A 119,667-nucleotide genomic window follows, 5' to 3' on the forward strand; every position below is an offset into this window, starting at 1 on the left:
TTTCAACAAAGAACTAAATAAAGAAAGACCTTAATTAATTAATTAAAAATAAATAATGACAAAAATAGTGGAATCTATATACATTGAAAAAAAAAGATTTATTTGTCACTATCTTAATATCATTTATATGATAAAATATTACACATACAATGATGTCATTTATATTTTTAAAAAATGTAACCTCTTTCACACATCAAATAAGCGTTTCTCTGGGAAGTGAGGGAAAACACAAATATAGGACTCCCAAGAGTGGTGACGTGATTGTTTTTTTTATAAGTAGTTCCTCTTTTTTAAAAATTAATCGTGAAATCGTTCAAGTGCAATAAGGAATATAATAGAAATAACCAGTTCATTTTGAACACCTACTTTAAGTCTTTAAGTGTTTTGTTTTATTCAAATAAGGTTAGATATGTTCCCTTTGAACAAGAAAGCGATATTAATAAACAATCCTTGCATCATGGTTAGATTTAATCTTCACAGTGAATGGCAATAATTTTCTAAAAAAATAGTAGTTGGTAAGTTTTTTCTGCATTTTTTAACTTATCGGGATTTAATTGTGATCATTTATATAATATAATTTGATCCATTTCAGAAAACATTTTTCTTAAAGCAAAACATATAAGAAGAACTCTAAGAACTATAAAAATTTATATTTATTGAAAAATGCGTTGTCTTTTATCCTTATAATAAAATATCAAGAAACAGTTTTAACAGTGGTAATACTTTCCTTTTCTTCATTTTTCTATTCATGTTTTGAAATTATAAGCAAATTACCATTAGAGAGAGAGGTTTTTTTTTTTATTTCCTCTACTGACAAAAAAATTATGGCATGCGTAAATTTCATGCCTTGCTACAGGCATATTAAAATTTCTGCTCATTATATTGTCTTTGACTCTCCCCTTGCCTTCGTCTTTTCATTACTTATTGTCATTTGCTGTGGTATTTAAGTTGACCGTTAAAGTCCTGACAAAAAAATCATGATACATGTACGTGTACATGTAACTGGTCAGATGAGAATCTTGGTTACTAAGAACTAAAATAAGTGTAAAGATCTAACCAACCGTGAAATGTATGACTAAGCGTAGAAAAAGTGTTAAAAAGCTAAAAACACGTGCAACTTGATGACGACAAATTTGTCAAAAATATTCTTATAATATCTGATGGACTTGAGGTATACATATTGATTTTCAGGATTTGTAGAAGAAATTCACTTTTTGTTTACTTGTACATTGACGGAAGTTCCATGGCGTCCGGCTTTTAGGTTGCCTAAATAGGGACAAAGGCAACAACGGGTTGCTGTGCAGTCGCTAGTAAATTTTCTCCCCATAGTACGCCCTAACCGTCTTCAGAGAGGACCTTAAGGACAGATGATACAAACAAATCTTATCTTTAGAGGAGACTTAATATCATAACACAAGTTTAGAAAAGTTGATAATTCTTAGAATTTTTTTCTCCTAAGAACTGGAAAATGAAATGGACTTGGAAAATATTAGTTTTGTAATATAGCATCTATCTCGCCCATATGCGAATAAAATGCTTTTATCTTGGCAGCGCAATATTTTTTGGCGCAGTGATCTCTCCTTGTTTCGGCACGAGTTATCTAACTTTCAAATATATAAAGAAAGGTGCCCGTGCTGCAAACTCTCTCTTTGCCTGTAACACGCTAGTTGCAAGGTTGGTGTTAATCAAATTTGAGAAAACAATGGCTAAATGTAGATTTTTGAAATAGATTCTTGCCTTAAAAACTTTTAATTGCTATTGCTATTTTTATGAATTGGTATTGTTTAAGTATCGATTCGATAACAAAGGTTTTACTTTAGATCAGGTCAGATGCATTTCAATTTGTCTATTTGCATCACCATGTGCTAGCCGCCATCTTTGTCCCAAGTGAAAAAAATTAAAGTAATCGAATGATATCATGTAGGCCATTGAGGATAATTATTTCATTTTGATAACTCTATTTCATGCGATTCTCTGACTATTTGACTCTTTTCTGCTTCATTTCTTTGTAACCGATGACTATTTATTCAACTTAAAAAAATGCATAAATTCTTAAGAACAGTTCAGGTAAGCATATTACTATTTCTTACAAACATTAAAATGTTATTTTATATCACTTATGTTAACACCAACTTTCAAATTGGTGTCTACAGGTTTCCAGCTTGTAGAATGTACAGTCTCTGCTTCCACTTAAACGGGGTGGAGGGGGGGGGTGTGATTTAAAAATTAACCCTTAGTGCACAGGAGAAATTGTAACAAAGGAAAATGTCTCAAAAATATTTCCAATTAAAAAATGGATGGATATCATGCTCATGTGTGCATCTATTTACATATCTGTCCATCCAGATAAAGCAATAGGAAAAAAAAATATCTATATACATAGCAGTCTCCGACAAATCCTCAGAAAAAAAAAACAACTTGCCCCTACGCTAATCTTCCAAGGTTTTAGAAATAAGACATACCCAGAAATTCAATTAATTTGTCATTATTTCCGTAGCTCCTTTCAGGTCTTCAACCTTGAGTCTTGGGACTACAAATCCCACTTCTTTTGTATTGGGGCAAGTACGGAATTTGGATTTTTATCTCAAGTTCATCTCAAGTTATCCAATCCTTAGGAAGATGGAAATCGGATTGCTATAAAACTTGCAAACGTATTCCAGGATTTTAATTTACCTCAAGTTATATATATAGTTGTTTGGGTAATCAATTACAGAAATTTAAAAAAAAAGAAAGAAAGAGCTTATGCAGAAGCTTAGAATATGCCTGTTAGGTGTGACTTAAATTTGCAAAGATTAGATATTTCAATTTGGTGGCAAGCTTGCAGTGGTATATAATTTAAGGAGATGATATTGGGAAAACAACATTGAGAAAATTAAAGAATGTCAGGTTCAAATTCTTGTAATTTATTAAGGAGATCCAATTTCCTCTTGCGCACTTAATATGGGCTCATATTCTGCTCACATTAATTGGCATTATTCTGCATATTATCTGGCCATGGAGAATACTAGAAAGGGGTTTAATGCATTTTTCTTTAACAAAATTTGTGATGTTGGGGATTCTGTAATCCACTATCCTGACATCAAAAAATCATGTCAAAATTTTTGAAAGGAATGGGGTACATTTATCCAAGTTAAAAAAATAAACTTTTCTTAAAACAATTCAGGGTGTATTTAAGCCAATAATTAGGCATGCATGCAAGTTTTATCCATCACAGTAATGACGGATATCTGGAAAGGAAGGGTCACGGCTGTTTGAGGCCGCTCAGGACCCCCACTAGTAAAGTGGCCGCGCCCCCATTCGTAGATGCTTTGTTCAAGCATATACGACTGGGGTCTTGTGGCGAACTGAGCGGCATACATCATTTGAACTATGACGTAACATGGGTTCATTATTGGACCGCGGCACCACACAGGGTCAAAGTTTAATACTATGTAAATATTGTGACACTGTACACAAAACTATTTTATTTTTATCTTCTTCTTTGATTTGCCTTCTGCACCTCCCAGAGTCATGGATGTGTGATTATTATTCTAAATATTTTATTTTTTTCCTTGACTTTTGCACCTCCCAGAGTCGTGGATGTGTGTATATTATTGTTGCACTGCAAGTTTTTTGTTTATTATTTGACCTTGACGTCTGCATCTCCAGGGGTCAAGGTCACCTGATATGTTGATGTTGTACTGAAATGTTGTTGACCTTGACCTCTGCATCTCCCAGAGTCAAGGTCACCTGATATGTTGATGTTGTACTGAAATGTTTTTGTTGAACTGAAATGTTGTTGTTGTTGCTGGGCCTACCCGTTGCTTGGAGGCCCGAAATAATATGTTGTTATATTATTCAGCAGTTCCCAAAAGCGCCAAATAAATAGAAAAACCATAAAAAAATTGTCTTTTATATATTGCGTCTGTCCAAGATAAAATTATAAAAATGGATAAAACATACTCAGTAAAGGTTTACAGATGAAAATTTCAGAATATGTTAGCTTGGTGCTAAAAGTGAAATATAAACTTCAGAAAAATATACCAAACCAGGTGAATTTTATGAGGAAAAGCAAAATGGTAAAAATAAACCCTATGATGTAGGGTGATTTATATTGTTTGTTTGTTTTTTGTGTTTGAATTTTTTTTTCACCTGTAAACCTTTACTGATTGTGATTTGTCCATATTTTTTATTGAAATATTAGTACCCCGGTAATATTTTACAAGTCTATTTCATTTTCCAGTTCTTTGGAGAAAAAATTCTACGAATTATCCACTTTTCTAAACTTGTGACATTATATATAGTCTCCTTAAAAATAAAAATTGTTTGTATCATTTGTCCTTAAATGGTTTCCAATCAACCGTGACGATGACTTTGACACTTAAGGATTTCCATCCCTAATGGGGCCAAATTCCCTACCCTTAAATGTCCATCAAATACAAAATACTCTGATATTATATTAAAGTATTTTAAAAATGAAAAGGATTGACACAAGAAAGTTTCAAAAATTTCATTAATTAAGCAGTACTGTAGTTAACTAACAAAGATTGCATTGAAGTCTATGGGGAAAAGCGTTCCTTTTTTTCAAACAAAAAATTTTAATACTTTGAATATCAATAAATCCTGCGGTGGAAAGATGCATCGAAACATTAAAAATAGAATGACAATTGAAAACAATTTTTTTACCGACTACAATTTTTTTAATTGATTTTTTTTATTAATTAAAAAAAGGGGAGATAACTCTTACCAAAATTCAAGGTTATAAACTAGGACATATCCCACTATACATACTAATAGTAATAAATGGGAAGTATGTCTAAATAAACTGAGTATTCAATGCCGACTTATCTGTTATGTATTTAATTTCATTGAATTTGATCCTATTAGGAATTGAATACCTTAACAGGGCCAAGTCAAGATCGGGTTATTCGTTCTGCCACCTGTTTAATCTCCACCTTACTGCAATTAAACTGCTAATAATATACTCTTCAAAAAAAGAAACGCATAGTAGAATTTTAGTGACACATTGAACATAAAGATTATTTAGTAAAATGATGCATTGATACAACAGAAATGTGGTAAGCAACAAGAATACTATCTAAATAGCATAATTACTCAACAATTTTAAAATTAAAGACATTTTAAGAACATAAAAGATCAATATCTGGTTTGCCCCCCGCAGACACAAATGATAGTCACAAATGGCATCTAATGGAAGCAAATGTGTGTAATAAAAACTGCATAGGAATACTCTCTTACTTCAAATGTAGAACTTTGTCAGCTGTTGTAGAGTCTGGGGATGTGATTGTCTTTGGCAAATCATGCCAATCCATTTTGTCCAATGCTGCTTAATTTGGATTAAATCTAACGATTTAGATGACTGTGGCTGAAACAGGTTGGTGTTTCTTTACACGAATAGGTGTGTCAAACGAGCCATATGGGCTGTGTATTGTGAGATTGCAATACGGCTCTAGGATGTTGCAAACTTGAATGGGTATGTGTAGGTAGAACATGGTTAGAGTACCTTTTTCAATCAAAGTCCATTGAATTCAAACCAAATCAATCTTAGTTTCTTATAATACCCTTTTCCATATCATTACACTACCACCACCAGCTTTTTTAACGTCCTGGAGGCATTTATCTGTCTAACATTCATAACAAAGCATTAGCACTCTTAAACTTTTAAGAGGCTTTCAGATAAACACTCTGGACTAGTAAGTTATTCAAAATGTTCAGCAGTGATGCTGTAGTCATACTCTATTGATCTGAGATCTCTGAAGTCGATATTTGGAGTGTTGTGGGGTCGGAATTATCCTCTTGCAATAATTCGTAGTCAACTAAAAACGGTCTTGTTGGATGATCTGTGCAATTCAGGGATAGCTAGTGCTTTAGATGACGTCCTTGCATTACATTCATGCAATTTACGTAATCATCGGAAGTGATGCTGTGCTGCTGATGTCACACGTAGTCTACTTTCTATTTTTTGCGAACATTGGGTGTTCGATGTTGATGGTTTATGTTTTATAGGTTAGATATGGTCTGTTTGTAACATTAAAACCTCTTGCAATTGTAGATTACGGTATCCCTGCTTCCAGTCGCCCATTTTCCTTTTTGTCCCATGCAACATTCAGATGCAGCATTTTTGGAAGCTTCATTTTTCAGATAAAACCAGATTAAAAATATCGAGAACCCCCGCTTTTGATAGCCCCTTTGTACCTTAAGGAATTGCATAGAAATTCAACAAATGAAAATTGAGATCAAAATATTTGGGGGAAATTTTGCAGAATCAGGTCTTTTTGTCTGTGAGACTTTTAGAATAGCTGTAAAGTTAACAATTGCATTGGAAATCATGCATTTTACTCGAATACATCGTATCCATACAAAAATAAAAGGTATGATAAAACTATCATACATTTTTCAGGGCATTGTTCCTACTATGTGTTCTTTTTTTGAAGAGTAAAGATGTATCTTATCATAATCATTACATACACCATAAAACTGAGGAAATCAGCTGAGAAGAATAGCTCGATTTGGACCTTGGAGCTGGTCAACCTTACGTTACTGTTCCTCTCACTGGCGCATGCGCACACCGTTTGCCTATTTTTTTTTTTCTGCGCGTTTACCCAAGTCCATTGTAGCCTAGGTTTTTAAAGATATTCTTGCAAACAATAACATTAATCCACTTGACTCGTCTCTATAAAGTTAATCTTTTCCTCATTAATTGTCTACTGAATGAAAGATAGGATTGGAAAAGCCGAAGATGGTCTCATCGAAAAGGTTAAAAACACAGACAAAAAGGATAAACACACAGACAAATTTCATGGAATGGAGAAACAAGGCACCGACAGATGCACAAAGGAGACATTTTAGATTATGAGAATTTTCAATTTTCACATGGAGGGGAGGGGGAGGTTGTCCTATCTCTTTCACTTACTTATGACCTATGAGGCAAATTCAAATGGAATTTTGGTTACATTTTCATTGAAGATTATTTTAATAGTTAGACAGAAATAATTGAAAACGCATAGAGAAAAATAAACTTGATAAACCTCAAAAGTTAACCCTTTGTTTCTTTTCCATTCAGTATATTTAATTTGCTCTCCTTGTTTTTATATATGTGAATATTTTTTTTTTCATATTCATCCATTAACACCGTGTTTCTTTGATCTCTCTCTCATATATATATTATGTATTTCTTTCATAGAGAATCTGAAGAGAGTCAAAGAGGTTTAAAAGGAAAACCATTGGTTACAATCTATTCATGTAATAACTTGCAGTGTCTTCCTATGTTCAGAATAAGTTAACCTTTCAAGGAAGAATAATGAATTGTTGGTGGATTGGATGTATTGTTATGTTAACTGGACTTATGGGTAAATATTTACTGTAAGCCTTGATTAAATCTTTCACGCACAAATTTCATTTCGTACCTATAGGACCTATTTAAACAAATGTAGATTATAAGAGAATATGTGGAAGAGGATGTGTGTGTGTGTGCGCTAGGGGTGAAAGCAGAGACAGAGGCGGAGAGACAGAGAGTAGACAGAGCACTTTAGACGTTTTTGCATTTCAATTTGTGTAACATGAATTTGTAAAACATTCGAAACTAACTATAAAGATTATTTCAATGTGTTTTTATGAGACTTTTTGGTCCTATGTTGTTGATGTTACAGGAAGGGCAACTAAAATATCTTCAAATCTTAAATCGCTCAATCTAAGCAGTATTTCTTAAATTTGTTATAAAATTAACACCTGCTGAAATAAATATTTCCAACTATCAAATACCTTAGTTGATAAATATATGTTTTCGTTATTTAATTGTACGAGGGTTGTCCCATAAAATCGTGGACAAGTTGTCTCGCATGAATAATAATCATCACTGTTTCTGAAATTTTCACTTCTTCTTAGTACATATTTTCTGAATAAATATAACTTTCAAATAGATATATGCATAAATAAACGAATTATGAGATTTAATATTATATATTGTATCGCCTTACGGCGCACGGATGATAACATCAAAGTGCCTCAAGCAGCGTCAGGTACCTCCAGTTTCATCTTTGCACTAAACATAAACTTATATAAGTCCCACTTAAATTTTAAAATTTCATTGAAGCACATACTTAACACATAAACAATTGAGGAACAAATCTGGCACAAATGTACGATCTTGTGATGATTTATTAGTAAGATACGGACATTGTTCCAACATCATTCAACTAATAAACAATCTTATATATTGACGCGGTCAACATTGACAGCATCCCAAACAAAAACTTTTCTTAACAAATCATGCCAAAATCACATACAAATCATATCAAACTCACGAATTCATGGTTTTGAACTATGATTTAGACACGATCCATTGAATGGATCATACTGAAATCATAGATGACAAATAAGGAAGTATGATCCTGATGTGGTTTGTTTCGGGGGTATGAGTCTGCTGTGATTTTCTTGCGATTCTGGCATGTGCCTTTAACTTAGAAAACAAAGGAACATGAGTTTGAAATGATTCGTTAACTTTAACTGCTAAAAGTTTGTGATTTTGATATGGTTTCTTAACTTTGTCTTTAAACTCCATACGAGTTACACATGATCTGTTAACTTCTCTTTTGAGAATTGTGAGTTTTATATGATCTGTTAACTTTGTCAGAATTGGTTGTATGATCCTGATATGGTTTGTTAACTTTGTCATCTATGATAGGTGAAAATGCAAGCTTTAAATTCAATCTAGCTTGGAGAATCAAACAACATGCATACATCAATAATAGCCATATTTAGAATTTAAAGAGAACAGGAAAATTAAGTTTTAATAATTTAAATACTCACAGCGTATACTGGTACTTACAAAGACAATCATTTTTTTTTGAAGTTGAATGAAATGGCAAATAAATAAATTAATACAATAATTCATAAATAAATTAGCACACAAGTATACTGTTTAAATAACACAGCTAGGATTTTATTAAAATCTTTCTCTCCATATAATATTTGCGATCCACTCCCAATCTAACTTTGAGGCATCAGATTAGGATTGGCTCTCTGGTCAGTTTCAGAGTCGTAGTAACCTTGTTATGCAATTCTCCTGCCGGGCAGCACGCTGTAGTATAGTGGTTTACAGCTTATCTAGGTCAGAATTTGAATTCTGATAAACAAGATGTGCGCGTTTTCTTGTTGCCGATTTCAAAGAAAAGACTTTGCATCATATAAGCAATAAACACAAGTGCTGGACTATAAACTCTACTCGGTGAGTATAATTAATTAATTTTATTATTGATTTTTTTTAAAAAAAAATTTCTAGCTTCTACCAGTTATAGTGCATGATTTAGTTTTTCATTGTATATGCATGTGTATAGAAGAGACATTATAACAAAGCTTTACATAGATTTGAATTGAAAACTTAATTATTTAAGCATCAAATTGACCTCCTTGATTCAAATAGTTGTTGTACATATACATTTGTAATGTTAATCATTATATAAAATGTTTATTTATAAAAATGAAATTCTTTTGCAGCTACTGTCGATCAGTTCCATCTTCATGATTAACATCTGAGTTGCATTCAAATTACCACATTCGAAAGACCTGCCTTTGGTGAAGACAGAATTTGTGTACGTAATAAATATTACATTTTAACAATATTATTCTTTTAGTGATTAATCTAATTCTTTTCATTAATGAACATGATGAAATAGGGAAAGTACTTGAATTTTTCATATTTTCATGATCTAAAGATAATGATAATTATGTTGATCTATAAATAAATACCATTTTCTCTACGTTTCTTTTCAAGGTGTTACACAAATAGAGAGCTTATATCAGAGGATAGACTACCTAATTGGGAGCCTTTTCAGTGTTTGTGATTCTGAATAATAGATCCACCATTCTGCTGATTCTATAGTGAACAAAAATTTGTAATATGCTTTTGCAGAATCGTAAATAAGCAGTGATTTCAATGAGTGCTGGATTATTCTTTAAGAAGAATGGATTTCTGTGATTCTGTTCTTATAAAATTCAGTGAATAGTTTGGATAATGTTTTATATTTAAATTGTCATCTGATTATAAGGAAGATTATTTGTTGGGATTATATATTTATGACGTCATGGTTCATGTGACATGTGTATAATTTTTTTTTTGTAACTGAAATTAAATATTAAATATTAAAGGGATTTTATTGCAAATATCAAAGTGTTTAGTAAAATTGTATCAGAAGTAGAATTTTCCTAAGTTGTTAACTTTAACATGTTTAACAGATCATACCAGGATCATGATTTTGAAACGAGTTGTTAGCTACAACAGATCATACCAGGATCATGGTTTTAATACGAGTTGTTAACTAAGATAGATCATTCTGGGATCATGGTTTTAATACGAGTTGTTAGCTACAATAGATCATTCCGGGATCATGGTTTTAATACGAGTTGTTAGCTACAACAGATCATACCAAGATCATGGTTTTTTTACTAGTTGTTTAGTTTAACAAATCATCCCAGAACCATGATCCATTAGCTCATTTGCATGTGAAATTTTCCTATACCGAAATCATATCAAAACCATGGTTTAAACATGAGTCGTTAGCATGATCCCATAGGCTGTTTTTTCTGTTTGGGATCTTTAGTTATTACAATTGTAGTTTGTCTGTATGTCTTTTATTACCTCGGGACTCGATCAAGAAAGATTTTACTCAGAAAACTCCAATTTATATACTAAAGATTTGGCAATTTTGGGGGGATCTTTTTCTTCTGTATTCATTTAAATTTCATATGGCGTTATTATTCCATCTAAATCATAGTGAACTGATCTCCGGTGCGCGGTAACGTCACCAAACGTCACCATTTTTCGTGTGTTGTGTTTACCACTTTCCCATTACAAATGCTCAGGAAACTGTCAAAATTGACCAAATACATTAAAAATTTTTAAGAAGACAACAAAATAAATTGTGGAATTGAATAAGGATAATTTTTACCCTAATCTTATCTATTTAAATATTTTGTTTTTAAATCGATACTCCTGTATTCTCTTATAAAACCTTCTTTTTTTGACCGTGGGCCGTAGGGCCTTACCCTGTGCACATTTAATCATTATAAAATTTATACTTTTCTGTATATTTTATCTAAAACATTATACTTAACTTAAATATGACAGATAAACATTCACTGAAAATTTCAGCTTATTACGTCCGTTATTTTTCGAGAAAAACGCTTTGTCCACGATTTTATGGGACAACCCTCGTATACGAAGTTATTGATCTTTGGAAAAAATCAATGATATTCGGATCCCAAAAAAATACATTTTAGATAGCAGTAATCTCAGTCATATTTAAGACATAGTTTGGGTTTTTGCTGTACACATGCAATCAATTCATGAAGTAAAGTTATTATTAAATAATTATAAGATTATCAGATATCCAATGATGGTTGAATGTGCAACAATCTTTATTTTGATTTGATCATATATGAAGCTTAATTTGTTGATTGGGCAAAATCATTCTTTGCATGATCGATACAGGGCATCAGAAAATAGAAAATATAATTTCTAAAGCTCAAATTGTAAATAAACTTTAAAGGTTCTGAAAGAATGGGTTTCCCTTACGGTTCAAATTGCAAAACAATTTTGTCTGACACTTGTCCACGTTTTCTTCTTTTCCTTGTTTAATATAATAATATTTACAATATTTTTTAAAGCTTTAATCTTATGTCATCATGGCATTTTTATGTGATTATTTGTACTTTCTTTAAAAAAATATTTCACTCATTGATAAAGGGATTTATTTATGTTTTGTTGTGTATAATTATTGCAATTTCTTTATTGCTCTTCTCTTGTTATAGAGAGTTATGAACAAATTTTCAATGGATCTTGGTATGACGCTCACAGACATTGTCAGAGCTTGGGAGGTAGCATAGCTTTTGCCATACCTGATGAAAAAGAGGGATTTTTTTGGACAGCATATTATCAAAAGCTCTCCATGTGGATAAAAATATTAGGTAATAAAATAGTATGCAGTTTTTATAATATTTTTTTTTTCTTTCGTAATATTTCTTTTAATTGTTTATTAATATTTTTACCTTATACACATGTACCAACATGAATAGTTGAAGCAAAGATAGTAATATAAATATTTCGTTTAAATTATATTACATTAAAGGAAAAAAATTCCAATATCCATTTCTAACACAACAGATATGAAAATATGATACTTGATATACAATTTTTAATAACTGAGTATATATTGATGTTTATTTAAATGGATTATATAAGATACAGTAAATTCTTACTCAGGTTGCTATGATGAGAATGCTATTTCAATAAATGAAAAAACAACATCTATTGTATTTTCCATTGGGATGTGTCAGGAATATTGTACAAAAAGAAAGACAATTTTTTTCGGAATAAAGGTACGTAGATAAAGTAAAATAAAAAAAAAATCACTGTAATAACTGTATATCTACATGTACATTATTTTTAATTGATATTGACACCAAGTAGTCACATTTATCAAAATTGAAAATTCCATATCATGTAAAATGTGGATTTGCTATCTACTTTTTGAAGGAATCAAGATGTGCATGTATAGATAAGCTACCAAGTGTCTCGTCTTTACCTCCAAGTCAATGTAATTCCAACTGCTTAGCACTATTAGACATGCAAGTACTACCTTTCAATGAATGTGGTGGTCAAACGGCTTACAACGTTTACATTTCAGGTAAACATATCGAACTCTTACCAGTTATATATAGTAATATAACTTTCAATATTTAAGGCCCATGGAAATATAAATATTTTCAGGTACTGAATCTGAAATTCAAAGCACAGAGACAACTATAAATACAGCATGCGTAGCAATACAGTGCAGTGGTGATTCTAAATACCTCTATGAAAACGACTGTAATTTATCTTATTCGAGGATTTGTGATAGAGAAGGTAAATCTTAAACAAATTCTTACGGTCCCTACATAATTCTATATTCCATTTACGTAATGCATATATATTATCTTACGCTTGAATTAAGCTATGAACTTACTTTCAAATTTAAAAGATGCTAATAACTTTTATCCTTTAAATCACTTAAATCAATTTAAGATTTTTTGTTCGGATTCAGTCGTCGTATTCTTGTTAATAATAAATTTGATACACGACTGTATAAATGCAAAACTGAAATTTTGATATTTTTCAAAGGAGAGGTTGACCTTGATAATCAACCCTGGCAAAAATCTATGGAGAGGTGTAAAAATTCATCATTTCCCTCATATCTTCATGGTGACTTTTCTTTAACAAATGTAACCCAAGCGTGTGTACGTCATGGAGGTCGGATTGTTGGTCCATCTTGGATTGGTATTGCAAATCAAATCTATCGCGATTTCGATAAAAAAGGCAAGTACATATATACATTATATGGTGGGAACAAATAAAATGTTTTAGAAATATATAATATAAAGTATGACGTTTATGATTGAGGTTTTTTTTTTCTACGAAGAGGGATTGTTATGAAACCATTACCATTGTAACCGATTGATTCATTAATGAAATAAACCTCATATCGATATGTTTAACCATTAATTATCCAGTTTTATATATAATGAGATTTTGATATCACTCATATGTTTATCATATTACATAATAATCGATAGTACATACGTGTATGCCATTTGTATAATTTTTGATCTGCCATTGAAAAGAATGAATAAGCTTTTACCTCAGGTATTATAAATTTATTATTAATATTTGGTCTTTGTTACGATTTTACCAGATATTGAAATAAATAGGGCTACTCCTCTCACGTGTCAAAGATGCTCTAAGAGAGGATGTCTTATGGTTCAAAACTGTTCAGAAATCGCACAGTACAGATGCTTTGGGGTGCGTGTTTCATTTTACTCTAATTATAAAAAAATATTTTGTTGTATATTAATAATTTAATGTTGGGATTAACCTGGGTTGCCTACGTTACAAAGATCTCACCAAAACTTATCATACCGCTTCACATTACGTTTAGCACACATGCACATGCATGCACAATGTGAAGACGGTTTCAAAAATGACACTTTCACGCACAAAGGGGAATATTGACAAACGTAGAATTTTTGCGTGACCCACTAAATTTTTTTCAATTCCGGAAAGTACTAGGTTTTAGAAAATTAAAGGTTTTAGAACTTAAAAAATCTATTTTAAAGGAGAAAAATTAAAAAAGTAAAAATAATTTCAGTATGCCGCTAAACGAAAAAAAAGACAGTTGTCAATGTTCTAATATTTTTTCTCCGGTATTTACGAAGCCATAGCATAACACTTTTGTTAATTAAAATGCATGTTCTGCGGATATGTTGGTCTCACCGTTGCATTTTTTTTCTGTTGTAAAGAAATTTGAAAGAATATTTTATGCCAGTGGACAACTACGACACTAAACATTTTTTCAGGGTATTGACAGTCCTCTGGGCGTAGATATTGTGCTGATTGTTGTAAATTTTAATTGCGTTATTGTGTTGTAACAGTAGTGCACATGGTGGTCTCTTTCCCAAACAGTTTTTCATTTTATGGCTTGATTTGACTTATTTTAAGGTTGTTATAGATTAGCATTAATCACTTTTTTAACTGGCAGAGTATACAATCTAAGGTGTAAGTTCGAGCTCGTTTTAATTTATTGTTTTCATATTACTTCAAAGAAAGCTTCATAACTGACATAGCATGAACATCAGATAACATTTTATGCAATTAATTGATACATTGTAAGTGTGTTTGCTTTATTTATCTTTGATAATTCCTAGCTTATTTTTGACATGCCACATGTAAGCGGTTAGGTTTTTATGTCATGTTTATGATCAACACCTACAGTCAATGAAGGATTTTTTTGTGTCCAAAGTGGAAATCCTTCAAATTGTTATTGAAACAGTTCTTATTAATTATAGACTTGGCTACTTTTTAAAATTTATCTTAATAGCTGACTACTGTGCACTTAGATATGGAGCCTTCACCATGATTGAAACTTGTTATATTCCCTGTGCTTGGATTTACCATTATCTTGTACTACATCATAAATGATACATTAACTGTTCAGTCTTTTTCAAAATATACATTACTCAGAGAATCACTGTCTTTAAACCACCAAACAATTACTGTAAAATACAAAACTGTGTTAATTGAGATAGTACACTATGACTCCCTGGAGCTGCCTGTTGGCAGAATTCACAACATAAGAAAGCCTGCACATTTATAACTTTTAATATGCAGACAAAGAAACAGACAATAAATCAAAATATATGGTGGGAAAGGTCGCATACAAAAACTTTGTGTGGAACTGGGGAGGCGGCCAGTGTTCCAATTTAACTACCCAATGTAGGGGACCCACCGGGAGCCCTATGTGAACATATTACTGTTCAGAGCCTGAACGGGTCACCGCGCTCTGAGAAGGATTGTGATGCCTGCCCTTCTCGACCGTCTCCTGAGAGCAACCTGGTATAATGCATGAAAGGGAGGACCCAGTAGACTGCACTAAGAACATGCCCCAGACTGTAGGATCCCCTCCCTAGGTTAAGAGGTGGATGAGGCACCAGCTATTGACCAGCTGTGAGCCTCTCTATTACAATTAACCTTTAAGTACTCCCTTTTGTTACTTACTTTTTTAACCATCTTGCCCCCTGCTTTAGTAGCAGGTGGGAGGAGACAACAGGTTTTGGAGCAGAATTAATGATCAGCTACCGCAACACACTCCCCAGTCCCGCTACAGACATTGAACAATGTCCCCCACAAAATTATAACAATGTTCTGTATTTAACATAAAAAGTAAATTATTTAGCGATGAATATAAATGTCTATGCTCTAACCATCCATGTGTTTACTACTGTTTGCACATAGGGAAATAAAGTTTCTGTTTTACTGGCTTGTGGCAGGAAAAAATCTTTGATTGTTCTGCAAGAAAAACTGCATTGCTGCTTGAAGATAATTCATAAATATTTGGTTGCCTACATTAGATAAGTGTGTGCCATCAGTACGATAGAGGTCAATTTCTGTTGCTTTGATATTATGATCATGTTCAATAACACATCTCTCTACTTCTTTAACCATAATTTTTTAATAGGCTTATTTATTTATTGTTGACCCTTTTCGTATTGATTTTTGACCCGTCCCCAAGAGGTGCATAATGCCAATAACGCCTTGGGAGTAAATATGACCAGACTAGCTTAGTTTTAGGCCACAGTACGAGTGCCGTTCAAAAATTACGCGGACTGTGCTATTATTTACTCTTATATACGTCATATAGTTATGAAAATTCACAGAAATATGTATTTTTAAGATTTCAATAAATTTTAGGCAAAATTTCTGTATTTAAGAAAAATTCTACTAAAATTATCGCTATGTTGATATCGCTGACGGAGAGGTACGGAGCAAGACAAAAAAACTGAAGCAAAAGCATGCGGAATCCAAAATTTAACTCATTTATTTTCTATTATTCGCGATATTTTTCGACAATTTTCTCAAATGTATCTTTAAACTGTTCTATTATTATGTATTTAGATTTCTGACTTGATATTCGAAGTACTAACAGAAATACAGTGATTTTTCCCTGGTGTGATCCCCGAGCAAACGACTGTAAAGATGACGTCTCCTGAATTGACGGCGCACCACAATTTTGTAAAATTATGTGTAATGCTCGAGATATCGCCAAAATAGATCCAAAATATGCATAATAAAATATGTAGTTAACCAGGGTATTTGTGACATTCGTCCACAAATAGCTTTTTGAAATTTTAGACCGTTAGACCTCTGTAAAAAGGCTATATGGGAGGACGGGAGGAAGATTATCGGCAAAAACCTTATCCGTAAAAAACGTGATTGAGAGTGACCAATGTCACGCTATATCTCATAATTACCTACAGTTTTTGGTTTTAGAACAAAAAAAAGAATAATATTCTTTACTTGTTTAATAGATTTTTAGCGTGACAAGAAATTGTGTTTGGATTGTTGAGTAAATAAGGTAACTCAAACTGTTCAGGAACTCTTGGGAAAATGTTGAGAAAATGAAAGCTCAATCACATATTTTTGTATAATGCCCTTGACGTCAAAGATTTAGCTGCTCCGTGACTTAATGATATGTCCTGATAAATCACTCAAAATTGATACCAACTTACAACATTTTGATATGAAATTTTGAATAAAATATAAATAAAGATTCTTTTATATTATGTGTGACATTTTGCCCGATTATGTAGTCAACTATTTTTTTTTCTGTGCAACAAGTCCGCGTAATTTTTGAACGGCCCTCGTACATTGTATCTGTATAAGGTGCATTGTGCCATATGTGAGGAAGATTTTGAGGTAATGTCACCAGAAGTCAGGTCATTTTATCCGACATGAAAAATTAACCAATCAGGGGGAGAAAATTTAACAGACATAGTTGTTAGGGTTTGTTCAACCTGATGCCACTGAAGTCCCTTTACATCATTCCAAGTTATTGAAGCTGGCAAGTTCAAATTAGTACCCCAAGGCCTATGTTCTGCTGCTACTCCTGCCCAGTATGGTATTGAGGATCCAATTATCCAGATGGACACACTTGGAAAGTTTTGTTGAAATTAGAAAGGACTAACTGTTAAAAGTGTTTAAAGCATATAAAATTGAAACATACTGAAATATAATTCTACAATTATTAATGATTTTAAAGTTCTTCCTAGCTGAGACCTTAAAAATCTGTAAGAATGTAGTTTGATAAACATGAGAATTCCATCTCCCTTGTGATTTGATCTGGTTGATTGATACCCCTTGTTTTGCCAATTCGGTGGCCATACCTATGCGAAAGCTATGTGACCTATAATGAACCGGGACTTCAAGAAATTGAGTGCTTTTTGCAAACTGATTGAAATTGAAAAAGTGTAATGGGTTTGTTGTTCACATGCAAAAGCAGCAAGTTGCAGTTGCTTGACCTAGATTTGATATATTCTCTGATCTGATTAACAGGGCGGATCTTATAGTCAGGTTGATTTTTTAATATGACTAAAGTTGATAGACCTATCTGATCATTTTTAGACTTTTGGATTTTAACTGTGAGATTATCTGTTGAAACAAAAGGTAAATCAGAGAGCTGAATGCACAGACCTTCGCTTACTCTAAATAAACCAAAATAAGCTAAACAGAAGGATGCAGCAAAAAGTGAAGCTTCATAAGAAGATCGACACACAACCGGAAGGGTCTGAATAATTTTGATGAAAATGTTTAGAGAGATGGGAATTCGTAAATCTTTGTTTACTCCGGCTGATCGACGTAGGCCTTCAAGTGTTTTTGATACTACATATACTTTAGTTGTGTCGTTGTGACCGTTGATTGTATGATGATGAGAAATGGCACTTAAGTACAAACATATTGTTCGGTATGAATACTGATGGAGGAACAAAAAGGTTATGTAGTGTAAAAGCTGATCTACCGAGACTGGCCAGGATTGATCTAACCCATATTTTGTACGAAATCCTTGAAAATGCTCAAGTGCTGTGTTGTATGCTTTTTGTGTGTTGGCAGAGAGAGAGTTATTTAAAAGCCTTGATGCCTCTTCTTCTAGATATCCCACACATGGTTTGGAACTGGTGTAGGGAAGAAATCTGCTTCTGGTGCGAGGTGTCGGAACCGGGCCCACTGTGAACGAGATATTGCATCAACAATTGAGTTTGCTTTAGTAGGGATATATGAAGCTTTAATTTGTATGTTGTATTGCAGTGTAATGAGTACCAGTTTGCGTACAATGTTTAAAACTCTATCTGATTTGCTGGTAGAGTTGTTAATAATGAGTACCACTGAAATGTTGTCAATGTGAAAAAGAAGTCTAGTGTTTTGTAGGTCTTTGTTATAAAGTGTAAGAGCCACCAGCACAGGTAACAGTTCCAAAATTGTCACGTCTCTAAGAATGCTCACTGAACCCCAGTGTTGTGGCCATTGACTCCCAGCCCACTTGCCACCAAAATATATCCCACATCCACCCCGCTTTCCCCCAGCACTGTCTGTGAACAATTGAACGGTGTGACTATCAACCAAAGGGGTGTTAATAACTGATACTCCATTGTAGTCTTTCAAAAAAGTTGTCCATACGAGTAGGTCAAGTTTGATATTTTGTGTTATTCTGATTTTGTGGTGGTTTGTTTTTTGATGCCAATGGTAGAATTAATGAGGCGTCTGCAGAATGCTCGACCTGGCGCAAGCACTCTGCAAGCAAAGTTTAGAAGTCCCAATAGTGAGTGCATTTGTTTAAGTGTGACCTTTTTGGCCTGCAACACTGTATTGATGTTTTCTTGCAATTTTTCTATCTTATCTGTAGATAGTGACAAGGTCATGTTGCAAGTGTTAAATCTAATGCCTAGGAAAACTAAGTCATTGGTTGGTTCTACAGTCTTGTCCTCAGCTATCGGTATGCCTAAATCTGAACAGAGGGTTGTTGCAACCACTATTGAAATAACGACCACTATTGAAATAATTATATCAATAGTGGTTGAGAGTGCATTTCAATAGCAAACATAATTGGTAACCACTATTGAAATACGACCACTATTGAAATAATTATATCAATAGTGGTTGAGAGTGCATTTCAATAACAAATATAGGTAGGAACCACTATTGAAATACGACCACTATTGAAATAATTATTTCAGTAGTGGGTGCGAGTACATTTCAATATAATAACCATAAATTTCAACCACTATTGAAATACAAGCACTACTGAAATAATTATTTAATAGTTGGTGAGAGTGCATTTAATGTAATAACCATAGGTTTCAAACACTATTGAAATAATTTCAGTATCGAAAGAAAAGTGTCAACACGTCAACAACTTCTGAAATATTTATTTCAATATAAATTGGATTCATTGTTCAATGCACTATTGAAATCAATAATTTAATCCATATTAAAATCTTTATTTCAAAAGTGAACATTATTTCAGTAGTGGTTGCAACCTATGTTTGTTATTGAAATTAATCCTGCCAACTATTGAAATAATTATTTCACTGGTGGTCGTATTTCAATAGTGGTTATGACCTATGTTTATTATTTAAATGCACTCTCAACCACTATTGAAATAATTACTTCAATAGTGGTTGTATTTCAATAGTGGTTATTACCTGTGTTTGCTATTGAAATGCACTCTCAACCACTATTGATATAATTATTTAAATAGTGGTCGTTATTTCAATAGTGGTTGCAACAGAGGGTTCTAGAATGTAGCAATGGATTTGCGCAAACCGCGGAAGACTTGGGGCCACAAAAAAGAAAATCATCAAGGTAGTGAATAATATGAGCATTGCCCGAATGTTGTTTTGTAAGCCAATGTAAGAATGATGCAAATTTCTCCCACAATGAACAACTTATGGAAGACCCAAAGGGTAGCATTTTGTCGAAATAATAGTAACCTTGAAATTTAAACCCCAAGAGGTCAAAATCAGCTGGTGATATCGGGATAAAACGGAAAGCGGATTTTATGTCAGATTTAGCCAATAATGTGTCAGTTCCTCAAGAAGCTATACTATCTGCTGCCTCATCAATGCTTGCATAGTTAACAGAGCAGGCAAAAGGGTCAATAAGATCATTAATAGAACTTCCTTCTGGATATGAGAGGTGATGAATTAAACGCATATCACCGTCCTTCTTGGGGACTAAACCTAATAAAGAAACTTGTAAACAAACAAAAGGAGGGTTTGAAAATGGCCCTGCTGCACGTTGTAGCGCTACCTCTTTAATGATTTTATTTTTAACTATTGACAAATTTTCATATAAACTACTGAGATTTCTGCATTCTCTTGCCCCCCGTTGGCCCTGATATTGTAGCCTTAAACCAAAAGTAAAACCCTGAAGTAAAAATTTGGCATGTTTATAGCCTTCCAAATGTTTTGCCAATGAGCTAGTTTTTACAGGTGTCTGTCCTAGTGAGTAAACTGAGCGATTGTTTTGAGCACTTAACTTGAGGGTGTTTTCCTCCACACTGGCTACACATGTGGTTATACCTGCATCTGGGGAAAAAAAGGACAGGGTTTACCATCATTGTAAACAAAACAGCAACCCCCAGTTTGTTTGACTAATGGTACTTTATTTGAGGGAGTATTTTGCACGCTTGTAACTTGCTGACTATAACTTGTGTGTGTATTTCCAGCTGAAACATACATAAGCTAGTATTCAGAATTAACTTTCCCCCATGGAGTATTAGGTGAATGGGGTTTGCGTAGACGGAACTGCTCATCATACTTAAACCAAGTACTGGACCTACTTGCTGCCAGCCGAATGTCTCCGATATACCGGTATTTTGACATATCCTGTGCTTTAGAACTAAACTTTTCTAACATAATTCTAGTAAAAATAAAAAATGCTGAGGTCCATTTCTCTATAGGTAAGAAAGTGTTTTTTCTTAGGGTTAGCAACATATAAGGTGCCATTCCTAATCTGCAGGTTGCCTTGCAATTAAAATACTCTAATTCTGCAGCTGATTTCAGGAGCAATGACAAGTCGATAAACTGACCTTCCCAAACCTCATTTTTTTTATTTTATTAGGAATATGGGCTCCTAAAGTATCAACAAAACTGAACTGACATACTGGGTTATTTTGCACATGTTGGAAATTATCGTGTAATGTGACCTGAGACTCACCGGGTAACTCTGATTCTTGTCCGGTATCAGTACTTGTATGTGTCTCATGGCCCGACAGGGTCGGCTCTGCAGGAGGTGGGAGAGGGAGAGGGTCCTCCGAGGGACGCTTTGTTTGCGCCTCCGGGCGGGGACGTTTCTTCCTGCCTTTACCTCTGGTTGCTGTCCCGATATCATCTCTGCGCAGTTTATTGGCAACTGTTCTTTTATCTTTTACTGGGGGGCATGATGCTGTAGGTACGTTTGTTGAAGACGGATTATCATTTTTCTTTCCATCTTTACTGATCTGGCCACGATGCTTGGATGTTCCAGAAGATTCCAGAAAGTTCCGGTTAACAGGAGATGGATAGCTCGTTCGATATTTGAGACCGAAATGAATGGTGGTTAACTTGTACCAAACATATTTTGTGATAATACCTAAGCCAACCTAAATTAATTTGTACTATTTGATATTCATCAAATAATTTTGCTTGTTACAGAAGACTTTTTTTAGGGCAATTGACATTACATTGGATAAGAAGAAAAATTTAATGTATTTGAATGTTAAAATCAATTTTAGACTTGTATAAAAACAAATACATATGAATGCTTAATTTAAAACTGTGATTAAAACTATCTTAAATTTATCATTAGGTTCGTCCAACGACCAAAAACACTCCTTCAGTTGAGATTTCCAATAATGTGAGGAACAATTCACCGACATCAGTATCAACAGCTGAACCAATTAACACAAAAATTACTCCTTCTACTTTGAAAAACAAAACAACGACTAGAACACCAACTTTAGCGAACACCATATTTCAATCAAAAATTACAATTCAAACAGAATCCTCTGGTGCAGGTAATTCAAATCGGGTAAAACGTCATTTCAAACTAACATAAATTGTAATGCCTTTTCTCATCATAATAGTCGCCCGCTTGGCGCAGTGGTTAGAGCGTCTGCTCTAGAGTAGCAAAGGAAGGAGTCAATCCTTACTCCTTACGTCGCAGGTATGGCGTCTCCATATGAGTGAAACATCATCGAGCGGGACGTTGAACAATATACAATCAATCAATCAATATGTGTATAATAATTGCAATTTTACAACTTAAAAAGATCCCTCCCTGCTCAATAACCCTGAGTGCCGAGTATAGGACAAAATTTTCAGCTCTCCACCGGCAAATGGTGGCGTCTCCATATGAGTGAAAAATCTCGAGAGGGACATTAAATAATATATATGTACAATCGATTAATCTTATCATTATATGATCAAATATAAAAAAAAAATGTTTAAGCTTGAATTTTCAAATCAAACACGTTTTTGATCAATCATGTTAATGTCAAACATTTCAATTGAATTTGTATGTCTTGTGTTTACGCATCATACATTTTAAAGTTTATTTCTTTTCAAAATACTATTCATCCCCCTTCTTGATTGTTTAACTGAATTAAGGATATCTTGGAAAGTTCTCTGGTACCGACCGAAGACTATTTTTTAATGGCTTTTCAGTTTGTTTTTTTGTTGTTGGCCAATATCCAGAAATAAAAAAAAAAGGAAATAATCAAACTTGAATTTTTTTTCAATACTTCATCGAGACATCAGCCTATAAAAACGTGTTATAAAACCTGATTATATGAAAAAAAATGTTTCTCTAAGCTTTTTTTTATCACAAAAGCTATTTTTTAACACATTTTGTATACTTTCTTTTTACGATTTGAATTATATTGCGATTGTACGCTTGATTTTGCTCTACGGGTTGTTGTTTCTCGGAGATGGCTGATACAATCTTCCTGAAACTTTCCTCAAAAGACGATCACTGGTTGTAGTTTTGAAGTGATGACGTTCAATTTTAAAATGTCTACCGTTGCCATGGAAACTACAAAAAGCGAAGAATGTTGTCCGAGAGTGTTCTCTCTGGTCCTTTGAATATCATCAAGAAACTTTGATTTAATGATTAGTATCTGTAAATGTGCGATTTGCATTTAACAATTTCAAATTGTTAATAGTTGCCATGGAAATAAGGGAAAAGGGAATATTCTTTAACTTTATTTTTTATACAAAGTACTGTAAGGATTGGTACGAGTTGTCCAAGCTTAGCTAATGGGTATTGTTTAAGTGATGGAAAATAAAAGTGTTGTCCAGTTTGACGTGACATACGTTATTGCTTGCAATAGCAGACATTCTTGTTTTATTTACATTTTGTAGCAAAATAATTCTAAAGATTATCTCTTAAATTCTCACTTGAGATAAACTCCCAGTATAAATCCAAGTGTAAATGTCTTTTATGTAATATGTTTAAAACATTTTTATTAGAATTAATGTAAATATATGATTTAAATTGTTTGCTTTATTGTTACAGAAATAGAGACATATCTTAATATTCTTTTACCCATAAGTATCATTCTTACATCCGTTTTGGTGCTTACAGGAGCGACGGTTATCATAATCAGGTATGAAGTTATGTAATAACGCCTTGAGTACAGATGATAAAGCAGATTTTGTTATAAAAATTGAAATAAAAACTTGATTAATGTTACAAGGAGTAAAATTAACTATTTTAGCAGTGTAGTTTCACAAGAATGGATTTGAAGGGAATAATATTTGTGAAGATTATTATAATAGCCACAGAAAGGTAGAATATTGAACTTCATAGATGATTTACGATTGTTTAATATATATTTTTAATTTATTAATCAGCTATGTTAAGGATCGTAGTGGAAAATGTTAGCATTGCATCGTTTTAATATGTATTAACCTTTAAAACATGCAACAACTAAGAGCATGTACATCTATAAAATGTGATATATAGCTATCAATAATGGATAAAACTTGGCTGTACAAAGTATCAGTAACATCACATGTATCAGCTGTTTGTCACGTGACAGGAATAAACATAGAATCGTTTAGCTGAATGAAGCAAGTAAGGAAAGTATAAGGGCATACGCTTTTTTTTTAAGAAAAACATTCAATTTGATACACATTCAAACAATTTTAAACCCTCGAACTAGAAACGTTCTGGGGTTTCGTTTGTGTTGTTTGGGAAGTACTAAAAATTCTGCCGAAAATGCGAACAATTAATAACTTAAAACTTCGATTTCGCTTAAAATATGTTATGAATAAAAGATCAGCACCAAGCACTTTTCAAACTATACACTCTACAATCAATTAATATTCCATAATCCAGCTCAATCAAACTAGTCTATGCTTTTGGACTTTTGATGTTAATCACGATTTTGCAAATCGTTTGAGCGATTTTCTATACATTCCTTCTCCCTGTACAGATCCACTGATTCTAAATAAATTCATATTCTAAACTCATTGCATTAAATAAATAATTTTCTTTAAGTATAGATGATTGCGTCAAAAAGATTATTTATGTTTACTGAAGCATTATTATAAATAATAAACCAGAAACACTGTCAGTGCTCGAGCTGAGATTAGCCATTGTCGCCAATTGCAGTTTTTTTTTCCAAAAGTGGCGAAAATGAATTTTTTAGATATACCATGTACAAAATTTGTGTAGTCCTGTTTAGCTCCTTTGTTTTTTTTTTCAATGTATACAGATAAAGCCCTTTATTTAATGCAGTAGAGGTGTGAAAACTGAAAGCTACATTCAGGAAATCATGTCTCGCTTGACCGAACACAGCTGACTAGGTGACTAGCCTGGAGCAATAAAGGGTTAAAAAATTACTTGAAATCATATATTATTTGGATTAAACAAGGGGGATAAAGTGTTCGAAAATTGTAAAGAATGGCTTCAAATTTTACCTAATAAAAATTGAAAAATGTGCACATTATACCATAAACTGACAAAGAGTGAAAAAGAAATTGGTTTGGAAACAAAATTATCTTAGTAAATTACACTGATTTATTTACAATTACATGAGCTTGCATATTAATCCCTGAAGTCTCCAAGTTGCTAAAATAAAGTTTTAAACCTAATTTTCATTACTTTTTAATTATACTTCTTTTCTAATTTTCTCTAAATTAATAAAATGATGAAAATTTCCATTAAAAAAAAAAAAGTCATATATATTTACTAGGTCTGTTGTCCCCCCTTTCCCCTTCCCAAGCAAAAAAAAAAAATTAAACAAGAGGATATTTTCTGTCAAGATTTCGCTGATATCAATTCAATATACAATTAATTGTATAATTCCAACGTGAGTTTTTTTTAATGGATACTACCATAAGCTTTAAACATTACAATTTTAAATCAATGTCTGTTATAAAGATAGTAAAGAAAATTGAATAACATAAAGTACATTGTATTGTCGAGAAATCAGATGTAAGTATGCCTTTCCATATGCCTTTTCTGAAAAGTGGCGAAAAATATTTTCGGTCCAGTGGGAGCCCTGAACACTGTTATCTCTTCCTCTTGATCACCTGCACTGCGTCATCCCAAGGCTGGTAACGTCATATTTGACGACAGTCTTTCTACCATTACTCGAGAGTATTGTTATCAATTATTGTAATTTTAGTTTACAAGATTTTACATAAAATAGGTTTTTTACGTTTTTACTAAAGTTAAAATATACTGCAATTAAAATAAAGGGTTAAAATTTATGAATATAGTTCACAAATCTTCTCTTACCGCCACTACTGATCAGAAATGTCACAATTGAACGGTTAACAAGTCGTAATTTTTTGTGCAAAGGATCGTTCGACCTTAAATACATGTGGTAGCAATCGGAAGTCATACAATGCTGAGTAGAAGTTAAAAAAGCAAATATAGTGAAAGTTAAAAATTCTTTAGACATTTAGCAGGTTTTTTTTAAGTTCTGGGGGTTCATTTGTGTTGTTTGGGAAGTTCTAAAAATTCTGCCGTAAATGCGAACAATTAATAGCAAAAAACTTCGATTTTGCTTAAAATGTGTTATGAATTAAAGATCAGCTCCAAGCACTTTTTACACTATTCACTCTACAATCAATTAATATTCCATAATTCAGCTCAATCAAACTAGTCTATGCTGTTGGACTTTTGATGTTAATCACGAATTCGCAAATCGTTTGAGCGATTTTCTATGCATTCCTTGTCCATGTACAGATCCACTGCTTCTTAAAAAAAAATCATATTCTAAACTCATTGAATAAAATAAATAATTTTCATTAGGTATATATGATTGCGTAAAAAGATGATTTATTTTTACTGAAGCATTATTATAAATAACAAACCAGTAACACTGTAATCTCTTCCTCTTGATCACTTTCACTGCGTCATGCCAAGACTGGTAACGTCATATTTGACGACAGTCTTTCTACCATTACTCGAAAGTATTGTTATTAATTTTTGTAATTTTATTTTACAAGATTTTACATAAAATAGGTTATTTACGTTTTTACTAAAGTTAAAATATACTACAATAAAATAAAGGGTTAAAATTTATGGATATAGTTCATAAATATTCTCTTACCGCCACTACTGATCAGAAATATCACAATTGAGCGGTTAACAAGACGTCATTTTTTGTGCAAAGGATCGTTCGACCTTAAATACATGTAGTAGCGATCGGAAGTCATACAATGCTGTGTAGAAGTTAAAAAAGCAAATATAGTGAAAGTTAAAAATTCCCTAGACATTTAGCTGTTTTTTTTTAAATTCATAACCTATTTATTAATTTTGCTATTAAGTCTTTTAGTGTATTCTTACAGCATGTTCTTTTCTGATTATTATTTGTAATAAAAATATTTTGAAGATGGAGAAAATGTGGCGAACAAGACATTGATCAAATAGAAGATCAGCAGCAGGATGATACAAATCAATATGCACAAGTAGACAAGACAAGGAGCAAGAAATCTATTTCATTGGAACCACAGCCAAAGAGTCCTGAATGCTCAGATGTTAGGGGAATGGTTAGGGCAAAGATTTCCTATACTGAGAAAAATGAAGGAGTCTATGATCACCTTGGAGAAACAAATTTCCCCAAGGAAGTTAAGGAAGAAACCTATGATCACGCAGGTTTTGTAGTAGGAAGTGGAGACTGCGATTATGAAACCACACAAGGTATTCAGAGACGGGAACAGGAAAGCACGTACGATCATGCTGGGATAATTCATTCTGAGGCTGCTACATGCTAAATACTAAAATCGTGATGAATATAACGGTCCTACGCAGCACAGTTAAGGTTACAAAAAGGAGGCGGAGCCTAATTTGTATGGGAAAACTTGACTATGACATCATACACAATATACGTCATACAACATTTCTTTAAAATACCACAAAATGAGTTTATCTGCTAATTTAACCAATAAGAAATCATCAAACTGCATAAAAACTTACTACATCGTGTTGTTTTGTCGTTAGTTAAATCCCACATAACAAGTTATAAACAAGGCACTGATCGCAATACACTTGTCAATAATACGTCATTTCCTACAACGTGACGTAGTTTGTACGCAGTGAGAGACAGATCAAGTAATATTTTCTCAACAAAATATGTATTCTCTAATTAAATAAAATATTATTTACAGATATTCCATAGGCCAATAACTTGAATTTAATGTCTTCTTTGCTATTTTATTAATATATTTTCTGTACATTATGTATTTAATTGACACTGCGATTTATCTGTATACAAGTACATCGGAGGGTAATGTTGGGGGTCTTAATAAATCGATCTAGTGCAAGGGCATACACTCTTTGGATCAAAGTAAGCTTTTACATTTCAACTATAGAACTAATAACTTAAGGTATCTGAAAAGTGCTGCGATCCTGATGAAATCTTAAAAACAATTTAATTAGATCAGTATTTCATGCCGCTGACCAGCAAAAAATATAGCATTCGGTCATACAAGTATTTTTTTAACAATGAAATTGCAGAATTTAGACAGGATTGCAGCACTTTTTAGAAACTACGATACATGTTGAAAATATTTATATACTAAACTTGGAAATTTAACTTGGTTATGCCCTTGCACTAGTGATGTTTATATGTAACATCAATACTTCAGGTCAATGTGCTAAAATCGCGTGACTGCCGCATCACGTGACTAGTCTATTAATATAATTGTCCTCGATATGCAGTTATTAATCATAATTACAATAATATTATCCGATATAAATAATGTACTAAAAATAATCGCCATCCCGATTACGAATACATTTTTAAATACAAAATTTAGCCGATATTTCCATTGCGCACCTTAACTGTACTGCGTAAAGAAAGGTTGGACAAAGCTGTGGCTGAAAAGGACTAAAAGTGTGTTTTTGTTTAAATGACAGTTCCATGAATCACAAACTGCATAAAGAAAAAAAACATACATTACTTTCTTTAACTCATTATCTTTAAGATCATAAAATCTTAGACAACTGCACAATATTAAGGCATAAAATTTGTATTTTATTTAATGAAAATATACATGTTTACTTTTCAATTGCACCCTTTTGTTTGTAAAATGTTCACTTTGTTTTTCATTTTATCCAGTTATTAAAATTATGATTATTCCAACTTTAGAACTGCTTTTACATGGATAAGAAAGACTCTACCCATTTTCAAAATAAAATTGTAACCAATAACTCAAGCAATTGTACCTGTTGCATTTCCAATAAGGCACTGATTATTACTTTGTCATCAAAGGCATTGGTGAATTTGTTTTATGTGATATTTGCAAGTAAAACATTCATGTAGAGAAGTTGCCAATTACCAGTGAAGGACTTCAAATTTAGGTCAACATAGTATACTAAGCACTCAGGGCCTTTAATAAGAGAGATTCATGTATCGTACCAACAAATTTTGTAACACGGGACTTCAGAATTTAAGGTTTCATCCGAAAAAGATTTTTTTCACATTTAGTGCGGGGTGCTTGGCGAAAGAACAGAAACTACCTAATATGTTAATATCTTTGGTTTGACGCAGCGCAGGAAAAGAGAACTGGCCCTGAGCTCCCCCATCACGAAGCGGACGACCTATCATCTGGCTTATGTGAATGGTTGAAAGAAATTTTGGAAAAGAATTATTGAAAAAGATTTGATGCAAAATTACATATTTACCAAGGGCCAAAATATATTGGTTTGAGAAAAGATTGTTCTTTATTGGGATTTGATTTCGTCGTTAAAGAATAGTACAGTGGTGATATAATAAGGTAAATAATGTATTTCGTGTGAACATATATTTGTTGATCTATTCATACCTCGAGAGAAAACAAACAAAACTTAACCTAAATAAAAACCTGTGATTTCACAGTATGCCATATGATTGAATACTGTTTTTTTTTTTTTTTTTTTTTTTTTGCTGTCATTTCCATAAATGATGTGTATAAAAATTGTAAAATGAATCTGTTTTCTCTGTTGGTCCAAATATAGGTTACATGTATGGTTTGGGGTATATTCAAGAGTCAAAGGCCGTAGCTGGTTGATACTTTAAAATTCACTAGAGGAACTGTGAGCAATGAATCACTGAGTGGTACACATGCCATCAAAGAACAAGCTTTGTTTTTTATACAAATCTTGCCCTGTGATTTTCTAAAAATAATGAAACTGATGTAAAAAATGAAAATGCTTGTTCTGTGAACTACCGTATAAGTGGAAATTGTAGCGAGACGCGAATTTAGCTATTTGTCCTAGATATTGGATATTTAATTTTTAGCGAGAAGTAATATTAGCGATTTTGAAATGCTCACTAAAGATTCTATTACAACTAAAACACAACATTTTAGGCGATATTCAATTTTAGCATCTCCGGACCCTCGCTAATAATGCCAAAATTAATCCATCTCTAAAAAAATCTGCTTATAGAGTATTGAAATTGCATACAAAAAAAAAATCATACAAATAATCTCCCTTGTGTTTTTAAATGCTAATTGAGACATCATAAACATGTGCATCTTCCCCAATTTTCTTAAAAAGTTGCAGAAGACAACAATTTCCAAAGGAATTTTCTCTCATATAATAATGTCCACAGGCATAGCCCACAAAGATTTTGAGATATGTAATTTTTTATTGACTTTGCATAAGATACCAAAAATTAGAGTGAGTGACAGCTGTGGACACTATTCTCTAAAGGAAAATTATCCTTAATATGGGCCATTTTGAGACTTTTTTCTGTTTCACAATTGTAAAATTTATTTTTTGATTAGGTTTAATATTAACATTAAATAATGTTCTAAAATCGTAAACTTATTAGTATTTTATCCGTAGAGTCAGTAATTATCGAATCATGAAATGATTATCAAAGGCGAAGTCATTAACCTGTATCAATTTCGGGAAGAGGGGGGGGGGGGTGCAGTATATAATTAAAATTCCAAAATAAACAGTTAAGCTTTTAATAAAATTCTGAAATACATGTATGATCCTTTTTTAACTTTCAATTTATAAGACTTTTGTTATTAAAAAATTGTAAAACCCTAATATCGATTTCTTATAAGGTACATGTCTCCCACATGACCCTATAAATCCATGCATGTAATTAGTGCACGTATGTCTTATTCTATAATTTGTGTTATTCAATTCTTTTACATGCTAGCATTTTATACATGTTTGTACGCAGTGGACAATGTTTATATTTTTTGCGCCTGCGCAATGCAACGTTGTCAAAGACTTAGTCCTGCGACTAAGCGTTTCGTTTACGATTAGACTTACGCCACTTGGTGAAATGCAAATTACGCCTGACTAAATTTTGGCGTAAGTCCCGGGAGTACACCTAAGTTAAGGCTTAAATCTACGACCTTTGATGAAACGGGCCCCAGATCTAAAAGGTAATTTTAACAAAAATAGGAGGTGCACAATTGAACTGTGTATTAAAGATTATGCAAAAGATTTGCAGAAAAGATTTTAAAAAAGTGTTCTAAAAAGTATAACAGACGGACGTAAAGACAGACATACGGACGGACACGGACGGCTAGAAGGACGGACGAACAAACTTCCCGATCACCATATAACCTTCCGATTTTCAAGCGAGGGTATTAAAATGACATTTAAAGTTCGGCTCTTTTACTTGATTTTCTGTACGATTTTTATTTTTTTTTCCTCTTTAATACTTTACAGTGTAAGAAATAAGGCATTTAAATCTTCACGAATCAATATTTGAAAAACAAAATGAAAAAAGGAGGAAGATTGCAAAGAAGGAAATTTTTATCTACTTCCCTGTGGTTTTAATACGCGCTTTTGAATGTACATATAAACTTGATAAAGCATAACAAAAAGGTAGGGTATACATTTTTTTCTTTTATATCACCTTGGGATCTTCGAATACGTGGTGCAGTGGTTAGAGTGTCTGCTGTAGAGTCGTGAAGTAAGGAGTTGATCCTTACGTCGCAGGTCCCAATCCCACTGTGGGACGTGGAGACTTGTTTTTCGGATGAGACCTATAAACTGAGGTCACGTGTCGCAGTTACGAAAAAGATCCCTCCCTGCTCACTTACCCTGTGTGCTGAGTACATGACAAAATTTGCAGCTCTACCGACAAGTGGTGGCGTTTCCATGTTAATGAAAAATTTTCCATGTTAAACAATTAAGAAATGAATTTAATTTTTGAAGTTTCATGAGGTTATGAACTACGACGCTTCACCATGGCGTTAGCACTTCATGATAAAAATGCCGGCGTGAAGCGTTGTAGTTCATATACCTCATGAATCTTCAACAATTAAATTCATTTCTTATATTGACATTATTTTTCTGATATCTTGTCATAAATTTACGCATTCAACTGTCATTTTTAAAGCAAATCAGTGTGCACTATATTTTTGACGCCAAGAGCGGTATTATAACGTAACAATTGAGATATTCATGCTAAATCGTGATACATATGTAATGTAGTTCATGAAAAAATGAACTGCATTTTATTTTGTTAAGAATCATAGGGGAAATACTGTAAACGTATTACACTTAGCGATGTATTCTTTTTAGCGATTTTGGAGGAAAGCAGAGTCCGCTTATTCAGGTACACCGCTAAATGTCTTGTATATTAACTTAGATAATTAGCAAAGTCAGACAGCGCTAAATCAAATCTTCGCTAACTTGTTGAAAATGGAATTTCCGCCAAATATCGTACACACCAAATGTAATACATTTACAGTATATTGGAAGTATATATTCAATCGATCAGTCAATCGAAGGTGTGATTTGTCGTCTTGTTTATTTTTTTCTAAAATGAATCTACAGTATGAAAAATGTTGGTAATAAAATTTATACATTTAAAATGTATGAAAATTAAAAGAAAATCCCTTTAAAGAAATTTTATTTGATATCCAACAGTTTTTTTTTCACTTCATAAGTTAACATTATTATTCCTACGTATTGTATTAATACAGTATGCTATTTTAAATTCGAGATATGTAAAATACAATGTATATACGTAAGGCCAAGTTTATCTCTGCTCTTGTAGTTGGTGTTCCTAGTAATTAATTTCCGTAATTTATCTGGTAAATCTATTTACAAGTGGGTTATTTTGAAGGATTAAACTAGAATACATTTTGATATATATTGTTTTCATTATTTTATAGATATACGAGGGTTGTCCCGTAAAATCGTGGACAAGTTGTCTAGTGTGAAAAATAAACATCACTGCGTTCTGAAATTTTCACTATTGTTTAGTACATATTTTAGTAATATACACAGCAAATTTCAGATAAATATATGCATAAATAAACGAATAATGAGATTTTATGCCATGTATTGTATCACCTTACGGCGCATGGATTATAACGTCAAAGTGTCTAAAACAGCGTCACGTTTTATCTTTGCTGAAAATGAAGTTCGATGAGTCCGACTTAAATTTAGGAATTTCATTGATACACATTCTTTAGTCTCCAAAAACAGCCGAAGAACCAATTGGCACCCTCATGCGATCTTCTGAAGATTTATTAGTAGGTTACGGACAATATTCTCACCATCATTCAACTAATAGAAAATCTCATGTCGGCGGTCTACTGTGACAGCGTCTTTTGCTATTACACCTGTACATTAGAAGTTGTACTCCCCAGGGTCTCGATCAAAAAAAACTTCGCTAAGAAAACTCCTATTTCATTTGTATACTTAGGATTTAGTGATATTTTTATAATCTTTTTTCTTCTATGGTCATTTCAAGTCTCTAAAGGTGTCATTACAACATCGAAATTAAACTTAACTGTTCTCCGGTGCGCCGTAACGTCATAAAACGTCGCCATTTTTCGTGTGTTGTGTTTACAACTTTCCAATTTCGAATGCTCAAGAAACTGCCAAAAATTAAGCAAATGCCTTAAAATTTTTACAAAGACTACAAAATTGATTGTGGAATCGAATTAGGATAATTTTAATCCAAATCTTATGTATTTAAAACTTTTATTTTGAATTCAAACTTGTGTATTCTTTAATAAAACCTTGGTTTTTTGACCGTGCGCCGTAGGACAATACTTCGTGCACATTCAAGCATAATAAAATCTTTATTTTTGCCTATATTCTATAAAAAAAAAATCATGCAGTTAAATATGATAAATAAACATTTACTGAAATTTTCAGCTTAGTGCGCCCATTACTTTTCGAGAAAACCGCTTTGTCCACGATTTTACGGGACAACCCTCGTACTTGCAGAATTTTCTGATCGTCCCTCGTAGAGTGTCTGTTCTAGAGTCAAGAAGTAAAGAGCTCGTACTCACGTAGGGGGTTTATATCTTACAATGGGACAAGGACACCGCGGTCCGTTATATGAAGCTGTATGAACCGAGGTCCTGTGCTGCAGTAGGTGCTAGCACAAAAAAGATCCCTCGCTGCTCAATGACACTAAGTGCCACGCATAGGTTAGAATGTGATGCTCTCCACCGGCATGTGGTGGCTTCACCATATGAATAATTTCGAGAGAGGCGCTAAATAACAAACAAACCTTATGTGGAAGGGAATCTGTTCAAGTCAGAAAGGCTTGTCTGCAGGTTGCTTCAATATTAAGTATGTTTGTAAACATGTACCAACTTTTAAACTCTAACAAAATTAGAACTTCTTAAAATATAAAGTTTAAACACTTTTAAATCAAGCAAATTCTACACTTGTAGAGAACACATATCCATGTATTGCGGCACGGGGCCTCAGTTAATACGGTCTTATCCTAATAACAAGTCTACAAGTCCCACAGTGGCATCTGGACCCACCTTATAAGAATAATATGTTTAATCCGCGATGCTGGAGCAGACACTCATATACTCCTGCGCCATGCACAGTTTTACCACAAACACTCACTTTGGCAATCTAATTAAACATAAATCAGAGATAAAGTGAGAAATGATTAAATATCAGCAGTTTTACAGGAAAGAAGATAAGATATAATTATGAAAACATGACTTTTTATATATTTATAGGAAATCTTTAAACAACAGAAGTAAACATCCGGATGATGTAGACTGCAGTGAATATATGGATACAATGAAAGAAATAGGAATAATAATCAATATGATTGTATGCTGTTTCATTGGTAAATACTTTCTCTCTTTCATACTGTTTAACTTCCTGAAATACAATGATTTATTTTAAACCTATTCAAATGTAAAAGATGTATTAATTCACTTGACATGTAAAATGCAGAAGGAGAAGACGGCATTGGATATTTCATTTAATACTGAATTGTTTTAAATCAATGTTTTTGGATGAAATGTGAGTGTAACATTTGCCTTCCTTTTTTGATTTGTAGTCAAAGGAAACATTACGACATATAACTGGTTTGATGCACAACAACTGTGTCGAAATTCTAGCAAACGTTTAACAACTAATGCATCGGATTCAATGGATTTTATCTGGACTGGAAGACATAAAATATTTTCTCAGTGGATAAAAATATTAGGTAGTATTAGATAGTATAATTAACACCTGTTCGATGAGGTTTTTAAAACGATGTCTTTCAGCAAGTTGTTGTAATTTGGTTATGCACTAACTTGATTGATAACTTATTAAAATATTTATAACTTCGAAGAAAAAAAACTGTTGTGGACTTCAACTCGATATTTTAAATTTATCGACGACTTATTAAATTGTATCTAAATAATAGTTACCTCTATCCTTCTGTAGTCAAATATTTACGAGTGAACCTAAGCATGTTGAAACATACGCTGCAAAATCAACAATATCTGTTTCATAAATAAATGTTTTACCGAAACATCAAATTACGGAAGTATCCACTAGTTTTCAAAAACAAAAACAGGTGGCATGGAGGAAATAGAATCTCCTGCAGCTGACGAAAGGTCACTGCCGCCGAGTCCACTATGTGTCACAATTGGGAAATAACGAAAAAATCAATCCTAAATTCAGTGTATAAATAAGATGCTAACAATTAGTATGAAAAGCGTCAGTCAGCATTCAACTCTATGATAAATTGTATATGCTGAAAAGGTCATTGGCCATAAAACTTATAAAATGATGATTTTAAACATTATTTACTTCATAACCTTGTTTGCCAATAACTTGTCTCCTTTTATAAATTGTCCATACGTAGAACATGCTCTTGTCACTGTGTATCGAAGAAACTAAAACTAATAAACTATTAATAAGTGTGAGAATTTAGTTGATGTTTTACTGAAAATAGATGATAAATTCAAACAACTACAGTCTTGTATGTCAAATGAAATAAGTTCTTTCTTTCCATCGTCAACTTTCCATGTTTTTGTAGTAATATTCCACTGAAGATGGTATTTAGATTACCCAATTTATTTGATAGTCAAGAACATGCATCAAGTACGATCAATAGTTTTCAACCATGACAACTTCTGACAGATAAATTAATGTTACAAAGATTTCAACAACCCTGTTGAAAATCAACAACTGTATATTCTATGGTTGGTTTCAGTAACTTGAAATCAAATATTATTTGCCTTTTTGCAGTTTGTTGGCTGTCATGTTTCATACCAGATCTTGTTTTTAATACGGAATGGTACTTTGTTCCATATACTTGATCTATACATGTGGCCATCGGCAGAATGTGGCTTCTCAACAGCGGATACTTACTCTCCATGGGCATGGTATCCCCCCTAAGTAGGGGTCCATGTATTATGTTCTGTTCATTAATCTTTATTTATTATACATAATATGAATAAAAGTAATTGATTTTCAAGGTTGCTACAAAGATTCCAGTTTACGAGGTGAACTTATAATCAACATGACAGATCTTGAGTACCCATCAATAGGACTATGCCAAGAACACTGTTTGAGACGAAATTATAGTGTTTACGCTATAAAGGTTTGCAGCGTTTGGCATTCCTTTAAATTACCGTGTGAAAAGTTAATTCATAATAATACTTGACATTCTTATTAAGTTATTTGTTTTCACATCTAAATACAATCAAAATAAAATATAAAATAACTTTTTAAATACACGAACGTCAAACATGAATATGGTTATGGTAATATTGTTGAGATTCTTTACGAAACATTTAGGCTACAGAGTGTGTATGTCTCCAGAAAGATTTCAAAGGAATCCAGCTTTCCTGGGATGAATGCGATAGAGACTGTTTAAATGCGGATGATATTTTGTCTACTGAATGTGGCGGAGACGAAGCTTTTACTGTGTTTTCAACCGAAACTAGTATTTTTCCACATTTTTGATTATCTTAAGATTATCAATTTTTTAAAATTAATTATACATTTTAAAAAATCATCACGTATTTGATATTCTATCAATGTGAAATGATCAACCTTAAAAATATTATATTAATTTTCTAATTAGGATGGATAACAGAAGATTTTGAAAAAGCTTTATGTTATAATCAAAATAAATATAGGTAATCAATTTACGGATGTCGAAAAACGCTGTATCGCCCTGATGTGTGAAAAAGATGTTTCTAGATTTAAGCCATTTGACTGTTCTAGTCCCTTGGGAATCATTTGCAGTATTTCTGGTATGTTTAGAATGAAATTATTTACTTTTTCTTTAATCTGAGATACTACATTAATTAAACATGTATTTGATTCATGCATAACATAGCATTTATTATATGAAATAAAAGCAAAATTTTTGATTGATTTGAAAATCTTCAGAATTAGAATGTTGATTATCCATTCTATGAAAACACGTGGAAAACTTTGCGTTTCGTTAAAGATTCAAGATAAATTTTAAGTTAAGCAGATTTTAACCTTTTTCCTATATTATAACAAATTGATTTGTAGAAATATATGTTGATCAAAAAAGATGGAGACTATCATTCCAAAAATGTAAATCCATAAACAGTACAAATCAAAACAGAATGATTGATTTATCAAAAGCTGAGGAGGCGTGTGATATAATCAACATAACCTTCGACGCTCCTTTGTGGATTGGAATTGTCCGAGAGAATTATGTATCGGAAGATCAAGGTATGGATTCTTTATTGTTTTATTTTTCTTTATGTTGTCTCATATATTTAAGTTGGTGTTTAGAAATTCCGAAGAGGAAAAAAAAATCACAAGACAATTAAAAACAAATTCATTTAGAAAATCTTTGATATGTATGGTAGGTGTAAATAGTATAATACAAAGATGGAAGACACACAATTTCAAAAAGTACATTGCGACTCTTTTTATTCTCGTTTCTAGGAGAATCAATTTTAGACAAATCATTAGTCACCAAATGTCAAAAATGCAAATATAGCCATTGTGAATTTGTAACATGTTCCGAAAAGAATATTACTGATGTAAACTGCACGGACGTAAGTATTTCTAAATATCAAATTATTACACAAAACTAAGTAATATGCATCTTACATGTAGAAGGTATGTTTTATCGGTGATTTTTTAAACTATTGTTGCATTAGAACATGTACACTATAAGCATTGACATCACTAAAATTACCTTATATATTCATTTAAATAATTTAAGTATTTTATTTCTTATCATACATGTTTTTAACCTAGTTTACATGTATATACTGAAATTCAACTTTAATTCGTCCGTTAGGAATATTCACTTATTTTGCAACTTTCCTTTAAAAAACTTGTTTTTTTATCGTTGCAGGCCCATATAACTGTGTGTATTTGAATAGAATGTCACCCATGTCACAAACATTTACACTTAATGAAAGAAAAATAAATAAATAGAGTATCGTAAGCGTGGGAACACTGAATGAATTAACAAAAAGCAATGTTTGTTAGAATCTTGAAAATTCTTTAGCTTTTCTGCTTTGTTTTATAACTTTAGACAAAATAAAATCACATGCAAAGGTTTACATTGGACAGTAGGTAATTCATAAACTACTTGCATGCTCGTTTTTGTCACATGCTAACAATGCATGATTTGACATTAATTTTCTTTTATCCCTCTTTGCCTACTCTATCAAATGTGTAATACCATTCTCAAAAACATAAAGTATCCATATAATAAATACGTAATTTTGCTCTTTGGAGGATTTTCAAAATACATTAATCTGCACAATACATTTTTGGTTTTATCTAAACTTTCATAAAAAACATATACTTTACCTGTTTTATGAGAGCATTTCGTTTCAAATGCACACATTTATACGATATTTTTTATGTTACTTAAAAATTAGCGTTTAAAAATAATGATATATCAATGTTCTTGTTTCAGATCTATCAGTTAAATTTTTCATTGTGTTAAATTGACCGGAGAATTATGATATTTCAATATAGAAAAAAGTGTACATATACATCAATAGAAAAAAAAAACCAAGCAGACAACTCTGTCCTAAGGACGCAAAATGGGCTTATACTATTAATGAACATTTTTCCTCCTAAAAAAGGGTTTTGATATTTTTTTCTTTTATATGTGATATATAATGAATGAATGAAATAATCATTAAAATATGAACACAACACACGATAAATCTTCAGAGACACATTTTTATGGTAATTGCATTTTGTGCATTAAAGGTTTTGCTCCACATGAAATATTAAAAAAAAATACTAGGGGCCATTTTTAATGGAGTTAAGAGGAAATTGGATAAATGGCACATTCGATGACGTCACAATGCATTGATCAGAGAGAAAATTACATCATGTGCAGGGTCACCAAAGTTTCAAGTTAAATAAAGGTGCATTTTCCATCAAAACCGAGTATTTCCATTATACTCGATATTTTCAGGGCACGCACTGTGAATGCTATATAAAAAAGAGAAGAAAACAAATTACTTATGGAAGTAATCCCATTGATTCCTTTACAAAATGTATACACCAGTAATTCATATTTAATATTTTTATAAACGCTTGTTTTCATATATAACTTTTCATACGCAGCAATATTAAGGCTTACTATGAGAAATCAATGGAAAATAGACGTGCAAAAAAGATTGTTTTTTAAACAGTTTACTAAGTTTATTTTTATTAAGTTGTTTTATTATCACAAAATCTAAATACTTATGAAAATAGCATAGTATAACTCACTCTGTACTATATGAAGTTTTGTTCCATCGATGGACAGTCAAGTAATGAATGCATAGTACTTATACTAAATGTATGTCATTGACAGATTTCAATATTGCAAGGGCATACCTTTGTTGAAATAAAAAAAAATAAGCTATTAATAGTTTCTGCGTACTTTGTATTTCTGGAAAGCGCTGCTGCTTTGAATACAATTCGCTTTTTAACAGTTATGATTTCAAGTAAAAAGGCCCATGTCGAAATACTTTTACCAAATATTTTGTGTACTTTCGCTCTCGATTGAAAGAAAGCAGCAACACTTTTCTGGTTAAGGAAAATATCCTTTATCTATTTTCAAAAAAATGGTTAAGATCTTTTTAGTGTATGTCTTTGCGAAAGAACAATTAAATAAGGCATCTTGATGTAAAATATACCTAACGTGTACAGAAAAACACGACAAAATAAATTAAATAAATTCTCTCAATAGTTAATGAATACTCGCACTAAACAAAGGATATGCATTTGTATCAGTAGCATATTTAAAATCTGTAAATAATATTCTGTTTAATGAAACACAATGCGAAATGAACGGTATGCCTCGATACTTAGGGGAAATAACTCGTTGAAGACAATGGACTTGAGAGATTTTTGGCTCTCTGTAATATCCCTAAGTCAGCAAACAACCCTTCCATCCAGTGTCCATATACGTGTCAAAACTAGATAAAATATCGTTCGAAAGGGTGCTATATAAATGATGTAAATCGTCCAACTTCCACAAAAAATTAATTATAAATTGCAATCCAGGATTTACAAAAAAGTCAAAAATCGGGACCAAATTCCTTATTCTTTGAACTTAGTGTACTATTTCGTGGGTTGTTCGAAAAGTTCGTTGACAACTGTCATAATTTTTTTTTTATTTTGACGTCATATATTATCCAAATTTGGTAGAAATATTTTCTCGATGAATTCAAGTGATTCGTATTATTTTTTTTTTCAAAAATTTACGAAATTCAAAATTTATCGGATCGCGGAGCAGGTCAAATTTAGTAAATTACAGACAACACATTAAAAAATGTCTGTAGTCATATTTTCTGTAAAACGAAGCAAAACGAAAAACAACCTATGCTTTCAAATTAAGAATTGTTACTGTAACAGCAATTCGTATACCAAATTAAGGCTCTATATTTTGCTTTGTTGGAAAGAAAGCAACTTGAGAAGATAGGTAGTCCTTATTTAAAAGGACAAAAACGATGACATTTTAGAACGTCACGGAGCAGCAGATAAAGATGCAATTTTGTGTTTACTAAAAAAATGTTGGAGGAATAAAAAATAATTGTCACAAGTGAGTTGTGCATGTGTGGATAAATAGTACAGGCAGTTTATGAGAGAGAGAATCTGTATCGGATGGGGACAATCTGTGAACAACCGGTTTAACTGTAAAAATCAAACCATTTTTTTTAAAGTTGGCACGTCAAGGAAAGAAATATGCGCTTCAGGGTTGCTTATCCTGTGAAAGCAGAGTTAAGTACTAATAGAAACTAAAACCTTAACAAAGGAAATTATACAAGGAGAACAATTCTTAAATAGATAAATTTCAAGTATTAGAAAAAAATATTTAATGAAAGTGCATTGGATTACACTGTGTGTAATGTATAGGGATAGTATTTTTTGTAATTCTTGACGTTATGTTTTGACGTTACATTGCCTTTAAGTGTGCTCCGCGGGTATAAAACATTTTGATTTTAAAATGAAGTCGATTGATTTTTGTTAAATCGAATGGAATGAAACTTCACACTTCAACATAAAATTATTTCTACATGTTTTATTGTGCTTATTTGGAATTTCTGGCGAGTAATACAACGAAGATTGACATCGTCCACGGACTTTTCGAACAACCTTCATAGAGGTTTTTGTCAATGCTTTTGTAAATACGTTCATAAATTTGATTGTGCCATTCTCTCACCAGAGTGCGTTTTGAGCCGAACAATAACTGTATTAGGTCACGCTTTGACGAAGTTTCCGTTGTTAAAAATATTGTTTAGACCTTTGGTTGCATAACAAACAAGAGGCCCAGGGGCCAGAGCGCTCACCTGAGCACATCGGCTAAGAAAAAGCACATATTGGATCAGAACTGAAAGTTTACTGAGGTCGAGGGGGGGGGGCTTGAATTTTAACCCCCCAGGGGATCATGATTTGAATGAACTAGAATCTACACTACCTGAGAATGATTCCATATAATATTACTAATTATGGCTTTGAAGTACTTGAAATGAAGATTTTGAAAGGTTTCCCTATATATTCCTATGTAAAACTTTGGTCGGACATTTTGGTCCTTGAGCAGAAGATTTTTCGAGATTTTTCCTATGTATTCCTATGTAATAATTTGATCGGCCATTTTGGCCCCACCCTAGCCCTGGGGGGTCATGATTTGAACAAACTTGAATCTACACTACCTGAGGATGATTCCACATTAGTTTCATCTTTTCTGGCCCGTGGTTCTTGAGAAGAAGATTTTTCAAGATTTTTCCTATATATTCCAATGTAAAACTTTGATCGGCCATTTTGGCCCCACCCTAGCCCCGGGGGTCATGATTTGAACAAACTTGAATCTACACTGCCTGAGGATGGTTCCACATTAGTTTCATCTTTTCTGGCCCGTTGTTCTTGAGAAAAAGATTTTTCAAGATTTTTCCTATATACTTCTATGTAAAACTTTGATCGGCCATTTTGGCCCCACCCTACCTCCGGGGTTATGATTTAAACAAACTTGAATCTACACTTCATGAGGATGATTCCACCTGAGTTTCATCTTCCTGGCCCCGTGGTTCTTGAGAAGAAGATTTTTTAAAAACACCATTAATTTTTCTCTAATTCATAATTATCTCCCCTTGAAAAAGGGCGTGGCCCTTCATGAATCCCCTTTACCCAAGGATACTTTTTAGCAAGTTTGGTTGAAATTGACCCAGTGGTTCTTGAGAAGAAGATGAAAATGTGAAATGTTACAACGACGACGACGACCGACAACGGACAAATTTGATCAAAAAAGCTTACTTGAGCCTTTGGCTCAGTTGAGCTAAAAAGCGATTGGTGTATACGCTAACCACTTATAGGTGCTTTCTGATTTCACGTAAATTACGCTAGGCAAAAACATACCTAACCCTTAAAAACAGTGACTTGAACAATGAAATAAGTCAAATTTATAATAATGATAATTTGTAGTTTTTGAATTTAGGATAACGACGGCAAGAGTCATTTTGACGTCGATACGTTTATTGTTACCCTGGACTGTCAAACCATGACGTTTAATCATTTATAGATCTTATTACACTCAACGCGACCTCAAGAAAATGGGCTTTGGCGACACTATCAAACTTCGGAGTTGTTATAAATTGGCAACTCCACAGTATTTTGACTAGAAAATTTGAAATCGTACATATATATTATATTTATAATGAAATATAAGAAGTATTATTCAAGCTCAAAAGTCAATTAGACAATACTTGATTTTGAGCAAAGCAAACACAGGCGTCCAAAAAAATCAGATGTGGGATCAGGTGCAATGAAAAGAGAGCATCTCCTGCCTACAGGTCATACCTTCCATATGCTATTTCTCATTATCCATGGGAAATAAGGGAGAATCTGTTGAAAATTCAGGGAATTAATAATGACCGAACAATTAGAATGAATAACGTCAGTCAGCATTAAACGTAATGATAAATTGTATATATTCTTGTTTCGATAATCTATTTAACAGATGTCCATAATAATTTATCACATTACAAGTAAACTGAAGTTACTAAATATATTTGTCTCTTTTCTTACATAACTGGAAGACTTTCCACAAATATGAAAAAAGAAGCCCAGAGAAAAACGAAGGTAAATTCAACAAGGATACAATATACACGATTTCACTTAAAATATTAAAAAAAAAAAAGATTTACTGTCATTTAAAAAAAATTGTAGAATACTCGTATGTTGATCTTTTTTTAAATACGTTTATATATAAATAAAATTTCAGGCGAAGTGGAAACATTTCACGTTGTATCGATCATCATCCCTGTTGTTTTGGGAATTATCTCTGCTCTGATTTTTACGTATTTATGGTTAGTATCTATACATTTCTATGTTGTATCTTATCCAGTTTTGTACGAATAAAAAATCTTTAATTCTCTTTGTTTTTTTTTTCAAAAATCGAATAAAGGTTATGTTTATCTTGATTTTAGTCAACGGAAAACTAAATGGAAGTGTCAAGTTAGTGTTACAGGTTCCAATGTTGATTGTAACAATTACGTTACAATGGAAATCAAGGAAAAAGAAAAAAACATCTACGATGGACTTGAAGAACACAGAAATACAAATGAGGCATAAAATTATTGTGTACTCACCGCAAAAAAGCAAATATCCGGGGATTGTACTTATATCACAAAATGAAACTTTTAAAAAAAATATAGAGAGCATTGTTACATGTAGGTTAATTACTCCAATCAAACATCATAATAACATAATGGCAGATAAGAAGACACAGATAAGAAATCCTCTTTGTAAATGAATACAGTAGTATTTTTTCTATGATAAAATGAATTTTAGCGCACCTATGTTTGTTATTTGTAGTAATTTTCAAATTTGTGAAATATGGATCAATTGGAAATATTTCTTTTCAGACTTTGGTTTGAAAAAGTGAAAGTAATCTAAATTTTTATTTTAATCTATGTAGCATTATAATACGTACATGTACACGAATAAAAGATATATTGATTTTGCTTTCTTATCAATTGTTGCGGTCTTTTCACATTTGCAAAGATGATATACTGTAAACCAACTATTATTCGCGACTATTTTATTTCGCGATTAACCAGGTATAAACTACTTCGCGAATATTATTTTTCGCGATCAAACCTCTTTGGATCTGTTGTTAATAGACACAGACTTGAAGAAAATGTTCGCGGCGAGAAATATTCGCGACGACAAGGCTCTCACAAACTTCGCGAAAATGTCTCACACGCAAATAAAAGTTGGTTTACAGTAGACATCATTATCTTATCTTTAATAAAATATGTCATTTGAAACCCCCAAATAATCATTTGTTCTGACAACGTATCTTTATACCTACATACTGTAATAAAAATCAAAAAATATGCTTAGCATGACAGTACACAGAAATAACGAAGGCATAACTCACTATGTATATCCCAACATGTAGGGTTGCATACTATGTTGTGCACGGGGTGTAGGCTCTAAAAACGAAAAAAGGGGATCGAGGTACATTTTTTGTTCATTTTCTCAACTTATGAATCATTTTCGCTAGAAAGCATATGCCTACGGAAGGAAAGGTTGTATAAGGAGTATATTGATACCCATGAATCCAAGGGACACCTCAACACAATTCCGAGGACCAGAGCAAAATTGGCGCTACAATGTGTTTATGATTAAATATATTAGAATAATGCTTTGGTTCACATCACTTTATATCACTCAGTCTGTTAAATACTTGTTATCTATATAAACGTTTGTACAAATTGACGTCTGTAAATAAAACAGTTCGTATTGAAAGATACTGACGAAAAATCAATGGTGTGCCCGGGTTTATGCAACATGTTGTTGGTAGGGTGTATACCCCTATTTTCTTTATTGTATCATTGTCTAGAATATCATTGGAATTTTTATTTGATAATTGACTTTTGTAAACGTTACAATTCAAGTGTATCATAAAGAGAGTTATCAAGATTCCAGTCAATTCCAGGCGCAATTTAAAACTTGTCATTGAATGACGTTTTCAATTCGACTTTTTTAGTTATCTATCTGCTGCAAGTTCTTCCCACTTTTTAAAATGCTTGTGTCATAGAATAAATGTTTAGTTTGTATTTAAAAGTATATGTAAAAGAGAGAAATTCGGATCCGCAAATAAATATATGAATCCGATATAAATATTTAAAAGCGAGATTTGCTAATGAATGTAACATTCCAATTCGAAGAGGTTTAATTATTCTACGGGTAAGTTGTTTTAGGAGCGAGCTCTTCGGCATTCTCGCGCATTTTCGAGCATGTTGTTTACCCATAACACCCGCTTAAACCTCGCTAATATATATTTTGTCTGTAATTCAGGGTCTTCGCAATTACCTAAATATCTCCAGTACTGTTTAAAATTCACAGAGCAAGTTCTAGCATGTTTTCGGTGTTTTATAGAAATACGTGTTAGAATTGCTTCTATATTTGTTGCAATTGCTAAACTAAAAGACTTGGATTATAATCCATCCATTAACGATTTGTTGCCTTTTACGTTAAAACAAAATGTTGCCGTGCTTGAAGTATTAATTTTTGTACATTGCTTTCATTCAAATTTACTATTTTAGAATCGTTCTACATACATTTATTTTTCCAGAGAAATTTCTAGCATTACCAAAAAACAAATGAAATAAAATAACTGAGTCAGCTGCATTAAACAAATGAAACAAGGAAAGTATCCTCCTTTCTTGAAACAAAATTAAAGATTTACATATATGCGTGGATACATGTTGAGTTCCGTTGAACACTGTCAATAAATTCCCTCCATTGCTCTCAAAAGGAAATGTTGACGTACCCCATATTATACCTGAATTTCGAACACTCTGGACAACATAAACAGCTGATGAAAATTGAAGCTCTATGTTCAATTCCATACTGTTCTCTAACTTGATGTACAAATTTTCTGAGAGCTCTCTCAGCACAGTCAAACAAAGTAAATCAAAGTTACTAGTAGCTACTAGTTTTTACTTTGGAACTATAGTTAACAATATGTAAATATACTAAACTATAGTTAACTGTAGTTTACTGTAGCATTTTTTTGTTAGGGTATACAACCATTTCTTGCAATAAATCAACGGTCAGGCTTTTTTTTTTACATCATAGGCAGCTGATTTTTCAATAAAACTTTATATGAGTTTCCTTGTCAATGGTAATTTGCAAAAAGATTTTGGTGGATACATTCTGATTGTTCCCACAACTACTCTGAGATCCACATAAAAGGTAGCTTGAGGTTTGATTGACAATATCTATGTTGTTTTTGAAGACCGTGTCTTCCAACAATCTCTTGGAATTACCATGGGTACCAATTTCACCCCGTTAGATGCAAACCTGTTTTTGTGTTCATATGAAGCAGAATTTGTGCACGATATTGTGCGTACAAAATATGAAAACACTTGCTACGGCCTTCAGCTCAACATTTAGAGATACGATGGCGTATTGTTAATTAATTAATATGGAAAATTCAGTTCTTATATCGATAAGATATATTATGGTGAATTTGAGACAAAAGATACCACAGAGTCTGACACTACTATTTGATGTTTGTATATTTTACTTTAAAAGGATGTTAATGGTAATCTACCATCCTAGTTCTATGATAAACGTAATGACTTTATTTTTTATCTTGAACTTCTCTGACTTATGCAGTTATATTTACATTTCTCCTATGATTCTTTACAAAATAAAATGCAGTATATTTTTTCATGAACTACATTAGGTATGTAATCACGAAAAAGCATAAATATCTCCATTTTTACGTCATAATACCGCTCTTGACGTCAAAAAGTCAAAAAATATAGTGCACACTGTTTTGTTTTAAAATGATAGTTGAACGGCGTAAATTTATGGCAAGTCATCAGAAGAGTAATAAAAATATAAGAAATGAATATAATTTTTTGAAGATTCATGAGGTATATGAACTACAACGCTTCACGCCGCATACTTATCATGAAGCGCTATAGCGCTTCATGAAATATGTCGGCGTGAAGTGTCGTAGTCCATAACCTCATGAATCTTCAAAAATTAAATTCATTTCTTAAATATACATTCAACATCTGCATACGGAGTTCTAATATCTCAGTTGATTAGATACGCAAGAACATGCCATATGTTTGAACAATTTCTTAGACGAGATGAATTATTGACAAATAAGAATATCGGTGGTCTCCTTTAAAGTAATCATTTCTTAAGGTCTCTGGTCAATACAATGATATTGTCAGCAAATTCAATCATCATTGAGTCAAATTCTAACTAGCGTTTTTCAAAGTTATTGTTAGTCAAGTATTTTTACACAGAACTGACAAAAGATTTTTTTTCCCATTATTACCGGATCATGACAATGAGCACACGGCGGGTTTGACCGGTCGGCAGAGGACACTCACCCCTCCATGGGAAATGATCCAATTTCTGTTTTCTTTTTTTAAAGATCTGTGTTTGGTTTTTATTATCTCATGAGATTTTGTTCACCAAATAGACGAAAACATGTGTGCATTACACAATAAAGAAGACAGTTTCTACTCTTTTTTCAGAGTGAATGTGTAGTAATATTAAATAATCGACAGATCTTAGAGGAATATACTTTTCAACAACATCCATAATAAGCATCAAAACTACAGGTGTATGTGGCATAATAGTAAATAAAGCTTGACACATTTAGTTGTGAGTCAGGTAAATAACAACCTTCTGGTGCTCATTCCGTATTGGGACTAAATAAAGCATTGAAAGAAATATTCGAACAATTAAAGATAATATAATCTTAATTTTACTTACCTTGACTAAATTTTCTTGCTTTATATTTTATTTTGTGTTTCTTGTTTGCTCGTAGATGTTTATTTTGTGTTACATTATTTAACATCGGATTCGGTATTCCATTTGTCTCTGTTTACGTACATCCATAGAAACAGCTGTAGGGACCAGGTAAAATTTATCACGATGATGGGACCAGTACAAAACAAAATTCTCATTTAAACAAGATGTGTTTGTGAAACACAGATGCCCCCGTATTGCAACATAGTAAAATTTAAACTTTTCTTAAATGCATATTTAATTATTTTGTAACAAAAGTAATGTATTCTCATTGGAAACCTATTGTGAAATTTGAAAATTAGCCAATGTTAAAGTTTTTTTTCAACAAGTTAAAAAATCTTCCAGGTCAAGGTCAATGTAATTGGTATCAAATGAAAGCTCTTGCAACATATAATACTCATGGAGACTATAGAAGCCCTAGCCCTTACTGTTCAGAAGTTATAGCCAAGGTTAATTTTTTTTAAAAAGTAGGTCAAACTCCAAGGACATAGGGTCAAAGTTCTTCAAATGAAAGGTCTTGTCACAAGAGTTAAATATGTAAAGTATGAACTATTTAAAAGTTATGCTCAATGTTTGCATTTTTTTTAAAGAAGGCCAGTCTCAAAGGTCAAGGTCAAAGGGTCAAAATTCTTGGTATTCAATAAAGGGACTTCTCAGAAGGACTACACATATGAAGTATGAAAGCCCTATCCCTTACCGTTCAAAAGTTATGACCAAGGTTAAAGTTTTTTTCAAAAGTAAGGAAATCTACAAGGTTAAGGTGAAAGGGTCAAGGTTGTTGGTATCCAATGAAAGGTCTTTCAACAAAGAGAACATAAGTGAAGTATAAATGTCCTGGTTTCCACTGTTCAAAAGATATGGCCAAAGTAAAATTTTCATGTAAAAGTGGGTAAAACTCCAAGGTCAAGGTCAAAAGGTCAAATTTGGTGGTACCCAAAGAAAGGTCTTGTCACAAGGAATACACATGTGAAATATAAAAGTCATAGCTCCACTAAATCAAAAGTTATGGGCAAGGTTAAAGTTTTTGCGGACAAACAGACAAACAGAGAGTCAGACAGACAGACAGACACGACAAAAACTATATGCACCCGAAACTACGTTTACCGAGGCATAAATTCGTTTACGGGGGCATAAAAAAGTACGTGTCTCGTGCAATTCGTATTAAATAAAAATATCTGTCCAATGCCTTAAGAGTCATAAAAAAGACATTTAAGTTACTGTCCCATGGTAACATCTTAGTGTTAGTGAGCTAATTGGAACAAAACTAAGAAGTCTTTCAGATTACTTTCAGATATTTCAAATATCGATGAATTTTTTTTTGTTTGTTCATTTTCATACTTTGTTATATTTTCATTAATTTGAAGATCTATGTTGCCCTTTGTCTTCATCGTTTGAGATTGAAAGATAAGACTTTTTTTGAAAAAAATAAATAACACTTTTTACATGTAAATATAATGAATATTTCTAATGGATTAAGTACTGTAACTCATTTAAAAAATGTGTTCCATGGGTACATAATGCTAGAAATGTTTTTATCCCATGTTTTTTTTTCTCGATGAAAAATCTCTTTCTCCCATGCCTGTTTGTACCGGTCCCATCATTGTGATAAATTTTGCCTGGTCCCTTACTGTAGAGGCTCAGCACGGGGTTATAGAATAATATTAAAGTTAGCATATATTTGATGACATTCGACCTTCACTTTAAAAAAAAATATTATGAAAAATGTGTTTGTGAAATGTAAAAATTAATTTACACTCTTTTACTTTTCATAAGAAAGTAGGAAAAATTACGTTGAAAAATGTATTTTTTGTTTTTTCGTTTTTCTCATTATGACGTAACATGAAATAAGGTCGATTTCTATTCCGCGGGGCTCGCATTATATAATCCATATGGGTAAACATTTCAAATGCCAATGTCACAATTTCCTGGTGTAGTTATTGTTTTTTTTCATATCATATCTAAAATAACTTAGAAATAACAAGAGTATTACATTTTTGAATAAGTTTTGATAAACCAAGAGATATAAATCATATATTTGAGGAACGTGTCGTCTGACCTTAGACAATGCAAAATCTCGTTCACAGAAAAGAAGGATCTCTTAGCTATCAGAGATGGGATTGGATGGCATGGAGGAACGACCATCCCTACTGAATGGTCACACCCTTTTCCTTTTTTTTGATCGGTAAATAAAACAAAATACCTTTGACATTTCATTGTGTACATGTAAATATGTAAATAATGACTAACACGTTACATTTGTAGTAAGTAGTAAGTAAGTAAGTAATTTATTTATTTATAGTGACATGTGTACAATTAAATTCTTTTGTTTACAGACTGTATAAAATAGCAATCAACACCCGGCCCATCGGGCCTATATGCCACTTTAAACACAAAATTGAAATATATAAAGAAAATAAGGAGCACAACGTTAAGAGAATAACAAAAAAGTGCATGAAAAATAAACATAATTGTGATAAATATATATCTATACATTTTTTATGGTAAGATTGGTAGGGTCTGATTATAAGGATTATTGGTAGTTGAAAATGAAATTGAAATGCATTATTATTTTCTGAACATGACGGACTGTCTTAGCATAAATGAAAAATACAAGTACTTTGCAACCTGTCTAGGATAATTTGAAATAAGTTCACATAGTAAATCCATATCTGACCACCCCATATGATTAATGCCAGTGTTTTCAAAAAGTTTTGATCGATATTCAGAGTATAAAGAACAATGCAGTAAAAAATGAATTTCGTCTTCTACATTATTTCTAAAACAAAGTGTGCAAATTCGATCCTCAACAGATTCACCATGATATCTACCAGTTTCTATTCGTAAAGGTAAAATGCCACATCTAAATTGTGCTAAAATTGAACGTAAATATTTAGACATATCAAGTGCAACATAATTTTCCCTACCAAACATTGTTTTAAAATTAACATAAGTCCGCATTTTGGGAATGCTTAAAATCTCATTGTTCAAAAGGTTTGAGTAATAATTGTGTATTTTTGATTGAACCATATTTATATCTACTATAAGCTTTGACTCGAAATAGTAATCCAGCTCTAGTTGGTGTAATATATCTTTCAAATCACTGCACCAGTTATTCTTGCACTTATTGTAATCAACTTCAAAAACAATTCTTGTAATACGATCATTGCTAAAGGATAAAACTCTATTCCAATACCTGATTGCATTTATCCAACGTCTGTATTGACTTGGAATCCATCCAGTGTCTCCATAAATCCCCAATGTAGGAGCAAAACGGTGAACCCCAATAAAATAACGAATAGCTCTGTTCTGAAAATTATCTATAGGCTGGAATTTTTTGTAACCCCAGACACTGGATGCATAATCCAAAACAGGTATGACACAAGAGTAGAATAGTTTTTCATAAGCATTAAACCTGAAATCTTTATTACTATGAATCGAAGATATAATTTTCCCTAGTGCACGCCCCCCTGCTTTAGCAAGATTTTCTGCGTTTTTCATGAAATTACCAGTGTGCGTAAATGTTATACCTAAATACTTATAATTTGCAACTGTGTCTAACTTATTTAGTCCAATAGTGAATTCAAAATTGGCTGCCCTTGACCTAGTTTTATTAAAATGTACACACTTAGATTTATTAGTGTTTATAAGTACTCTCCAACGTCTGCACCAACTATGTAGTTTATCTAACATACTTTGTAAATCTTCTGGAGACTTGGCTATTAAAGCGATATCATCTGCATATAATAAGATGGACAATTTTCGATCAACTAGTTCTATGCCTAAATTAAGATTATTAATATCCTGTACAAGATCATTAATGAAAATTGGAAACAAGGTAGGGGATAAATTATCACCCTGTTTAACACCAGTTTTGCATCTAAACCAATTTGTGAGCTTATTATTCACTCTTACACAAGATTCTGAACTTTGGTAAATATTCTTTATCGAGTTGTAAACTTTACCATCTATGTTATGTAACAAAAGTTTGTAAAGCATCATATCCCTATCAACAAAATCAAAGCATTTTTGAAGGTCAATAAATGCAACATAGTGATTTTTATTATTTTGGACTAAACTATTCAACGTAAATAAATGATCTTCACACGATCTATCCTTTCTAAAACCATTTTGTTCATCTGCTAAAATATCGTTATTTTCTAGATAACTCATAATTCTTTTGTTTATAAAGGAACTGTACAGTTTGTTAATGCATGGCAACAGACTCACGCCACGGTAATTCATTGGGACACGTTTGTCTGAAGAGGGATCCTTAAGAATAGGGCATATTATAGCTTTCCTCCACACCGAGGGTATCAAGCTTGTATCGAAAATATGTTGAAAAAGACTACGTATTGTGTTGATGACTACTGGATATTTCAAAACACTGTAAGGAATTTCGTCGATTCCACAAGCGGAATTGGATTTTGCACGCATCACTATATCAGAAATTTCCTGAAACGACACATCATAATTAATTTCTTCGTTACACTGATAAGATTCTTTTTCCATCCGACGCTCTCTAATATCTTTATCTGATTTTGTTTCGTTGTAATGGACGTTATCAATTTCGGTACTTCCACACCCGTTGTACAGATTTTCAAAATCAACTCTCCATCGTTCCAAGATTTCCCGATCGTTGGCTATAACATTTCCTTCGTCATCCAAAACCTCCATTGGTATGTTGTGTTTATTTCTAGGACCAAGTTTTCGAATTTTATTCCAGAATTCATTTGGATTTGTTGAACTCATATCTTCTATAACATTAGCAAATGATTTCTTGTAGTTGCGTTCAGCGCGTCTGAGAGTTTTATCAAATAAATCTCGTGCTTCAGTATATTCCCGCCTAAGAGCAGATTTGACTTTTCTTTCCCCCTTATATCGTATAAAATTATTTTCTGTTTCCCGTGTTGCGTTCCATAGATCTGTTAAGTGGTCAGTCCAATATGGTTTGCTATTTTTAAAACGTTTATTATTACTTCTTGGTTTAACCTTTGGAAGTTTGGATTCCATTTCATTATGGATTATTTCACATAGTTGTTCATAAATCTCGTCAATACTTTCTTGTGTTTTTCGGCTGTTTTCAATCAAATCAATTGTTGCTATCAAAGCAGACCTTCTCAATTCGCTTGACATAAAATCATTTGGGATCCTATTAAATTGAAAACGATTTTGGCAGGATTCACTTTTTGGGGTACTAGAAACTAAACAACATTCGGATAAATTAAATTCACACATGATGACGGAATGATCAGGAAGTTTTGATTTTTCCCCGACAAACTTCAATAATCCAAATTCTGCTACAATATTTTGTATAGTTAATACCGTAAAGTTCTTGATTCGTCTAAATACATCTATTGGTACACATATATAATCTACTACGGATTTTCCTTTCCTTGAAATACATGTGAAGTTATCATCTGGGAATCTACCATTCAATACACAGAAATTTGCTTCATTGAGAAAGTCAATTAATTCATGTCCGTGTTGATTAACAGTGTTATCTATAGCTCTGCGATTAGGAACATGATCAATGTCTTGAAGTATGTCATTCGAATTGCCAATTCTAGAATTAAGGTCACCCATCACAAAAATAGCGTCACTTTCACAATTTAAATAGATCTGTGTTAAAAGATGTGTATAGAAACCTTGAGCATCTCGTCCTCTGTTAGAATATTCGGGTGGTAAGTAACATGCAAACACAATGAATTCAAAATCAGAAGTACAGTTTTTCAGCTTTATTCCAAGGATTCCATCAAATTTTCTGTCAATCACTGTTATCTCAAACTGATCCTTTAACCATTCTTTTATCAAAATTCCGACGCCACCCGAAGGTTTTGGTGCATTTACATGTATATCTCTTCTATCAAAAACCAAACCATTTATAACCTTGAATTTCAATAACATTTTCTTCTTTTAAATGTGTTTCACTTACGGCAATTATATCATAATTTAGCGCACAAATAATTTGATTTCTAAGTTCACCATTTTCTTTTGTCCAACCACAGACATTTAAATGACCTAATTTTAGATTGTCAACAGGCCGGGAAAGTCCCTACAGGTGATTCTCGCGATCTTGATCATGAAAGTCGGGTGAGTTGTTTTGTTGTAAGTTTTGAGTTTTTTTCACGATTCTTCCATTGGAAGTTATGCGAAATTGGTTGCCGTTTGGAATCTGATTCAGGATAGTTTTTGCGTTAAGCTCTATCAATCTCTCTGCGTGTGATTTTGAGGATCTAAGGAAGACCGATTTATATGCTTCAACATTCTGTAAATCCCGAAACTAATTTTGACTAGGCCGGGTTTGCCGAAACCTCTGCTCTTTAGTCGTGCCGCCGCAACTACTTTGACAGAATCACTCACGTGACTTATCATGTCGTTAGCAATCTCAAACATGTTCTCATCCTCACACTGTCTTACGTTATTAGCGATTTGTATTTGACTTTGTGATAGACTGTATTTGCTCACAAGGTCATTTTATCGACCATAGAACTAACAAAATGATGATTTTAAACGACCTTGTTGATATTTTTGTTTCATCAATGTGTTTCAAAAGAATTGGTCATACATGGTCATACATGTACGTAGGGCATCCTTTTGCGTACCGAATCAACCGACGGAAGGATAAAATAAATGTTTACTTCTATTGTCGTATTGAACTTACATTGGTGAAAATTGACATGAGTTGGTTGTACTGATACACGTTTTCATTTGTATAGCTAAGGAGTGCCAATATTTATGAATACGATTAACTCCTTTATCTTGTTGCTGAAACATTTTCAAAGATTTTATATGTAATGTCAAATGAATAGCTTTAAAAAGGATATTCTTTTAAATTGAGCATTTATATTAAAACTATGCAGAATCAGCGTTTGTCCTTTTGGTATTCAATATAACATCATTCCAGTGACGCTGCCTTACCTTGTGATTTGCTTTTTCAGGTTTTATTAAGGTTAAAAGTTACCAAAAATAAAAAAGAAGTTATTTAAATTTTGGAGAAAATTTACAATTCTTTGCTAACTATTACTACTCATCATAAATGTCACCATTACACAGTTAACCAGACGACATGTTTGTACAATGAATGGTTCGATCTTGAATGCTCGCATTCTGCAATCATAAAATGCTGTCTTGTCGTTCAATAAAAAAGCAAATATATTTAAAGATATAACATCTCTAGACATTTAGCATTTTTTTTAATATTCATTAACTATTTATTAATTATGCTATTAATTCCTGTGGTGTATCTTTCAGCATGTTCTTTTCTGATTATGATTTGTAATGAAATATTTTAAAGATGGAGAAAACGTTGCAAACAGACTTAGGACATTGATCAAATAGAAGATCAGCAGCAGGGTGATACAAATCAATATGCACAAGTAGACAAGACATGGCAAACATAACATTGGAACCACAGCAAAAGAGTCCTGCACACTCAGCTGGTAAGGGAATGGTTAAAGCAAAGGATTCCAATATTGAGAAAAATGAAGGAGTCTATGATCATCTTAGAGAAACAGATTTTTGCAAGGAAGTTAAGGAAGAAACCTATGATCACGCAGTGTTTGTAGTAAGAAGTGGGGATTGCGATTATGAAACCACACAAGATATTAAAAGACAGGAACAGGAAAGCATTTACCATTATGCTGGTATAATTCTTTCTGAGGCTGCTGCATGCTAAATATTTTTTTTAGGAAGAATATAACGCTCCAAACACAGCTGCTACCAACCTTTCGGTAAAAAGACTGAACGCGTGATTTCTGTTCGCAAGGCAGTTCTATAAATCTGCCTTCTTATTAATTCTTGTATCTTTTAGAACATAAAATTAATACACGTTTACACGTTTACATTATTAATGCATATAATGGGTATTATATTAAATATATAAAATTTGTTTACTCTTTAATTTAACCCCATTATTTGAAAAATACTTAACTTTGTCTTTCATTTTTATCCAATTATAAAAACAATGATTATCCCAACTGTAACACTGCTTTTACATGAATAAGAAAGGCTCTATCCATTTTCAAAATAAAATTACAATGTATTACTAAAATCTCAAACAATTTGTACCAGTGTTGCATTTCCTATACGGCAATGGATATGGATTTGTCATAGATCATCAAAGAAGTTAGTTGACTATTATTTTTACGTTGAATTTACATGTAAGAACTTTTCATTCATATAAAAATTTTGCCAAATACCAGTGAAGGACTTCAAATTTAGTCCTTCATAGTATTCTAGGCACTCAGGACCTTTGAGAAGCGAGGGTTCTGTATCGTGCCAAAAATCTCTACAGGTTTTATCCGAAAAAAAACTTATTTTCACTTCTAGTGCTCGGTGCTTGGCGAAGAAACAAAAACTACCCAAAATATTAACATCTTCGAGTTGACCAGCGCAGGAAAAAAGTAGAACCCGAGCTTCTCTATCACGAAGCAGGCGACCTACGACCTGGCTTTTGTGACCGGTTGAAAGAGGTATTGAAAATAAATTATTGAAAATAATGTCAAATCACGTTTTTTGAAGGGTCAAGATATAGTGGTTTGAGAAAAATATTTTGCTTCATGAGGATTTGATTTCGTCGTTAACGAATAGTTCCGTGGTTATATGTGAGAAATTGCGCTTCGTGGTAAACATAAATTCGTCGGTCTCCTCCTACCTTGAAAAAAAAATTTAGCAGTATGACAATAAGATTGAATACGTATTTTTCAATTTTTGTTGTCATCTCCACAAGTGATATGCTTGATAGGTGTAATATAAATCTGTTTTCTCTGTTGGTCCAAATTGACTTAGGCTTTCAGGGATTGGGGTCAAAGGCTAAAGCTGGTTAGTACTTTAAAATAAATTATAGGTACTGTGAGCAATGAATTCAGGAAATGATACACACTCTTCAAAGAACAAGCTATGGTTTCCATACAAATCTTGCCCTGTGATTTTTTAGAAAATAAAAATGGCGTAAAAGATACTCGAATTTCATAATTGGATTTTTATGCAAAAATTTTTCAAGGAGAATTCCTTTCCGATAATAATGTCCACATGCATCACCCACGGCAGTTGAAACTATTTTTTAAAAGAAAAACTACCCTTGATATTGACCATTTTTAGTCTTTTTCCGTTTAAAATAGAGAAATATGTTACATTCATGACGTCATATTTGCAGAATGGTAATCCTGCATGCCACATTCTATCCTAATTTTTCAAACTCAAATACTTAACTAATAGTATTTCCAATCTCAAAACCTTTTGATAACATTACATTTCTAGGGAACAATTAAGCTAAATCAATTACTTCTTCTTTGTTTTAATAACAAAGTCTAAGTTTTGCTCTGCGAGATCCGAATTTTAAGTGTTATATCAAAAAAGAAATTAAAAATAGGAGGTGCACAATGGCACTGTGTAATAAACTTTATGTAAAACTTTTTAAATTTTAGTCAGTGGAAAGTGAAGATTTGCAGAAAAGAGAAAAGCGTACTCAAGAGCGTAATAGGCGGACATCCAGACAGACAGTTAGACGGAAGGACATAGACGGCTAGACATACGGACGAACGAACTTCCCGATCGCCTTATGCTCTCCCAATTTTCAAGCGAGGATATTTAAATGAGATTTAAGGTTTAGTTCTTTTACTTGTTTTGTACGATTTTTTTCCTCTTTAATACTTTATAGTGTTAAAAATAAGGCATTTAAATCTACACAAATCATTTTTTAAGGAAAAAAGGAAGTTATTTGCAAAGAAGGAAATTTTATGTTCTTCCTTGTAGCTTAATACGCGCTTTTGAATGTACATGTACATATTAACTTTATAACGCATGACAAAAAGGTAAGGTATACATCTCTTTTTTCATATAACTTGGGGATCTTCGAAGATGTGTTTTGTAGACTTATTTAATTTTTTAGAAATTACAGTTTTATATGAAAAATGTTCTTCAGAAATTATATACATTTAAAAAGTTTGAAAATAAAAAAACATCCCTTTGAAGAAATGCAATTTGATATCCAATATTTTTTTTTAAATTTCACTTTATAAGTTATCACTATTATTCTACGTATTATAATACTTGTATCTTCAAATTTAATTTGTTGTCAGGATAATATGCATATACGTGTTCATTATGCATCAATTTTTACTCTTCATACTTTTGATTATTTGACTAAAAATGTACAGTTTCCAATTTTTAATTCGATATATGTAAAATAAATACGTATGACCAAAGTTTAAATCTGATTCTGCAGTTAGTGTGCATGGTAATTAATTCATGTAGTTTATCTGGTAAAAGGAGTACATGTATCCTGGGAATCAGTAATTTTACTGCAGGTTTAACTATTTGTTCAAACCGTAATCTATTTTTATACACATATTGCAGGTTTTGTGTGATAGGTCTTTAGTCTGTAGCTATTACAAATTATACTTTAAAGGAGTTTTTTTTAGGTGTAAGACAAATTATTTTTGTTTATTGAGAAGAGATTATGTGTATATACCCAGAATTGGCCTAGGTTCAAGGACTTCAAGGAAGTTGACAGTGGAATCTGTGGTGCAAAATTGAGAAAAAATTCATCATCAATACATTGTTACTCTTAATGATGAATAAATTGTTAAAATACATTATATGAAAGGGGTGACTGCCTGGTGTAGTTGTTAAAGCGTCTGCTCTAGAGTCACGAAGTAAGGAGCTCGCCCTTACGTAGCGGGTTTGTATCTTAGTGTGGGACGTAGAGACTGGTCCTTCAGATAAAACCGTATAAACCAAGCACCTGTGTCGCTGTAGTTGCTAGCAGAAAAAAGATCCCTTACTGCTCAATGCCACTAAGTGCCAAGCATAGGTTAGAATATGAAGCTGAAGCTCTCCACCGGCAAGTGGTGGCTTCTCCATATGACTAATAGCGAGAGAGGCGCTAAACAACAGACAAACAAACATTATTTGGAAGGGAATCTGTTCATGTCAGAAAGGTTTGTCTGCAGGATTATTCAATGTTAAATATTTTTGTATACACGTACTAATGTCTAGAACTCTCAAAATTGTACATCTTGTTAAAATATAAAGTATTTAACAGTTTGAAATCAAGCAAATTCTATACTTGAAGAGAAAACATATCCACGTACTGTGACACGGGGCCTCAGTTGATACGGTCTTATCCTAATTACCAGTCTCCAAGTCCCACAGTGGCATCTGAACCCGCCACTTAAGAATCATATGCTTAATCCCCGATGCTGGAGCAGGATAAATTTTAAAAGAAACTTTAAAATATAAGCACTTAAATTTTTCAATCATTCCTCCTAAGGTTTACTCCAATGATGCATTTAATTTAAACAGAGAATTACTTTTGGAGTGATCAGGAAGTACTATATGTACTTAAGCTGCAAAAATAGAGTTTTAGTGCTTACATTTAATGAAAAGATAATGTACGAGCGTATTTGTAATCTAGTTTGTTTTATTTTATTTGTTTGGTTTTTGTCTTGCTGGGGCATTTCGGTTTAATTAACCGACGAAGTTGCCCAAGTTATTTTATCCCGAGTATCAATTGAAAAAATGTATTTTGAAAGATGAAGATGAAACTAAATTTTGAGCGTTTTTTAAAATTAAATTGTTTTAAGGAATCAATTAAAACAAATATTTTTAGTATTCCCTAATAGCAAAATATTAATGAGGCAGATTATTTTGTTTTATAAAATACTTCTCCATTTTTATGCACCCGAATCAAAAGATCCGAGGCGTATATTGTTTTTGTCCTGTCTGTTTGTCTGTTTGTCAGGAATGGTTTAGACTTCATATTTGGTATGTATACTCCACTAATAAAGACCTTTTAAAGGACACCAAGGTCAATGACCTTGTGACATTAACTGTGACCTTTATGCTAAAGTTTTTCTGCAAACCATAAAAGATAGAGACTTCGTATTTGGATTGCATGCACTACTAATTAAGCTCTTTAACACCATGTCAATGACCTTGAAAGTGACCTACACGCTGAATACAGTTTTTTTTGTTGGCAAACTTTAACCTTCGCCATTACTTTTGAACGAAGAAAGATAGAGACTTAATATTTGGCAGGTATGCTTTACTAATTAAGCCCTTTCGCATGACACCTTGGGCGATGACCTTGTGACCTTTACTGTCTCCTACATGCTAAAAATAGCTTCTTTGAACATTCACCTTAACTTTTGAACCATGAGAGATAGAGACTTCATATTTAGTATGCATAATTCACCAATCACGTTCTTTCAAATGACACCAAGATTAATGACCTGGTGACCTTGACTGTGACCTATATGCTAAAAATATTTTTTTTTTAATTTTGTTGCCGCCGGGCGCATAGTGTTTCACAAACACATTTTGTTTCATTCATTTTTTGTTTTACCACAAACACTCACTTTGGAAATCTAAGTAAACATAAATCGGAGATAAAGAGAGAAATGATTAAATATCAACAGTTTCACAGGAAAGAATATGACATATAATTATGAAAACGTGACTTTTAATATATTTCCAGGAAATCTTTAAACACCAGAAGGAAGCATTTGGATGATTTAGACTGCATTGGTATATGGATACAATGAAAGAAATAGGAATAATAATCAATGTAATTGTATGCTGCATCAATGGTAAATACTTTCTCTCTCTCATTCTGTTTATCTTCCTGAAATACAATGATTAATTTTAAACCTATTCAAAGGTATAGATGTATTAATTCACTTGACATGAAAAATGGAGAAGAATGGTATATTTTATTGAATATTGGATTGTTTAAAATCATTTTTTTTTTGGATGAAATGTGAGTGTAACATTAATTTTGCTTTTTTTCGACTTGTAGTCAAAGGAAACATTGATGCATATAACTGGTTTGAAGCACAACAATTGTGTCGAAATTCTAGCAAACGTTTAACAACTAATGCATCGAATTCAATTGATTTTATCTGGACTGGAAAACATAAAAGATTTTCTCAGTGGATAAAAATCTTAGGTAGTATTTTTGGTACATACTTTCTGTTCGATGAGATTTTTAAACCGTTGCGATACCCTTCAACAATTTGTTGTAATTTGGTTATGCACTAATTTGATCGATAACTTATTAAAATACTTACAACTGGGAAGAAAAAAAAACTGCTGTGGACTTCTACTCGATATTTTAGATGTATCAACGACTTATTAAATTGTATTTAGATAAAAGTTACCTCCGTCATACTGTAGGCAAATATATACGAGTGAACCAAAGCATGTTTAAAAATACACCGCAAAATCAACAATATCTGTTTCATGAGTAAATATTTTACTGAAACATCAAATTATGGAGATAACCAAGAGTATTCAAGAACAAAAATCTATAAAACAATGCAAAATAGGAGCAGATCAAACACGGACTTATCTAACATCAGAAATGGTGTCAGTTGCCATGGAGGAGTTAGCATTTCTTGCAGTTGCTGAAAGGTTGCTGCCGCCGGGTCCTCCAAATGTCACAATCGGAAAACAACGAAAAAATCCATCGTCAATATAGTGTATAATTATAAGAGGCTAACAATTAGTATGAAAATCGTCAGTCAGCATTTAACTCAATGCTAAATTGTATATGCTGACAATTTCATTGGCATTAAAACTTACGAAATGATGATTTTAACTGAGAAATTTCTTGTTCCATTGTTTGTCAATAACTTGCCTCGTTTTATAAATTGTTCATACGTAGACCATGGTCTTGTTACTGTGTATCGAAGAAATTGAAACAAATAAACTCCGTATGCAGGTGATGAAGGTTTATTTTTACATAAATATGAGAAGTTGTTGACGTTTTACTGATAATAGATGATAAAGTCAAACAACCACAATCTTGTTTGTCAAATGAAATGTTTTTAAGGAATCACTGTCGCTCGTTATGCAAATTACCCCATGTTTCCCACTATTGTTGATGCCTGGCATACTCTCAAAACTAGACAGTAATTCCTTATATTTCCATTTCACTGTGAATTAAAATTGTAGACTTAGACATTAAAAATGTTGACTAATAGAATTAAAATACACGAAGACTTCCATGCCAATTTCAATAGTCCTCGCACACTGACGTCAAACACAAAGGCAGCCGCAAGAGAATTACATGCATATTTTGCCTTCTTAGCGTGAGACACAGAGACAGATGCGCACGAGATATGTATGCGTATTAGGCCTCCTTAACTGCTGACCTATCGACCTGCCTAATTTACATTCCGGCAGAATTATTAAGAAATAAATTCCCACAACTTTCAAAACAGTTATCACAAAGAAAAAATTTAGAAATGGAAATATTTTTTTTCCATCGTCCACTTTCCATGCTTATGTTGTAATATCCCACTTTAAACTCAAGATGGTATCAAGATTACCCAATTTATTCGATAGTCAAGAACATACAGCATATGCAACCAATTTTTTTCAACCACTGACAGATAAATTAATGCTACAAAGATTTCAACAACCCTGTTTCGAGGCAACATCAGTATATTCTATGGTTGGTTTCAGTAACTTGAAATAAAATATTATCTGCCATTTGGCAATTTGTTGGCTGTCATGTTTCATACCACATACCAGATCTTGGTTTTTATACGGAATGGTACTCTATTCCATATATTTGATCTTTACATGGAACCCACGGCAGAATGTGGCTTCTCAACTGCGGATGCTGACTCTCCATGGACATGGTAACCCACCTATGTAGGGGTCCATGTATTATGTTATGCTCACAAATCTGTATTAATCATATATAATATAAATAAAAGTATTTGATTTTCAAGGCTGCTACAAAGATTCCAATTTACGAGGTGGACTTATAATCAACATGTCAGATCTAGAATTCCCATCAATAGGACTATGCCAAGAACACTGTTTGAGACGACATTTTAGTGTTTACGCTTTAAATGTATGCAGTGTTTTGCATTCAATTTTGAATTTTCCGTATAAAAAAAATCATAGTTCATAATGATATTTGACATTTTAATACATTACTTATTTTCACATTTAAATAAAATCAAAGTAAACTATAAAATATCTATTTAAATATACAAATGTCAAACATGAATATGGCTATGGTAATATTGTTGAGATTCTTAACAAAACATTTAGGCTACAGAGTGTGTATGTCTCCAGACAGATTTCATAGGAATTCAACTTCCCTGGGATGAGTGCAATAGAGATTGTTTAAATGCGGATGATGATGTTTTCTCTACTGAATGTGGCGGAGGGGAAGCTTTTAATGTGTTTTCATCCGAAACTGGTATTTCTCTACGATTTTGATTATCTAAAGATTTAACAAGAAATCAAATAAATTATAAATAAAAACAAAATTTTATCAATTTAGATATTCTAACTTTGTGAAATTATCAACCTTACAAATATTATATTTCTGAATAGCATGGAATACAGAATATTTTGGGACAAAAATTAATGTTATATTTTAATAAATTAGATATAAGTAAATGTAATCAATTTACGGATGTCGGAAAACGATGTATCGCCATGCAGTGCGAGAAGGACGTTTCTAGATTTAAGCAACTTGACTGTACTGATACCTTGGGAATCATTTGCAGTATTTCTGGTAAGTTTAGAATAAAATAATGTACTTTTTTAAATTTTAAATACTACATTTATTAATGAGATCTTTGATTATGTACAATACAACATTTTCTATATAAAATAAAGGCAACATTCTTGATTAATCTGAAAAATTTAGAGAATGAGAATGTTGATTATCTACTCAGCGAAAACAAGTTTTCATTTTGTTAAAGATTCAAATTGAATTTTCAGGTTACTAAGTATTCAACCATATCTGTATTGTACATGTAATTGATTTGTAGAAGTATATTCTACAAGACAAAGCTGGAGACTATCTTTCCAAAAATGTAAATCTGTAAACAATACAAATGAAATTGGAATGTGTGATTTATCAAAAGCTGAGAAGACATGTGCAAAAATCAATACAACATCTGACGCTCCATTGTGGATTGGAATTTTCCGAGAAGAATATGTTTCGGAAGATCAAGGTAAGCATTGTTTTTCTTCAAATTATCTCAATTGTTTAAGTTGGCCTGTTAAGAAATTCTGAAGAGGAAAATGACTTTGCAAGACAATAACTTGTAAAAGATTTTTTTGGGGGAAATATTTGATATCTGTTGTACATATATATTTAAAACTATTATAAATTATAATGATGGACTGCACACAGTTTAAAAAAAATAATAGTGCAACAGTTTCTATTATCTTTTTTAGGAGAATCCATTTTCGACAAAACATTAATCGCCAAATGTCAAAAATGCAAATATAGCCATTGTGAATTTGTAAACTGTTTCGAGGACAATATAACTGAAGTAAACTGCACAGCCGTAAGTACTTGTACGTGTAGATATTTACTAAATACACAATAATAAACGGATTGATCTGAAGTATTTTAGAAACATGTTTTCTAATGCGTGAGTTTTTACAAAATATTGTTGCAATCTTGTTCAGAGAAAGTGATACCAATTGAATGCTTAGCACCACTGGTTTAAATTCGCCGTTTTCAAACGGTTTGCTGATTTATTTCCTTGTAGTAGCAAACCTTACCTTTAATGATTAAAAGGAAATCATATATTCATTTCAATTATTGACGTAGAATTATTTTACAGCAAGCTTTAATTCCACTTTGAAATGTTTAAGTTATTTTGCAACTTTTCCTTACATAAAATATCTATTCATACCAACTACATGTATATATGTTAATATGTAAACTAAGTAAAATGTCACATCATTCGCAAACTTTGATCATTAATGAAAGAAAAAAAACGTGCATCTTGTACGGTGGGAAATTAAACACTAAAATAAGGAACAACAAGTTAATTAACGACTTCAGATGCTATTTTAGTAATCTTTCTTTTTTCTTTTATACATGTAGCTTTAGAAAAGAAAAAAATAATCATAGATTAATGCATGCATTATATCAGATAAGACCGAACTTCACAAATAATTTGCATACCAGTTTTTAATTTTTTTTTTTATGAATCCATGTTTTGACATTAATTTTATTTTTATCTCCTTTACACACCAAATTGAGATTCACGAACTCATTCACATATGTCGCTTCTCCGATGAATTCTCGGCAACCATTGCGCACTCAGTGAACTCATGATTAAGTTTTCTATCAAAATTATTAGAACAGTTCCCTAAGACAAATTTATAGTTTCTCGAATCACTCTAATCGTGACTTTTTTTTTATCTTTTTTGACAATCTAAGACTTATGAACGTTTTCGCTTGACCTCCGATCTTTTGCCTTTTAGTCATCGGCTGAGCATTCAATGACCCATAACCCGCCAAAAAATTGCAAAAACCACCATAAAACACCTCTCGTATTTACATTTTTCCCTCTTTGAGACTGATTAATCAGTGTTGCTGACTCTACTCGCGATTTCCCCATATGGAAGCAAAAACAGTTGTTTTTTCTCCATTTCAACATTTTCTTCGTTCAAAGCATCAGAATAAAACAGCAATATTTATGATTAATAAAACAATGCCGTCATTTAAAGAAGGTCCATACCTTTACGGATCCGGTTTTAATTTTACACATCAATATAAAATTCTGATTATCACTTGTCTATTGAAATAAAATATTTTTGGGTGATTGAAAATAATTTAGCAAGTGTATTTTCGTTTATTATAGTGTTATTGTGTATACAAAGCATTTAATATACATTATTTTTGGAAAATAACACTTTGCACTATGTCCATAGGATCGATATATGTCATTTGGTACATACACAGACACAAAATTCTTAATTGCTTTTATCGACCTAAAGCTTTTCTTATTTTTGTTTTAGCAAACTAACTTCAGATCTATTTTTATTGATTTTAAGCCTATATCATCCATTTAATTTTTACTTTTTAAAAAAAATTTGCAATGAATAATTGAAAAAATTGATATTCCAAAAATGGGGGTATATGTCTTCAAAAGATTTTTTTGTTAAAATTCTCTGGTCAACCACAATAAAGTATGTGTTTTTGTTAACTTTAGATATAGTTATTCATAGTTTTAAAGAAAAAAATGGCATCTAAACAGTTTAGATATTGAGAGTTATTAAAAAAAAAAAAAAAAAAAAAAAAAAAAAATTGAGATTTTTTTCTAAAAGACATGGACAGATTCAATGTCAATTAGTTAAAGTTTTGCAATAAAGATTCAAATATTCTCTTGGCAAATGCATATTTTAAATTTTCATAAGTTTTAACATGAATTTGATGTGATTTGGTGCATAATTTAAATAAAAGAAGAAGATATGGTTTTAGCTTTATTGCGCCCTAAAAATGTAATGACATCAAAAAGTTTTGAAACTTGCTGAAATATTAGTTAAATAAATGACTCTGATAAATCAGGAAAGAATATGGCGTGAAGGTTTACCATTCCGCAAATATTACGTCATTAATGTGAAGCATTTCTTTATTTTCAACAGAAAATGCCTCAAAATGGCACATTTCAAGGGTGATTTTCCTTTAGAAAAGAGTGTCCACAGCCGTCGCCCACGTTAATTTTTTATATTTTGTGCAAAATTCAATAACAAATCACATATCTCAAGATCTTTGTGGGCGATGCCTGTGGACAATGTTAAATGAAAGAAAATTCCATTGAAAATTTGTGTCTTCTGCAACTTTTTAAGAAAATACGGGAAAATGCACATGTTTATGACGTCATAATTAGCATTTAGAAACACATTTGAGAAAAATGACTTGTATGATTTTTCTGCATTGAATTTCAATTATTTATAAAGCATTAGTTTTCAACTTTTACACCAGTTTCATTTTTTAGAAAATCACAGGGCAAAATTTGTATGGAAACCATACCTTCTTCTTTGATATCGCACTTCTTTATGTTCAATTTTGGCTGTTGAGTTTTTAGAGGTATGTGATCCGAAACATATTGTATGAAAATTAATCTGCAAAGATTATTATGGGTGTTTTTGTTAGTTTAAGACTTATTCAATGTATTCAAATTAAAAAATTATTAGTTTGACAGAAAATTCTGAAAGTACGGACCTACCTTAATTGAAAAAAAGATTGAAAAAGTTTTTTGATTTTGTCATTTAAGATATTGAGCTCCTTTTGTCTTTCTTAAATATATATTTATATAAAAGATATGGACACCGTGACATTACTTTTGAATCAACCTATGCATTATAAATGATCATATATAATGAAATGATCATATTGAAAGTATGTCATTGATTTTTTTTACACTTCTAACATTTTGATGTGATGAATAAATTCAAATTTTTAAAGTCTAAAGATGATTATGTACAATCATGTATAGCAATAATTTTCAATCATTTGACTTAAACAAATATAGCTGAACTTTATGCACGTGGCTAAATGTTCACTTACATACTTCTCTGGAGAATAAGGTATATTTTTATTGCAAATATTGCCCTGTTTCTTTCTAAATTTTAAAAGTAATTTAATAAAATTCATCCTATCCAAATGATAGTAATTAAAATTAAAATAGAAAATACTTATTGGTTTTCCAAAACAACCCTTGAATTCCTAATTCTGATGTCATTAACTATATCTAGAGCATTTCTCCGTATTTTCTTTTAAAATTGCAGAAGACATCAATTTTCAGTAGAATTTACTTTACAAAAACATAGAGCACAGCCTTGCTCAAAAATATATTTCAAGATTTCTGATTTTCGAAGCATGTAGCATATTATAATCGGCAATTGAAATGGGCGACAGATGTGGACTTTATTTTCTAAAGGAAATTAACCACAAAAATGAGTCATTTCGGTCTTTTCTTCATGAAAGTTAGAAAAAATACCAATTTTATGAAAAAAAAATCCAGAAAAGTCCTCCTCCATGCTCTATTCTTAAAAGATTTATCATATTTATCTCTTCAATTCACGTTAAAGCCAATTTCATAACTCTTTAAGAACATTATATTTAAAATGCACAATTCAAACCGCACAGTCTTCTTTTAAAGCTCATTTAAAAGAATTTGAATATTTGTATATCGTGGAATCATATATTTTCGTGAGGGCTAATTTTCGTTGTTTTCGAGGTATGTCCACCACAAAATGTAAAATATTACATACATAAACTCTCAATAATTCTTCATCCACGAATTCAAGCCCCTTTGAACTAATAGGTTTTGCTAAAACCACTAAACATTGACCTCAGGAAAACATGTGATTTTACAGTACATGTTCCATCTTTATTTACAGTTATCTACAAAAATTCCTGACAATGAACCTCCAGGTGAATCAAGTAAGTATAAAAAGACGAATTGTATACCTTGGAAGTAATATATTTTTACCTTGGTAAAAAAAATACAAGGTCTCAATAAATACACATGTACGTCACTGTATATGTTCCAATGAATATTAGGTACCATTTTAATTACTAATTATAATATGAAGCTTAAAACTTTTAGATTTAGATATCAGATTAATCATTGGTCCAGCAACAGCTGTCTTTGTCGTTGGAACAGCAATTATCATCTTTTTGATTCTCTGTAAAAGGTACTGAAAATGGTTTTGAGATACTTAATTGTAATTGTTTGTTTATGAAACCGTTAATGTTTCAATAGATATACAACTGTGAATCAATATTTAATGAATCGATGCTTTACACTGGAGTAGAAGTATTGTAGAATTAAATTTATTATTTATTCATTATAAGCATTCCCAATTATGCATAAAGGTCTTTGACATTTCAGAAAGAGACGACAACCTAAAACAAAGGAAACCCCAGCAACCAAGACAGACTACGAAATAGTACAAAAAAGAAAAATATCAAATAAAAACAAACGCTATACAAAAGATGATATTCGTCATCTTGGGCACTCAAACCTAAGTTATATTGAGACCACCGAGGTCGTCAAGGAACAAGAGATCCCTTACTGTACAAAACAGGATGGAGATTATGACGAACTTCATCAGACAAAGTCCCGAAAAATAGAGAGATCTGATATATTTCATTACTCTCTTCATCTTCCTCCCACATATAACATCCCTTGTCAAGAAGAAAAGAAGGATACTATTGTAGAATCTGGTTACGATGTAGCCTTCACAAACAGAATTTCAAAAATCGAATTGTCGAAATGTCATCAAGAAAATGTTTAATTGTTTATTGAATTTAACTTTTTACCAATAAATAATAAATCGAAAAGCTATATTTTTAAACAAAATTTTGCTATAAGTATTGTAAATTTGAATCTGTTGGCTTACTTAGTTTACATGCGTTTAACTAATACATATTCTATGCAAAATATGCAGATACAACAGATCTGGATTGACACATGTATCCTCCCAGTAAATGTGTTAAATGTGTATCAACCGACGGCTAATTTTTTTCTTAATTCCTGGACATGGGGAAGATGATCCCAGCACTTTTCGGGTTTAGATATTTGTCTTAAAGAAAAAACAATCAATTTCTTGGTGAAAAATTATCAGAACATCGTTGAACTTTAACGATCTTTCTATCCGTGCATATATATTTTTTTAATTTTGACCATGTCACGCGAGAAACAGCTGATGTACATGAAATCGCTTTGGCCAAATTCTGTTGAGACACCAAACTAACATATGCATTAGTACTATTCCCATTAAATTTAATCTCATTTCAATAAAAAAGATGTCCAGATTATATTGATTTTGTTGGTTTATTTTAAGGCATATTTCTTACGGGCGTCCTTATAGCTGCAAGCATAAATTTTTTTTCTTTGTTCATGCTTCCTAATTTAGTATCAATATATTTTTCTGAAAGTATCTGTGTTTTCTCTTGAATCTTTTGTTTTAAGTGAATATTATTTATTTAAAAAAGACTCACCTTGGTAAAATACAAAACTGCATAGACACAGATTTGAAGTAAATATTTTCTGTTTGATAACTAATATATTGTAATGACATTTCACAAGAATATTTTTAAAAAAAATCTTATTTTATCTAAATGTTATTAAAAATCGAAATTTATGGATGGGTGTGTTTGACACATCCTTGCACATTCACAAATTTTAATTTTATTCTAAATGCTTAGGAAAAGTGGCAATGTTGTGGTGTATGAGTGAAAAATATAAAAACTTAAATCAAAAAAAAAAAAAAAAAAAAAAAATTGACGTACTGTGAGCAGTGAGCTCAATATACGATACCTCTGCCTCCCATGTGAATATAATTGGAGTGTCCATATTTTGTTGTGGGAAACCCAAAATATGTGTTAGATCGAAATGAAAAATAGGAGGTGCACAATATGTAATAAAGAATCTGTTACATCGAATTTCATTCAGTGGTGTAAATGGAGTTGCGGATAAGAGATGGGTACCCCAAATCGTAACAGACACACCGACAAACAGATAAACGGACGGAAGGACATCCCAATTTCTATATACCCTCCCGCTTTTCAATCGGGGAGTATAATAATTATTTTCAGAGAAAATTGATTGATATCTGTAGGAAATTTAATCAGACAATTAATGTTTTTCATGAATTTCGCAATTATCTTTCAATGACTTTGAACCTAAATGACATGACATTGGGTCAGAACTATGAGATGACGTTATTAAGCAATTTTATTTAGATTTCTGAGCAGGCCAAGGTCAAATTTATCAATCATTGTGACAGTTGGGTATAGTCCACTAATTGTTTTCCCATACGCGACAATGTTAACGTTTCTTCTTATACATGTTATAGCGTTGTCCCTAATTTTCGTTCAGAAGTGAGGGACCCCTCATATTAAAGCACATCAAATTGTCTTTCCTTGGTTAAAATCTTTAGGTGGCATGTCAGATTCGTTTACCGGCAAAATGCGTCTGTCTGCGGGAACCTCTGAAAATAAGGGTGAAAGTAGGAATTTCAGAGTTCTCACTGGCGTTATAATACAAAACAATTTTGCTGATCTTCTTGAAAAATTACATTTGCCAACCTTTTTTGATAGAAAAGATACTTCTTATCAACAAGTGTGAGGCTCCGTTCATTAAATCTGCACACATTTTTTTTATGCAAGTCTGCAAATTAAGGAACTTGTAATTTTTTCTGCACTACTTTCTTCTCCTACTGATTCTAAAAATAATTAGTGGGATGTACCCAGTTCTTAATTTCTAATGTTATCCATTCAGGATATATAAAATTATTGTAATTCGTAAATTTATGTTTTTGTATTACATGTACAGTTGTATGCATTGTGCTGTGATTGCGTACTTAACGTTTCACTATGCTAAATTGAATCCCCTTAACAGTGTTCAGTGTTCAGGGGTTAATTCATTTAGACGCCACGGTAAGGTAAAATTTTACGAGCTGTTACATTTTTTAACGTCAAAAAATCATAATAATCTAGTATGTGTAACTACACTTATATCGATTTTTTTATATGAAAGTGAAGTTTTTTTTAAAAAAACAAGGAGAGATGGTATACTTTCGATTCAGTCAATCAAAGCAAAGCACACGTGCGTGTGCGTGAGGTCATGCTATTTTGACCTTCTTATCATTTCTACACTACTGATATATCCATATACGTATTATAAATTTCAAATACATTTTATTCTTTTCCAAGTCTATTTCCTTTTCAAGTTCTTAGGCGAAAAAAATTCTAAGAAGTATACACTTTTCTAAACTTCTTACATGATATTAAGTTTCCTCCACAGAAAAAAAATGTTTGTGTTATATGTCCTTAAGAAAATTGTACATTAATTTGACAGAATTTAAAGGAGACAAATTTATAAATTGTGAGCCACATTCAATGAAATATTCAATACCTAAATAGAGTAAAAATCAAACATCATTTCTTAGAAAATACAACTTGACCCGATTTACAATTTCACAGTGTTTAATTGTTTAATTAGCCATAATTAATTCTGGTCCCTTGGGTAAATCACTTTTTTCCAAAATAGACCAGACTGACCGAACGTGCCTCTCGGTAGTCCAATCAATTTAATTTAAAAACAAGAGGCCCAGGTGCCACAGCGCTCACCTGAGCACATCGGGCTTGAATTTATCCCCCCACCCTCCAGGCGTTCATCATTTGAACAAACTAGAATCTACACTACCTGAGAATGATTCCATATAAATATCACTAATCATAGCTTTGAAGTACTTGAAAAGAAGATTTTAAAAGTTTTCCCTATATATCCTATGTAAAACTTGGGTCGGCCATTTTGGCCCCACCCTTGATCCGGGGGTCATGATTTGAATAAACTTGAATCTACACTACCTGACGATGATTTCACATGAGTTTCATCTTTCCTGGCCTAGTGGTTCTCGAGAAGAAGATTTTTAAAGATTTTTCCTATATATTCCTATGTAAAACTTGGGTCGGCCATTTTGGCCCCACCCTTGCCCCGGGGGTCATGATATGAACAAACTTGAATCTACACTACCTGAGGATGCTTTCACATGAGTTTCATCTTTCCTGGCCCAGCGGTTCTGGAGAAGAAGATTTTTTAAAAATGCCATTAATTTTTAACAAATTCATGATTATCTCCCCTTGGAAAAGGGCGTGGCCCTTCATTTGAACAAACTTGAATCCCCTTTACCCAAGGATACTCTGTGCCAAGTTTGGTTGAAATTGACCCAGTGGTTCTTGAGGAGAATTTAAAATGTGAAAAGTTTACAACGACGACAACAACAACAACGATAACGACAACGACAGACGACGGATAAATTTTGATCAGAAAAGCTCACTTGAGCCTTCGGCTCAGGTGAGCTAAAAACTCAACATCTAAATGTACAATCATGATGTAAAACTGTAAATAAAAAGACTTTTGGGGCGTATTTGTATTTTTATGATTTTTAACGTGTGTTTATGTTCTCAGGACGGGACAGGGCGTCCCAAAACTTTTACATTTTTTGTTATTCGATTCATTTAATATGACGTGCTTTATATAAACCTGAGATCATAGTTAGGAAAAAATCGTGACGTGACGTATATGAATCCCATTTTTGATTCACATTTCCTTAAAAAACAACATAACTTTGTCGTATATATATCTAATAAACAGGAAGTCTACTTGCTGTATATCGACATGAACACAACACATAAATGTTAACAGTTTTATGGAGAGAATAGTGCAGAACTTTTTTACAGCAACTTTCAACGGCTTTACATGTAGGTGACTACAGCTTCATTTGATTGAAGGTAAGATACGTTTGGACAGTCTCATTAATACATTTTACATTTGTAAATATGTTTTGGTTTTGTGTTGTTCTTTTTGATAAAATAAAGGAAGTCATTTTGATTACAATTTTAAGAAACCTTTCGAATATTCAACATTTGAAGAATAGGCGTAACAACATCTTCACAGCATAAAACGCAAATCCCAACTTTTATTTTCAATATAGGTTGTTAAGGATGTGCGATACATGTGATATGAAATGCCCAGGAATAAGATCATCAGTGTTTGTGTATTTTCTGCTCATATTTTTTACTGGTAAGTAGATCTTCATAACGTATGTTACAATTCTAGAGCAATGCACACATTTACTTGCACATGTTGAAAGGAATAAAAGGCACAAAATTCACAATATAAACAAATTGTGAAGAAGATTTTGTTTCATTTGGAATAAGACTGATAACCGTTTTCTTTGCATTAAATGTTCGGCGATTTATAGGTTTTAAAAGTTTAACACAAAACAGGGATGGTGTAATGGTAATGTGTAATGGTAATTGACTGTAATTAATTACAAATTTCGATGTAATTGAAAGTAATGTGTAATTGACCAAATTTTCAATTACAAGTAATGGTAATTTAATTAATTACTTTCCAAAAAGGCATGTAATTCACAATTACTTTTCAATTACATTCAATTACACTGGTTTTAATTAAATGAAAGTCTCCTCTCCCTCAATTTCAAAGGTTAATAACTTATATTTTGGACCAAAAATTTTAAACGTAAAATATCTTTAAAAGAACTTCCCTTTTTATGTCAATTGTTATCTAAATACAATGTCCCTTTTCATTAAAAAAAAACAAAACTTTTAAATCAAATTAATCTTTGAAAAGTTTACAAATAAAATTCATATTTTGTTTTTTTAATTAATTAGTCCATATGAAAATAAGAGGTCCAATGGCTTCTAATCCTTTTGTTGGCAATATCTTCAGCTTGTGTTGGAAGTTATTAACAGATGCTAATTAGTGTCTTGGGGTCCTATACTTATTCGTAAATAAACATTTTTCACACCTTGACTTTGTCTGTTGGTGTTTTTATACATAATCTTTGACTTAAAATTGTAATTTGGCACAGAATAAGTCAAATACCCACTTTTTGAGGTAAACCTATGCTGAAATAAGGAAATGTAAAGACAAATTAAAGCATCAAATGTACATTTAGCGTAAATTTATCCCTTGTTTATGGGAAAGCTTAAAAATGATTCAAACTTTAAACACATGAATCAATGTAAAACCATCTGTAAACTTTCTACTATTCAGTATCTACATGTATGCATTTTTCTCACAAATACCACAGTGGAAAGAATCTTCAGCATGGCAGGAAAATCTTCAAATCAATCAAGATATATTAGGTTAGGGGACACAGTATTTGAAAAATGTGTGAAACTTTTAATATTATTGTTAAAAAATGTTGTAAAATAATCTGTTATAAATGTAAAAGAATATACATGATTATTTACTTTTATACGTGTATTTTTGGTTGTAATTTGTAATTTAATTAATAACATTTGCAAAGTAATTGTAATTTAATTAATTACATTTCAAAATCCATGTAATGGTAATGGTAATTTAATTGAAGGTTTTGGGAAAGTAATTGTAATTTAATTAATTACTTTCCGAAGTAATTGACCCCATCCCTGAAACAAAACTATTTACCAATTTGTGGAATTCGTAGTAATACACAAAGGAAACTGAATCAGGAATTATTATTTCCTTCTAACTTCATTGTCACTATATTATATCAAAATTCGAAAATAAAAAGACGACTTAATATGAACTAATCTTTCTACAAAATATTCCATTAGACTCAAATGAATGTAGGTCAGGATTTGGGGTTTAATCGAATTACCTTTTTCACAAAAATATACACATAATGCAAATTTTTTGTCAAGATTTATATTTCATTTTCAGAGTTTATCAGTAAATCTACTCAAAAGAAACTGAGTTGGTTTGAGGCCCAAAAAGAATGCATGGACAATAATAATACTCTGAAATCAAAAATTTTTAGGACGTCAACAACAGACTATTGGTCTGGTATATACCTTCGATATTCATCCCGGATACACATTCTGGGTATAATTTTTTTAAATACTGCAAAATAATAATAAAAAATATGTCTTTAAATTTAATGGCGAATAATCTTATGATTATTAATACAGTATTAACATGATTAATACACGTAAATATTAATTTTAAAAAAATCATATGCATGTATATGACTTGGTGGAAAGTCAGATACATGTATGTACTTTTCCTTTTTTTTATTAAGGATGCTATTCAGCAGATAAAAGTGTGTTGGGTGTGAATAAGACATTCAACATGAAGTTCCCATCAGTTGGATTTTGCCAAGAGATATGCGGCAATGAAAATATATTAAAGTTTGGGATACAGGTAAGCTGAGCGTTTTACTTACATCAATACATGTGTTATGACAATGACAAAATATTGCAATATCGACTGCAAGCCGTTTCGATTGGTGTAAGATAGCAATATACATTTATTGACTGAGTTCGAGGACAACATGTGTTTTGTCGGACCCAAGAACCAAACTGTCTGCCTGAGGCCGTTAGGCCGAAGGCATTCAATTTGGTTCGAGGGTCGACAAAACGTATTTTGTCCGAAAACTCGGTCAATAAATGTTATACCTTTTATTTATCATTTTTTGACATGCACGTATTTTGTACTGTCTTCCGTAATGTAACATCAGATCTGTCACTTTGAACACCAACGAATAATCAAAGTACTGAGAGTACTGATAGGCGGAAGCATGTTTGCAAGTTCTCATGTGCAAAACTTTAATGACACATATTTGAAGCATATTTTTTTTTAAAGGGGGGGGGTGATAAATACTTTGGATTGTAGTATTGAAACCAAGGAACAAGAATAAACAATATGTCTCGCTTTTGATGCGGATACATGAGAATAAGTCACGTCAATAGCAATATGAACATTTTAACATTTATTATATCCCCGCTTGAAAAGTGGGAGGGTATACTGTAATCGGTATGTCCGTCCGTACGTACGTCTAGCTGTCCGTTCGTCCGTCTGTTACGCTTTGGGGTACTCATATCTTATCCGCAATTCCTCTTATACCACTGAGTGAAATTTAATGAAACCTTCACAGAATCTTTATTACATATTGCCATTGTGCACCTCCTCTTTTACTTTTTGATCCGACACATATTTTGGGATTCCCGGCCACAGCAAAACATGGACTTTTCCATTATAATCATATGGGAGGCGGGGGTATCATTTAGTGAGATCATTGCTCACAGTACCTCTAGTTTTGTCAAGTATAACAAGTTAAAATTGAAATGCAAGTTGCAATACATAAAATTTGTAAGATATGGTTTTGGGGAACAAGAAATGGAAAATTATAAAATTTCACACAAAAATGAGAACTAATGAGTAATAAAAAACAATAAATATCACAACTGCTTTTTGGTTTTGTATGTTACTTGTATTAAGTTTTAGTACCAATGAAACAAAGTCTTGTTATAAATCAGCAAATTATATAAGGAATACAACATACACAGAAGACCTTACATAGATTTACAATGTGCTTGTGGTTCTATGAATTGTTTCCATTCAATACATGTATGGCCCAGGTAGAACAAATCACACAAGTCTCTAATGCTGGTGACAGGTGAGCCCTGTGTCATGATGTCCACAATAAATGGAATATTTTTTCTGGAGAGCTTCTACCATGACAGGCCCTTGAATGCCAGACAGTTTTTTTTTTTTATTCCTGTGGTAAATTTGTCTTAAATGATTGTATATATAGGTACATACATCCCAATTTCATTTGTGATTTCTTTTCTGGAGATTATCTACACGATTCCCTTCACAACTTCTCTTGGCAGAATTTTCTACAAAGTGTATAATTGAAAAAAAAATTAAGAATATCTCACAATGTTTATTTAACAAAAATTATTTCACATTATGTATCTGACTTTCAATAAATGAAATCAAGGACTTCAAATAACCTTTTTTTGATATACCGGGTATTTTAATATATTTTCTAGGGAAGTCAACTTTACCGGGTACTCGATCCAAGGTCCAAGTATCGAATACTAAAAATAGGTACTCGTTTACTCGGATGTATATTATTTCTTATTTCAAGGTACACATTTTTATCGGAAAGTTATCAATTATAACTAAAACATGCAAATGGTAATTAGCATGTCTTCTGACATCTACACCTAGCTGTAAAACACCCGTTATCGCCTTCATCTACATTCATTCATTCAGTGAAATCTGACATGCAAAGAAATTAATGCCACTATACCCACTTCAAGAGTGAAGTGGGTATATAGAAATAACAAAAGATTCAAAACTGCTGAAAGTGAACTTGTGTAGTACGTTTAGTGTAAATATACTGGAAACAACCAACAAATGAAATAATATAAGACTAGCGATCCTGACCAACAACATCCGTCCCCTCTCTTTCGCTAGTTATATAACCTACATGTGTACACAGCAGTTTTTCAAATAGATCCAATTAAAACAAACTTTTGTAATTTTGGGTGTATTGTGCATTTGTGTTTTATTTGATAACTAATTTAATACCAAAAATTATTTCCAATGAAATTGATAATTATTTGTAAATGTAATGAAAAAGTCAGATATCGAGTAAGCGATTATTAAACATGTTAAATATTGACCGATTTGACTTCTCTAATATTTTTTTGTATTTGTTTTCTCTTTCAAAAGCCTACTATTATAAGTAATCATGTATGTGCATGTATTTAAAAAAAAATGAAAAGAAAATAAGTCAACAAAAATAAGAAAAGTCAAAATATACATTCAAAAATAGTATTCGGTTCAGTTTTGCCATCATAACAAGAAGATTTTTTATGCTATAAAAAAATATGTATCATAAGTTATGAAAAATTTTTCCACTTATCTAGAAATATAATAAATTGATGTACTCACCTTCAGAAAAGTGTTTCTGGTTGTGCTGAGTTGAGTTTTCTTCTGCCATTTAGAGGTGGCACAGGGCAAATCCACAATGCAATCTTAATTATATCCCCTTTCTGTTAGCTGCCTCCGTAGCAGGGACACATCTATACAAAACACAATGTAGTTCTTATGCTTGCGTCTTAATTTCTGTCCAGATTTTACAGTTTTGGCCCATCCTTCAACATACATGTATTAACATTAAATGAGAAAGGATATATAAATGTATACACAAACTCGGCATGATAATTCCTCAAATAATTTCTCCCAGGCATGTAATCATGGTAATTATAGAGTACCAGTTCGTTCGATAAGACCTGACCATAACAGCTATCATATTACGATATCTAAAGCATGCCTGCATAGGGAGGCGACATTTTCAGGTTAAAACAATCAAAGATAAGGGTGACAATAGAAGATATGCTAATCACGCAGTGTGAGTTACCTTGTTTGTTTTGAAGAGAAGGCCTGTCACTTCCAGTCATTTGTGCTCCACGTGGGTTTGCTGACAATTTAATTTCACGCTGAATCGTCTATATGTTAGATTATTACGCGAATGTAGTACACAATTGATAAAAGGAGTTACGTACCTCTTTTCTTCTATTTTATACAAGATTATTGAAAAGATAAGTTCCTTAGTAGCTAAGTACCTGTCATTAATTCTTAAACATAATTACCTACTTGAACTATTTATCCCTAGTACCCCGTGCTAATCAAATGTTGAACCCGATTTGTTTAAGTTTTAGACATACAGAGTTACCGTTCGTTCTTCTCTCAAACGTGAAACGTATCAGCAGTACTAAGGTAACTATATTCGTTCTATTATTAGGCTATTATTTTTATAGGACTTTTTTACATTAATCAAAATAAATTGTTAAAATAAATTCGCCATAACACACGCTTTTTGATATGATAATAACGATAAAGATCGGGAAGGGGGTCGAATATGATTAAGCGGGTTGTATGCCCTTAGTTTAAGATACATCCGTTTGGAGTACCATGAAACGGGGCAAACATCTTGAGAGGTCGAAAGGTCAAAAAAGCATGCAAAAGTAAAAGGCGGCTTCCGCCTAAAAATGAAATTAAGCTCCGCCCATTCTGTGACGTAATGTGTCCACGATCTCACCGAGTGGTCCAACATCTTACACAGCGGTCAAACATCGATTGTTTTTTATGCCCACTTAGCAAAACAATAGAAATGCTAGACTTTTTTAAAGTATAGAATTGTATAGAAACGGTTTTTTAGAGGTATAACAATAACGTTTCATTTTCTTTAATTTGTTCAGTTTAATATATTAGCTTACCCATTATTTTATTTCTATATTTATTTGTTGTATTTATATTTTTATTTATTTAATACTTTCGTATATACTCTTTTAATGTATAATTTTCATTAAGATTTTTTCGTATTTAGGCAGGAAAATGCACATGTATTGAGAATAAAGTTTTCACGAAAATGTTACCCCCGAGTGAATGTAATGAGACATGTGCAGAATATACACAAGGTGTAAAATTTACAGAGTGCGGAGGAAGGAGAGCATACTCTGTGTACATGGTAGGTATTTGATATATTTTATTCAAAATGCAACGTTCACCGAAATGTGTCAAATTCGAAATAATATCTTGAAATATAATGAGCTTTCATGTACAAACCTTTATTACTAGTATGGACTCAAATGTGTACATTGTATTACTCAATTTTTCTGTAGACCCTATACAACCACCCTATGGTGTGATCTTAATTTGTTCACACGGATTTCACACTGTAGCTTTTTTTTGAATTTACATCACTGCTACATGTACCTGAAATTGATCACGTAAAACATGTACATAGAAACGTCAAAATGACATCATTTTATTTTTTTACGCACGAAATAATCCTGTGACAAAATACTTTAATTGTATGATGAGAAAAATACCTAAGCATTCATTTGAATTCATACTTTTGGATGTCTTCGGTCTTATAATACACCTGGCCTTGCCGACAAATTCAATACCGCGCGTTAGCGCGATTTTATTAGTTACGTAGACACTTAGAGGGGTAATACGGAAATATGTGGGCTCCTTGAAAATGTAGTAGTTGGGCATTCAGCCACTACTGATGTTTAAGTTTTGTACTTCGCGTTGTGTTTTATTTTATATACTAGATGTTCCCTTCAATAATATTTCAACCTTTTGATAAACCTTTTATATTTTCTTTCCAGGTAAGTTTGAGTCCGCCTGTAGTGAGGCTTGTAATTAAATAATAAATAGATAATAAAGTTTTAAATCTTTAATAAAGTTTAACAATTGTATATGGAAAAATACCAAACGACAAATAAATATTCCCGGGGAATGAATGTGGCTTTCGAGAAAAATAACTAAATGAAAAATATAAAGAACTAAGTTAGAAAAATAAAGAATTATTAATCGAAATTTAGTAGGGAAAATAGGGTGAGGCAACTCCTGATAATTACCTTGATACAAGGCTTGGCTCAGTAGAAGCCCAGAGCACGGCGGTGCTCGGGTTTAAATACTGTTGTTAACAATAGAATAAAAGTAAAAGTCAGCCGTAATGTGATTTGATAATAAATTTAGAAGTAACCAATGAAAAGTCTCGAAATAAAATACGCTTGAAAATAAAAGATAACTCTCTTCCGGTTTCATGAATAAACAAATCGAATACGAAGATAAAGAAATTACGTAAAGAAGTAAGTTAACTTTATGTTTAATAAATAATGTAATGGGAATAATTCATAAAGGACCGATACTACCACAAAAACATATATATTATACAATATGTATTTTTTCAAAGACCCCACATATTTCCGTATTACCCCTCTAAATGTCTACAAAACGAATTTATCCTGCCGATGGTTCTCTAAAAGACTGAATATTTATAGGTTCAATAAACTGCTTTCACTGAGCGTCCAAGCAAGACGTTTTGCAATTATTGTTGTCGTCAGACGCATTGTGACATCAGTTATGAGGCTCCAAGCTGGTCACGTAAAGCAGTGTATTGATGATGTGTGGTTGTTAAAGTTTTAATATAAGGTGGGTAGGTCACGTGGAGGAGGCAAATTAGCAATGTGAGGTGGGCAGAAAGCATAATACCGTTTCATGCAATATTGCACTCGATAAATGAAATTTCATGATTTTATCAGAGGCAGGATAAGATAATTTAACGGCACGGCCAGGTGTGTTATAGGACCGAAGACATCCAAAAATATGAATTCAATGCTTATATTTACATTCTCTAATTTTCCTTCTTCATATTTGCTAATTTCATTCATCTTAAATGTGAATTTAGCACCCTTCAAAACTGCCGTGGTTATTAAATGGAAGAGCCGTTTGTGATGTCAACTGACGTTAAATGACGTTGCAAAGTTTTAAATAACGCAAACAAATTTAAACATTGCGAGGAAAAAAGTGACAAATTAATTCTTAACGCACATTATGTTTATTTGTACGTTAATTTTTCAGGGTTATAGTTTTTCTTTTAATTGAAATAAAACATTTTACATTTTTATGTCCCTAGAGTATTAAAAATGCCTATAGTTCCTGCTGTGTATTCTAACGCGCGGTGACAAGTTTTCGAGTGTGTTATGGAAATTTGAACGTCGTGGATTACAGGTGGATTTCATGAAGAAAATTACACTTATAGTAAATATTATATAATTGTCCTCAATTTCTTTTTTTTAACTATAGTTTGCTAGTTGTTAAGGGGTGGGGGTATAATAAATTTATCATTTAAGGAATTAAGCTTTTTTCAACTTATATTATACGATATACATGTAACATAACTTGGGGCAGTTTACGCTTTATGAACCGCGAAGCGTTTTATTAAAAAGCGTAAACTGCCCTAAGTTTTGTTATATCGTATAATATAGGTTAAAATAAGCTTCATTCCTTATAATTTTATTTCAATGCACACAATGAAATTATTTTTCCCCAAAATAAGGCTTAACAATTTGATTAAACTTTCAAAGTGACCTCAAGCGGAGTAATACGTTTTTGTCCCCCGCTTGAAAAGTGGGGGATATTAATTTGGGTTTGTCCGTCCGTCCGTCTGTCCGTCCGTCCGTCCGTCTTTCTGTCTGTCTGTAACGCTTTCGTTTCCACACGATATCTCGAGAACCCTTTGAGCTTTTGCAATGAAATTTAGCATAGCAACTCCCTATGTACGAAAGAAGACCCCTATTGATTTTGAGGTCAAAAGGTCAAAGGTCAAGGTCATAAATAAGCAAATTCTCTCTGTTAAAACACTTTCGTTTCCACACGATATCTCTAGAACCATTTGAGCTATTGCAATGAAATTTTACATAACAACTCCCTGTGGCCTAATGAAGACTCCTATGGATTTTGAGGTCAAAAGGTCAAAGTTCAAGGTCGTAAATTTATACATTCTGTCTGTGTGTAACACTATCATTTCCGGGCGATATTTCAAGAAGATTTTGAGCTTATGCAATGTAATTTTATACCAAAACTCCCTAGGACGTCTCTCGCCCCTCTCAAAGTGCCCCGCCCTGTTTGTTTTATTAGTATTTATAGTATTACATGTCGCTATTTTTAGCGCAGGGGCATGAGGAGAGTTATTGCGTATAAAACAGGTTCTCGGCGGACTTTATGTTCTTATTACGTCTATAAGAACTGTTTAATAAAGGCTAAATAAATCAAACACCATGGATTGTGTAAAATTTTGAGAATTTATATCGAACATGAAAAGATGAATATATACATATATGTGACTTCTATTCTGCATATACTTCATGCCAGTAAAGCGATTCCGTGGTCTAGTGGTCATGTCTCTCGCTTCAAGTGTAAGAGGTCCCCGGGATCGAATCTCGGTTGATCCTACTTTTTTTTTTTTTAAATACTTTTTTTTTTTACTAAATGATTAAAAAATATTCAGCATGTGAAATGAAAAATTTATGAGGTTATAAAATCATCATTACAGTGTGATAAATATTCCATATAAAAAAATCTTCTATACACATAATAAAGAATAAGCAATCAAATCTTTATATGCATATTGACATACATGTATTTTATTTGCTTCAGTATACATATATACATTTAATAATTCTACAAATTCAGTCAAGGGGAGCCGATTTTTTCCCTAAGCGGGGGACACGAATTCTCTGAATTAGCTTGTTTTTTTTTGACTTAACTCATTGTGACGTAGGCAAGTTATGTTATACAAAACGGATAAAATGATTAATCCAATCAAATGACGTGTTACTAGTAAAATTAAATTATTACAATAGAAACTTGATCGGAAAAGTCGTCGATATTAGCGTCTCGATTAATCCGATGATTCGAGCTTGTCAACTCGATGTGATACGAATCAAGTTACTGTAATATTTATTTAGCACGCAGATAAACCATTACTTAAAAGGGCTGTACGTTCTATTTATTGCGTTCATTTTCTTTGAAATCTAACTTCAGTTATTTATTTATTATCAATGGGAAGGACCCTAAGCTAAAAAAAAAAAACTACAATGTTTTTCATATTTTGTATATTTATCAAATTTCGTATGTCCCACGCATCTTAAGGCAGTTATATATCATTAGGATTCTTACCTCATTTTAGAGATTTGATCGAAAAATTATATGTTCTACAAGTATACACCTTTCAATATATACCGAATTTCATCAATTTCTTTTTTTTCTTCTAAAGTTTCTTTATGTCTGCCAATGTATAGTATATTTTATATGTAAGTTTTTCTTTTTCTGATAAGTTGATGTATTCCATAAAACATCTCTCGGTCTGATGGTAAATGATTTCATAGGAATATATTTATCATTATACTTGCAATGTATTTACAAAAGCATACAAAGTTGAAATATTTTTCATTTTCAGAGTTGAGTACTGTACTGTCCTCGTCATTTTGTAATAATTTCTGATTAAGTTAACTTTGTATTTTTATAATTTCTCTATAGTCTCACAGTGACTGCTACAGAAGCGTGCTTTTGTCTTAGAATGAATTGCAATTATGCTTGCATTGTTGGACAAAAAGATATATGTACCAATAAATGTCCCTATTTGGCTGTGAAATTAGTATCATTGTAAACAAATTTGTTAAGTTTAGTCGTTGTAACAGAGATTTATATTATTTACTTTGATCAGACCACCTACCTACATTAAAACCACCTAAAATATTTAACTTTAATGGACATATTTAAATCAAGGATTCGATGCATGTTGCATAAAAAGTGATCCGGAAAAATTGTCTTTGATTTCGGCGGCCTATAAATATCAATAATAAGATTCTACATTCTTTCATTGATTTTATTTTTAATATCAGCTTCATGGCTAAAAGGTAAAGTCGTTTTGAAAATTTCTATTTTCTTTATGAATGAAAAATTCTCAAATGGGATTTAAAACAACGCACATTAAAATCATCATTTTTTTTATCAGTACATGTAGCTATGAATTGGTGTTTTTATTTATATTATCTCATCCAAAAGTTGTGTTTACTAAGGTAAACTTTGAAGTGTCGCTCCTGTACAAAACTATTATTCGGTTTTGTAGAAAATTACATAACCACGGAGACATATTGTACTGCAGTAAACTGTGGCCCAAAAAAGACATTTTCCATTTCCCCTGATTGTTCCGAATTGCATTTTGCATTGTGTACGGATAAAGGTAATGTATGAATTAGTAAAAACATACTATGCAATTAAAAGGAATTCTTAGGTATTCTAAGGGTCTTATGTTATATAATTGGAAGAAATCTCCAAGGTCGATGCATGAAACATATGGAGATAACGAACGGTATTCAAGATCAAAAAGTCATTAAGCAATATTAAACAGGAGCAGAGCAAACACGGACTTCCAAATCATCAGAGGTCGGATGAGGTGACATGGAGGAGTAAGATCCTTTGACGACCTGTAACACCCGCCGTGTGCTCTTTGTCATGGTCGGGAAATAACGGAAACTTTTATTTCAGTATCATTGGCTAAAAGGAATAGCCATTCAATATACAATGGGTTACACTCTCTTTAAAGAGGAGATAACTGAGAATAACTGAAATTATCTGCCATAATTTCAAGAGAAACTTTCTTTGAAATGATGAAAATTATATGAATAAAGTTTAAATTTTAGTAAAGAAAAACATCAGTACCATGATCAATCACATTGACTATTTTCAGTTATCTTTAGCTGATATAATTTTTTTTTTCAAAAAATGACATTCATGGTCTATTTGTCTACAACAGGTGATAATGTTTTTACATTGAATAAATCGGAATTACTTTCAATTCTTCTCAAACTTAGTTATATCATAAATTAGCTCAATGATATGTAAGCAAGTTATTCTAGTCATTGTTCTAAGAGGTGGGCTAGCAATATCATAAGGTATTAGAAGTTGGGGGCAAATCTTTTGAAAATTAATTGGGTCAAACAAAATCAAATGTTTAAAGCATTCCCGAGTGTTATGGACCTTTTCCTTATAATGATGGGATTTTGAACAGGGGTTTGGCATTAAAAATAATATCAAATACAAAGTACATGTGCTGAGTATCATGTTGTAAATTTTGAATTTACTAGGAGGAAGTAAATGCAAAATTTACAACATGATAATTTGTTGTAGATTTGCATTTACCTCCCCCTACTAAATTCAAAATTTACAACACGATATAAGGAGGAAAATTCCTTAGATGGAATATGGACAATTTTGTTCAGGTCGGAACATTGGTAGAGAGACGTTAAAAAGTTCTGTTTAAAATGTCCAACCATTATTTCATGTAACACATAAAAATATACAGAGAGTGCATTGAGTACATTGAGTATTTTCCAAGATGATTTTTCTTGTTTCTTTTTAAGACGTGTGGTGATGGATTTCAGGACATAAATATTTTTCAAGACGTCTATGTAGTGATAATTTCAAGGCATAGATATTTTGTAGAAAAATTTACAACTCAAGAGACCGTGAGTGGGCGCAACTGGACACAATCCATGCAGTTCTGTAAAACATCACAACCATCATCTTATCTTGAAGGAAACGTTTCCTCTGTTGATGCAAGCAAGGCATGTAAAGAGCTGAACTGGACTCTAGATGAATTTTTCTGGCTAGGAATTATTACAGAGGTTTATTATGGAAACGATCGAGGCAAGTTTCAGATTTCAGAGAGAGAGAGAGAGAGAATAAGAAGATGTATTGTTAAAATCTATATAATCAACCTAACTATTTATAAAACATATATTATATTCGTATTAGATAAAATGTATATCAAGTTTCATCAATATTTATATTTCACATATTTCATAATATAAATATTAATATTTACATTCAGTGTAATTTTCTTTATGAAATCCATTAGAAATCCATGACATTCAAATCTCTATAACACACGCGAAACCTTGTCACCGCGCGTTAGAATACACTGTAGGAACTATATGCATTTTCAATACTTTATGAACACCAAAATGTACATTGTTCGACATAATTTAATTCTTAAAATTAACCCTGTTGAATTAACGTAAAAATACAACAAATGTGCATTTAAAATTAATTTGTCACTTTTTTCCTCGCAATGTTCGTTTGCGTTATATAACTTTACGACGTCACAAAGGTCACAAACGGCTCTTACGTCTATAAAGCACACCAGTTTTGAAGGGCGCTAAATTCACATCAGCGATTACCGAAATAAACAATTATGAAGAGAAAAAATTAAAGAATGTAAATATAAGCATTGAATTCATATTTTGGGATGTCTTCGGTCCTATAACACAACTGGCCGTGCCGAAAAATTATCATACCGCGCTTGTCGGCACGGCCAGGTGTGTTATAGGACCGAAGACATCCCAAAATATGAATTCAATGCTTAATGGTACACACTATTTTCTGCACAAGTTTGAATAATATACATATACAGGTATTAATAAATTCTTTGTATATCTGTAGGTGTGGTGATTGATGAAGATGATAGAAAATCTTTCCACCAGTGTCAAAAATGCAATGAGGATGGTTGTTCGTTTAATGTATGTTCAAAAAAGTTACACACTATACTTTGTGAAAATGTAAGTTTTTATAAAATGGAAAATTTTTCTTATTTTTTATTCTTTCAGTATAACACAATAGGAGAAAATTTCCATAGATTGTAGTGTCTATAAAATATTATTTAATTACAATAAGTGTATACTTGGACTTTGTTTATCAAATGCATGTTCTTGTAAGCGGTGAAAAGTTACTACTATCAATTGCAATCGTATTTATACCCCCGTTAAAAAAGCAGGGAGTATTTAGTGATTGGAGTGTCAGCTCGCTTGTCTGTGTGACTATCCTTATCACTATATGGTTAAAACGCCATAATCCATGTTTTGCTCTGAAGGATCAGAAGTATGTATCAGATTAAAGAGTTAAATTTCTTTCGACATTTTCTTTAATAAATTACATATTTCATTACTGTTATTTGTTTTTGCCTGCTTGTAACAGAAAAAAGCTCAGTCGTTTGGCAGGAGAACTTATTAAAATCAATGGCATTATTTACCTCAACTTTTTTTTACTCTATATAACATGACTGTAACACTGTCTATTTCCCCGAGAAGAAACTATTTCCCTCATCTGAGGACTACTCCCTGAAAATCAGAGCCTGGGACTATTCCCTCGTGACTATTTATTAATTATTTTGACCGATGAAAGTGTGCAGTGGGCGGAGCGTTCAGGGAAACTCGAGTCTGTGACGTAATGATAAAAGCAATGTAACTATGACGTCAAAACATTTCGACATGCGATGTCAAAATTAAGCTTGATTTCTAGCAATATAATGACAACGATAATTTTTCGAAATGTCATTGAAAATACTTTTTAAAAATAATTTTAATGTTCTCGGAAACGATGCATTAGCTAGGTATCATACAATCTTTTAAAACACATGCATTTGTGATTATGCCTCTAAAGTGTTTTTTTTTTTTTTGACCCTCTGGCTGCGGGAAGGACATATATGTCCTTTCACCGCTGGCTGCAAGAGGGACATATATGTCCCTGGCGACGTCATAAAGTTTGAGACGTCTTTTCACTTTCTGAATTGAAATTTGTATATCATAATAATTAGATTTCACTGTAGTTTTTGCTGAAATAAAAGCTTAAGAATTTCGAAGCAACTGCCGATTAATGAAAGTTAAAAGTTTAAAAATTATTTTATAATAATTCATGCATTTTTATGCATCGATTTGAAAGTTTAAAATGCGCAAACAAAATACTGTAAAAAAATAAGTGGTTTAAGTCATTGAGAAAACTAGTAAATTTTACTGTCCATATAATCACTACCTTAAAAGTAAGAAATAAATTAAAGGTCATACGAAACAATGTCCTGCATATTTTGGGTTGTATACGGAAATGAGTTCATCTGAGCAACATTAATCAGCCTGAAATAACATTTTGAAATTTTTACGCAAGTTGGAGGCAACAGAGTCGATCAAAGATACTCGACTGCGAAGATGAACTTCAACTAGCGCGGCTTATCTCCCTTTGCTTATGACGTCAATAAGACCCACTCGCTACATTCAGTACTAATATTTATATAGCTGATCATGTCTTATGCAGCGTAATTTTTAAGAAATAGCATTGTCTTGACTAAAATTTTGCATGAATATATGATTTTCATACATGATATTGTTTGTCTTTTAACATCCTGTTGCATGTTTGCAAGGTTTTTGCATGTTTTATCCGTGTAATGTATTGTCATTCCTCTACATTCTAACATAATGAGAGAGGGGGAGAAAAAAACGATGGCCAGAGAGCAGAACTTCTGTGTTCGAGTAATATATAAATATAGAGGCTGTCAAATAGCATTACAGTTGAATAAATTTCTAACACAAAGATATGATTTGTTAAATTTCCAATAATTTTTTTTAAAGAACGATCAGAATATGAGCACTATCGATTATCGATCGGTAGCACGCACATATATAAGTAAAGCTGGATTCGATTTACAGCGGTGTATGAAAGTGAAACTACAATCATGTCATTTATTAACTGTTTATGCAAATTAATGATTCTATGATATCGCTACCTCGCCTTTACCTCTCTTAGTTATTCCTTATACTCCTTCTTTGGCTTTCCCTTTCTCATTGACTCTTTCTCATCCCGTATTTTTTTTTACCAAAGTCGGTACATTTACACATAACACTGTACTATGTGCCTTTTTCAATATCGTAATAATTTTAAAAAGTTAGCCTCAGACTTTAAACGCAATTCTATCTATATATGTAGTCCTACGTTTCTGTATGTATTTACAAATCAAATTTTCTAAATTATATCAGTTTATTTCAACAAAGATTAAATTCTGCGAAAAAGAATGTTTAACTGTAAAAGTATTTGATTCTTAAAATTGTTTAGTTTCAGTGTCGCAAACAATGGGCATTGGGGGCATGGGTTTCTTTTCAACGGATCATCTTATGCACTCAAACTGTTATAGAAGTATCAGTACCGTAACATTACAGTACAGATATATTCACGTGCATATTTGTAATGCTGGTATTTGTTTTTAAAATCACGTTTCTTGTGACAGCAAAAGTACGATGATGTCGTCATAAACCTATTTCTCTATATCATTTTCATGAGTTCTTGTGTTTCAGATTGCAGAAGTGTGCATTCAAATACGCCGACTTTTTATAGATCAATGTTTACCATAAACTTCAATATCCCCGTGTTTATTTAGGGAAGGGGGGGGGGGTACATCATGTATCATATACGTATAAAAAAAAACAAGCAAGGAGATTATTGTTTCTAAGGTATCAATTTAAAATACTCAGTAAGTAATCTTGGTTGGAGTGAAAAATATTGATTTCATCAGGGTTTTCACCAGGATCATCTTACTATGAATAGCTCTCGTTTTCAGTTGTTGTGCCTAATTAACGATAAGTTTAAATCGAGTAAACTGTTCTTTAGAATCAGATAGCTCATCTAAGAACATAATCACATTTATATCCACAAAAAGACTAAAATTAACTCAATAAAATATAGTAAATTTACACTAGATCTAATGCGTTGTTTACATCAATGGGTCGTTGTGACGTCATGCAAACACAAAATCAAGAACGATAAGCGGGTAACAAATATATCAAGTGGGCAAGTTTAGGCCTTCATTTTTCCGTTAAGCAAAAGCTAAATTATTTTTACCAAACGTAATTTAACATTCTTTCATACCAATCTTTATGTTTAAAAAGTAAAATCCTAGTGTTACGAACTGTTTCGTATGAACTTTAAGGATAATAGTCAATTTTGTTGAGGGAAAATCATAATTGTATATGACAAAAATATTATATTAAAATTTTCAAATGAGTACTAAATGAAAATACTAAGAATTCCCTTTGGGGGTAAAAGCACGTTACAGTGTATAATTTAGAAATACTTTTAAAAAAGTGTACAATATTCAATTTTTATTCATTTACACATTTTCCCCAAGATTTGAAAAAAGATTGCTTATAAAAATTATCTTGATTTTTAATTAGTTTAAATAGGAAACTGACAGCGGAAATGATGTTCATCTGCCTTGGGGTCAATTTTGTAGAAGTAGCTAGGGCATGCGAATCTCAGTCGCACTCTAGCAAACCATTTTCTCGATCAACTTAGGACCCTGTTAAACCCAACTTTTATCGAAGAATCCCAGTCAAACCTTGGAATATTTAATAGATTATCTGTACCTGAGCAATTTAAAAGTTTTATAGACTTTCATGGAAGGGGAAACGGTTGCGTTGCAGAGCTGAGCAGGTTCTATTTTCGCAACATAACCCCAGACTCAATTCAAGTAGCGTTTCTCCATTCAATGACTCCATCATCCATGCGATACCCCTCGGCATGTCCAAACGCACAAGTCCATTAGATTTTATTTATAGATCTTATTCTACATTTCTATTTCTTCTAGCTAAAAAATCTTAAATATCGTAATTAGCATCGTACTTTATATGCGTTCCTTTTAGAAGATCCTGAAAAGGTATACAATGTTGCCCCCTGATTTTCTTCTGAGTACATATATTGTGTTCTGCTTTAGTAAATTTTCCTGTCTATGCGGCTACAGCTTGCCCCCCCCCCTCCAACTCCTCATTCTTTGTTGTGGTAAGGTCAATGTAAATTTCAAGACTTTGACATTTTTTTTTGCTAACTTGACAGATTTAAAAACCCTCATTTTATCGTAAAGTAAACTTCTGAAGTCATTGCTATATCACTAACACAACCACACAAAGTTTATATGTATGGTCAATATCTATGCTTTCAAAATTTACGTACCCCCACCCCCCCCCCCCCACCCCACACCTTTACAGCAATTCTACTATAAATATTAATTTTGATCCAATTTACCGGAAGTCAATGTTTATTGTAAAAATAATTGAAGATAGACCTGACAACTATACATCCCCACTCCTACCCCTATCCGTTAGAGTACATGTACGTACGTGCTACGAAATGTGCGATTTTTTAAAATATCGACCTTTTGCTTACTTACTTGTGTGAGTTCCATTCACATTACGGAATATGTGCATGTGTTTAGTCGTACCTTTGAAAACATTATATAGACAAATACAATTTTAGAGAAAGAGAGAGAAAGATTAAAAACACATTTACTAAAACATGCGATTGATTTTAAATTGTTTTAAATACATTTTAATAATAGTTTAAACTTATTGATTGACTTTTTTAAAAGTAATTCTTAAGTGCCGGTTTCCTCAGTTAAATTAGTATAGCATAAAGTGATCTAGCTGCAGATCTGTAGCTCTCCGAAAAAAATATATATTGATAGACCGGAGAGCTACAGAGCCACCCATTGAAAAAACTGTATATTTATTGCGCACAAAAAATGCGCTCGGTTCTCGATTTATTTTTCTATGTTTTTAAAGCCCTAATTTCAAAATATTACTAACCGTGTGTTCCTAACATATTCTTTGACTCTTTCTACAACAAAACATTCCTCATAATTGTTGTTAATAGTCCTCCTGGCCCTGATATTGCAATCATAGGACATTTCGCTTATTTATACTGCCATTTTGGTTTCAAAGATAATTCGGTCCAATGTGCTTCGTTCAGATGTCAAATACGTTAGAACTTGATAGAGGAAAGAGTAATTTTTTGAAATCTTCCATTTTTTGCAATTGAGGTAAGACTTTGGAAGAATTAATCAAGAATCGAGCGCACTTTTTTGTGCGCAATAAATATACAGTTTTTTCAATGGGTGGCACTGTAGCTCTCCGGTCTATCAATATTTTTTTTCGGAGAGCTACAGATCTGCAGCTATGAGATTGAGCATTTTTATTTATTTATTTATTTTTTGTGGGGGGTTGTATTTTTCTTTCATTCAGCCCTGGGGATGTTAAATTTTAATTTATTGAATAACTGTTTATGTTTTATTTTAGCTGCAATTATGTAGACCTCTCAGATTTTTTTTCTGATATTTTTTGAAGAGCCCCCCCCCCCCCCGTGGGCGCAATATTATTGTAGCTAGTTTTATTAAACCACCAATTCTTTTTAATTATGTTACCATGAATTTTCTTAAGATACAAAATACGAAAAAATGTGGAATTTTGTGAAGTCTCTTTTAAATTTTACTAGGGTGAATTTATGTATGTTTAAAATATTTACTTTAAATCATAATACGATCGGTACATTTAATTTAAATTTTGTTAACGCCCGATTTTCGGACACTCGGAATAGGGTTGAGCCGCAAAGAACCGGATCTAAAAAATTAATACACTGTATATTTTTCTTTCCTATTAAAAGATCGCAAGTGGAATGGTGTAACTGAAAAATATATTAAAAGATAAATGGGCTTCGTTGCAAGTTTATAATAAACCAACAGGAAGGATTAATTACCAAAAATTAAGACGATATACTAGTATATGAATCTTTAACTTTAGTGATCTAATGGAGGGTGATTTTTATAATTTGTGGTAGCTGCAGAACTGTAGCTCTCTGAATATCTTGATAGACCGGAGAGCTACAGTGCCTCCCATTGAAAAAAAAAATAATATATCTATTGTGCACAAAAAAGTGCGCTCGGTTCTAGATTAATTCTTCGAAATTCTAACCTCAATTCCAAAAAAATTAAATTTCAAAAAAAGTCCTTACTCCTCTATCAAGTACTCTCGTGGTTGATACTTGTACGAAGCGCGTTGGACCGAATTATCTTGCAAACCAAAAATGGCAGTATAAATGCAATCGGCAATCCTCGGTTGACTCCGCTACGCTCCATTCAAACCTCGGATGTGATAGGTGGAGGAATACTGGGTACGCATAAGATCGCTACATTTCTCCGCCGGAAACTGCCTTGTTACTCATTTCATATTTCGCTCTGCCTAAAAATCTTAGAAAAGGTTTCTTTATTTGTGTAATTCCTCGTGTTAATTACAACAAATGTTAGTATTCTTTGAAACCAAGAACACAGTGTTGGGTGTGCATCAAAGTAACTCGGTTTTCAAAAGTATAATATTTGAATTAAATTCAAATAAGATCACATGACCGAATCAGCAAGATGGAAGATCACTGCTGACGTCCGAGGTTATGTGCGAGGTACGAGTCATTCGAGGAACTCCGATTGGTATAAATGGGCTAAATTTTCGATGATCTCAATTTCAGGGCTAGGAGGGCTATTAAAACAACTATAAGGAATATTTTGTTGTGAAAACAGTGAAAGAATACATTAGCAACACACGGTTAGTAATATTTTGAGAAGACAGTTTTAAAAACATGGATAAATAAATCAAACAGCGCACTTTTTTGTGCGCAATAAATATACAGTTTTTTCAATGGATGGCACTGTAGCTCCCCGGTCTGTCAATACATATACATATATTATTTTGGAGAGCTACAGTTCTGCAGCTAAATTTTTGGTTGATCTATGCTTGAGTAGACAATCCGTCAAAAAATGAAGTTTATATAAAAAAAGCATAGAATCGGATACAAAGCTGACGGACTGCATGTAAGTAACCTGAGATGTTAAGTTTTAAAAACTATTTACGATTCATGAGTCGTTTTTATTTGGGGGGGGGGGGGGGTACCTCATTTTGAAATATTCCATTTGAATTATCAAATTTCTATATGAAAAAGTAACGCAAAACCACCCTTGGGAAATACAAATTTCAATTAAAAAGTATGAGGAGAAAGTCGTGTATTTGAAAAAAAAACTTAACCAAGCCCCGCCCCCCCTTCCCCCTCCATTCATATACATGTTTATACCCGGTACAGTAACACAATATATGTTTTTCAAGTTTGAGCTGGTTGCTTCTGACTCGTATCCGACTAAAAAAAATCTGAACTCGCCACCGATTTCTGAAAATATTGTAAATGCATCCAAGAGCAGACCACGGTTTGAGGCCGGAGAGGGCGTTAAATGTTTAAAAAATGAAAAAAAACAATTATGCTTTACCATTATTCATTTTCGTTTCAAGTTATTACGAAAGAACATCTGTCACTGCAAACGTTAAATATAGAATATGCATCCACTTCCTATAACTAGGTAATTGTTGCATAATGCTTCAATTCTAGCAAAAGGCAATGTACATGTATATTCATTTACGTTTAATATGTACTCTATACAGATTGAAAATGAAGTAACAGCACTTATAAGGATTGAGGTAAATCATTCAAAATTTACTTGGGAAAAGAAAAGAGGCATACAAAGTGAGGACTATTCTATTTCCGACTCTCAGTTTTCAAAGCTTGTGCATGTCCTAGAAACAATTATTTTCAAAAAAAAAAAAAAATAGGTAATGAGAAATGTCTTTGACATATTCGATTTTTTATTTCGTGTATTTAATGGCATAAAGGTTTGGCGTGTCAGGAAGTATTTGAATTCTCTAAACAACAAGATATAACAATAAAATACACGCGATTTGTTTTAGGTTTTTAATTTCTTGATAAAAGCGTTAACCTCTATATTACAGGGTCTTATCAGTATAGAGTTTCAGACTAGTTGGTTTATAAGTAAACGAGTTTGTTTGGGTATATCATTTTTTTCTTTAGAAAAAAAAATATAATTTCATACAGAATGCGTTCAGAGTACTTTTATTTTTAAAAAATGTATTTATCTTCTGTACATTGTAAATAGTTACACACAAGTATGCAAAATGAAAAGTTTACCAATTCATATTCCGAAATAAATTTGATGGCTATAATACATCCATTTTCCACTACGTAATATACTTCACAATAATAAAAAATACTTAGTCTCATATCATGCGCTGAAACAAAATCTTCCTCTGTTAAAATTATACATAACGCAGGTGCGATTTACGTCATTGATACAACGTTAACCCGCAATTTTTAATAACGCCACAACTATTGTAACGTCATTTACGTGTGACGTTACGTTTTCTTGGCAATTCAAAAATTTACGCCGGCAGCGAAAGGTTTAACGTCCCTCTCGAGAATTTTTCACTCATATGGAAACGCCACCTTGCTGGTGGAGGGCTACAAATTTTTGTACTATGCTCGGCACTCAGGGCCTTTGAGCAGTGAGGGATCTTTTTCGTGCCAGTATCTACTGGGACAAGGGGCCTCGGATACTCTCTCATCCGAAGGACCGGTCTCCACGTCCCACAGTGGAATTCGAACCCGCGACGTAAGGATTGACTCTTTACTTCGCGACTCAGCAGACGCTCTTACCACTGCGCCACGCGGGCGACACGTAAAATTGAAGGTGCAAAATGGAAGTTTGTAACAAATATTCTTAAAGTCTCGTTAAATTTCATTAGTAGTATAAGAGAAGTTGCGCAAGAGTTGGGTACATCAATGCGTAACAGACAGGGAGTTTTAGTTGTCATACACCATTTAAAAATTATTGAGGTTCTCAAATAATTTTTAAGGAACTGCAAATTGAAGTAACTACACAAAGTACACCAGACAGCCACACTGCAGATACTGATAATTTGAAAACTACATTTGATGAACCACTTGATTTTACTACAATGATTCTTATCTCAATTACTCCAAAAGGTAAATAAAAATATTTCTTGTAGTTAGTCGACAGCTGTATGCACATCTTCTAATAATATGTCTCACTGAACGCTTATAAACCAAGATATGATTTATTAATCTTTAAAAAAAAAAAAAAGAAACAATCAACTAATATGTGTAAATCATGCGGCTGCAATATGGCTGTCTGAATATTTTTTTCAAAAAAACTTTCAAAGTACTTACTTTCGATTGTACATTTTTATGATAGTCTCGTTATGATGCTTTATGATCTGCCGAGTGGGGAAACATATTTTTTTAAAGGTTGAGTAAGAGCAGCAGATCTTCACTTTTTGAATATTTATCACATTTTTAGTTCAAATTGGTTTTGTTGGTTTGAAGTTTGTTTCAAATATGAATAAAATATTTGAAAAATATACAATAGTTTGATAAACCTTTGCTGTCTAAGACCTTGCAAATCGGAAAATAGAACTTTATTTTAAAGAAGATAGTCTCCTTATGAAGATAAAACAGTTGTCTTTTTAGTTTAAAAAAATTAAAAATTAAACAAAAGAAACGATATACACTGGAAACCCTTTTAGTTTCAGATTCGAGTACTTATACCAGCATAATTGTTTCCTTATTTATTATCTTCGTTCTGAGCTTTGGAATTATCATTTTCATATACATAAGGTAAATTGTCTAATTTTTCTTATTAGATTAAAATATTTAGACTCTGAATACTCATATTTTTAAAACAATATTATGTGAAACATTTTGAACTGTTTTGATTACACCACGTTTGTTCTTTCATTGTTTGTTACAGAAGTAGAAAAACAAGACTCAAAACAATAAGAGGCATATTCCAAAAATCAAAGGTTATATACATAAATAATGCGCAGCAGAATGACCAAAATGTTACGGACATGAATTATTTTGTACTCGAACCTACATCAAATTTGTCGTGCAATGTCGCTGACATTGAAGGAGACATATCTAATCCTATACGGAAACACAGGAAGGAACGTATGATCATCTGCATGGCAACGATAGAAGAGTAATGAAAGACGAAAAGACATATGACTCCGCAGCATTTGGTATAGAATATGGAAGCTATGGAATTGGAAAAAATACAGAAAACATCGATGATACATACGGCCATGCTGGAATTTCCTCTGATTATGGACACATTAATACAAATATACATGTAGAACAAAGTGGCGAATACGACAAAGTCATAAGCTTTTTTTCCTGATACAAAGGAAATAAGTGTATTAATTTATTAAATATTGGAGGATAATTAGAAACTATTTAAATAATGAATACAATAACGCCACTTCCAGAATACATTACACTGAACTACAGGTACACACGGACAGTTTACTAAAAATAACGTAGAAAAGTCGCAATAAAGTATTGCGATTGACAACTGATCCAATCTCTGATGTTTTGGAGGTCTGTGTTTGCTCTGTTCCTATTTGTATTGTTTAAAGGATTTTTGATCTTGAATACTATTCTTTATATCCATGTGTTTCATTCGAAAACGCGACCTTTCGATCAAGAAAATGAGATGCCAAGGCGGCTAGCATATCTATGTACATGTATACGGAATATAATAGATAATGATATAATAGATCCTTTCTTTACTCCTGGAGATCAAACAGTTAAACTGTTTCCAAGATTGTAATCAGCATTGAGTCCTCTACAAAAATTGTAAAATACATTGCCCTGGAGAAAGGCCTTGTCACAAGGAATTCACATGTGAAATATGAAAGTCATACTTCCACTAAATCAAACGTTATGGGCAAAGTTAGAGTTGTTGCGGGTATAAGAAAAACATCCTAACATTTGTTTTTGTATATAATCAAAACAAGGAAGTTGAGATCTCTTTTCGTTGTGTGTGTTTTTTGTGATATATTAAGTGAAGATTATGCATGAAAATTAATCCCGTTAATCTAAAAAAGATTACGAATCGTGAATACAAACGTAAAAGCAGTATAAGTAATGAAGTACAAATCAACGCATTTTTTAAGCTCACATTTTTTGCATAAATTAAGATCACATTGTTATTATGCGAAATTGTGTAACGAGCCAAGGAGATATATTTCTTACCTAATATAAGTTTATTTTACTAACTTAAAGCATAATTTACAGAATCATAATTTTTGGTAGGATTTTGATATACTCTTGGCGGAAGGGTTGTGATAGTTCTCCAATGGTTTCTCGTCAAATATAGCTGCCTATGTACCCGTTCTTTTTCAAGCGGTTCTTTGCCTTTCATTGACTAAAAACTGCATATTACATGTATATCCTTTTTTTATTTCTGTACAATAAGATAACTCTATAACGTGCAAGATGATAATAGTATTTCTCATTTGTTCGACTGATTTTCATATTAAAAAGCTAGCTTTTTTTGAAGGATAACTCTCAAAATACAGAATCATTAAAGATAGACCCGACTGAATACTTGTAAAGTTTCAGACTGTAAATGTAAAAGAATTATTTTTTCAATGGTAACAAATTACTAATTTAAAAAATTTACAATCCTTTTTATCTTCAAGTTGTCTTTTGGCATGACTTCTTTATGCAACTTTGTAATTTTTTGGCGCTACATTTGGACAAAACCCCGACGAGTATGGAAAATGTGCAAAGTACTTCGCATATTACTCATCTTTAAGATGAGAATTTTAAAAAATTCCAACTAAATGGTATCAAAGAAAGCTAGGTTAATTTTATTTGTATATACCTATGGTGCTACATACAGATGTAACTTCATATCATTTATAAATGAAGCCCCATTTAAACTTCGACTTTAAAACTTTAAGATTATGAATTTAAAGTAAATGTACCTTTAACATGAGAAATTTGATAAATATTACGGCTATGTCTCGTATCAAAGGTCGACAATGTTCCTTTTTTATTGCAAAAAGAATGTGACCTTAATCACTGCGAAAAAAAAATGTGTGAGCTAAATAAAATGTGCGTTGAGCTATATAAGGACCAAAAGAACAGTCATCAAACTCTAAAACTATTTACAAAATACAAAATTTAAGCAGAACTTAAGAAAAAACAAGAAACTCTAAAAAGCATACAAATGTGGTCAGGTGGAAATGACTGGTCAGACCCGCCTTGTGTTCAAAATCATTATCCGTCAAAGAAAAAAATTAAAAGTTGTAGAAATCACGTTGATCATAAAACCTGTTGTGAACACTAACATCTTTTAAAATAGCGTATTAAATATGAATCAAATAAGTCAGGTTTAGTTATATCTTTCATTAAGTTCACTAGGATATATCGAGTCTATATATGATTGAAGTAACTATAAAGTTTATACGCAGGTATATGTATGTAATAAGGCCTCCAAAGAATATCGCAGTTCACTCTGTATATATCTTCAGTTCTCTGAACAATAACTGTATGACATCATAATTGAAAATGAACGTCTACTTACTCAAACTTGAACTGTTATAATGGGGAAAGTGTCATAAACTTTTCACCTTATTTCTGTGTGCTGCATAAAAAAAAAATTCAGAGAGAATGAAAAACGTGTTTTGATCTATTTTTTTTATCTTATATACGAAACAATGTTAGATGACTGTGCTTTATAACATTCATTTTTATTACCTAATTATTTACTATATTACTAAAAAGTCAGCGTGTTCAAAATATAAACAAAAATATACGTTTGACATTTACTCCTTTTTATACCCGTAGACAGATATAGAATTTATAATAATGTGTATAAAATAACCTGTCGTATGTGATGAATGAGGATTTATTTGAGATCTTTTGTGAAAATATCTAGTGATGAGATCAGGAAACTCTTATTATCTATGTCAATAAAATCATGCACGCTACATGCGATGCCGACATCGATAGTCCGAGCTTGTGCTAAACAATTGGTACCTTTTGTTACTTACTTCGTTAAATAAATCACGAAGTCAATCTGTGAAGCTGAAGGATTTCAAACAGGCTAGTATAAAACCACGAATAAAGAAACATAATCTAGATACTAACGAACCCAACACGCAGCATTGTTAAGGCTTCAAAAACTGAATAAGCAGAATACAAATAATCAATGCTTTGAAAAAGTTGCTTTTTAAGTCCCTCACTGATCGCAAGGAACCCAAACTTGTAGACATGGCGTCAGACTGATAAGAATTACGAATTTCATGTGCTGTCAGAGGCAGATAAAGTAATTTTCCTACAGTGAAAAATGCTTTGCATTATAAACAGAATATTATTCACAGATTTTGATGGGTTACTAATGGACTTTTACGAGAAGCACTGACTTCTACAGTTGACGGTTTACTTGGACATTTAAACTTCACGTACGGAAGTACAGAATTGACAATGCATAAGAAAACTTTCTAGTGGTCATAGGTATGGTGTTAGGGACACTTACATGTGAAGACCGGGAGTTGAGGGTAGGGTGGTTGTCGTTTTCTTCAAGGACAACTTACACCCCTACTAATGTGTTCGGAACCTTTTATTTTTCGGTGTTCTGCATATTATAAAACCCGATGAGTTCAGAGTAGCTCTGGCAGTAGCTCTAGCCAGAGTTAGCGAGACTTCAGTGAGATAGGGTAAATTATTCATGGAAATGTGGCTAGGAAGTGACTAGCACGTGGAGGCATGGTAAACAGAAAAGTTATGTTGTGTTTCAGTTTTCACCACCCTAGAATCAGCTAATAATGCCTGTAGAAAATTTGTACTTCAATCTATCGATATCTTTTACATTCATTCAAACTTACATAAGTACTCTCTCTAATACAATTTTCTGCAGTCATGAATTCAAATTTCTTTCTGGACAAATATTTTTGCATGGGAACCGGGACTATATTTTTTGGCGTCAGATTAGCAAATGAGGCACCAGCATGATTTTAACTGACCAATCAGCTGAATGAATATTGCATTATGGGTTACTATGAATACTACAGGAATTTTATGCTTGAAAAAAGGAAAATCTTTTATTGTAAATGAAAAGCATTTTAAAAAATTTAATTTTCATGCTCATAATGACAAACAATTCATTTGTTCAATAAACGTAAGAAGTCTAGGTTTCTGAAGGTCATACTGCAAAAGTAATTTGCGTCTGTATTAATTCCTTTGTATTATTCGGTGAATACAATTGCCAGGTGAATTCCCTGGCCGAACACGTGATCACGAACGTAAACAAAGTTTTGTTCATTTAAATGCCCGTAATATCTTTCCTAGTTTCTTATCTTTGTATTTTGTTCGCTAGAACATTTTTTTTATATTTTGCAGTCCATTAAAATGATCGCAGATTGACATGAAGTACGTGTTCGAAGTAAAATGTAAAGTTTTTTTTAACATGTATTTGGCGTAAATGTTGTTATTCATTCAGCGATTGGTCAGTTGCTCGTGGTAAGATTCTCTGTGCGCATTTATTACAATAGCCATATAAGGCAAACAAAGGTTTGTCAGTGTAGATGATAATGTAAATTTTTTTTCCAGCGAATCGGTCACTAGTGAGCTCTGATTTTCGCCGAAAGGTATGATAAACTGTTATATTAACACCCCTCCTTTAGTCATCCCTTTTCTGTTGAAAATCATGAAAGTCTTTCAGAAAGGCCTGGAAACATTTATTACAGGACATGGTTTCAAAAGAAACAGACTATAGCAATATCATGTTTACTGCCAATTTTATTTCTGAAACCGGTTCTACACTATAACCTTAGAATAGATCAACCTAAACCACGTGTCTTGAATTTAAATCACAATAACATTAGTAGGGGTGACTTATATGTGCATTGAAATAACCCGTTATTTTCGTTTAATTAAATGTTGAGCTATTAGATATTAATATCATAAAAGAACTACCGTACATAGTCCTAGTGTAAAAGTAAGCGTCATCTGTAAGAGTCAGCGCTCCTCGTAAAAGTCCAATACCAATATAAAACCTTTGTTTAGTGCGACTACTCATTAATTATCGAGAAAATGTATTTAATTAATTTTACCGTGTATTTTAACATGTCGGTGGCTTAATAAATCGCCTTTTCGAAAGGGCCTACACTAAATAGATCTTAATTAACCATTTTCTTGAATATTGCTTACTTAACGGGGACATAAAATACTTGGTAAAGGTCAAGCATATTTCGAGTTGAGCCCAATTACATGAAATTTTAACTAATTGCGAATTCTTCTGAAAGCAATAACACTTTCCAGAAAATACAAGGAATGTTGAAAGGAATGATAGGTAATGAATTTATTTTTTTATTTTAGCTAGGGTATGCATATGCCCTTGCAATATTGACATTTGTTCATGACCTCCATTTAGTGCATATACTTTGTATTTATCACGTGTCTGTTCATCGAAGGGTCCAAACTTAATTCAATACAAAGTAGGTTGTATAATATTATTACAATAAGTATATAAGTTATGTTATAATTAAAAATACATTCAGTTTTAAAATATTTCCCGTTTTTTACGTGTCTATATTCCGTTGATTTTCCATAGTAAGCCTTAACAGTGTTGCAATTTTATAGATAGTTGTGCGCCTTTGGTTTTTTTGGGTATATCAATATCATCTTAATGCGTATAGTGTTAACACGGGAAGTTTATCAAAAAGACGGATATTTTTTTTTAATATAATTCCCGGTCATGGGGAAGTTGCTTATGTACAACACTTTTTGCCATTAAAGAATTTGTCTTAAAGAAAACACAATATGTATTTTAATATACATTGTATGCATTAGTATAACTCCAATTTTATTTAACTCATTCAAATAAAAAAGGTATCAACATTATTTTGATTTTCTAGGAATATTTTAAGATATATTTCCTTTGGGCGTCCTTAGCCTACTTATGTAACCCGTACCAGGAAATCTGATCACGTGACCCCAATTTTAAAATATCTGCACTGGCTTCCCGTTGAATACAGATGTTCGCCTTTCTGGTCCTTAGGTTAACAGAATTTATTTCTTTTGGATTTTCCCAGGTAAGAACTGCTACCTATGTCAGTCGTCGATTTGACTTTAGAACTCTCTTCCGTTGTTTCTTGCCCCGTGGGGATCCGGGTTAGAATAGGTCCTCAGTACCCCCTTGCTTGATAGACTAAATGGGGCGGTCCTTCGGATGAGACCGTATAAACCGAGGCCCCGTGTCACAGCAGTTGTGGCACGATAAAGATCCCTCCCTGCTCATAGGCCGTAATTGCCGAGCATAGGCCTAAATTTGCAGCCCTTCACCGGCAAAGGTGACCTCTCCATATCAGTGAAATATTCTGGAGAAAGAAGTTAAACAGTACACAATCAATCAATTAATCCTTTGTTTCTTAAACATTCCTAGCCTGCATCCGCTTTCAACAAAAATGTCTTTGAAGAAGCTTATGAGGGATGTAAATAAGTGATTTGCTTAATGTATAAAGACACTGGACTGGTTTTAAGGTATGTTTTTTTTATTTCAGTTTTTTTTTCTTATCATTAGGTACAGGTTCTTTTAAATTTTAAATGTCTCAATAGTTGTAATTTTAACATTCGTAATAATTTATGCTTACTTACAAATATTTTTTTTCTTTGTATGTTTCTCTAATTTGTATGTTTAATTGTATCTTAATGTTAAGTGCACTAGAGATATTTAATTATAATACATTATAGTAACAGTTGTATTGTACTGTAAAGTTCTAACTGAATCATTCTTGGAAAGAAAGAAAGAATTTCTTTCTTGTAGATGACGATATTGAGCCGTAAATACCCTCAAATCTGTAAGCTGAAGTTATTGGAAAGTATTTTGTACCAAAGTGACTGTGAAATATACAAACAGTATTCAAGCTCAAAAGTAAATTAAAAATACAAAATAGGAGGACAGCTCAAACATAGGAGGTGGGATCATGTGCCATGGGTGATCCACTGTCGACCGGTCAAACTCGCCGTGTGTTTCGTGTCTTCGTGTCTTGATCGGGAAATAACGGAAATTCCGTCTAAAATTCAGTAGAAATTTAACTTTTCCCAGGCAAATTTCGGGTTCGCAAGGATGCGACGAGTTTATTTAGGTGACAAAAAAATTGATATTAATGAGGTTTAACAGCTGCACTAAGGAAATATATTAAGTAAAACACTTTGAAAATTATATCGACTGTCACGTGATCAACGAAGTCATATGAAATAACAAGTGCGTTTTTAGCTTTTGAGAGAGCTTTCAGCATAAATTGACCGCGCTTAAGCTCATAACTTACAAATTAAAATCTAAATCGATCTTGCAATCCAACGATATTTTTGAACGCATAGCTTCCGGAAGCCTAACACACATTGAGCACTGCGTAGATAAACTTTCATTTTAAAAATGTTGTTAAGTTAATGTTGATCTTCCTTCGGCGTGAGGAATGTTTTGAATACTGTAATTAGCATTAAAAAGTACTAAGCTTTTATATCCGAAATTCCTCTTACGTTATGTAGGTTAAAACCTCAAATTGCAACCTTAAAATTGACCTCCAAAGTAAGCATAAGCAGTATTTTGTCAGCTAAACCATTTTGCGAATTTTGACATATAAAGAAGCTTTTCAGGACAAGCCTGCTCCTAAATAAAATTGTGAAGTTTTGATAGATTTTTTTTATTAGAAAATATTTAAACAAGATTGGTAATGATCCCTTCCCCCTTGACTCTGAAGTCACACAAAAATGCGCTATCTATCTATCTATCTATCTATCTATCTATCTATCTATCTATCTATCTATCTATCTATCTATCTATCTATCTATCTATCTGTCTGTCTGTCTGTCTATCTGTCTATCTGTCTATCTGTCTAGCTATCTATCTAAAAAAATTAAAATAAAAAAGGCAACACAGATTAAAACGTTAGCGCTTTCATTACACATTCAGACGTTTTACAAATGCATACTTTATCCTGACTGCAGTGTCTTACAAAACTATTAATACTTTAAAAATCATTATCTAAGATTGAATCTGACAGCAAGCAATTAAATGCTTGCAGAATGTTCACACCTTCGAAACCAAATCCGACATGTGTTTATACTCTTAGCCGGAAAACATCGAAAGGTTAAACTCTGTGGGAAAGTTTTGTCAGAAATCAAATTGAATCAAACTGTTAAGACTGGGATTAAATTTTTGAATAAAGTATTTCTCTTTTTCTCTTCTTTCAGTTATATTGTCTTGAAAAAGTTTGTAAAAAGGAAACACTTTAAATTGTCCTTGTCCACATCTATGAATGTGTTCGCTGAGTTTGATCTTACGGTACTCAGGAACTTGAATATGCTGTTTATGCACCCGAATTCTGGCTCTCAATGTGGTCACCGTTTCACCGATGTAGAATTGGTTGCATCCTCCGCAAGTAATAACATATATTAAATTTTTGGACTCAAATGTCATGTCTGAATTAATAAAGAAATCTTTTTCTTTGAAATTGAATGACGTTCCTTCTCTTAAATCAGAACATGTGCCACATCGCAGATCTTTACACTTTGTAATGGATTTTGTAGATTTCGTTATTTTGGAAGGACAGAGTATTCTTCTGAGGTTTTTGGGCTGCCTTTTGCTGTTTATAAACTTGAATTTTGAATGAACATTTGACATTTCTTCATCCGTTTTAAGAATTTCGATGAGATTTCGAACGATAGGTGTAATATTTTGGTTTTTAGGATTGTAAGTTGTGACTAGTGGTAATATTTTAATATTTTCCTCATCATTATGAGTTGGATTAAATAATTCTTCTCTATCTAATTCCTTAACTTTTCTGATGCCGTCGTTAATTAAGCTTAAAGGATAATGTTGGTCTGTGACATATATTTTCAATTCATCCAGACGTTGATTTCTGGTTTCCTCCTCACTTACTATTGTGCTTATTCGTCGGGCTAGGTTGTAAGGTATTGCTCTTTTAATGTGTCGTGGGTGGGAAGATCCAGAATGCAAATATTGATGAGTGTCAGTACTCTTATAAAATATATCTGTTGCAATTTTGTTGTTTTCCTTACAGATTAATACATCGAAAAATGGTAATTGAGTAAAACTTTTTTCCATTGTAAATTTAATATCTGGGTCTAATTCATTTAAAATATCATTTAATATATTCAAATCTGAATCATCTTTTTTCCATTTATGTTCTAAATTCACCAGTTCAAACGAACATAAATTATTTATAAATAAAACTCAAACACCAATATATAGGATGAGCTCGCATGCGCGAGTGCAACAGCTTTTTAATTTTACAATCATGATAACATAAATAAATCTTCGTCACATACAAGTAATCATCCCGTTCTACAAAAGAGAAACGATAATTTAATGAACACATTCATGAAAAGAAAAACCATACAAAATAATATACTTAGGGAGGGGTGGGGGGGGGGGAGTCTGTTGCACTTAAAGCAGCGAAACTTCGAATGACTTAAAAGCCCCTTAATACAACCCAATACAATATACATGCCTAGCATGATTTTAACCTACAGAACCGCGAAATCTTAAGCCAATCGATCTTCGATACAGCCACGCCCCCAAATTCCGTAAACAAACCGTGTTTACCGTAACTTTTATAAATATATTTATGTTCTAAATTCACCAGTTCAAACGAACATAAATTATTTATAAATAAAAACTCAAACACCAATATATAGGATGAGCTCGCATGCGCGAGTGCAACAGACTTCGACGATAAAGAAAAGATTAAAAGTACAAAAAACACCCCTCCCCCTAAATACCGAGACCTTTTGTAACAAATAATTTCTGCTGTAAATTCTCTTTTACATAACCATCTTTAGCTGAATCTGATCGCCATCTGCCATGCTTTTTAAAAAGTCTGTCACAAATTCCAGAATTAGCGGCTGCAGTAGCACCGCCTGCACGAAGGCTATGCAAACCAAATTTGCTCTTATCTAACCCAATAAATTCAAGCGCAGACAATAAAATTTCCCTAGCTCGGGTATATGACAAACTTTTATGTCCTATTAAGGAACACATACCTGATTTTTTACAAAAATTTATAGAACGAAAAATAAACTCATTTGAACAAGGTGAAATCTTGGCTTTCTCTAAATATCTTTTCGTGATGATAATAGGACATGTAACACGACCAGTACCTGATATGTACACGGTACTTCCTTTCATATAACGATCAGTCTTACTTTTTTGTATAAAAATTGTCATATGATCATCATAAAGGCTTTTGTCACACATTCTAATATTAACTAACTCTGAGAACCTCAAAAAACCTGTGAAACTTAAAATACACATACATGCGATTCTAAGGTCTAATAAGTTACACGTTTCCTTCCCATACAATACACATATGCTTTTAAGAATTTCAGGTGTAATAGGTTCCTTTTTGTTATTAGATCGGTGACCAATTGATCTGTGACATCCTTCCCTGGTGAGAATTGCGAGATCCGAGGAACACGGATTCGGGTACCCAGATAGTTTATGTGCCCAAGTAATAGCATAAAACGCTTCATCGATTGTATTCACTGAATTACAAGTTTCACTAAGTTTGACCAAGTACAATGAAATATTATAATCTGAAGCAGGAAGTGGAGAAATTTGATAACTAGAACACCACTTACAGAATCTGTTGAATGCAGCTGAATATTGTTTCTTAGTATTTTCCGCCTTTGATTTTTCACACACAGAAGGGAGTTTGTCAGCTAGTTTCTTTAACTGTGGATTCACACATTTCCAGGAAGATGCCCATTTGCCCGATTTAAAGATATCTGCAAAACTGATGAATTAAAAAAGAAAAATAATACTAAAATACCAATTATTAGAATATCAGGACCTCGCCAAATAAGGCTTTGTCCTATAAACCCATAACCGCTATTTTGTACAATGCACTGTTAAATTAAATTCAATATATCAGGACCTGCCGACATAAATGAAATGGCCTTGTCCAAACACCCACCAATACAATTTTTTTTAAAATATGTTCAGTACTGTGCATATAAAGCGATACTTGTATCAACAAAATCTATATACATATAACTTTGACCTTGCCAGCTTCATCAAGACAAACTCTTGAAAGGGCCGTGTCTGCATCAAAAAATCGATCTGTACAAAAATTTCAGTCACAATTATCACTCTTAGACCTTGCCATCTTCATCAAGACATTTCTTGAAAGGGCCATGTCTAACACAAATTAATACTCTTAGACCTTGCCAGCTTCTTTAAGACAATCTAAAAAAGGGCCATATATAAACTGTTTCACAGCAAATCCTCACAGCCAGTACTCTAGAATTGAAATAACTTGAGCCAAAAAGGCTTTTATTATTCGTATCATGACAAAACACATTTTGATGTGGCTCAAATTCTAGTACATCAATCACAAAATTCTTGAATGTCATATTTTGACCAAACAACATAGTCCAAAAAGGAGATGATGGCCATTTTGGAACGATTAACGTACCACTAGCTCTACAGAATTGTAAATGCTTAATTGCTCGAGAAACCAAAGAGATGGGTGGAACTAGCCAATTATTTTCGAATTTCCAGTTTTTCGAAAAAGCGTCTACAGCCTCTGTAGTAGGACACCAAAATAAAGAATTGAATCTCTGTAATTTGGCATTTTGGGCATTAGCAAATCTGTCCACCGTATGTGGACCCCACATGCTATCAATTAATTAAAAAAAACTCTGTGTTAGTTTGCCAATCATCAAAATCAATAACATTAGAAATGTAATCAGCTTTTCTATTCAGCTCTCTTGGAATCCAAACTAAATTCAAAGAAATACCAGATTCTGCACAAATAGAAAATATACTAAATGCTAGATCTTGTAAATGAATTTTTGTACTGCCTCTCTGGACAATTCTTACGCAGTTTTGGTTGTCTGTGTGCCACCGCACAGACTTGCCTTGGAGTGAACTGGAAAAAGAAAATAAAGCTAATTGAATCGCTCTTAACTCTCTCCAAGTTGAACTCATCAAAGATTCAGCTTCTGACCAAACATGATGGAAAACATTTTCGTTCATTTCAACAGTGTAAGCACCAGCAGCAACATTGCTAGCATCTGAAAACGCTATTGTAAAAGGCAAAGATTCTTGAATTAAACGCCTAAGATTCAGCTTAAACAAATTTTGTGACCAAAATTTCAGTTCTGTTTTGACGATGTCTGGAAATTCAAAATTTATAAATTTGTCCCAATGAGCTCTGCTCTCCACTGCTAAATAAATATGTCTTGTCATCAAACTACAAACATTTCCGTAAACAGGTGACATCGAAATAATCTGACCTGCAAACCTGGCTAGTTCTCTGGCTGTAATCAAAGGAAAAGTATTCATTATAAATTTCAAAGAATCTGAAGCATCCGCTATTCTTCTTTCCGGTATACTTAAAGATACTGTCTTGGAATCCCATATCAAGCCAAGCCACTCCATAGACTGTTTGGGCTGAAATACTGACTTTTCAACATTGATTAATAGACCTGCTTGAACAAGAGAATTACGAACAAAATTCGAAGCTTTCAAACAATTTTCGTAATTGTTACCAAAACCAAACCCGTCATCAAGGTAAAGAACAATGTCAATACCATGGTTCCTCCAGTGTTTCACCAATAGTCTAAGGCACTTGGTAAAAATATAAGGTGCTGAAGTCAAACCGAACGCTAAAACATTGAAACAATAAAACTGGTCATTCCAACAAAACGAAAAATATGTCAGCTGTTTTCTACATAAATCAATATGATGGTATCCTGATTTTAAATCGAATTTAAAAAGAAAACATTCTTTTTGGAAAAAATTCAAAGCGACATTCCAATCTTCAAACTTTACTTTCTTTTTATCTACAAATTTATTCAATTCGCTCAAATCTAAAATTAGCCTCTTTTTACCCGAACCTTTGTTAACTGCAACACTAAGTGGGCTAACAACAAAAGGCTGGAAAGGAACTTTCTCAATGCAGCCGGATTCTAACAGATCTGAAATCGAACTATTTACAAATTCAACATTTTCAAGAGCTGACTTATTATTCTTGAACTTCATTGGAGGTGGTGCCGTCTGAAAAGGAACTACATAACCGTTATTAATGGTATCAATAACAAAATCGCTAGCACCAATACTTTTCCAGTATTCAACATGCTTAGCTAAGTTTCCTTTAACACCTTTGCCATAAACAGGTAATTTTTCAAAATAATCTACTTGATTCAAAAACAAATCAATTTGCTCGTTCAAAATTGAATCATGAACAAAAATGTCATACTTTTCAATTGATTTACTGGGTACTTGAATTGTTTGTGGCCTGAGATTGGGAACTTGATTTGGGGGTTGCTGTGCATTGCGACTTCCAGTGCCCGTATTTTCTACAGTTGTAACAGATGTCGTATGGGGATGCTTCACGACGCCTTGAGAAACGAAAGGGCTGCTGAGAAGGAGTAGGCCTACGGTCAGGAGGAGCAGAAATCGTCGCTGATGCATTCCTGTTGGAATAAGGCTTGAATCTTCGTTTCTCTCTGAGTACCCGGAGCGCCCTATTCTCTGCCTGTCGCATACGTTTTTCGTCGTCCGAATTAGAGGCGAGGTCATCACTCTCGTATTCTCTTACAGTAGTCCAACCCGCTGGTGATTTATCTGCTATACGAATGAGCTTGTTTCTCTTGTTAATCTTGTTAATAACAGAAGAAATAATGGCAGCAGAAGCAGAATCTTTAACTGACAACTTTTTCTGTACTTTAGATAAATCGTTCAGAATTTCAGAATTGAATTCAAATTGAATCTTGTTGCCTTCGTGTTTAAAAGACACAGAAACGTCTTTCTTGAGTTTCTTAGCCAAATCGTCAAAATCGTTACCCACAGAAAGTTCTTCCTTCAGAGTGTTCAGCTTTGAGTCTAAATACGTCTTGAAGAGATTAAAGGTGTCGGCCAGGTCTGACGAGGGTTTCTCTGTCTGCGGAATAACGACAGGGGTGTCCAAATTCTGCGTAGAATCCTTATGGACAGAAGGAATGTCATTCAGCAAGGAATCTTCGTCTGAAGGTTGCCGATAATCAGCCAAAAAATCTTTTTGCTTCGACATTAGTACTAGTAGCTGTTGCACTTAAAGCAGCGAAACTTCGAATGACTTAAAAGCCCCTTAATACAACCCAATACAATATACATGCCTAGCATGATTTTAACCTACAGAACCGCGAAATCTTAAGCCAATCGATCTTCGATACAGCCACGCCCCCAAATTCCGTAAACAAACCAACGTGTTTACCGTAACTTTTATAAATATATATAATAAAACAATCATCCAGATATCTTTTACAGTTTCTCTTAAGATATTCGCAAAATTCTGCATATATATATATATATATATATATATATATATATATATATATATATATATATATATATATATATATATATATAATTTAAGAAAAATTCAGTGTTTTGGTACAGTAAATTATATCGAATGAAAAAAGTCAGAAATCACAAATCTCGAAAATCATTTTTACTGTTAGCGCTTTCTAACTTATGGCTCTTCAGACAGTTAAAAGTTAAATATAAAATTGCTTAGTAACGTTCATAAGCACGACCTCAAGTATTGTCCATTGTGACGTCATAATAACGTTAAAAGGTAGCATTATAATTCGCACCGTTACAATCACTGAAAGAAACAAAAAAACAAGTAGAAAATAACTTTAGTTAAAACTGAAGTAATTATTTTCTGTTAAGTTTTGGGTTAAATAGTTTTATGAAGTAGTCCTTCTTTGCTACTCTGGATATTTCACAGTCATTGTGCATTTTATAAAATGGAAATAATTTAAATTTCCCTTTCCCACAGGTAGCAAAGTGCTCACTGCACGGCGTATTCATTACGCTAGGGTCCCGAATTTGTTGTTTATGGACTCGCACTCGTGCATTCAGTTTGCCGGTTTGTCCTATGTAGTTTTCATCACAGGTCGGACAGGTTATGCAGTAAATAACATTTTCTGATTTACAGGTCATGTTGGCGTTTGGTGTTATATTTTTACCACATTTTAAAGTTTTTTCGCTTCCCTCTTCCAGATATTCACATGTTCCACAACGTGGGTCACGGCACTTTTTGACGACTTTGGCATTGTTTGTTGCAAATCTGTGGTTGCGTGGATTGTGCGTCACAACAAAAGAAATTCTTCTAACCTTTTCGAGCGTAAAGTTGTATCGGTTACTATTGTGCATATGCGTCTTGCCATGTTGTATGGAATATTACGCTTGGTATGTGATGGGTGACATGAATAGAAAGCCAAATATTGGTGCGCAACCACAATATTTTAAGATCAGCCAGGAGATTTTTTCCCATTTTAGAACATACTCAGAATCTAAAAGACATTATCAAGGAGTCTCAAATTATTAATAGCAGAAGACAGGCACCCAATCTGAAGAAAATCCTAACCAGAGCAAGATTTGCAACAAACAATGCCAAAGTCGTCAAAAAGTGCGGTGACCCACGTTGTGGAACATGTGAATATCTGGAGGAGGGAAGCGAAAAAACTTTAAAATATGGTAAAAATATAACACCAAACGCCAACATGACCTGTAAATCAGAAAATGTTATTTACTGCATAACCTGTCCGACCTGTGATGAAAACTACATAGGACAAACCGGCAAACTGAATGCACGAGTGCGAGTCCATAAACAACAAATTCGGGACCCTAGCGTAAGGAATACGCCGTGCAGTGAGCACTTTGCTACCTGTGGGAAAGGGAAATTTAAATTATTTCCATTTTATAAAATGCACAATGACTGTGAAATATTCAGAGTAGCAAAGAAGGACTACTTCATAAAACTATTTAACCCAAAACTTAACAGAAAATAATTACTTCAGTTTTAACTAAAGTTATTTTCTACTTGTTTTTTGGTTTATTTCAGTGATTGTAACGGTGCGAAATATAATGCTACCTTTTAACGTTATTTTGACGTCACAATGGACAATACTTGAGGTCGTGCTAATGAACGTTACTAAGCAATTTTATATTCAACTTTTAACTGTCTGAAGAGCCATTAGTTAGAAAGCGCTAACAGTAAATATGAGAGAGGTTAAGCATCTGAACGTGTACGTCTACGTGTACGTGTAGCTAGGGAAATCCCCTAATTTACTGCGATTTACGTCATCAGTTTTGCATACCGCGTAATTCTACAAGTTGTAAACAACGTGTGGATCTGTAAGTACACGTAAGTAAGAACTTGTAGCTTCTTAAACTTAAATTATAGAATATATCTTTTACAGCTGTGGTTTATTGTGATGTAGAGAATTTATTACGTACATCTATGTGATTTTATTGATCAACTTCATAGAATAATTTTGATTAAAATGGATTGTAAAGTGACTTGTTGAAATGACGTCACTTCGATTTACCCGTGAAAGATTCCGACGTGTTTTGATGACTCTTATGATATTTCTTTATACTTTCATAACTTTTAGAACTAATTATTTTTATATTTATTGTTGTTACATGTGTTGGTCAATATTCTGTAAATTCATGCATAACATTTAAGAGACGGGAATGACTCCATTTACGGAGACAGCCGAGCGTCTGGTTGAAACTATAGATCAAGTGCAATTTTGGTCTATATAGCAGTGTTTTCCCCAGGCCGTTTTTGCATGGCGGTACCGCCATGCATTCACGATCTCCCGCCATGCATCACATGTTGCCGCCATGCTTCCCGCTATGCATGAATTATTAATTGTGTACCATGTGAATGATATCAGTTACAAATATTTCAATAAAACAATTCAAATCACTAGAATCCTCGCGTGTACTGAGCACCTGTTGTGAACTTGATGCGAATCACGGCACGGGGTATGATGCAATATCTAGACCTAGCTGTCAATGTTTGTTTATTGCAATTTATTGGTATGTTAATAAGTATCATGCTTTTAATTGGTTAAAAATTTAATTTATAATCATGAAAAGTAACTAATTGCTGTCAGATAGTATACACGGTAAAAGCAATACACTTGGTAATGCACATGTGGGTTTTTCCAACATTCACAGGTCGTTCTATAAATAGCATTGATGCTCCGACATAAAAACTGTTTCATTAGTTAAACTCATAATATTTAAGACATCTTTTGCATTAAAGTGCTGAAAATAAACATGTCTAATTAACATTATCAATGTTTATTTACTTTATAAACTATGGGGAGGTACTTAGTTCAAACATATGCTTTTAATACAAAGTGACCTTCACACATATTCAAAAGCGGGAAAAATCAAACATGAAATGAAAGCAAATAAGTTGTCACAAAATTTACATGTAAGCATTAGTGCTACGTATTAATGATCACCCTTTTAATTTCAAGTAGACTGCAAAAGACTAAAGTAGGGACATAAGTTTGTAATAATAAAAAGGTGGATGTCACTACAGGGTTCTATTTGTAGAAAGCAAAAATAACACAATACACAAAACAGTAAAAAGACAATGGCTTTATAGAAAATTTTGATAGAGCAAAATAGAGAAAAATAATGATTGAATTTGTATTTTTCATGTAAATACATATTAACATTTAAATACATGTACAATTAACTTAACCGAGACATGCCGCGCGCTGTCAATTCAGTGAAAATTCCCCCCATGCATCAAAAATTTTCTGGGGAAAACACTGTATAGGCCCTATTTTTCATGTTTTAATAAAATGATCAAAGGTTGATTATTTATTTTAATCCATGTTAAATTTTACAAGCCAAAAGAGGGGACAAATCGTCCTCCAGTATTCTTTTTGAGGGGGGGGGGTGGTATCGTTAGTACGAGCTAGGTTATTTCTAGAATACAAAATAAACCATATTTCCCCCTTTTCTTTATAGCCTTATATTTAATCATCACAATTTCTATATATATTTACATGCATTTTTTCATCTTTAAATATAGGGAAAAATGAATACTGAGAGGAAAAAACAAATTCGATTTAAAAGTGAGGATGACATTCGGCTTTTGAGGGAAATTGTCGCCAAAAATCCCATAAAAGACAAGAGTAAATGGGCAGAGATCGCATCAACCCTGTCGTCCCCTAATTTTATTTTAGATGCAAGGAGAGTAAGAGAGAGGGCGAATTTACTCATTGAACAGCATAAAAGAGAAAACCTAGAGAATCTCAGAAGGTACCAATGTCTCTATTTGAATTATTTTTCTCTCTGTCAATAAAAAATTAATTTCCTTCCGGTATTTATTTTGGCTGTATCCGCCCTTTGTTTACAGAAAATTCTTAAAATCTTTGACAATAAAAGGTAGATGAAATCTGATTTTGTAATTCATTAGACAGTTTGAAAACTCATTTTAATACCTTTTTATAGATCTGGTGTTGATGAGGAAGTGACGGAAAAAACCACTCTGCTTGACGAAATTCTTGAGTTAAAAGATGAGGAGGAACGGGGAAAGAAAGAAGAAAAAGAAAAGAAAGAAAGATCTGATAACATGGGGAAGGAGATAAGAAAGAGGGCCCTAGAGTGTTTAACACCAAAGAAAGGTATGCGTATGTACTTGTCTTCTCTACATATTAATGATATATCACGTTGATTTGGTATTTTTGAAACCTTTTCTGCTTACATCATCTCATAATATTTTAATTTGTGTATTCTCTGATAATTACCGGTAAATTATTTGCAATTACAAGTAAATTACAGGCTAAAATTACAAACTACATTTAGTTTTTTTTCATAGGTTACTGTACCCCCCCCCCTCCCCCCACACACACACGACAGTAATGATTTGTTGTGTTAACTATAACACTTTTTGATCACATATATCTCCATTGTATATATTTAAAGGTGCATATATTTGTTTTAAAAAATATTAATTTTTTTTTCAGATGATGAGTGTGGAGCACCTAAAAGGAAAAATTCACAAACTTGCATCGTCGACTATTTAAAAGAAAAAACAGAGCTTGAAATGAAAACAAAAAACGACGAAATGGAGTTCAGGAAGGAGCAACTAAAATTGGAAAAAGCCAGATTTGATTTGGATAGACAGGAGAGGATGCAAAGAATGGAGATCGAAAAGCAGGAAAAACTTGCTTTTATTGATTTATTGAAGAAATTAACGAAAGATAAATAAACAAGAATTGTACGCGATAACATAAATTATACACATTAATAAATTAATGCATATTTAAAATATGTTCTGTTTAGTTCCTTTCCATGTAACCATCTATTTTCATGTAAACATACATGTATTTAGTAGTTGGTGGAAGTATTAGGCCAAATACTCTTGTAGGGATGGCGGATCTATGCCAAAGAATGTACCGGTCTCGCTCCCATAGAGTATAGTGTGACAATTTGTCAGGATTGACGCAACTCTATAATATTTTCCAACAGGCTGTAAATACAGCTTTTGATTCTTCTTATAATCAAGAAAAGCAAAGAGATTCAAAATTTTGCTGAAAGTCCATTCAACACACACTCTCACTGCCGACATCCTTTTGTTAAAGCGCATCTGATTCGCTGAGATTACCCCTCCTCGAAATGGAGGTATTAGGTAAGGCGATAGAGGGTATGCAGGGTCACCGTAGAGGGAGTACACATCATTATTTGCCTTTGTCATATATTGTTGCAGTTGATGCTCAACGTCGCTTTCTCGTAACATACCGGCATCATGACGTCGACCTTCAATAGGACCAAAGAGATGCGCTATCATTCCGTCAGGTGTCGTAATGCATTGGAACTTTAGACCATGGACTCTCTTGTGGCCATTAAACACTAGCTGCTGATAAGATTGGGGTCTGCAAATTGGCCTCACCGTCCCGTCTATAAAACCCCAGCAATTAGACAGCGGGGCTCCGCAGTTACTTATTGCCGTGGCCATTTCATCCAGCTTTGCGTGCGACAACCAAGGGTGATTTAATCTCTCAATTCTGTGCCCGTGCCTTGTATCGATGAAATTGAGCACAGTGTTAAAAATATAGGACAATTCAGCAGTTGATCTTCCAAATATATGCGAGAGGTCTTGCAATCTATTTGGGTACGCTAATCGGCGAATGAGAATAGACAAACCCTCTGTTCCAGAACACACAGTCCTGTTTGGGCACACAATCTTGCTTGGGAAATCTAACGCTTCGCACAAACTATTCATATCTTCTCTTTGAAATCTAAACAAATTTCGGAACTGGTCATTGCTTAGTTCATCAATCTCTAATTTCTGATAGACTGACGAATCTTTTTCATCGTCCACACTCGCCAACAAAAGAAGGTCATCATCCTCCTCCAGACACGCAAGTAACATCAAATTTTGCGCCATTTTAAGTTACAATAACAGAGAAGAAACACTCATTTTGATTCGTTTATTTCGATTTTTTATCCAATGAAATATGTTTTAACGAAATGTTTAACACGTACACGTACACGTACAGTTTGTTAAACAGGCCATGACGTTAGTTACGTGTACGTGTGAAATTACTTCTAAGTTTACACGTACACGTAGACGTACACGTTCAAATGCTTAACCTCTCTATGATTTTCGAGATTTGTGATTTCTGACTTTTTTCATTATATATATATATATATATATATATATATATATATATATATATATATATATATATATATATATATATATATATAGAAAGCACAAAGAAATTCACTTTTATATGGATACCCACTTCCGCCCCAGTCCGGGGTTGAACTCTCGACCTTCGGAATCTGTCTCCTAGCAGTACAGGAACAGCGCGCTAGACCGTTCGGCTATCTAGGCAAGTCGAAAAAACTTGCTTTCGATGCCGATGGAATTCTCGCGGCGCTGCCCTACACTACACGGTCATTGAGAATAGAAGTGAGATACAGTTATTTGGACATTAGTTTTAACAGAGGATTGTTACCAATACATGTTGTAATGAAATTAATTATTATTTATAAAGCACATTTACAACAACTCTTAAACTAACATAACTGCCCTAAGTGAAGAAATATTAATATAGAAACTAATGTCCAAATAACTGTATCTCACTTCTATTCTCAATGACCGTGTAGTGTAGGGCAGCGCCGCAAGAATTCCATCGGCATCGAAAGCAAGTTTTTTTTAACTTGCCTAGATAGCCGAGCGGTCTAGCGCGCTGTTCCTGCACTGCTAGGAGACAGATTCCGAAGGTCGAGAGTTCAACCCCGGGCTGGGGCGGAAGTGGGTATCCATGTAAAAGTGAATTTCTTTGTGCTTTCTATATTAATATTTCTTCACTTAGGGCAGTTATGTTAGTTTAAGAGTTGTTGGAAAATGTGCTTTATATATATATATATATATATATATATATATATATATATATATATATATTTAAAAGTAAAAATCCAAAAATATCACAAAACATTTACTGCAAGCACTTTCGCCATGTTTGGCTCTTCAGGCAGTTATAACTTGCGCTTGCAGTAAATGTTTTGTGATATTTTTGGATTTCTACTTTTAAATATACCAAAAACTGTACCGATTCTTCATTTTGTTTTTAAATTATATATATATATATATATATATATATATATATATATATATATATATATATATATATATATATATATATATATATATATATATATATATATATATATATATATATATATATATATATATATATATATATATATATATATATATATATATATATATATATATATATATATGATCGATATACCGCAGACGCTCACTATGAACATTTTAATGTTTTGTTGAGATTTCACATGTAAGTATCTTTTTTTCTAACTTCCTACATGTGCAAAAAGAATTTAAAGTATTGTTTTATTTGGAAGTGCACGTGTCCTGTAAATATAAAAGTCAAGTATTAATAATCTCAGGACACAATCAACCGGAACTATACAATGTACTTCAATGTAAGTACAATAAGTTGGAGGAAAGGAATTTATCATTTTTCGTTACTCGATAAAAGTGTCACTACAGAAATCCCAACGATCAAGAATTGCTGCCAGCGTTTGCCTTTCAAGATCTTATCTGGAAAAAATTAAATTGTTGGGGGGGGGGACTTAAGTTTATTCTTCAGGAAAAATGTGTTTATGCAATATTTATTGCCTAAACTGCTAATAATCATTCGAATTATACTATGGTGACTGTTTTTCAGATAAGAGTAAAACTAAGGTTCCCTGTTGCAGTACTTAGATACTGGAACAAAAATATCCCTCACTACTCAATTGCCATGAGTGCCGAGTAAAGGTAAACAATTCTCCACTGGCAAGTGGTAACTTCTTCATTTCACTGAAAAATTTCCTGGAGGAACAATAAATAATAGACAAACAATCAAACATTTTCATCCTTTTATTTATTTTTTTTTTACAAAAAATAAAAAAATAAAATGCGACCACAATGCATGACTGTAAAATTGTTCATATACATTTAATATATAGACTAAAACTAAAGCAACTGTAATATTCCGAAAATTTATATTGTTATCATATAGATTCAGTTATTAAGTTGCGAGGGTAAACATCCT

General features: G+C 32.6%; 6 protein-coding genes and 1 long non-coding RNA gene across 9 annotated transcripts; 5 read left to right on the top strand and 2 right to left on the bottom strand.

Moving 5' to 3' along the window:
- The first annotated feature begins 381 nt into the window (after positions 1 to 381).
- Positions 382 to 27,665, top strand: LOC134233239 (uncharacterized). 3 transcript variants are annotated; one of them, XM_062715220.1, is made up of 10 exons: positions 382 to 515; positions 7,184 to 7,362; positions 11,809 to 11,964; positions 12,260 to 12,375; positions 12,533 to 12,683; positions 12,767 to 12,901; positions 13,728 to 13,834; positions 22,211 to 22,418; positions 23,918 to 24,008; positions 27,252 to 27,665. In XM_062715220.1, the coding sequence occupies exons 3-10, from the start codon at positions 11,946 to 11,948 to the stop codon at positions 27,631 to 27,633; spliced, it is 1,209 nt and encodes a 402-aa protein (XP_062571204.1). In that variant the 5' UTR covers positions 382 to 515; positions 7,184 to 7,362; positions 11,809 to 11,945; the 3' UTR covers positions 27,634 to 27,665. The 3 variants fall into 3 exon arrangements, with proteins under 3 accessions (XP_062571204.1, XP_062571205.1, XP_062571203.1); XM_062715221.1 differs by having other exon boundaries at positions 7,184 to 7,349; positions 11,809 to 11,975; XM_062715219.1 differs by having other exon boundaries at positions 7,184 to 7,349.
- A 3,129-nt stretch (positions 27,666 to 30,794) lies between these two features.
- On the top strand, positions 30,795 to 70,108 carry LOC134233238 (uncharacterized). The gene is made up of 11 exons (XM_062715217.1): positions 30,795 to 31,696; positions 34,819 to 34,931; positions 35,148 to 35,297; positions 36,562 to 36,686; positions 36,884 to 37,031; positions 37,228 to 37,344; positions 37,613 to 37,798; positions 38,018 to 38,130; positions 68,564 to 68,606; positions 68,773 to 68,860; positions 69,058 to 70,108. Exons 2-11 carry the CDS (start codon positions 34,874 to 34,876, stop codon positions 69,461 to 69,463), a joined length of 1,434 nt encoding a protein of 477 aa, XP_062571201.1. The 5' UTR covers positions 30,795 to 31,696; positions 34,819 to 34,873; the 3' UTR covers positions 69,464 to 70,108.
- A 3,239-nt stretch (positions 70,109 to 73,347) lies between these two features.
- LOC134233230 (uncharacterized) lies at positions 73,348 to 87,345 on the top strand. The gene is made up of 8 exons (XM_062715211.1): positions 73,348 to 73,466; positions 73,670 to 73,758; positions 75,409 to 75,570; positions 75,767 to 75,888; positions 79,871 to 80,015; positions 84,971 to 85,084; positions 86,347 to 86,550; positions 87,317 to 87,345. Exons 2-8 carry the CDS (start codon positions 73,680 to 73,682, stop codon positions 87,343 to 87,345), a joined length of 855 nt encoding a protein of 284 aa, XP_062571195.1. The 5' UTR covers positions 73,348 to 73,466; positions 73,670 to 73,679.
- On the top strand, positions 87,344 to 98,204 carry LOC134233248 (uncharacterized). Its single transcript, XR_009984942.1, has 4 exons — positions 87,344 to 87,461; positions 96,240 to 96,369; positions 96,930 to 97,020; positions 97,154 to 98,204. It is a non-coding gene; the product is annotated as an uncharacterized LOC134233248 (long non-coding RNA).
- An 11,747-nt stretch (positions 98,205 to 109,951) lies between these two features.
- On the bottom strand, positions 109,952 to 111,495 carry LOC134233244 (uncharacterized). The gene has a single exon (XM_062715230.1). The coding sequence runs from the start codon at positions 111,294 to 111,296 to the stop codon at positions 110,496 to 110,498; it is 801 nt and encodes a 266-aa protein (XP_062571214.1). The 5' UTR covers positions 111,297 to 111,495; the 3' UTR covers positions 109,952 to 110,495.
- Positions 111,496 to 115,124: 3,629 nt separating this feature from the next.
- Positions 115,125 to 116,861, top strand: LOC134233245 (MAP7 domain-containing protein 2-like). The gene is made up of 3 exons (XM_062715232.1): positions 115,125 to 115,348; positions 115,541 to 115,713; positions 116,056 to 116,861. Exons 1-3 carry the CDS (start codon positions 115,125 to 115,127, stop codon positions 116,298 to 116,300), a joined length of 642 nt encoding a protein of 213 aa, XP_062571216.1. The 3' UTR covers positions 116,301 to 116,861.
- LOC134233231 (uncharacterized) lies at positions 116,439 to 117,479 on the bottom strand. The gene has a single exon (XM_062715212.1). The coding sequence runs from the start codon at positions 117,477 to 117,479 to the stop codon at positions 116,439 to 116,441; it is 1,041 nt and encodes a 346-aa protein (XP_062571196.1).
- Between the last annotated feature and the right edge of the window lie 2,188 nt (positions 117,480 to 119,667).

The sequence above is a fragment of the Saccostrea cucullata genome, unplaced genomic scaffold, assembly GCF_032062105.1.
Source record: "Saccostrea cucullata isolate Sc308-1 unplaced genomic scaffold, CSIRO_AGI_Scuc_v1 ctg2375, whole genome shotgun sequence".
NCBI classification, from domain to species: domain Eukaryota; kingdom Metazoa; phylum Mollusca; class Bivalvia; order Ostreida; family Ostreidae; genus Saccostrea; species Saccostrea cuccullata.

Excerpts from the sequence above, each read along its gene's own strand:
- LOC134233244 (XM_062715230.1), bottom strand. The coding sequence starts at position 111,296 with ATGTCGAAGCAAAAAGATTTTTTGGCTGATTATCGGCAACCTTCAGAC.
- LOC134233231 (XM_062715212.1), bottom strand. The coding sequence starts at position 117,479 with ATGGCGCAAAATTTGATGTTACTTGCGTGTCTGGAGGAGGATGATGAC.
- LOC134233230 (XM_062715211.1), top strand. The coding sequence starts at position 73,680 with ATGTGCGATACATGTGATATGAAATGCCCAGGAATAAGATCATCAGTG. Across the intron at positions 73,759-75,408 it reads TCTGCTCATATTTTTTACTG|AGTTTATCAGTAAATCTACT; the intron begins GTAAGTAGATCT and ends TTTCATTTTCAG. Across the intron at positions 80,016-84,970 it reads ATACTCTGTGTACATGGTAG|AAAATTACATAACCACGGAG; the intron begins GTATTTGATATA and ends TCGGTTTTGTAG.
- LOC134233245 (XM_062715232.1), top strand. The coding sequence starts at position 115,125 with ATGAATACTGAGAGGAAAAAACAAATTCGATTTAAAAGTGAGGATGAC. Across the intron at positions 115,349-115,540 it reads AACCTAGAGAATCTCAGAAG|ATCTGGTGTTGATGAGGAAG; the intron begins GTACCAATGTCT and ends ACCTTTTTATAG. Across the intron at positions 115,714-116,055 it reads GTGTTTAACACCAAAGAAAG|ATGATGAGTGTGGAGCACCT; the intron begins GTATGCGTATGT and ends TTTTTTTTTCAG.
- LOC134233239 (XM_062715219.1), top strand. The coding sequence starts at position 7,301 with ATGAATTGTTGGTGGATTGGATGTATTGTTATGTTAACTGGACTTATG. Across the intron at positions 7,350-11,808 it reads TATGTTAACTGGACTTATGG|AGAGTTATGAACAAATTTTC; the intron begins GTAAATATTTAC and ends CTCTTGTTATAG. Across the intron at positions 11,965-12,259 it reads CATGTGGATAAAAATATTAG|GTTGCTATGATGAGAATGCT; the intron begins GTAATAAAATAG and ends ATTCTTACTCAG.
- LOC134233238 (XM_062715217.1), top strand. The coding sequence starts at position 34,874 with ATGGATACAATGAAAGAAATAGGAATAATAATCAATATGATTGTATGC. Across the intron at positions 37,799-38,017 it reads TTATGTATCGGAAGATCAAG|GAGAATCAATTTTAGACAAA; the intron begins GTATGGATTCTT and ends TCTCGTTTCTAG. Across the intron at positions 68,607-68,772 it reads TGAACCTCCAGGTGAATCAA|ATTTAGATATCAGATTAATC; the intron begins GTAAGTATAAAA and ends TAAAACTTTTAG.